Source organism: Lonchura striata, chromosome 2 (genome assembly GCF_046129695.1).
Source record: "Lonchura striata isolate bLonStr1 chromosome 2, bLonStr1.mat, whole genome shotgun sequence".
Classification (NCBI taxonomy): domain Eukaryota; kingdom Metazoa; phylum Chordata; class Aves; order Passeriformes; family Estrildidae; genus Lonchura; species Lonchura striata.
The window spans coordinates 59912267-60056445 of record NC_134604.1 but is presented as its reverse complement, the minus strand read 5'-3'; the positions used below and the strand labels follow the sequence as shown (position 1 = coordinate 60056445).

The following is a 144179-nucleotide window of genomic DNA, read 5'->3' as shown; positions in this document are numbered from 1 at the left end:
CCTGAATGAAAATGATGGTCCCTGAATGCAGGGAGCCCTGAATGAAAATGCTGGTCCCAGGGGATATTCTGCAGAACCATAGAGATTTCAATCCCATGAGGCAAATTCATGTATTTTCATCATCTGCTGATGGATTAAAGTGTCATTTGCAAGAAAAAGCTCCAAGCTGGCATTGGTGAGAGATCACACAGAATGGTTTCATTCATACTGAGCAGCTCTGGAGCTGTCATCATCAGATTGGTCCTCCTCATTTTCCAATACCTGAAATGATTCTTGAATAATAAATAGGACCAGGTCCCTAATGATCTCCAGGTGTGATTTAACCTGGATTAAGCCTTTCACACACTATGTTTATTTCTTGCAGGGTCATTTCATTTCCAATAAGTACCAGTTTGCACATGCTCTGCTGTGTTCTTGTCCTTTAATGCAGTAACTGACAGATGGTAGCAAAATATTCCCTTTATAATGAAACATGCTGAAGGAGACTGCTTAGGGCCTCAGAAAATATAATTTGCCAAATAGAATGGTCTCCAAGAAAGAAAGGAAATACTGTAATGCAGTATATATTAAAAAATTTTCCTCAGGCATCTGGTGATCAGTAGCTTTTTCTCACGTCAGAGAGGTGACCTAACTGGTTTTTTCTAATTATTTATTGCCTTGTTCACCTTTGTACTCTTAAAAGTCTTGTTTCTGTGGGTGACATAAGTAGTGCCTCTAAAAAAGTGTAAATTAACTGCATGAGGATTTGCTGTAAAGGTTTCATAGGTACCAGATTTATATCTGCAGTATGCTGTCAGATTCTTAAGGTTTTCACTTACGTTATAATTAGCCCAGTTTCTGGGTAAATTTCACACACATTTTTTAAACCAAATTATGCCATTTCTCTTAAACCACTATTAATTCCTAGCAGCATTGCTACTGAATTCTGATCTACTTTGTGTGACTATGCACACCCTGTATTTCTCATGGCCTGTGCAAACTTCTTTTGGCAGCTGAATACATCAGAGTGATCTAATTTATTATCTTCTGTGAGGCAGGTAGCATTGGATGGCAGAAATGTCTCCTTTTAAAGCCTCCAAGAACCTGCAACTTTCTTCTAAAGCCAGTGGTTTGCTGAGTATCTATCTTTGCCACTCATTTCCTCAGGCTTTCCCATAAAAAATTTCTACTCTTTTATCCCCTGTTCCAACATACAGCTAAGGAAAACTTGATGTGACTTCCTTTAGCATCCATTTACACTGTCCTATAAATCATACAAAACGTTCTGCACAGGCTCAAATCTAGGCATTAAATGAGAATCCATCTGTTCCTTGCTCCCAATGGGATTATAGTTTCTTTCTCTGCATCACTGCTTGATAAAACTTCTAATCCCACCTGAAACTGCAAGTGTGCTGTGTTTGGGGCCTGTTATATCAAATACACATCTCTCTGCTCCCACCTTCACCCCTCAGGAATTGCTATTTTTAGACTGCTTTTCTATCTCTGATGAAGTCAAAGTTGCATCTTAACCTATACAAGCTCTGGTGGCATATGCTGTTCTGCTTTTCTGCTGCATGAAATCTCTCATCCAGCTCTGTTCTATCTGTAGCCCCCTTGTCATTACTGCCCTCTTGGAGAAAGCAATGTAAATACCTTTTATTTCAGTTTCTTGCTGGGGTTTCCTTTCACTTCTTTTGGATGTCATGGCCAGCAGTAGATCAGAATTTGCATTAGCCTTTGGTTCTGTCAGGAGGGGAATCAACAGTGCTGGACAATTTAGAGCATGCTGCTGCTGCTATAATGTGCATGACAACACTACAGGAGTGTTAATGTCAAGGTGATGTAGCTGCCAGAGCACCAGGAGCACTCTTGTTTTAAGAGGGGATCCCTGCCAACTCTTGAACTGCAGACTCCCTAAACTAAAATACACAGCTAAAAAGTTATTTGATCTCTACTAACTAAAAAGCCAGCAAAGGCTGACATGTGCACAGCTACACATAGATCTGTGGCCAGGAGAAGCACCTCAGCTGGCCACTACAACTGCAACAAACCCCAGATGACCGATGGACCTCACGCCTCGTTCAGTGTGGGCCAGGGCCTGTTAGAGCCCCTGGTTGCTGGGGGCTGAGGATGCACATGTGCATGCATGTCACTTATGTGCACACAGAGTTCCTTGGCTGACACATGGCAGCCTGTTCTTCTTCGTGACACAGAGGAGCACTTAGAGCCACAATGCATCTGAGCCATCAGGCAGCTGCCCCTTAGAGCATGAAGAGCATAGACTATGTCACTGTGGGGTTTTGGCTTATGTTGTTTGTTGTTTCTTTTTATTTTTCAATTAAATATGAGGAAGTGTGTGACTCTTTTTACCAGTCTCACAGACTGTGAAGCCTTTAGTCATCCATAAAGAGGCACATTTGACATACTTTGGAGTTTATGCCTTTTTTTAGCATGAATTATTCACACCTTCAGAAATGCCTCAGAGCAACCCAAGCCTAGTGTCCCTCTTCTCTTGCCAAAAATCCTTGCCAAAAGTTTTGGAGCAAGGCATCACACCATGGGTATGTCCTAAATGAGTCACATCATTATACCAAATAGCACATATCTACTTGCATTTAAGGCTGCCCAGTCCCACACAACCTCCAGCAGCTTACCTTGACTCCCTGAAACAGAACAAGAGCACCATTCCTTCACAGTCCTACCTCACACCACCGTGTCTCCAGTGCCATCCTCTCTGCCTCCGAGGTTTTGCATGGAACTGCTGAGCATTTCCCAGAGCAGATGCAGCAGCGTGAGTCACTCCCTCACCAAGGAACGTGTCATTGCACATTGGCTGCTCCACAGAAACAGCCCATGGATATGCTTGAATATCGTGCAATATACTCTGAGGTCACTTGCATGCCTTGGAAGTAATTTATTTACTTTACATACACCCAGTTACACAACTGCCTGGGTACTTCTGATGGAGCACCTGCTATGTGATCTCTCAGATGAAATTTAGGTGTTTCAGGCCACCTGATTCCAGAAAAAAAGAGCCCTGAACTGGAGCCTTGACTTGTTTGCCCTTCATACTGGTTCTCTTTCAGTCCTCAAAACAAGACAGCTTTATGCAAACCACCTGTTAGGAATGGTCTTCCTGAAATGTGCCGACCCCCAAAACATGCCTGAGAGTTGTTCAGGATGGGCCAATGCCCTGCTAGGCACTGGCTGAAGAGTGTAACAGGGCAGAGGATTGTGCTCTAGTAGCTAGAAATGTTGTTCATGACTGCTGAATTTACTCTTATGGCTGTAGCTGAATGTCTCCATCCATGTTCCCTGGAGGCAGTCTTGGTTTACAGCTTTAATAGCTACAAAATGTGAGTTTTTTGACCATCCCCGCATTTTACTGCACAAGCTCTCCAGCTGTTATAATGAAGAAGCACTAGCAACAAAGTTATTCCTTATTCCTCAAGCAAAATTTCTCTCCTTGGCAGCACTTGGCGTAAAGGTAGTTCAAAATGTGTCTTAATATTCTACAAACAAATCAATTATTTATAATTGTCTTGTCTTTAGATGTGAATTAAAGTAATGATTTTTTATATATAGTTGAAAGGAAGCAGACAAGTTTAATCATGATAAATGAAACCTACATGACCACCTGTTTGTTTTTTTAAACTTTATAGGAAATCAATGTATTGACAGTAGCATTGGTCAACCAGGACAGAGAAAAAAACTCAGAGAAACGAAGCCCAGGTCTAAAATCAGAGAAAGAGGCACTATTAATAGGTAAGATAACCCCAAAGAAGATTTTTGAGAACAAAATGCCTTCTAACAGGTTTCTGTTTTGCATATATGTTTACACACACCGTTGTTCTAATACAAGTAAAAAAGAAAACAAATATATTTTTTTTAATCTGTGTTCAGAATGGCTTTTAGTAAGAAAAATCCTAAAATACAACTGAACTTTGCCTTTCTGAAAAATTCTGTAGTTTAATGAAAGGATTTCAGGTGTGAAGAAAATTACAGAATCTGCATTTAGACTTGCAGCATGAATGTATGATGACTTTATTTACATTTAGCACGCCAGAGTTGTATAGCTTGTTATATGATTATTAGACAAAGTGATAAAGGAGAAGGTGATGGAAATAATATTAGTAAACTACCAAGCAAAAAATACTGATACTACATGAATTAAGCAAGCCAGATTTATGCCTTTGACATTAGGTGAGGGAATTACCAATATGAATATTTATAAAGAATACCACAAGGACTGTCATACCCTTTACCTAGAATAAAAATTTTTAAATAAACTCTTAAATAGTGCCGAAAGCTAAAGCTTATATGCAGTGGGCCAGCTAACTGGCATTTAGCCACACAGAACTGGCTGTACCCATGCCACCCTTGGAAAGAACATGCCCTATTTAGACCCACACATATTTTGCATTTGGTTTCAGTGGGGTAGGTTTTCAGGGAGCATGAAGGCCCACAATTCCAAAGTGTACCCTGTAGCACGGCAACAGAAATGTTGACCTGAAAGAACAGGTTTAATTTCTTTGGTTTGGTATTTTCACAAATAAGTGGTACCCTGATAAATGATAGTTCCAAAACTACCTTATTTTGATTAACCGTAACTCATTTTCATCACCTAGGCACCAGGAGGATTGCTGGGTTATTGCTGAGGCACAGACTCAGCAATTCACAAGTTCATTTCAGACCAAAGAGGTCATTTAAAAGCGAAGAATGCATTTAAACGTTTAAAGTGCTTAGTACACAAACTCCCTATGACTAGTGAGATGCAAAACAGTGGAATGCACAGAAATGTATGACTTGATTGAATTCTGCTTGTTATAATTAAATCTAAAATTTTTGATTGCAGGGGCAGTACTTGATCTTTTCCAAGTTCATTATGTGAGAAAGCAAGCATGGGAATTTAAGAACAGAATAACAAACTTTTTTTCTAGGTCACTCACTATTTGACTGTAACAAACAGTGGCAGTGTCCTAGAGTGGGTCCCATACATTTGCTGTTCAGTGGCACACTCAGATAAACAGAATAACCTCAGTTAAGATATTACTGGTCATAATACCCCCACAACTCACTGTTACAGTCCAAAGATTAAAGATCCCTCAAGATGGATTTCATGTTATCTCTTCCTCTGAGGCATGATCAGACGTGGCAAGGGAAAAATGGGCCTTGCCTCCATCTATTCACTAAGTTTTCCTGTATTTTAAAAAATGCAGTGTTGTCTTAGAGGAAAAGAGCATAAAACAAAAAAAGTTTATAATGGAACTCCAGTCAATAACTACAAAATATTGACAAATTACTTATTATTTACATTATACGAAAGAGCTGGCTTTGAATGTCCTGAATTGACAAGACTCAGGAACCACATAACAGATGCAATGACACTGGTAAAATGTGATTTGAGTACAAATTAGATTTCCAGTCATCTCATCCAAGCGTGATGGTCTTGACTTCTGTTTCTATAGCTCTTGTGTGGCTACCTGTAGTCACCCACAGCACAAAGAAGGTCACTGCTGCTAGGACTTGACATAGTAAAAAATTTATTACATGCCACTCCTTATGCAGGATCAGAAGTTTGTAAATGATGTTTGAAAAGTGGAAGAGGAAAAAAGGTGTTCTTTGCAAAGCCAGTCTAAAATGTGTTTATCAGTTTCAACCATGGCCAGTACTTAGGGAAAAATGAAATCCAAGATTATCCTAATTCATTCAGCATCAAGAAAGCAGTATGGCCTGCAGTACATAAGATACAGTGACCCATTTTTGTCATTTGTAAGCATTTTTAATCCTGGTGTTTATGATTTAAGTATTAGAAATTTCCCCTAGGGTGGTTCAGCTAAGAAGCCCATCCAAAGAGAGTTGAAAATATTTGTTCTGATTCTTACAGTTCAGCTCTCCCCAAACAGCAAGTAACACACATGCCATTTTGTATTTTCAATGTTTGCTTAGAAGAAGAGAAATTGAATAGTGCTTTTACTAGCAATACTGATGCCCCAAATCTTGTTTTCTCTGGTCATCCTTATTAATGCTGTCACTTGATTTTCTCTGCAGAAAAAAATCTCTAGACTTAGATCCTGACTCCTTCTAAGCCACTTTTAATTCCCATACCTTTTATAATCATCTTGAAACAACAATGAAGATAGACAGAACATGCTCTCTCTTAAGAAAAAGTAAATAAGCAAATATGTCATAAAGCATTTGTGTTTTCTGCAGCATTTAGGGGTAATATGGATTAAATACTTTTCATAACTAGCATCTGCATAATTACTATAAAAATTTGAGGGAGTGAGAGTTCTGACACAATTGTATGAAACGTTTTCACAACAGAGAATCTAGTGAAGGGGAAATAAACAATAATTTTACCATTACAATATCCACAATTTTATATTGGTAAATCAAGCATAAAATTAGTAGTTGAAATGCTCCCAGCAAGGCTTTGTCTAGAAATTCCTTTATTCATCAGTATATTATCTTGGTCACTTACTTGCTAACTGCTGTCATTCCTGAAGATGAGCTATTGTATTTGGCACGATACCATGACTGTATTAAAAATGTGCTGTTTTGTTGTGCTTATTGGGTTATGCAAGGAAAACAAGAATCATAATTCATACTGAAAAACCTGCAAGAACAGACTTCAGAATTGTTTTGCCTGTTTTAATGATACAGTGTATGAGACAATTCTAACACTTTGTGTCTGTTTGGTTTTAATACAGGTATCATATCCACATTTCTTCACGTCCACCCTTTTGGAGCCAATATAGAGTATCTTTGGTCTTATATGCAGCAGTTGGACTCTAGGGTAAAAAAAAAACCTAATCAAAATCTATTTTCTCTTTAGAAATATTGTATTATTCTTTACTGCAGGTTAAACTCTTCATGCATTTCCATTAGAAAGATAATGGGATATGGGGCTTGGGGGTTTGTAGTCTTTATTCATTTGCAAATTACAGTGCAGTGCTTGTGTTGAGGTCTTTGCCTTAAACTGCTTAGCTATCCTTTGTGGCACAGAAGAGCAGAGCTCTAAATGGCAAAGACTAGCAGCTGATTTTATGACACATGATTCTGAAATATAGCTGCAGAGAAAAAAAGCAGAACAAGAGGCAGGTGTGGCCATGGCCATCAAACTGTGCAGTTTTTGGAGATGACCCTTTATTCTTTGACAAGTTTAAGTCATGTATCACACTGAACTGAACCTTCATGAACACAGGAACGGACCATGTTGCATGTCCTTTTTCTCCATGTGGGAGCAGACATGACCACATAAAGGAATTGGGTGTACTAATTTCAGTGAAGCTTGGCCAATACAAAAGTGAAGCCAACACAAACAGTGTGCAAAGTGTTTAATGCATAAGTTCATACAGTCCACAGTCAATAAATACTGGTAGGATAAGATTCTTTGACTTACTTTTTAATATCTGCTGTAGAATGAGATGAAATCAAGCCCCTAAAGGGGCCTATTCCTCTGCACTGAATATTAAGCAAGTCATAAGTGAGAAGCTCAAGTGTGAAATGATCAGGTGAATGGTACTCCAAGTGCTAAGCAGCAGCTCTGCAGGATGCAGGGGTCACCCTGTGGCCAGCCAAAGCTCTGTCCCATGTCTGCCAATACTTGGATGATGGTGCTTTCCCAGGTCTTGCAACACAACTCCTTTGATCCTAGTAATGTTTTGTTCCTGAACAGCTCCCTCAGCTCATAGCTAAGATCAGCTTCTCACTGCTTTGATGAGCTGCTTCATGCTTCTGGATGATGCTGAATCCTTCCCCTGTTTCTGTGAAAAAGTGTAGAGCTAAAAGCAGAGGAGGTCCTGAACTAGAAGCTCACTGGAATTACAGCAGGCTGCACTGATGAGTGAGAAAGGATGATGATTTCGTTAGGCACTGCCTTCAGGCCATAGCAGCTCAGGTTTGCTAGTGCTTTACAGCCCACTGCCACCCACAATGAAAAGGGAGTAGGGGATGAGAGAAAGAGGTGAGAAACTGGTGAATTTGAACTCTTTTTTTAATGTCTGGTTTTATCAAGACCTAATAAATCCAGAACTTCACACCTCCAGCCATTCTTCTGCTTCTCTGTGCCCCTGCACTTTGCTTAGTCTTGTCCTGCATCACCTAGTCTGTCCAATCTCCTCAGTTATCTTTCAAGTCCTTCCTTAACACGGCATTTGTCTAAGTTTCAACTGCTTTTTTCCATGGATGACCTCTCCAGCTCTGTATCTCTTGAGTGATGATAGCAATCATCCAAAGTATGGACTCTCTGGGCTCCAGCCCTGCTGCTGCTCATTGCTTCTCCCTAGTGAGTTCTTCAATATTCTCACCCTGCACTGCTGTGGTCCCTTCTTATGCATGGCTGTGGACTCTGCCCTTGAGTTTTTGCTCACATGAGTAACATGTGGGGCTGCCAGGGTCAAGTTCTTGACTTGCGAACAGAGCCCTCGAGGAAGGAGCATTGTCTCCTATCTCTGCAGCTACCTCTGGACCTACCTACTGCATAATAAACACAAGCTGCAAAATTTGACCTCGTTGGTGTCTTTTGGAAGCAACTGCTTGTAGAAACAAATTACTTTTTAATAGCACAATCCAGAGATGCAATCTCAGAGATGAATTTCAATTACTTTCCATGGTTAGCCTGTCATTCCTCGCCTGAAGAGGAATGATAAGGTCAGCATACCCATGTGGGCTGAGGGCTCGGTACAGAGCTCAGATACATTACACAAAAGTAACCAGACACCCACTGCTGCCATATGAGTACTTAAAAGATGGATTGGATCACACTGAGGCTTTAGACTGCCTCCAACACTGAGTTTTGGTGCCACCTTTAACAAATAATTTAATTTTTCTGCTGCACTAACCTCTACAGAGGCAATAGATCTTTTCTCGCCACCCTTTGGTGTACTGAAGTATAATTAGCACATTTTATGTTTATATACTGTTTTAAAAAGGAAAGGTTTCTCCATGGAAGGTTTCTACTAGTATGAATAAGCAGAAATATTTCCAGATAAGCCTTTCAAACCATGGAGATACCTGTGGAAAACAGGCAGCACCCATAGATTTCTTTGCTGTTCCTTTCATGACCACCACTTTAGAAGCAGTAGGATAAAATGGCTCATATTCCAAAACTGTTCATTTCTTTATTTTCCCACTGATTATACCAGGAAGGTTGCCTTTGCAAAAGTGTTTTCTATAATGACAGCATCTTGCCTATTAGTAAAGTGAGCAGTCATTAAGGTTTCAAAAGGTTAAAAACATCCTGAATAATGTGGAACTGGGAGCTTTACTGCTGTATTATCTGGGGCTGCTGAAATGGGTAAGACCGAGGGAAGATGGCTGCATGGATAGTCAGCCTTCAGTAACAACAGGGAGCTGATTAAAGTATTGTTGAAACAGAAAAACCAATGGAGCTGGGAGAAGCATTCAAAACCACATAGGCTGAGAAGAAGAATAAGATCCCATCTGCTTCCTCCTCCTCATAAGAACACCCATGACTGTAGCTTTTAGCTTCATACCACACTGTGGCCACAGCCCCGGCATGGCCGTTGTCATTGCTTTACAGTGGGATACTATGTACAGGAGCAAAATTATTCCTTCAAAGAATCTACACTTGCTCTGGAAAGTCATGTCAGGCTAAGGTTAAAAAAAAATAATAATGGTTGGTTGTTTTCATATGGCCTGGATTTGTCTCCCCTGCACCCCTATGACATCTGTTCTTAATGTTTATTCTTTACAAGCTACAGGGCAGCTTTCTCACTTTAATTTTACCTTTGTTTCTTTCTCAGATCTCTGCAAATGAGATAGAAATGCTTTTGATGAGACTGCCACGCATGTTTAAACAAGAATTCACCGGTGTAGGAGCAACACTGGAAAAGAGGTGGAAGTTTTGTGCCTTTGAAGGAATTAAAACTATCTGACTGTGACTAGTAATGAAGCTATGCAGAAGAAGAATTCCTAGAGCATGGCAGGGTTATAAAGTATTAAAGTAAGAAATTTGGATTTGGGCACATAGTAGTATGTTTTCAAAGTTATCCAAGCCTAATTTTAGTTACATTTGTGACGTTCTCTTGTGAGTGGAAATGTAGTTGTGCACCAGTTTCTAAAATAAAATAAAATTTTTAAAAAGTTTCAAAATGTGACAGATTGTTTCCTATGAAAACTGAAGAAAGCTACCACAGTCATAATGATTTCAAAATACTACATGTCCTACATCTAAGAAAAGCTCATTGAGCAAACAGTTAAGGAAAAAGATTGCCCAGTTATGGTCGCTAAGCTACAGCGATTTATATGTAATATGTAATAGAACTCATTATGTTTTGTTATAGAAAGTTCTTTCTGTTTAGTAAGAGAATTGAGTAATTTTACAGTGAGGAAGAGCATACCAAAAGAAAACTTGAAGATGTGTCTGAAGTTATTGTATTTTGTAAATTAAGTTATATGCTGTACCAGGGATTTTTGCCTTATTGAAAGAGGCCTGAAAAATGTGATTGGAGTCCTCAAGAATGCTTTATCAAGAATATTATTTTTCTAATGTAACTATTCTCCATTACAAGTTCTTTTAACATGGATTGCATATCAATTTTCATAAACATGTAAATAAGGAGGAAACCAGTGTTACTGTATTGTATTTGGTATGTAACATTCAGGTTTATGCATCAAAATAAATATTCAGTTGCATTACTGTTAAAAATTTTATAGCAGATATATTAATTTTTATCAATAAATATGACTTCTACCATATTGTTTGCATAAGTATTTCTTCTGATGTTATTGAATTTTAATCAATCCAGCAAGAGTCTCCTGGACATCTTTCCCCTACCTGAACTATTAATTGCAGATAACTTTGTTAAATGTATTATAAATCAAAAAAGAACTTGCAATATTCGCTAAGATTAAAATAATTTAAAATATTTGTAGAGGAAGTACCAGCATGGACCTTTGATTTTTTTTTTCAACAAACAGATGGGTAAAAAATTAACACGTACTAATTTCCCATTTTCATTGCTGTGTTGGGTAAGAACTGCTGTGGGTCAGAAGAAGCAGCTCCCTCTTTGCCACACCCTTGTGCAGGCAGAGGAGCCAGTCACAAGAGAGCTGGTCCCATGAAGTGGAGCACCAGCAGTGGGAAATATGGAAAACTGAAACATGCAGGGAGTATCCAGATACATGTCAAAGAGAGGTTTCACTCGGGTCCTTCAATAAACAGCAATTAGTGTTAAATGCATTTAGTAGTGAAGGAACTCTCCAACATGGCTTTTGGTGATTGGTACTTTAGGGCCTATTTCTCTTCTGGCATCTACCTGAAACACAGAAATATTAAATGAAATGCTAATTGTGTACAAAAGGGGAAAAGAAAGAGGCTTAGCACATCTATTATGGGAAAAAAATTATGCTTTCAGGCAGTACACACAAAATTTAAAAAATCAAGTACATCTCAATTATGGTTGCTATAGAGCCTGTGATAAGCTACTCAGGTGAAACTAGTAATTATATGCCAGTTATGTTAATGAAAATTAACTAGTTTAATCCAAGTAATAACTCTTTCCTCTCTTGAGATCATAAAGTTTCATGAATAATTCTGGCAAAAATGTGTTAGGTCTGACAGCTTGCATTTAGGTATGGTAACATAAATGCGTGTGGATGCCAGTTAGGATGGGGAAAAGAGATGTGAGAAAACTCACCTCAGCATATACCATGCCATATTTATTCATTATATTCTGTCCTTCCTTTTCTTGTGTCTGCCTTTTCTTTCCCTTTGGATCATTGTCTCTCTCACAAAACATCTTCAAATCCAGTCAGAAAACATTTTTTTGACAGAACCTTGTAACCTAATCACTATATTTGTTTTGCATATATTTTTCTTCTTCCTTTTCTTCATTGGGGTTTTCATGACTGTCTAGGCTGTCACAGCTTTAGAAGGGTACCTTTTTAGTCCTTGTATAGTATCAGTTAAAAGGGAACCTCCTTCACTGGCTTTAAGATACTGCCAAAGATCTAAACTTTGAGTATGAGTAGCATGTAGGCATCCTGTAATATTGTAATGTCTCAGCTGGGAACTTGAAATCCAGGGAGATGCTCAATGAGTATCAGGTTGGGCCCAAGAACTAGCTTTAACTTTGTGTGCTTTGAGGCAAACTAGATTAAAATGTTGGGCTCCATCATTTAGATGCTGAAATGTCCCTATGACTCTTGGGGTATCCAGCTGGGAGTTCTGCAGTTAATACAATGAGATTAATAATGAGAAAGCTGCTTTTGATACAGGATTTGAGACAGGATTTTTTTGATACAGGAAAGCCTCCTAGACTGGACATTAGGGAGCATTTCTTTACTGAGATAGTGTCCAAACACTGGAATAGGCTTCCAGAGAGGTGATCAACTCCCCAAGGCTGTCAGTGTTTATGAACATTTGCACAATGCCTTTAATGACACAATTTAACTTTTTGTCAGCTTTGATGTGGTCAGTAATTGAATTAGATGATCCTCATAGGTCCCCACAAGACCTAAAGCAAGTTTCTGCAGCTGAGTCAGGTTGAAGGAAGATGGCCATTTGGCAAAGACTCAAAGCCAGTTACACTTAGCAGGATCTTCACAGCAGTAGTGGGAAGAAAACAAGAAAAAGGGCCAAAGAGAGGTATCACATCAGGCTAACCATGAGCTCAAGAGATGGGATTGAGCAACAGCCTGGTATGCAATTGCAAGTTATGGAAGAAAGTTATAGCAGCGCCCCCTCTTCTCAAATAGGGACTAGTGGAGCAGAAGATTTGGTTTCAACTGCCCAAACATGCTGAGGGCATTTGAGTTGTAAGTTAGGTTGGCCTGAACTCCTGTTGTCCCAGGGGAGCTTTTCAGACCATCCTCAGCTTTGAACTGTCTTGGACTGATGTCAGGGGTGACTTTCATCAGCTTAGAGGCCCCAGCCTCTTACTGCAATATATCTGATTCCCACTAGAAGGATTAAGAGATGCACTGTGCAAAACCTCTTGGAAAAATGTGCATTTAACCATGCACATTCAAGGGAGATAAGTGTAACCTCTCTGTTAAAGTACATTTTATGTCCACAGGAAATGTTTTATGTTTGATCATGTTTGATGAAGACTACATTATTCCCATCACTGAAAAGGAAATTCTTAATATCTCCTTGTACATAGTGGAGTCAATTGTTTATTGAAGTGTGTGTGTTTAGGGCAAAACTTGCATGTTCAGGACTGTCAGAGCATCAAATTCACTTAAGGAACAGCTATACTGAGATTTAGAGAAAATCCTGTATCAAGCCATGCTACATTTAGCTGCACATGATGTGCAGCAAATGCTATGGAATCTAAAGCTAGAAAATTTGTTGTAAGAGCATTCTGGGTGGTTTGTTTAAGTAAAAATTCTGGTCTTGCAAGCATTGTTTTATTTAAAATCAGAATGGATTTGACAGTCAGTGTTAGTATGACAAAAATGTTCTGGGATAATATGAGTTGATTTGGAGAAGGAGATTTGGAGAGAGAAGAAGGGAAAGAGTTGGATTTGGATATTCTTTTGGTCCCCATACCAGTAATTAGCCAGGTCTGATAAAGAACTGACATCCATTTTTTCCACTTAACAAATGCATCTCAGTGTTCAGCATTAAAAGTGTGAGGCTTTTATAATCTTTTTTTCCTTTTTGTGAAAGGGTACAAGTTGTCCCTGGACTTGTCACTCTGGTTATCCTGCTAGGTTCTGCAGCTTTTTCACCCTAACTTTTCCCTCAAAAAGAAAGTAGAAACAGCATAAAATTCTTTCTGGTTCTGTATGTGACTGCTTGGACAGCAAAAACTGACTGAGTTATGTATTTACTGAGTTAAAACTGAATGTTTCAAGAACAAGTAAGTCAACTGAAAAAGCAGCCAGATCAGGAAATTATGCCTACAAGGTACAGATACTCTGACTTTATAAACCCATTACATTGAATTTGTAAGCAAAATCAAATAGATACGCTCAGGAGTACCTTTGATTAAGTGTTCTGCCTCACACTGGGTAGCACTGTGCCTGTTCAGATTTAATAGGCTGACTCCAATGTCAAATGCCCTTTCAACAGGGATATTTGTGGGGGAGCAAGAGGAAAAAATTATATATTCCTTTAAACCTAGCAGACAGCATTCCTGCAATCATACCACAGACATATTACAACCATTTGCTCAGACTTCTGGCTGGTAAGTACTTCTTGCCAATTTATGTACTTTTATACACATAACATTGAAGCCTAAAAAACCCATTCACTTGGACTGCTCATGTCTTAGTCATGTCGCTGTTAATTCTATAGTGATCCCAATAGCATATGGTGGATTAAAATACACCTGCCATAAAAGCATCCATCCATAATCAAGGTTATCAACTGATTAAAAAGATATTTTTTTGCTTGATAGTTTCTCAGAGATTAGTGCTGTCAAAATTAGGTCCTAACTTCCTAACTTCATTTTTTCTGGCTTCTTCTAGGCAGGTTTGCTTTTCTCTGCAAGATTAAATAATCCTTTAGTACTGCATATTTTCTCCCTGTGAAGATATTTATATATTGTAGTCTATTTACTTCTCAGTATTCTTTCTCCTAAGTTAAACAGATTGAGTTTTTAAGTGTTTTGCAATAAAGCATTTATCTTCTCTTCCTCGAATCATTGCATCCTTTTTTTTAATATCCTTTCCAGTATTTCAAAACTTGCTTTAAAATGTGTGGAGAAAAACTGTTACTTGAATTAAACTGATCAGTTTACAGCATACAGACACACAGCCACATCTCTGCTCCAATCAAACTCTTTTGCCTCACGTTCCTGTCAGACTATGAGCTGATCACCAATGTCAAAGCAGTAACACAAGTGAATTGCTGTTGGGTTGTTTTCTTCACCCTGGTGTAACAGATTCCTCTGCATAGATACGTTTCTGTCTGCTAAAGCCTGGTTTTTTATCCCCACAGATAGGCTTGCTTGTGCAAGGCCAGAGGTCTCACCCCATGAGGATATTTTGAGGCTTAGATCCCATGCACAGCCCTGTTCTTCACTATGGGGTAGGTTTGGATACCTCTCATATAGCCTTTATAGCCTTTCATGATTAAAATGGGGTAATCAGATTTGCTGTCAGGGTGTTCAGATTGCATCAAGCATTCAGAGGGCAGTCGCACAGGCTTTCTCTAGACTAGGGTTTAAATGTGTGTCATTAGCACATATTAGCTAATACATTTTTAAACTCTGATGCAGACAAGGCATTATGCTTTCAATGTGAAAAGCTGGCTGAGTTAGGCCCCTGGGCATTGGCGTTGACACTGGTTTGTCTATTTTAGAATTTTAGAATTAGAATTTTAGAATAAGTTAGCTGAGGGCTTGTCTGCAAATACCAGTTAATTTAGAAGAATATAGGCTATGAATTTAAAGGGTTGCTCCAGGACTTCAGGCCAGAAAAAGATTCATCCTCAAGTAGTTGCACTGAAATAGCTCAATATGATAGTAATATGCACTTAACTAGGTAAGTTTTCCCTCGCTTTTTTTTAAAATAAAACTTTCCATAGAAAAAAAAACCCAGTTCCCATATTAGAAATTAACCCTCTGGTGCATTTCTGTTTTTATCTCTGCTCCTTACTGAATCCAACCGATTAGCCTGGTTGTGTCTGGGGAGGAGGCTGGAAATCTTGTACACTCTGCAGATCTGATTGCTGACGTTAAAAGCTGACTTGCATTTCACAGGGGGAAGACATGGTATGCTTGTGAGAGGAAATGTGAGTGAAGCAACAGAAGACCATAAAATAGGATTAAAAATAGAGACTGGAGGGATTTTGTTAGAACCTGGCGTTCCATCAAAAAAACCCACACAAATCCCAGGACATCCCAGAAGCCTGTTATAAACTAAGAGGGGGAACAAGGAAGAAGAAGAGATAAAATTTCATAATAAAAATCATTGTAAACTATGGTGGTATTGAATTTATGAGAGTTTAGGCATTTCCTCAGCTGGTTCTGCCCATGGAATCAGCTGCTTCAGGTATTGTGGCTGAGATTCTGTAAAGAGGAACCATCCAAAATTACTCTGCAGCTGGCTTTATACCAAAACTAAGCTCAGATAATACTAACTTCCAATTGCAGAGGAGCCCCTCCCTGCAAGAAAAATCTGCATCTCTAGCTATACCAGTTGACTGGTTGATGGTGATGTTAGCAAAAACATTTTCCTTGTCCTTGAAGGTTAGTGGGAATATATGTTACTCATGGAAAGCAAGTATTTGCCAGGTAATCAGAACTCATTTGGGGCTGTCATTTCCACCCCTTCACTCTGACTGGCTGTCACCCTGGTTGAACTTGTTACCTTGGTTGAACTTGTCACCTTGGTTAGACGGAGACAAAAAACACTAAAGTCTCATCAGGGTGGAAAATAGACTTTTTTCTTGAGAAGAACAGCCATGGATAAACATCATGCCACCTGTCCAAGGCTGCTTTGTCTAATAAAGAATTGCAAGGCAGGAGCTGCTTTGCAGGGTGGTACTGGGAGCCGGTTTTGCGCAATAAAGCATACTGACAGAGAAAGATGCCAGATGGTGTCTCAACAGCCCAAGTTTTCTAAAACACATTTCCTACCCTAGAAGTTCTTGATTGACAGCTCTGGAAACAGGTGTTTTATTTGTCCACAGGGCAGCACAGGGAAAACATCTAATATTGTCCCAACAGAAGTCTACAGAAATCACCTGCCATTTCATTTCCAACCCTATTAAGTCCTTGTTTCATCTGTCCAACTGCAGAGGAAGGGGATATCTGCAGAATGCACATTTGACCCTGATTTGAGTGCACAGAACTGCTAGTTAAAACTTTAATTTCAGGGCTGGATTTGAATCTCTGATTTATAAAATGGATAAACTACTGTTTTAAGGAAATTAGCCCAAGACAGAGGAAGGGAAGGCAGGCTTTCTTGAAGCCCAAATGTACCTCAGTGACCCCATTCTTCTCCCTCAATCTTCACAGCGAGCAAGAAGATTTGGAAGTACATAGCTGGCAAAGAGGTTCATCCTATTAGAAAAGACAGAGAAAAGCTCATGCTATATTTACACAGAATGTTTTGAGATAGGTTTTTTAAATCTAAAGAAAACCCTTCCCAGTTTATAGCCATGAGATGCTCTTAAAAAAAGGTTAGTACAGGGAAATGGAGAAGCAATGAAAAAAAGAGTATTTTATTTTATGAGTACTTTATTAGTCTTCCCCTTTGAAGAGATTTCAGTGTGGAGGCTGAAATCCCTACTGTTTCAAAAGTTTACAGTCAAGAGCAGGAGCAATGCAGGATTTGAAGCCTTTGATTTTTGTGGCCTGTGCAGTTCAAATGTGCAAAGAAAAGTATGAAAGTGTGTGCCCACCCAGGTGAAATGGAACAGGGCAGTCACACAGAACTGTTGCTTTTTCTGCAGTGCAGAGCTTTTTATTTACAGGAATAAATCCTGGGCAGATGGTCAGAAGTTTAGTGACGTACATTTGTCATGCAATCAGGAAATCTGTATATGTTTAGGATTGAGACCTTAATTTTTTTCTTTCTTTCAAGAATGCTGAGATTTCTGTCATAAGCAGCATTGAGAAAGACAACAGAGGGTGAGCTGGATGGATCTGGGGAAAGAGGCCTAATCAATGGGCAGCTAGAGATGTGACTGTCACACAGTACATCTCCCTACCAGCAGTGAGCAGGCTGATTTGGCCACAGGAGACATCACAGCTGTGAATGTATAGCCTCTGCCCAGTTCAATCCATCTACTTGCTGTTTCCAGGTTAAGCAATACGATAGCATCTGGTCTGTCGTCTTCTGGCTTTTTTCTACTGGGTTTCTTCTTCTGGAAAGTTAATTTAGAGGCAGGTCAAGCCTTTTTTCAGGCAGTTAACAAGGTGTACCATCAACAGGAAACTATGGATGATCTGCAGCATTAGTGGGTAGATCCAAAGTGGAGAAAGAACTGGACAACTTCTTCCTAAATTTTCTACAGGCCTTGAAGTTACTTTATTTACAATTTCTGAAGGAGAAGGAGCAGCAAAAACCTTTCCAGAAATAACCAGAATAAGGTTTCATCTCCCAGGCCCGTTTTGTTCACACCTGTTTCATGTTCCCCAAACCACACATGTAACCATGTTCAGAAGAAAGCAAAAGGTGTTCCAGAGATTAAGTCATGTGAGGAATTCAAGGCTTTGGGAAGGTTATAGGAAGGGCCTTGCAGGCAAGTCCACGATCAATGCTACTGTTCTTCTGTGTAACTAATCTAAAGTAAGGTTTTCGTTAACTCTCTTTATTTGACGCATTGTGAAAAGAACTGAATGAGAATGTTTAGGCTGGCAAAAAAAGCAACACAAAATCCCACAAGAACCCAGTATGACAGTTTACATCAAGAGCTAAGTAACAAAAACAACAAAAAAAAAATAGCTATAGATACACAAAGTCTCTGTTTTGCAGCTAGGCAGGAGGTACACAATTTTAAAGCTATGCAGGAGTACCAAGGCTCTTCTCCCTGCAGAGATGTTGAGAAATTACCACTTTGTGACACAACATAGAGCATAACTCACTGCTAAAAAGTTCTCTCAAATCACAGTTATATTACATGGCAACATACTGACTTGGGCTATGACCTTCACTTTTTTTGAACTACTGGGTGTCTAAGAGGTGTCACCAAGCGAACAGAGAGAAAGGAAAACTGTGACCAAACCCAATACTAAAGCTACTCAGCAACACTCCAAAACTCAGCCACACAATGCATGTTTTCTACCAAAAATTTGCTTTTAAAAGCCATCCACACCAGCATTTTCACTGGCATGTGGACATAGAGCCAAAGATGTAAGGAATGTCAGCCATTCAACTAACTTTGCGGAATATCCTGTCCCAGTTTCCATCACTTCATGCAAGGTTGCATCCATCCAACATATTCCAAGGACACCTACCCAACTGATCCCCTTTCAGCAGTTGTAGGTGCACACTTGGCTTCTTAGTACTCTTTACTCTGGGGTTTCAGACAGTCCTTTGTGTGGAATTGATTGAGAGCCACAATCCTCTGAATTCAAAGTCTGAGTCACATTCTGTGTAACATAAGGAAACAGAAGAAACACAGGCCTTGAACTGTAGCACATGGCAGAGGGTAGGAAAATGTCCTTGAGATTCTAAGGAGACATGTCTTAAGGTCTTCTTAATCCAATCTTTATCCCTTCTCTGTCTGCAGATTGACATGGGTTTGTGTACGTGTCTGAGGTCTCCAGACATTTGAGTGGATGATGGCTTCTTGTTTCCTCAGTGCATCAAGTCTTTTGATTTATGTTTAAAACATAAATCACATCAGGTCATGTGATTTATGTTTATTTTAGGGTAAGAGGTAGGGGTGAATATGTCTACCAAGCCACAAAATAAAATACATCTAGCAATAATCTCATATGCAGGGGAAAATGTACATGTAAATGACAATCTGAACATTTTAGAAAGAAGAAATGAATGAGCAATTGCAACTGAGAACCCATAGTAATTTATATAAATGGATAATACTAACTAGATGAAAGGCTGTCTACTCAGAGTAATTTTATCCTGATGGACCAAAAGCTACCACTTGCTTAAATTTTTATTCAAATATGAGAAACGAGAAATCCAAACCATAGTGTTTAATTGAGACCAGTACCTAGCTTTAGGAACTGACACTACTCCTACAGTATCTAAATTCAGGAAAGCAACTGTGACTCAAGGCTTTTGCCATACGACTGGAAAAGCAGCTACAAAGCCTGCATCTGACATCTGGCAGGTAGGAGCAGAATACAACCTTCAGCCAGCAAGTCCCATGGAAACAGGACTGGACCTTGCCTTCTCAGCCCAGTTATGCTGGCAAACAAGAACCAGCTTCCACCTATCACTAGAGACTGTTTTTCAGGCATCATGACAAGAGATGTGAGACTGCAGTCAGCTGAGGAGGAAGAAGCATGGGGAAAGTGCACTTGGTCTTCGCTGCAGGTAGCTGCTGGGAAACCAAGGGTTACAACACCCAGCCAGTGATGACTTTACTCACAGCACAGAGAGCTGGAGAATATTTGTTGGCAGTGACTTTATCTCATCTCAGTTTAGCTCTCAAGCAGACAGATCTAGTGCTCAGTCACATCCACAAGCCTGCACTGCCACCTCGTTAAGGGGGTGCTGAGTTTATGAACCCATCTTCAGCTGTGGCTCACTGGAAACGCTAGACCACAGCCTCTCACCAGCCTTCCAATTGCAATACAACAAGGAAACACCTGGTAAATGTTGCTGCTTGAGGGGGGTTTTCAGTGGAAGGGACTGTGATTGCTGTTTCCTGGGGTGCCCCTAAATCTGCAGAGCCTCTCCTTGGTGCTGCTGCCCTCAAAAAGCAACACCACTCCTTGAAGATACCAGTCAGGAGAATGCTGCCCCTGCTGACACACACAGGCAGTGACTTATTCGCATCAACTACAAAGGAGGCACGTCACACAAAGGCTATGGTGCTGCAGACAAAGTAAATCGTTTACTATAATGTGTATGGTGAATAATAATGCCAAGCATTAGAACATCATCATAGAACAGAGTAGAGGATGGGGAAATGTGTGTTTGCCCTTTCTTAAGGTTTCTTGAATGATCAGGATCAGGGGAAAATGAAGTTGAGAGGATGTGGGTAGGAGAGGAGCTCCCTGAATTAACTTTCTTCTCCTTCCATATCCCAGCCTTATATACAAAATGCAACATGTGTATGCACATGTTCTGCATATGTTCATATGATCTGTGTATAAATGAACAAAACTTGTAGTGCATACCAAATCTGCAATTCAGTAATTTGTATTTGAATGTTTTAGCAAAAATTGACTGTGACTACAAACACTTCACAGACTAATTTCCAGATTTATGTGTTTTTTGCTTGGTTTGCCTACATGTTCTCTGAGCTCTCTGCCAAAGAAATATTTCCTTTCTTGCACTGAAACATAGCAATGACATGTGTCAAACTACTTTTTTTAATGGGCTTTAGCACACGTCTTCCTCTTTCAGCTTTTTGTAGATTTATACATATTAGACACACATCTTTGGGTTTTAATTACAAAATTAATGTAGACAGCAACCAGAAATAAAGCTGACAAATCCAATTTCCCAAGTAAATCAATATCATCTCAGGATCTCTGAGAAAAACAAAAAAAAAAAAATTATGTCCAAGGGGTTACAAGAATGTTTCTAAAAGGGACAAACTTTAAAAAAAAAAATGCTGTTCAGATTAATAGAGGAAAATATCCCTAACATCAAAAACCATATTTATCACCAGCTAGGAGAATGTGATGGTATTTTTAACATTACATAACTTCTCATACTGCTAATCCCAGATATTTAGGGGGGAAAAGTATCTATCTATCTATCTAATCTATCTATCTATCTATCTATCTATCTATCTATCTATCTATCTATCTATCTATCTATCCATGTTGTAAATGCATTTTAAATAAATTAATTTCTAAAATAGTTGCAATATGTTTGGAATATCTCCTTTTTAAAGTACCAACATAGATGCAGCTGTAAAACAAACAGCTCTGTAAGGATTCAGTACATCCACATATGAGCCTCAGAACTTAGACTCCAGAGAAGCTGGTATTCTTCTCCAATACCAATAGAGAAGCCAGTTTCACAGTTAAGCAATGGAAATGGAAAGAGTATGCTGAGAGACCTATGGAAGAAATTAATTAAGCTCTTCCCTGGGCCAAGAGAAGCTCAGAACTGTGTTCATGACATGTTCTCCAAAGCCCTTAGCTCTCTTCTGAAGGACTGAATTGGAGCCACTCCTTTAAATGCCCATGAAATTGGTCCAGCTCAGCAACATTCACCAAGCACTATGCACCAAGCTTGTCTTGCCTAAACCAAACTACAACAGAAACACAGAGAGCCTTGAGACGAAGGCTGGAGGCTTGCAGGTCTGCAGGTCTGATTCCCTCCTCCTTGGAAAGGAATCTGGGGGCCTGAACCTCAATGTTCTGTGCTCCCTAGTGCAGAAGCAGCCATCTGGGAGGCTCTGGCACAGCATCCAGTTTTTCACACACTGCAATGCCTCTCAGGTGATGTCCAAACACACCTATGTCTACAAGGAGGGAGTCATAGAGACACAACAGAAGCCTTTGCCTATCTAGCTCAGAGACACATGGGTTCTGCAAAAGATGAGGCCCTAGTTTATGCTCCCATAGATTGATGTGTGAGCAGAATGCTTATGTTCCCTTTACAGGCAGTGGAAAAGCAAACCACTAAGTTAGGCTGAAAAAGTTTGCAGTGCTACACAATTTCCCAGATGTAGGTGCCTGTTTTAGAGGGAGGTACTTTTATATCCAGCCAGCTGGGAGGCTCCCCAAATTCCACTGACTACATGTATGATAACAGGCACACAAACAAGTTCATCTGTGTGGGATATAGCTTAGGCTAACATGGACCATATCTGCCTGCCAGAGCCAAGGTGAACAATGAGACCTACAATTCCCACTTAACTTTCCAGTCTACTAAAGAAATTATATCCATCCACAGCCAAAAACTTGCTCTGAGGGACATGGAGCTTTTGCCCTATGGGTCTTGTTCACTTTTCCATCACTATTTTATTTTATTTTATTTCATACAGTCTCACTCTGAGCTGTGCATGAATGTATTTGGACTCTAGCATGCAAAACTTTTCAGAATCTCTTGAAAGGTTTTATTTGGAAATGGAATTTATGCAAGTGTTTATTAATTATTTGACATCTTAAAGGGGTTATTTTGAGTGCTATCTTTAATTTCATTACTATTAAATTATTCCTTAAATTATTCCAAAGAGATTGTGGCCTAATGTTTTGAACCAATTTAAAAATTCATATGGAGAGTTTGTCATAGTCCATAGTCAAGAGTACATTTAAACAGTGGAAAATAGTTAAGCAGATTTTGGGACACAAAGAGATGTTTACCTCAGTTACACAATGTTGACACTTATCTATATTTTTTCTCCATAGAGTGATTTTGCAATCAAAGCTTAAACAGGTGGAAATCAATCACAAATACCTAAATCATTTGGTAAAACACAAACCACACAGCCCTTATTATGCAAGTAATTATTGCCACATGCATGCAGTAAAGCTGAAAAGCTTCTAGAAATCAAGTTCAATTTGAACAGTTAATCCCAGGTGGTTTCCACTCCTAAAGAAGAACATAATAGAAAACAGCATATTGAGAGAAACATTCATCTCCAATAATTTGGCTGTGCCCTGTAAGGTCAGCATGCAGACAGCCAAATCTGAGGATTGTAATCCATTTCCCCCATAGATGTAACACTAAAGGACAAAATCAAGGAATAATGGGCTTTCTTAATCCTTTATGTGATACTAGGACTGGCTGTAGGAACTACTGCTGCTAGGAGTTTTTAAATGTGGAAAGAGTGAAGAATGTAGCTTTTCCATCTAAACTGTTCTAATGAAAGTTGTGTATCCTTAGCCAACACTGCACTGAATCACTGCAAGGGAAAAGGAGATACAGACAACTGAATATACACTTAGATTCATCCTTAAGTTAATGTGGTCAGAGTAAAACCTTTTATCTTTTGACCAAGAGATCAATTAGTTATTATGATCAATGACTACTGAGAATATCTTTGAAATATTTTTTCAAGGTGAAATCCTTGCCTTGTGAGGTGTTTTCTTAATTAGAAGAAACTTCAGCTGTGTGAACATGACTTTTGGGGTTTAAGGGATATGTAAGGGACAATCTGTTACTTACATGAATGCTTTATTTTCCTGTCATGCATTTCTTCACCTCCTGAGGTTTTGATAAGTACTTTAAAGTTACTGTGGGATAGGGGACAATTGGTATTACCACTATAAAATCTTCCCCTCAGTCCGCCACAGCATGAATCAGAAGTATAAATTGCTGTGCCTAAGTGGGTGAAGTAAGAAATAGACTGTTCCCACTGGAAAGATAAGTGACTGGAAATGAGCCCAAAAATTTGTGCTTAGGAGTCTCAAAGCTGGAATACTGCTAGAGTGGATTACCAGGGAAACCAGCATTGAGGAGGAACCAGAGCCTAAACATCTGACTGTGTTTTCCTGGCATACATTTTGGAAAGATGCAGTGTGCATAGAGAACTTGGATATACTTCGCTGCCCATCTCAATAAAGAGACATATTTTACTAAGTTGCTGCTGAAAAGAATTTCTCACTGGTTTAACCTTTGATTTCTAAGTGTTCTCCTCTCTACATCAAATGATCCTGGGTTACAGCAAACAGCATTTTCTTTTTGCCTTCATGAAGACACTGGTATGGTGAAAGAGGATGAATCTGTGCAATTAAACTCCTACTCCTGATTGACAGTGGCACAGAACCCTCTGCATGTTCTCCTTTGCCCAGAGATGGAGGTGGAATGCCCACCCACCCTAGATTTTCTCTTTTGATATAAACTGCCAGCATCTCTCCAGGAGGCAATTATAACAATAGTCTTCCCTTGCTATTTTCCCATATCCATCTTTCCATTTTCTGAGCAAGAGTCTTGCTGCTTTTATATATTTTCCAAATCACTGTACATCATCTCAGTTTTGCATTTTCAGTTGACTTTCAATTCCACCTTCAAGGTTTGGTTTTTTTATTTTATTTCACATACACTTGCAAGAACTGGAAATATATTCTAGAAAAATGTATTAAAAACATTAATGACCCTGAGACGGCCAAGCTCAAACCTGTATATATGTATACATATGCACAGAGGCAGCTTCTCTGCAAGGCCTAGTGTGAATGCAGAATTTGCCCTAATTCTGAGAAACTCACTCCTCCACACTCACACACACTCTAATGCACTCCTTCTTGTACCAATCCACCCTCTCCCACGCTGACATATATATTCTCTCTCTCCTTCACCACTCTCTTTGCCTCTGAGCTAAATTACTCTACTTTGGAAATTGCCATCAGCAATTTTCACCCTTTGCTGCTCTTTCAAGGAGTTTATGCAGTGGTGCAGTCATGATGCTCAATTAATTACTTGATATCTTTTGAGCTATTTCCCAACTATTTGCACTTATGTGTTACAGATGAGCAATGTCTCTCTTACCATCTCCCTGTGCTTAGGGCATGGGCTGAGCTGGATGAGGTTGAATGTTTGTGTTGATTTCTTAACCAGAATCAAATGGAGGTTTTTGGCATGATGTTTCTCATGTTACAAGGTCTGCCCAGCTACAAAGCACCTTCATATTAACTGTATTTTACATGAAGAAGGTTAGTTCAGAGGCTGAAGCAGTGTCCTAGGAACTGGAGTTAGCTCTCAGACCCTGGTGCTATCCCTAAAGGATTGACATTCCAGTCTTTTGCTCAAATGTGTATCACCACACAGCTGCTTGTTCCTATCCTCACAGCTCATGGTGAAGACTGTGATGAACAGGCTGAACATTCTGAGGCTGTTCCAGAGTACTTAGATCCAGATGTACCCCATAAGGACACTCCATTATTCCCAGGTCAGAGATGTGAGAGTGGCTGTGAACCATTTTTCTTACATGCAGGCTTGAAAGGGAGTGAAAGGGTCCCAGCTGAATTATTAGCTTGAGCTCATGACCCCTTTTGACTTTCCCAGGTGGCCAGGAGAAGTCTTCTAACTTTTCTGCACTTCAGTTTCTCAGTTATTACAAAACAGCACTTTCTACCTCATGAAGAAATTTTGAGGACAAAACCATAAAAGACTATGGGCACTATCACTCTAGAGCAACAAAGTATACAAGTGCCCAAGAAAATTTTTGCTTTTCATATGTTAGACTAAAAAAACCAAATAAACCAGGTTAAAATGCCTCCATTTGGGATGGATGGGGGAGTGTTATAAAGCTTGCTTATTACTTGTCTACTGAGCCCTATGATGCTGTAGAACCAGTTGGTGTTAGAATTGTACAATAATCTACACAGTTTGATGGGCTGAACAAGCCGTGGCAGATGATTTTTTTTTAACTAGTCCTTTAGATTTATCCTTTGAAAATCACAAAATATAATAAAATGCACGTTTATGAGTGGGCTTAAAGGAGTCTAAGTGGAGTGATAAAGTAGATTAATCTTTATCTCACATTAAAAAGGTGGGTCCTTAATATTGATTATTCTCAGGCAATAATCTTGGTGGTTAAATCTAAAAAGCTGGGCTGAAAGTACTCAGTTGCTGAAGGGTGAATAGTAGGAACTCATTTCTCACCCAAGGGCATGTCAAAGGGGTGAGAATTTAAGAAAATTATAGCTTCTTTAAAATCTAGATTAATATCTAGTGATCTCCTTGGAAGAAGTTTTCACTGACAGTACCTGCCCCCGTGAAAATCTCAGGCTGCCAAGAGCAGCTTTTTGTTCAAGAGAAATGCTGATTTTGTGGGAAGTGAAGGGAACCTTCACTCAGCTATTCTGATATTTTAAGCAAATATTTATTTATTTTCTGCATGAAGTTATAAAGTTTCTTGGGAATACAGATAATGTAGCAGGAGGAAAAGTAATTACTGTAATTTTGTTTGTGCTTTCAGAAAATAATCCATCTGATAAGCACCCCATTTACATTTTGTGAATTGCACAGTTAAACATAGAGGCATCTCAGCTAGATGTATGCAGTCCATATTTATCAAATACTATGATTCTCCTGTTAACAGAAGTATTTGTCTTGGCCTTTTTGCTTTTCAAAGACCAGATGATTAAGATGTCATTGACATTAAGCATGCTTTGCATCCATTTCTCGAGGAATGAAGTGGTCAGAGGTGGTCCCTGAGGGTTAGGAATCCTTTGAAACAAGAAAGGAGAACCACAGCTCATGAGGAGAGTCAGACACCAAACAGCTGCTTCTTCTTTTCACAGACCCAAAGTAGGTCCAAGCCCCCTCTGCATATCTGGGACAGGGATGCTACAAGCATCCAGCTACCTCTTTTCTGTCATCTTCTTAGAGGTTTACTTTCAAGCAGAGAAAACATCTGTCCCTCTGATTTTCTGGGGATAAATGAGAAGCCTCTGAAAGAAAACCTCATTAATTCCCTGTGCTGCAGATGACATCAAATAAGACATTCTTTAGGAAGTGAAGTGACAGGCGCGGGGGAGAGGGGAATGAGAACTGACCTAGCAGCCATGCCTGCCAGGTAGCATGAGCACAGTCAGCTCCTACCAACGTCAATGAGGACTGAAGGCACTCAGCACCTTGCATGATTAAGCCCAAACCAAAAGCAGCCTTTCTCATCAAAATTGCTCTGCCTTCCTCCTTCCCAAAAGGCATACTAACTTGTAAGAATTTGCTATCCTTGGCAGTTGTTTCCAACTGAGCTCTTTTGACCTCCCCTCCCATCATTCTATTGGAGAGCAAGATGCGTGCACACCAGCTGAGAGATTCAGGGGACTTCAGGGGCAGCCCAGGTCTACTTCCACTGGCCACACCACATTTTCTTTTCTATCATCCCACCTCATTTCAACCTCAGCTGCATCTCCTTTTTCCAAGCAAAGCCTGGGAAAGGGACAGGCAGGTGCAAATCCATCACCACTTGATGCATCATTCAAGTGTGGGCTCAGGGTTTGCAGAGATACCATGTCACACACTGTCCAAGTGCAAGAAGGAGAAAGGAAGGATGCCAGCTGCTTAAAAGAGTCTGAGGGCTCCTCTCTTTCTCCCCTTCTCCAGAGCTTTTCCTACCAAGCCTCAGCCCAAGTGGAAGCTGAGCTATGTCTTCTTATGTAGGTTTCCAGGAGAGGTCTTAATTTCATTTTATTATTTTTTGTGAAGGAATTTTTAGCTCTCAATCAGGGTTCATGTGACATACAGTAATACATATTTTCCACAGAATACCTTCCCCTGTGTTTTTACACTTTCTATCCTCTGCAAAGGAACACAAAAAATATTTCTAAGGCATCAGGCTTGTTACACAGATTTTTCTTCACTGCCTATGTGCCAAAGCATTTCTCAGTAAGACTTACGAGGCTGCGTACAGTGAAATGCAAGGAAAGCTGTTGCAGAGTGACGCCACACAGTGTGAGTGGGAGAGGGAAGGAGGAGACAGCCAGGAGACCAACAACTGAAGGAGAAATAAATTAAGAGTCATAAAACAAACCATTCAAAACAGCCTTTCCACAGCAAGGCCATTACTGAGGTCTCTGTTGGCTTCAAAAAATGAGAATAATTGGGGAATGGTCCTGAGTATACATTTTAATTCCAGTTCTGTGTGTCACAGTCACCCTCTTTCATTGTCCAGCTGCAAATATAGAAGAAAATATACTTGGTTCAGCAGCTCCACCTTTTAACATCTACCTTCTTCAGAGTGTATGGAGAAATAGGGGTCAGAAAAATGGTATCATGTTAACACCTGTACAGGGCTTCCCTCCCAGAGAGCCCTACCTTCCTACTGCCCAAAATGCAGGGCAATATAAGTCTGTAGAAAACACTTTTTTGTGATTTTGGGTTTTTGTCTTGATTGCACTGGTAATTGAGAAACACACAACCCAAGTTATTATTGCTTTGAATTAATAAAGTATCAGTGCAAAATCGACAAAAAAATAGTCACTGGATTATATAAATATACATTTTCCATTAAGTCATATCCAAACAAATGGAGCCTGAATTTGTTTAATGGCCTTTAATCTTAGTCTTAGAACAGCTCTTGAGAGATGCTGAGCAAACTCAAAGCTCACTTATTTTGCTAGATTTCACAAGGAATCTCTGCTCTGCCATGCTCAGCAAGAAGAAAAACACCAGAAGGAAAACACTGTAATAATCTCCTTGTGTAAAGCGTAAAGCTGTCTCAAAGTGTACTCACAACTTCACTGTTTTTGCAAGATAGTGTATCTAGGAGTCATGCTACACAAGGTAATTAGAAGTTTACAACAGGAAAATTTCAGCTTGCTTCTAATTCAAGACTCTCTACAGTACTTCAGTCTCTAAAAAGTAAACAGTCTTACTTTTGTCTTTAGCTTGTCAAGTAGAGCAAGCATTTGAATTCAGAAAGCCACTGCCTTTCCTCCTCTTGCACTGCTTCTCTGGAACCTAAACCTTGTAAATAAAAAGCTACAGTTTTCTTCTTCATCTGAACAGTTCTGTAGGAAAGGATAAGGATGTTAAAATTCACAAGATAACCATTTTATATCTGAGGCCTTGAAAAAATTCAACATGGGATCTGGAGAGCAGGGAAAAGAAGGCCCTGGAGAATGATATTTCCTAAAGATTCATCTTAGCAGTTGCAATTAACTTCCTCAATACCTTTTGGATAAAAGTTATCAGATAAGCGATCAAGGGAGAGAACATGATTTAGCCCTAGCCAAGTCTCGATTTACAATCTGTCTTCCCTGATCTGAGCTCATTTTGTGCAACTCCTGTGTCATGTTCCTCTCTTGCAGAAATGGAAGAAAGAGTTTAAGTCAAAATAGATAAGTGTAGAGCCCCCAGAAGGCAAAATGAAATGTCTCTTAATGGCATTTTTATGACACTCCCAGGATATCACTGTATCCTACATGGCTATTATGAGGGGAATTTCATCTCCTTTACTCGAAAAAGCTTTGGTGACATTCCGAAAAAATGCATAATGCAGCAATTTAAAATAGCTAAAATATTTGGTAGAAGTTTCCTGGACTTCAACCCTGCCTGAGAAAAAATAGTATGCTGGAAGGGAAGTGCAGAAGAAAAAAGGAGAGAAATAGAATTAACTTTCCCTCCCCTCCTCCTTTTGCTCTCTTCTCCCACCTCTCCCTGACTGATTCAAAATCAACATGTGGATGGAGGGGGAGGATGCTGCTGCTGAAGAGCACTCTCTGCCAGGCTTCTCTCTTGTGGAGAGGTCTTATTTTCATGAGCATAAACAAGAGACCTCTCCCTGATCATGCTTCCAGGACTGGATTATTAATGGCTGTATTTCCATCCCTTTAATTACTTTCTCCTCTGATGATGTCTTTTTTAGTTTTACAGCAGCTAAGGCATACCCAGTACATACTAAGTAATGAAAATGCACAATCAAGGCACACATGCCTTGCAACTGCTGTTTACACCCAAGGATTTAAAACTGGTAACAGGGGAGGTTAATGTTATTCTCAGGAGATAACACTCGTTGCTATGGTGAAGATCTGTCACTCACTCTTGGGAAGATGGCACCTGAGCTAGGAATGTTTGATGGCATTTTTGCTTTTGAAATGAGCAGTAGTAATTACTCCAAAGCAGATACTAACCCCTCTGATTCTGAGCAGACATCTCATGCAGGCACTTTGTATTTGAACAGGCTCCTGTCTGCCTTCTTGGTGTGTTGGCATTGATTGGGTTTTTCAACACCTAAAGAAACAATGGAAAACAGAAAGAGCTGGTATCAGAAGGTGAAAATAGTCTCAGACAAAAATACCAAAACTACCAAGAGCCTTATTTTTTTTTCTTGTTTAATGGGTGTTACAGTTTGCATCATATTCTGAGGATCCTTCAGCTTTTAAAAATATATAAAATTTCATTAGGCCTGATCTGCTGATCACAACTTCATGATCTGCACTTCTTACTAAAATTTATTGAGGCAATGATCCACAAGAAATTGGTTGTTTTCAGCAGTTTATGACTTGTTATTTAACATTTAACAGAATGGCAATTTATTTTGGTAACAACCAATACTGAGAGGTTTATTGCCATTGTAAACTATAATCAACTGTTTGTATCATTACCAGTTTTTCAAGATATAAAAATGGCCAGCTGCCTTGGAAAATTGCTTAGCAGCTATAAAAATTTGCACCAAAGATTATGGATGAGGTTACTTCACCTTAAAGGTCAAAAGTCTTTAGAGAAACCACTTACTTCAGTGGACGTTTTAAGCAGACTGGTAAAACCCAACCCCAGAAGGACAATACTGAAGCAATTCCCAGTATTTTTTTCAATAATGAATATGAAAAAGGAATCTGTAGGAGATAGACAGTACAGAAGATTGCACCTTCTTTATCAGAGCATCAGGCCAGGAACTAAATCTTGTTGTCTTTATAGACATTGCAACTGTTTTGCTGAATTGTACTGTACTCATCAAATAGCTTAATCATCAAGGCTTCCCACTGAACTCTTACTATCAGGCAACTGGACAGAGATTTCATAACTTACATGTTTAGAAAGATTCAAAATACTTCCATTTTGATTGAAATAAGTTACAAATAACAGTGTAAATTTAACAACTTACACTATTCGTTCTTAATCTTAAACCATTTTAGTGGGCCAAATCTCAGTGAGTAGTTAACAGTGAATAATCCAAGTTTACAAATTACTTTCTATTAGTGGTCTCAAAGATATACTTACAAACAGTCTGCAATTTTATTTTTTTCCTACTTTTTTGCTGAAATTTTAAGTGTTATTTTGCCAATATTTCTTTTTATGTAGCAGTAACTGCAGAATACTTGAGCTGACCTCTTCTATTTCCACTGTGTCAGAGATTATGCACATTTGCACAGTTAATGCAAATGTTCACATGGGAATACAACCAATTCTTTCCTCTTAACATTTGTGCCTAGCTCAAAAGTTCATTCTTCTAATCTATTTGTGCTACTAAAACTTTCACTAAGCAAAGTCACTCACAGAGAAGAAGAATGGATTAAAAACATCCATTTAAGCCTTTGAGCAGGTAAGAGCAGGTTTGGGCCGGGTTTTTTTAATTTATGTTCAGTAGTATTCAACTTTTTAATGTTGATTGGAATTTCTGGTAGAAATCTTTAATTCATTTTTCCTCCAGTTTTCAAACATCATGAAGCAAATTAATCCCTACTATAACTCCAGGGAATTTGAGGGTATTATGGCAGAGATTACTTTGGCACTGCATTTCTTGTTTAAAATGCTTACCTGCTCACATACACTTTTTAAACATGAAGAATGATGGCTGCTGAATTTCATTATTCAAATGATGTGAAATGTAGGAAATGCCATGGCTTCAATTCTCCGATAACATTTTCAGTTCCATTTCCTGTAACTTGGAGCAGGTTATTAGGATTGCCAGATAAATGCAGTGGTTGCTACTCCACTTTGCTAGAAACAGAAGTGTTCTGAACCTCCACAAAGGTGTCCAACAGGCTGCTAAAGAAAAGGAAACTGAAGAGAACCCTCCTTGGAAGCAGAGACCACCATGTCAATCAGCTTAGGAGCAGGAAGATAATTTCTCTTTAAAAGAAAAATCAAAATTACAACAAACACTTTTTTTCACTCATTGAAAGGCCTAGAAATAATAAATTACATGAAAGAAACTGAAACAAAGTCCTCAGGAAAAATTCCACAAACTCATATCCACTGCCTCGTCATATTCAGCCTGTCTTTCATGCAGTTAAAAATTCTCTTCAGCCCTGGGCATTGGTAGCAAAACTGCAGCAATGAGGATCAGGCAATCTTGCCTGCCAGTCAGTGGAATTAGCAATTTGCTGGTTGCAGAAAAACTAAAAATAAAAGGGGAGTACTTCATAAAGCAACAAAAGTGAGGCAGCCTCATTTCTACCAGGCTGCCCCAGTATAGCTATAGGCTACCAGGTATCAGATATGAAGAGCATTTATACCTGTTCAATACTTTTCCACAAGGGCAAGCAGGGATACAAAAGCTGGCACAAAGGTCAGTGGGAAAAGCCCTGTATTCTTCAGTTTACCTTTACTGACTGAAACAACTTGCTATCAGGATAATTAGCAGCCTCTGCTGGATGGACACAGCAGAGGAAAATGCAAATCAGAAGGTGGCTTTTCCAGGCATGGATGAATTATTTAATTGAAACAGTGCCTTTGTCTTTTATGAAATCATTTTCCCCTCCACCTTTTTCCGAAACACTGAGTCATTAAAAAATTTGAAAGCATTTATTTTCATTCTTTTTGCTACATTTTGGGAAATGGTATCATGTTCCCCAACCCCTCAACTCCAGCTCTTTGGTAAGGTGTAAGCCATCACTTACTAAGGCTTTTCTTTGGTCTGGAATCACATAGCATAGCCATCGGTATAATTAATAGTTTTAGAGTTGTCATGTTTTCAATTTTTCAAACTGAGCAGTAAAAGACTACACTTTCATAATTATTAAAGGCTATTGGTAACACAGGCTTGTCAGAGTAGACTGGCTCTCCAGGCTGTAATGTCATTTGCTGATAATTCAGCATCCTGATCCAGGGACATCCCAAACTAGGAGCTTACTAGGTACCAAGGACATCTCAGCACTCTGCTTTTTGTTGTCATCCATGGACAGGCTTTGAAAGAGGACTTTTCACAATATAGAACCAATTTATGATTGCTTCCCACCTGCACTCTCAATCCAACAAAACCTAGGTCTTTTTTCAACTAAGCTTCAAGCCAACCTGAGTAAAGAGATCAACTTTCCCATGGGCTGACTTCTCAGCAGCTAATGCTGAAGCAGCACAAGCTGATTTATATTCTGTAGGGTCACCTCAAGTGTTAAGCTAAAGTGTCAGACAGGTACCCATGGGGTAAATCTCTACAGCTCTTGGAGCACTGTTTCTTAGGAGGAGAGTTCCCTCCCTCATTAGAATTCATTTTGTATTATAGAGTTATTCCTTCCTCACAGAATTGGAAGGACTAATTAGAAATAGTCATCACTGCTAAAATTCAAAGCATTATTAGAATGGCAGTCTCCTGGGAAAAAAAATAAAAGTTATATTGTAGGAGATCTTGATAATTCAGGTGTTGTTAGATTCCAATGGGGTTGCTTTTAAACCTTTTCTCAGCTTCAGGCCCGGCCACCTGGCTTTCATGGCAAACCAGTGAGACTGGAGTACAACTGATGCCTTCTGCAGGGGGGAGGGGGAGGAGGAGGGAGAAGATGTTTAAATTAGCAGAAAAGGCTCAGGCAAGCTTCTGTGTTTCAGAACCTAAGCCCTCACCTGCTGCTGCAAAACATCTGCAGAAGTTTTTAATTTCCTTTGGTTATATGCATTCTGTAAGGTGCTATCTCTAGTTTTGTCACAGAATTTTATCTTATTTATAGGCATAAATAAATCCATTCCTCTGGTGAGGAGAGGAGAAAAGGGGAGAAGACATGGACTCATTGATCCTTGTGGGGCCCTCCCAAGTCAGGATAGTTTATAGTTCCCTTCTATGATTCTACAGAGCAGCCAAACCTGAAGCACATGGAGGATGCTTGTGTGTGCCTGGACTATTGCAGGCCTAAAAATGCCACTGCCAAAGGCAGACTCTCTCCAGCACCTCTGTGCTCACCTATGCATTCACATCAGGGCAAGCTAGAGCCTGTGCAATACAGCTGATGCCATTTCAATTCATTGAAATTACAGCTCCATCACAAGCACTACTGCAAGAAGGAATCACGTGCAAGCCACAGGGGCCTTCCATGATGACATGCTTTTAAGTTGGTATAAGCAGGTCACACTGCTGCTACTTATACCCACAAACAATCCACTAGAGATTCTCAGTCATTTTAGGAAGACGTGTGTCATTTTCATTCTGTCTTCAGACTTTGATAGAGCCAAAATGTCTAGCTTCACACCTTTTAAACCATATCCTTTTGGGGTGGGAGGATATGTGCTGCTGAGGGGAAGAAGAAAACTCTTCCATATACATGCATTTAATTCTCAGCAGCTGATAGTCTATTCAGCTTGCTAACCAGATTCACATATGTAACTTCAGTGCTTAGCACTGAAGACATACAAGTTTTAGGAAGGGGACAAGAAACCTCAACCCTAAATCACATTTAGAGATTCCAGGCAGATTCCAGGATCAAAATGGAAACAGTAGGAAAGTTTCCAGAAGTTTAGGAGAGAAAAAAAATTCCTCTGTGTGTTGCTGAAAAAGGTTTGTAATGTCTTCACTGCAGTGTAATCCTTCCTTCCATCCCCCCAAAGTTTTCAGCTATCTTCTCTGTTCATGATTGCCTTTATATTGTCATTGACATTGTGTTGTATTAAGTCAGTCTCTAATATTAGATGCAATTATGATACATGACACTGAAATAGCACTTAAAGTAAGATTCCTCTTGAAGGAGTCACCTTAGATCTATGTCTTTGTAAGGCTGTTTATTGCTTTTGTGATTGTGCTATCAAGTATTCTTTGTATGCAAGTACCAAGGTGCTAACAACAAGATCCCAAACAGATAAAAGGAGCCAAACATTTGAGTAACTTGAATTATGATGTCTGCAGTCAGACTTGTATTCTAGAAACACCTCCCCAGCTGTTTCTTCACCTCAGTTTTGGGAAGTACTGCAGTTATACTTTTTCTTGATTTAACCTCTGGTTCCCTCAGGAATATGTTGTTCCTCTGCACAGTGCTAGAATTAAGTCTATTAGTGCTAATAGTTCCTATGCCCAGATATCAAGAAACTAGGAAATGAGATTACCCATGGATGCTGTTGGAGCCAAAGTGACTCTTGATCCCCCACTGGATATACTGGCACATTGCCAGATCTAGTGAAAACTAAGAGGTTAAAATACTTTGTGGATTTACCTCAGTGTTCTCAAATGTTTTACCCTAGACTTAGAAATCTGGATCACAACCTGATCTTTTTATGTCAAACCCCATATTCCAAAAGCTTCTATGTCACATTGTACCACGGGTCACACTGACTTGTGCTTCCTGTCTTGTAAGAATGCCTGTAACAGCAGCTCATCAGTGGCAACATGTATGTGTAACCCACTGGCAATTAATTCCACTAGGAGGAAGATCCAGATACTACACAGTTAAATCATGACAACAATAGAGTTAGCAGCAAAAAACAAATTTAGAAGGAGAAGAAAAGTCAACAAAAATAAGATGTGACAAGTGCTTATTTACGTAGTCATTTTTCAGGAGCTGAGCTGCACTTCAATACATAAATGCATTGTACCTTTAGTAAAACCTTCCTCCTGAATAGCTAATAAGTTATATTTAAGTGCTTTCACCAATGAACTAACTTTAGTTACTGTGAAATCATTTTTATTATCCTTCTGCCCAAAAAAGTTGGAGGTAGCTAAAATCATTTTGGTGCACCTCCTGCAAGATCATGAATTATTGAAGACAGGAGCTAGAGTGGTTGCATGAAGAAAAAGACAAATAGTGAAGGCACTTTCACAGTTATTGAGAAGATGGCTTGAAGGGAAGGAAGGAGCCCTGGAAATATCTGCAGGATTGTATCTTAATGATGGCAATGGTGGAAAAGACTGAAGCCAACTCACCCAAATATTTAATTGTATAATAACAATGTAGGGAGATGCCAACTGAGAACATAAGGAAGTTGCAGATGTTGTTTTGTGCACAGCTCCTGGGTCCCAGCTTGCTCTGCCAGGTATTTAAGGCCTCTGCTGAAAATGTACCTGTGTGCTGTTGAGTGATGGGGACTGATCATTAAATAACACATCAAGATCAGAAAAAACATAACAAATCAGAGCTTGCAAAGGACTTTTTTATCTCAAATGGGAATCACACTGCTTCTCCCCCAGCTGCAAGTAAAACAAACATAACTGGGAATCTGGCAGTCCTCTACTTAATTCAAGAAACCTGACCTGCAGTCAGTAACTTAGCACTCAGATCTTTAAGCCTCTCTTAGGTGATCAATTCGTCCCCTGCAGTGGTTCTTTCCACAGAATTCCCATTGACACTAGTGCAAGAAACACGAAACACAGGCTGGCCACTGTTGAACATGGCAACCAGGTGCAGATAATTTTGGGTGTTTCTGGCTGTTCACGCCACTGGCAGTTTTACGAGGCAGAACATCTCTGTTCTTGGCCCAGTGGAATCTAGAAGGCTTCCCGCCACCCAGTACTAAGAACAAAGGATTGACTGGACCAGCAGCACCAAGACTGGATTCAGAGTCTCTTGAAGTATTGGCTCCAGGACACCAACACAGAGTGGTATTAAAATACTTATATTTTGTATTGTGCAGCTCTCAATACTATTTTAAATATGACTCTAAGTCCAGCTGTACTTCAGACTTTATAAAAAGCAAGCAAACAAAAGCCATGCATAGAACTACTGCAGGATAATTCCCTGAATGTGGTTCTTTGGTTATTACAGCCGTGCCATCTGTCATCCCCCCTGGATCTTGTTGCATAGGATAATTCAGGCTGGGTGGGAACTTCAGGAGGTCCTTGGTCTTACCTGCTGCTCAGAGCAAGGCCGCATGCAGGGTCAGAACAGTGGATCTTGAAAAACTCCCAAGGAAGGAGAATACACAGCCTCTCTGGGCAACCTGTGGCACTGCTGGATTGTGGAGTTAAACAGTATTATTTATGTCCCCTTTCAACTTGTGCCCCTTTTTTCTCAACCTCCGACCATGCATGACTGCTGAGAGCCTGGATCCATGCTCTTTATGACCTTATGATGCTGAAGGGCTGCTTGAGGACCCCCAGTAGCAATTCCTTTCTTCAGGGTGAATAAGACCTATGCCCTCAGCCCTTCCTCACTCCAGCAAGTGCTCCAGCCCTCAAACACTGGGCTGACCTTTGCTGAACCTGCTGTGGTTGGCCAATGTCCATCCTGTTCAGAGGACTCCAGACTGAATGCCACAGCACAGTGTGGTTGGCTGAGAAGAGCTATTTCTGCTGATCTGGTGACCAAGCTCCCGTTCACACAGCTGGGAGGCTGCTATCCCTCTCTGCTGCCAGGACATGCCACCAGCTCTTGTTCTTGCTGTATCCCAGGCCCTTTTCAGTAGAATTGTTCCCCGGCCTGGCATTCGCCAGTCCCTAGAAGTTCAAGGGGCACTTCCTTCCCAGGCACCTGGCTCTGCACCCACTCTTGTGGAATTTCATGAAGGGTTCTCACCACCCCATTCCTGCAGCCTCTCCAGGTCCCCCTGAAAGCCAGCTCTTCCCTCCAGTGTAGAGTGGTTCACAACATTTGGCATCATTGGTAAACTTCATGAGAGAGAGCTTAGTCTCCTTCTTCAGGTCACTGACAAGTCTGTTGAACAGGAAATGACCCAGGACAAAACAGCCTTTCCACAGAGTAAGCCCCTTAACCACTTCCATCTGCTCCCAGTCATGCCAACAACTTCTAATCTATTGAGTTTTATAGATTTTTATATATATATAGAATTTTGTTTATGCTTCTTTCATTGTATTACAGAATCACAGAATGGTTTAGGTTGAAAGGGACATTAAAGATGCTCTAGTCCAACCACCCTGCCAAGGTGTAGGTCTGGTTCCTCTAGACCAGGTTGCTCAGGCCCCAATCTAGCCTGGCCTTGAACCATTCCAGGGATGGGGGATCCACAACTACTCTCAACAACCTCAGTGCCTCACTACCCTCACAGTGAAGAAGTTCTTCCTAATGTTGTATTACTCAAATTGTATTCACTGGAACGTTTAGGACCTCTGCTATTCTTTGCAACACAAACTGTTCACTCATCTGCCAGATGTAAGGAACACCCAAGTTGCCCAGAAAAAATACAACAGTCAGGAGAAATCACTGTATTCAGAACCATGCTTTATGTAATATTTACATCATACAGTAATTTTGGAGAACTTTGCCACTATTTAAAACTGCAGCTTATTAGATGCAATATTTGCTGTATTAAAAAAAAAAAAAATCCAGCTAATGAACCTCAACTTGTATAAGCTAGCATATAAATAAGGAAATTGCAATAGCACAGTAGAGTTGTCTTAATGTCACAAGAAGCTGTAGAGCAATTACTCTGGTACATAACTACCTCTTGAAAAATCTTAAGAATGGTAATCTGATTATGTTACCATTGTAAAAATTATATTTCTCAGATTCTAAGTATAGTTTTGCAATTTCCTAATAATAAAGGAAGTAGGCGTATTGCTAACTAGGCTGACAATTCAAGTAGTCACGAGTATCCATGCTTCATTGACCACTGACAATCACTAAGACATCAAATGATGATCTAGAATTCCCTCCTTCCTACTCAATGCCCCCAGAGTAAAATACAAAAGCATATTTTATATGTAGCTTAAATTTTCATAATTTGCAAACAGAAAATTTTACTTGAGCAACATCCCGAAAAGTTGTCATATTTTATTTTTGCCTCATTTTAAAAAGTTGGGTACAAGGATCTTAGGCAAATACATTATGATGACAGAAGAACGCTATTTCTTTGGAAGACTCATAACTACATTGTATGTATACCAATGCAACAATGAGAATAAACTCAATAAAATGCAAAAACTGGAGACATTTGGGTGGTGTGTATTGGTTGTTTTTTTTTTAAAAATTGATTCCTATTTATGCACTTAATTAAATTAAGACCTCTAATTTACTTTGGCATTATTTCTGATATCTTAATCTGATTTGGAAAATTTAGTAAACAAAAAAAAAAAAATCAAGAAAAGTATTCTTTTCTAAAAGCATGCCCCAGTACAGATGCAAAATTCCACACAGGATCCAGAAAAGCTCTGTGTGTGTGTATAAACACGTGTGTGTTTATACATACCTGTACATACAACCTATTAATTGAGAGCAATTGCTGGAATGGCAAAGTTCAGAAGTGCCAAGATTGTGCTGGTGATGATCTAAATTCATTAATATGGCTTTGCAATCTACACACAAAAACCTGTTGCTTATGACCCACGGAAAACATTCGTTTTGTCATAATTCAATTAAAAATTTAGAAAAGTTTAGCTGACCACTTAGTGCCAGTCTACTGTGCTGCTTGCCAAAGTCAGACTAGCATACAGATGCTCATAGAAGAGTCAGAATTAAAGGAAAAAACCTAAGGACCAACCAGTAGGAAGTGAGTCTCCCAAGAAGTCACTACCTCAGCTGGTGAATTTCTTCAAGTTGTTTTGGCATCGTTTCAGTTTGAAGCTGACCTGAGCTCAGTACTCAGACCCAGGAATCTCGCAGGCTTTATGAGCCTTATATTTTGCAGCAAGGCACAGCTGCAGCAAGAAACAGAGGAAGTGCAGTCACCTCCTCAGCCCAGCTTCCGTCACCAGTCTCACCTGAATAGCAGGTCAGATATTGTGATTTTCACACCCAGGCTGATGAGGTACCCTACAACCACAGATTGCAGATCAGGCTTTTTAGGGAACTGAAGACACCAGACACCCAATCTGTTGGTTTAAGGAGGAGAAAGGTGTTGAACTGAGCAAAGACCTTGCAGTAAGAAAGTTATTTTACACCGATACAGAAGCAAAAATCCAAGCACACAGGACAATAAACTGCCTTTAAAATTACCTAGAAGATCAGGCAAAGGTTTTGTGAACTGTGTCTAAATTTAATCCCAGTCCCATCCTAAATCAGGAAAAATTGCAAGTGGCACTCATGCAAAGGCAGATAAGCAGATTCCACTGGGTGTTTCTGTAGACCTATCTCTAACTCTGCTATATGAAAGGTAAAGAATGAAATATTGGGTAAAACTTCCACAGACTAAGAGCAAAAACCAGGCAGAGAAGCAAGTCCCGCTTCATTAAATAAACTGGGAATCACCCACAGCAATGCCATATAAATGCACTCAGTCCTGCTTGACTTCTGAAGCTGTGGAGGATATCTGGGACTGGTTATCATCCAAGTAGAAAAACACCTGGGAATTCCCTAGCTAAGAAGTTACAGATTAACATTTTCTGAACATTAAAGCAACACATGAAAAATGAGTCTGCTTGTACTACAGATGGACAGAAATTGCACCAGAATAAATCAACCTCTGAGCACTTTTCTTACACAAAAACACCCATTTGACAAGTAAAGAAAATAGTCTCAAGAGGCTGAATATTTTTAAGATTAAATTACCAGGCTATGTTTTAAAGAATAGTAGCATCCTGCTCTTCCTAGCTCAGTTGAGCATCAATCCAGGTGCTGTTTTGCAAGGCAGTATCCAAAGACATTCCTCAGCCTGCCATGTTGACTATCAGCAACAACAAATCGAGCAGCACTTCCATGATTTGCCTTTTCCTGTCCTGTATTCATCCTTCTAAACATCACTTAGTAGGTAAAGCAAGCTATGCAGGTGAACAGACAAGAAAAAATATGCTATCGTATGTGTGATGCTCTCACAACTTCTCCTCATTAGCTTCCTTCATTTTACAACATTTTCCAGAGACAGGATGAGCCAGTTAATCTGCTGAATTTTTTAATTTGTTAATTTATCATATTTGTTAAGCAGTCAACAGTCTGCTCTGAAGAAAAAAAAAAGGGAGAAAGAAGAATCAGAATTTGTTTTTATTTTATTTTGTTAAGGACAATCTCATAACTGAAAGGCAGAAAAAAGTGTTTTGTCCAAAATAATCAGATATAAATAATTATATCAGGAAGGAAATTATCAAAAATAGAATCTCACAGAAAAAACAAACCCTCTACTTCATACAAAGACATGGGAAGATCATTTTTAAGAACAGAACAAGAAGTCATCTTTAATGTATTTGTTTTAACTGATACTTCAGAACAGCTCTCTGCAACACATTTTACTCAGGAAAAACAAGGTAGCTACATGAAAGCAACAGCTAGCCAGTTCAAAATCATTAAGCAGAATGTTTTCACCACCTACCATTCACATCAATTTTGATTTTGCACAATGATTCGTATCACTTACAGATTCCACTTCAGAAAATTAGGATCACCACCATATCACTTATCTCCTCCTAACATGAAAACTGTAATGGTGCTATTTTTTGCCAATACAGACTGATACACCAGTGAAAAGAATGACTAACCCTAAATATGCATTAATTGATGGCTACTCCTTTAACAATAACCAGTTAAAGCTACTGCATAGGAATACACTATTTTAATTCAAGATTCAAGCATTAGAGCACTAGTTATATGATGCAACTGTAGTACTTGTATAGCGTATGCCATTCCTAGACAGGTTTCTCCCAGCAGTCTTTTTGCTTTACCCAGTGAAATTCTGCCGTAAGTCTTGCCAATCTAATTTCAACAAAGTCCCTAAATTACTTAGAATTTTTATTCTCTTTTAGGGTCAACTTAAAATTTTTCATGTCCCTTTAATGGAAGTAAAGGAATTGTAACAAAGCGTAAGGAACCTGATTAAAAAAATTGTACTTTTTCTTCCTTTCAAGGAAAAATCTACATAATCTGAACATCCACCACTGGATGAACTACAAATGCATGTTCTGGTAAATCAATAATTAAAGCATCCAACCTCATAGCAACTGCTCTTAGCCACTTACCTCTGGCTAAATAACCTAGAAAAAGGAGTATCTAAATTTTATATTTGTAGCATTTCAGTAAGCTGTTTGTTGTACCTCTAATGATAGAGTTTGAATGGACACCAGGGGTTTTTCAGTCTTGCACTGAATGCACTAGACTGTCTGTGCTTTGGTGATTTAATTCAACTTAGTGGTAGCAATCTGCAGCAGCTAAGTGCCTCAGGTAGCACCTACCCTGAGCTGTCAATCAAAACTTGTTCCCTCTAAAGTCTGGGATCCATTACTTCAGGACTCCCCAAAGTCAGTACTAGATTTCTAGGAAGCTTTCTAAAGAGGGAGGTATGTATGCTCTGGGATATGAAGCCTAATGCAGAAATGTGAGCATTACTGAAGAACTAACCCAGGAAGTGTTCCTGGAGCCATGTGCAAAGCAGGTACTCCTGTTTGTTCCCTGCTGTATCAGTGCTACACCAGACTCACATGACTCAGCTAACCTAGAGAGGCAGCAGCCTGGAATATCCATCTAAACCATGCCACATGGACCTACCTTCTTCAATCCCACTGCCATGAAAACCCTTGCAAAAAACCCTATGTTTACCCCAACTGCTAGAGATTAAACATACTCTGTGACTTGAAGTAAAAGCATATTTAAATAATAACCTGACAAAAGAAGTAACCAAATCCAAGAATCCTCCTTCATAGCTCCAAGCCCCAAAAACACACCTAGTGGAAGCTGCTCTCTGTAGTCCCATCAGTAATTTTGTCCTGTGCTGTAGCTCTCAAATTGCGCCCATGAACAAACCCCACTATTTCACAAATGAACAGACTGAAGTGTAAGGTGGTGCTGAAAACTTGCCAAATGGGGTCTGTCATATTTCCTGTGACTCAATGCACTGTCAGAGATTTTATGGTGGCCCTAAAGATAGGGTTGTTTCTTCATTAGTAAAGAAACAACCCTTTATTAAAGACTGTTTTTAAATTTTTATTTCAAAAGATCCAAAATACAACAGAAGAAAAATAAGGTACTTCTCAAAAAACCAGTGAAAAAAACTTTCTCACGCTTGTAAGGGATTATAATTCAGTAAGAATACACTAAAATTGGGACAGAATCATAGAACATCTTGATTTGGAAGGAACCCCTAAGGATCATCACTCCAACTCCCTGCTCCTTGCAGGGGCATAACTGCATGTAACTTTACATAACTGTAAAAGATTTCAGTTTGCTTTTAAATAATCTTAACATTTTAATTATGACAATAAATATGAACAATCAGTGTTAAGAAACTGTGCAGAACAAGCAGACATGAAAGTTATTGCACAATGTATCTGCTGAATCTTCTATGAGGCCAAGGCTTCAGGTTTCAGTTTTTGGCACTGGATTCCAACACGTCTTTTGCTTCATTTATTTTTGTTGCTAAGTAAGGTGATCCACCTGAGAAGAGAAAGGCAAAAAGAATACTGTTTACTCATTAGTATTAAGTACCAAACTACCTCACTTGCAGCATCTCTTTATTACTCACTTTTATTAGCTCTTTCCTACACAGATCCTTTTGATACAAATGACATTGATAAGAAGTAAACTAATGGATAAGGAAACATGAGAAATGTAATTAAAACTGAAATCACTGTGGAATAACACAGAACAACTTGTCTCAGAGAGAAGACTGAAATCTGAAATCAGTTTATATCCTGTGATTTAGATCTGCATTGGGATGCTACTGCTAACCTATGCAAGGTCAGCTGTCCTGAACATTCACTCAAACCTAACAGCAATTACTTCCACCCATACTAAAACCTGAGAGATAAAAATTTAAAATAACTTTGACAAAGAATTACTGTGCAAGCATCTCCTGTGTGAGATGCCCAGAGTTACCAGCCAGAAACCATCACATTAAAGCTATCTAAACATGGTGCGCCTTCTAATTCCTAGTGCTGAACACTGCCATTGCTCTACACTCCATCTAACGACCTGGTTACAGTTCAGCAGCCTTTTTTTGTCTGGGTTTTTTGCACTCTCCCCTCGAGTGCCAACCATCTGCTCACAGTCACCAAATACAGCACTGCAAGGTCTCTATCAGTAACTTACCACTCACTATAATACACCCATATTTTTATGTGAAAATGTGATTCCAACAGTACTGTGCACTGCATAGTCTTTTCCAAAGCATTTGTTCAACCTTATTTTTTTCATTCACCATTTGCTTCATTCTATTAAACAGAAAAAACAATGGTAGAAGAAACATGCAGACCTAGTTGTAGACACATACAAATAAAAAGGTGAGGCTTGCTTAAAGACTTCTTTAGGTCATTGCTGCAGGAATCCAAATCAGTATAAAGTAATTTCACAGTGTAGTAGAACAACCAGGGAAAAAAAAACAAAATTAAGTTCTTTTTCATGGTTTGTTCTTGTTTGAGTGTTTTAGTTCTAATAAGTAAGCCACACTGGAGGAAAGTGAGGCAGGGCAAGGGATGCGTAATGAATTGGCTATTGAAAAAAGAATTTATATTTTCTTTTTTAAAATCAAGTAGCTTTGTAGCAAGGAATAGGATTACTACATTGCTTCTTTCACAGAGTAGATAAGAGGATCAAACAAACAGTAAAGACCAAAACCTGTATTTAACAATGTATCCCAAGTAATTTTTAAATGTGCATTGATTTTCTACATGTCTAGAATACAGCATCTTAAAGTAAATTCAAATCTGTTGGAAGTGTTTTCACTACATTTACATCCTTAAGTGCCATATTAATTTTGTAGCCCTCCAATGAGAGGAAATTCAATCTCATGATTCCCTAAGTGTTTGTTTATAATTAAGGTAAGTCCAAAAGGTTTTTCTCTGCCTTTTTTTTCTGTGAGGAAATGCTCTTTCATAAATTTGCAACTGATAGCTTAACAATGTATCAATATAAAAACACTTTAAAACTGAACTGTAAAGATTAATAAGCAACTATTTCAGTAGTACTTTGTGGGGATGTTTCTATGCAGATTTCTATGTCTTTCTTATTTATTTCTAATATTTCTCTCTCCAACAGTTTGGATCTCAGATCATATGTAACTTAAAATCTGCAATCACTGCTCTTTCTTCTATCAACTCCAGGTGGTAAAATATTATTTTAAAATTACATTATACCATTGAATATTATTTTTAAATGAACATCTGTGCTACCCACAGCCAGAAGTGATCTATACACAAGCAAACAAGACTCTCTGTGATGCCACATGTTCAAGATTACTCCAGGCCCTCAGTCTGCAGCTGAAAATATTAAGGTTTTTTTCTACAGCCATGCCAGAAGAGCTTCAGGGGCATTGAGAAGCACAAATCCCTACAACTGGTGCTACCACTGAGAAAACACTCTCTGTCTCACTATCACACAGGAGGGCTCACTACATCCATCCGAACCTACACTGTGCCCAGCTGCAGGGACATTAAAACTCTAAGAGTGTAGCATTAAAGTCTTTGTTAGGGTCGTTAGGATCTTCCTAACAGGTAGCATTTCTTCACATACACTCAATATCCACATGGAGAGTCACAATTCTCTCTGGCTCACGTGTCCACATACTGCTACAACAAACTTAGAACTTCATTATTAATAAAACTACCTAATAGGGACTCTGAGACTTTTGACCACTGTAATATATTAGAAATGAAGAAGACAATTTCCTTTCTAGGTCTGTGCAACTTATACATTAAAAAAGAGTAAAAAATGAAAGTTTGAAATCAAACGAGCAGGACAGCTTTTAAACTAAATTGAGGGATGAAGAGAGAAAAGCATCAACTAAACACTTCCCATGGCCAGTGGACACACTTTTTCCTTTTCTTAAAATGGGGTGCTGGTAGGGAGCCTGTAATTCTGTCAAAAAGATATAAAAACCCTCAGATTTCCCCTTTTGACTTCTGAAATACAGTGCAACTCTTCACCATCTGTTATTTTAAAGCAGAGACAGCAACGAACATATGGGCTTTCTTTCTCAACCAGCTGTAGTGTAGTTAAAGTTATAATAATAGTCTTTCTCTAAGATAAATTTACATTAAAAACCCGGCCAGTAAAGCAACAGTGCCCAGCTTTACATTATTTCCAAGTAAATTCCATAAAGTTTGAAATTCATCTATGATGTACTTAGTAACTGCAAAACATTTCCCCACTGAAAATTACTTTCATGCATGCAACTGGTCCATCACAGTTCAAAACAGGAATTTTAGTTTAATGTAAAATTTTTATAGCTTATTTTTCCTTACTTTTCAAGAAGCTTTTGCGAAGTGTGGAAAACTGGTCCCTGAGCTCATAGTCTTAACTGAAGCAGCACAAGTACAGAAAGAAACTTTAAATAAAAATGAGTAAAACCAGTTCATAAAGCTCAGTTTATCTGAGAGGACACACAGAAGCTCAAGTCAATAAACAACAAATGTTTGCACTTGATGTGGTTATTTACACAGTCAGAAAACTTAAAGGATCTCATTTAAGCCTCTTCCTTTCCAGTCCTAGTTAAGAAAAGTAAAATTACTTACCTTTATCAGGATGATTCAAAATCATGATTTTCCTATGCGCTGTTCTGATTTTGTCCTTGCCAGCAGACGGACTGCAAAAAGAAATTGAAGCGCTTACAAGAAATGCCACAGAGCACTCAGGCTAAAAATTAACAGTTTATGCTGGCTTCAAAAATAATTGAAACTTGAGATTTTCACCATCTTGTGGACAAACATAAAACTGCATCTTTGAGGAAGCAACAACAACAAAGGCATGTAAGGCAAAGAGAATGACATTTTTCAAAAGCTTGTATATATGACACATACAAGTATCTTTCAGATTTTTGTAGAATGTAATATATCCACTCATTTCAAATAAAAAATTTGAGGAGGGAAAGAATAGGATAGCCCCAGCAGTTCTAGGGTATATCTGGTTAGTTATTCTAGCATTAAATGCAGAAAACACAATTTTTTCTCCAAGAAAATAAATATCTTTATGACCAGTGACAAAACAACAAATATTTAATATTATCACATTTTGTTCTACTGTAAATATTTTTATAGCAGCCATAAATATTTTTTCTTTCTGCTGAGGCCTGAAAATAATGCGTGTATGTGTTAGTTTTGAAAAGCTGCTCAACATGTTATATTCAGGAACACATTGATTTACAGGTGCTACCTACATAATATTGTTTACTTGAATGACATACATAAAATATGTATTTGGCCTAAATTAAATACAAAATATGTACCTTACCATACTTATGGATGCAGTATGTCAACACAGTAAAACTCTTGTACGCAAAAGGACATTTTGAATGGTTCAGTTTTTTATAATTTGTTAGTATGCAGAAACGAATCAGTGTTTTCCACTTCAGGTGACTTCTTAATCAGTGATGATTCAATTAATTAATCTTTCTGTAGATACAGCTTGAATGCAAGGTATCAGCCCAACTAAATTACTGAGGTAAACAACCTCTCTAATTATTATTCTGTCACAGTGAAATTAGGGTATGTTGCAAAAATAGTTCACAGAACTGCATAAGAAAAGAATACTTCAATTGAACAGAAAGTAACCTAGAAAGTAAGAAACAGAGGGTGAAAGGTCTTGGATTATATAGATACAAAACCAAAATGATTTATCACACAACTACAAATATATATATATATAACAATCATCTATATTTTGATTTTTAAAGCTGTTTTTAATACTAAAAAGGAAAACTGTTATACCAAATTTAGAATGTCAGATGGCCAAACCTTAGCTGAGGAAAAGTGGCAATTGTGTATTACAGAAGATCATGCAGGTCTGCTCATGGAAGCAACTGTGAAAACAGGGGTTTACTTCAAATTTACTATGAGATATTGTTTATCCCACAATGGGCTCTAAAGATTCTTTATCACTAGGAAAAAAATTATGTATTGCTAAAACCACATTTTCCTTGACTTGTAATCTGACTCACACCAACATCATGCTGCCTTCTAACATCGCCCACTGGCCAAGGAGTCTATCACTGTGGTGGGAACAGCTGACACATGCTGGAGGGCAGGGCTGACATTCAGAGGCAACGCAATAGACTGCAGGAAGGGGCTGACGGGAACCCTTCACAAAATTCCACAAGGATGGGTGCAGAGCCTGGTACTTGGGATGAAGTCTCCCTTGCAATGCTAGAGGCTGGGAGATGCCTGGGTGGCTCTGCTGAAGGGACCCAGAGCACAGCAAGAACAAGTCTCCACTGCAGTATGTTACCATGCCTTCAATCCAAACAAAAGTCACATTTTTTCTGAGCACGTTATTGTTTGCTTTTTAGTTTAAGCAGAGTACTAGAATAATTTCTAAGCCATTAGAAGTCTTTTACAAAAAAAGTTATGGTTTTGGCAAGAGTATTCCACATTCTTGCAACATGCATCTGCTTAATTCAATACTTGTTGAAATAAAAACATATTGATGCAACACACCTACCTTACACCTAAAATAAGACTTGCTTCTCGCCTACTCATTTTCTGTTCAAATCCTCCTTTATAGTATGATGAAAGACTCTAAAAAGAAGAAAGGAAAAAAAAAGCAATAATTAGTTCATGTACAAGGTGCCAGGAACTAAACTGCAGTTATATGACCTCATTCACAGCATTAGATTAATCTATAATTTATTTCGAGAGCATGGAATGACTGGAAATCAGATAATATGAAAGGACTTCTCCTGAGTGATAACACATACAAAAAACAACTTAAAAAAACCTACCTATATTTTCACAATCTTCTACTGTTAATAAGAGATATTAATAGCTACAACCATTAAAATCCTGCCTTCAGGAAAAAAGTCCAGAATCAAAGTACATACAAGCACAGGATAGTACAGTGCATGCGCTGGGGAGGGCATGGGAGGGAAAGGAGGATAATTGTTGAAACCATCATTGGTATCACCACAATGATAAATGCCGGAAGTGACAATACTTTGGCATCCATGGATGTTAGGGACAATCACTCCAGATATTTCTACCCAACAAGTTGATAAAAAACCCCAGCAGAAATAATATCAGTTTTGATGTAAAGGAATGTTACTTCAAAAAAGTGGATAATGAGTTCTTTGAAGGAATCCTGAGAAAGAAACAAGAAAAAAAAAAAAAAAGAAAAATAATAAACAAGAAAAACAAACAGAAGGAAAGAAGAAAAAAATGAAGGCTTAGAATCAAGCCACAACCTCTATTTCAGTAAACCACGGAGTAGAAGAACACTGGAAAATACTGAAGCATATAGGGAAATCCTAAGCCTTTACATCCTTCCTTCAAAACCAATGGCTGACAACTACTAGACACAGGATTTGGGGTGAATTTTTTTAAACTCATTGTCATATGAAACTTCATCCACTCTTTAAAGAAGGGAAGAAAAAACAGTGGGAAAAGAACATTAAAAAGGAGATGGAGATGAGAGCAGATCATTACAGTTATTGTCGTAGAGAATGGGTTGAAAGTATATTTGTCAACCATAAATCTATTTGAAATTACAAAAAAAAAAACAAACCTATGAAACCAACACTGATGGTTAGTGGTATTCACAATGTGAATGTTTCTTTAAGTCCCAGAGGTAGCAGATGTAGCTCCAAGCCTTGGGAAATTGGCACACAGAAATAACTCAACATGACCAAAGTCTTTTCCTCAATGCAAAACCTATCAACTGGGGGAAAATAAGCTTCTTTTGTTGCTATCAAAGAGAAGTCTGGCCTGAGAGCTGAGACTATTTTTAAGTATTCCCTTTACCCCCAAGTAAAATGTGCCTGGCCCTTGAAAAAACACTCTTCTCACTAAATAAAGCCATTCATATTCAGTGAGAATTTTGCCTTATGTCTACACAAGCTCTCTTATATAATTTCAAAACCATTATATAGCATTTAAAGGGCTCTGTCTATGATATTTAAGCAAAGCCTTTAAGCTTAGAGAGATACTCACCCAAAAGCATGGTTCAGAAATACTTCACCTATTGCTACCATAAAGTCACATGCAACCACAGAAGAGATTTTTTTAATGTGATGTTATGGTCCAAAATGAATTTTATCTTACATCTTCCCATCCCAAATGTCCATGAACAAAGTAACCACTACTGTAACACTACTGGTATCAAAGCTGAAAGAACTGTGGACATGCCATGCCAGCAATGAGAATCTGTGGAGGAGCCACTTCTGTAACTACAGGGTAACACAAACCAGGTCTGGAATAGTGCACATGGACATGACAGGTTAGAGGGTGCAACACTAAGGGAACACACAGGGCTTCTCTGGTTCTCTGAAGGGAAATGTCAATAATTTAATGGCCAACAGGTAACACCCTTGAAGAGCAGAGAAATTTGCAACAATGCCAACAATTACTACAAGCAAAAGAGAAAAGCAGACTTTAATGTTCTCTGAAAGTTTTTCCAGAAACATTTGCTCCCAAAGCAGTCTAGGTGCAGATGGCTTCCTGAATTCTTCTCTGCTCTTCAACTTTGACATACAACTCTAATGCAGAACACTAGCTTGCTATTTGAATTTAACACAGCTTGTCTCTGTTCTTGGTAGATTTCATCTAAAACACTGTTTAAAATGAGAGACCGGGGAGGGATAGCTCCAAGTTTACATTCAGAAATATTTTTTCATGTTTTTAAAGCCTACTTCCTTGACACTGTTCTAACCTTAGGAAGCCTCAGTTCACCTCCAAGAGGAATGAAAAAAGAAATTCGGTAGCCTGTGTCCTTTCACACACAAACAGTTTGTTGAATTGGTCTCCACAAAAAAATATTTTCTTCTCATGAGTCAAGGATGTAGAAACAATAATCTATTTTCAAATTAAGATCTCCATCCTAAGCAGAATTTAAAGCAAAAGGAAATGACACATAAAAGCATTTTTCCTGTTGGTTAGAAAAAAAGAGCAAAAAGCACTGAGACTTCATTTTAGGCAACATGTAGGGAAATTTCTAGTCCCCTAATGAAAGCACTTTTGCATGCTACTCATACTAAAATATTTTTTCCTAGTTGTAAATTCTAAGTAATGGCTGGAAAGATATTTTTCTGTTATAAGAACTCCTTGATGAGCAGGCAGTTCTACACATTTGATTATTTATTAGCTCCAGAGATGGCAAAGTAAATTTTGTACTGGAAAAATAATTGAAATGAGCTTTTCATTCCTTTGTACTAACTGGGGGAAGGGGAAGAGGTATAATTTAATTTACTTTAATTCCTTGCACACTATTACTGTTTAGCAATTTATGTAAGTCCTCCTTTTTGGAGGACTAAATGTTATTAATAGGTTTGGGGCATAGGGAAAGACAGAAAATGGCTGCACTTGCTTTGCAAACTATTGCAAATCTATTCAATCTTGCAAATCTTCACAAAAGGAACCAGGTAAGAAAATCCAATGCATAAGGACCATGACATCTTCAAGACACTTTTTCTTTCATAGTACAGAGAAAGCATAATCACTGTTTCCATACCAGTTTAAAGAGTGAAAACACCAAAACTGAGACTATAAACTACATTACACGGAGTAGTGAATTTTTCTGAAAACTGTATGTTGCTGTTCCAGGACCAATACAGTCCTCCACCAAAAAGGGAACAAACATCAGAAGAAAAAAAAAAAAAAAAAAACAAACAAAAACCCAAACTATAACCATAAACTATTAGAAGCTGTGATATAATACACAATTTTGCTAATACCACTTTAACTTCCTTAACTTTAGTTAGAAAAGAAATCTTATAAAATGGACTGCATTATTCTCTGGAAACTTTGTTTTCAATTAAGGACAAGAGAGATGGTTGTTACCCTCACCTCTCAATTCAGAATTCCACGAGTCTGAGCAGAATCAGGGAATAAGGGAAATACAGTGAGAAAACCTAATGATGTGCTACAGAAGATATAATTTTCTTATGGAACACAGAGTTTCATGACTGTGACATTTGAGTATTTTGGTAGTTCATTTGGCCTATAACTTCTGTTTCTGTCCTCAGTATCTTCTATCTGTCTGTCTTTCAATCCTCAATGTCATTGATGCCACAAAGAAAGCTAATGAATGCTACTGAAATACTTGCTTCTTTATTTCAAACATTAAGGAAATATTCATAGTATAACTAATGACATTAATTCTGAGGAAGAAAAGCCAAATGACTACTTAGAGCCATACACCTTCTAGTGGCAACACTCTTCTCACTACACACAGAAACAGAAGTGTCACTGACACCAGTGACAGAACTCCTGAAAACTACTAAACTACTAGAAAACCATTTCTGTGGGAGCAAGCATAGAGTCTATCACAGCCAACCACAGTGCCACAGGTGACAGAGAATCAGCCCCTGCTGAAGGAACCTTCTCCTGACTCAGTTTCCTGATAAATCGTACTCAGAAAACCCTGCATCCGTCCTGCCAGCTCTAAGACATTCCAGAAAATCTTTTTGGCCATTAGGGACTCAGAATTGTTTGCATTTTGAAAACTAATGGGCGCTTTTGATTGTTTTTGTCATTTTGTATTGATTCAGTCTATCCTCCAGAGAAGCTTTCTTTGTAATATCCAAACGGGGAGTTGCGGGGATCCTGGGAGGCATTCCCTGGGTTGGGGAGACATGCCATAGAGAAGAAATGACAATGCTTCCTCAGGTGTCTTTCTCAACTGTAAGAAAGATGGTAGAAAACTTCAAAACTGAATTACAGAAGCATTTACAAATACATATTCTTAAATATGAAGTAACTGTCTTAAATGAGACGTAAAAATTCAGAATAAAACTTTTACTTGCCTCTGCTTACTATTACTGGCTAAAAGATGAGTGCAGTTGTTGACTGTACACGTTATCTATTTACATAAGTAAACAGGAAGTGTAAAATCCTCAAGATACAGCAAGCAGCATTTTGAATGATCACTTCATAATTGCTCAGCTTGACCTTCCCCAAGTCATTTATTAGTGAGCAGACAGAAAGAATAAACAGCATCTGTAGTACCTTGTGTGATTGGGAGGGACCAACATCAGCTGTGATTTCTACTGCAAACAGAGCAGGACTCATTGTAAATGGAGGAGGAAGAGTGGGGGATTACAGCAGGAGGTAGCTAGCTTTTTAACAGTCAGCTGTTCACAGACTCTCAAGAAAAAGAAGACCACGAGGGACTAAGTTTCATTCTAGAAAGCTAGAATAAGCACTGAAAATTATAGTGACCAAGTTAGGTGCCTTCACCATAGAAACCCAGCAAATTAACACTGAGCCCAGACATTGAAGGTCACGAGATGTTTTTTTTCAGTAAGCAGGTAGGTACTGCTAGGTAACCTTTGTCACAGTGTGAAGGACAATAAGCTGCCAAGAAACCTGATTAAAGTGCTAATTCACAAATTATACTCAGCAGCTTCATATTCCACAAAGTCATGTAAAACTACTAAACTAAGCAGTCTGGAGAACAAGCACTTATATAGGGCCTTTGCATTTAATCTTTTCTCTATTGTTTCAAAGAAAATAATCCATTGCTAAGGAGAGAAGAAAAAAAAAATAAAACCACAACCTGGGAAAGCAGTAGCTGTAGAGTAGTTAAAATTAAATAATCTTGGCTAAGAATTATACAAGGATATTCAATTTGGACCATGGTTGTAGAAGAAAAGTATTATCACTATCCTCACACAAATATAAAGCCAGCAAATATACATAGTAAATGGCAAACAGGAAGAGTTTTTACTGTCTCCAGCAGATCTCATCTTACACTGAAAACTTGTACTTTCAAGCTCAGAAATAGAATAGCAGAAGAGATACCCTACTGGAAATCAAGACACAATTCTGGGCAGAAAGGCAGGATGTGAAAGCAGACAGAGGATACTGCTCCAGGGACTAGGAACACTTAGAATGCAGAAGCTCCTGGTTTGCTCTTTATGGTTGTTCTTGAATTCTGCAGGACTCAAAGTCACTGTGGTAAAAATGAGATAGGTCTGTAATGAGCTTGGCTCAGTCAGTATTGAGGGGTGCAGTTTCCTAGGAACAGACACCTCTCCATGCAGTAGCATGCCACATTTGAATGTGTTAAAGAGTCACTGCATGCTTTCTTATGTGAATGTATCTGAATTTAGATTCTCCAGCCTATATCTACAAATGGATAGAAAAAGAATGGCTGGAGTAAAACTGCTAGGGAGGGAGAGAGGAAGGGTGAAGACTGAAGCACTCCATACTCTGAAGCCACATGTACTGCTAGCTACATCTACCAAGTCTGCAAGTCAGCCTGTATCTGTATCATGTGAAAGCAATTTAATTCACAGTACCTAAAGTCCCCTCTGTTGTTTTGGCAGGCAATATGGGAATATCTCAAAAGGTTTTTTTTGAAATAGGAAAAAAAAATGGAGAGTGGTCTCACAACAGCAATGCAATAAGAGCGACAGAGAGCAAAGAAAAGTTTTCCAGGAGCACTGTTTCTGGCTGAAACACATAGCAAGCAAACACAAATGTGGACCAGCCCCAAGAGGACAGTTGACTCTCCTACCCAGGAAGCTTGCCTTGATCAAGCTTGCACCTTCAGCACAGGAACACCAAGCACAGACGGCAGATGAATTTGGACCACAGTGTCTGTCTAGACAGGCTCTGTGCTCCAATTGGCCTAACATTAATAGGAACAATACCGCGTTTTTTAAAAATCTACCTTTAGTATATTTTTCAGGAAATAATAATCTGCAACTACTCCCTGAACATGCTCACCCATCAGCATCATGAAGGGAATAGCATTCTTTTGCTGTGGGTAACTGTACACAGACTCTGAAGGAACACACTGCTACAAGCAGACGTCTATCTCACTGGGAATCACTTTAAACAAACAGGAATAGAACACATGTATTTATTTACCAGAGGAAAACATAGCTACTGAAGCAGTAAGTAAACGCTCTCAAATATTCCCTGCATATGTATCCCACACAATACTCTAGTTCTTGATTTTTTTTACCTTATTATTGTATTTTTTAACCAGTAGAGCAAAACCAAAGAAAAAAATCTGGTTAAAAGTTCAATTAGCTGGGGAAAAAGAAAACGACAACTTGTATGTTAACCAGCACACAAGCTCTCCCATCTCCGTGGCAACCCATCCTAGAAGTTCATCAATTTCTCTTCTTGATTTTTAACATTGTATCTAAAAGACTAAATTCTTTCACTTTTAACTGCTGGAAATGAAACTGCATGTCATCGCTTTGCAATATTTCAGAATTAGTGACTTTCTCACAGTGTACTCGAACAATTTATCTTTACACTTACTAGTAAAGGGTTCCAAAACAAAGAACATCAGTAGAAAAAACTGCAACTGTTTATCAAACTCATAAACATCTTCTGATACAGCTTTATCCATAGGGATTTAAAATATAGAAGACAACATGCCAGAACTTACACAGCAGGGAGCAGCCCTACCCCAGGAAAAAAATTATCCCTGGCACTTTACTGTATTTAACAAAAAATGTCTCCTTTCTGAGCACTTGAAATACAAAATCATAAATTTAGCATAAAGTAGTATTTAAACTTACAGAAGTTGACATCCTCTTTGCTGCTTCTGTAATTGCCTGCTCCAATGGTTTCCAAGCACGGAAAGCGTAACGACCTAAAAAAGATGGAGATTTAATCAAATATTCACTAAAATCCACAAAAACACCCCACAAACAAGCTCCAAGTTATGTTCATCAGTTTACAGTGGAAAGAATTTTGTTTTAAAAAAAACACAAACTATTGGGAAAGGGAGAAGTATTTTAGTATCTAAAAACCTAGTCATGGACTGCAAAGACCCATTGTGTGTACTCACTATTTAACTCACTAAATAAACAGATTTAAATACATCTCAATATGATAAATTAAGATACCTGCCTTGTGAACTTTAAGAAAAAGGGTGGTTTGAAACATTAGCTTTGGGTATACATTATTTATTAAATACTCTTCAAAGGTTATGTCTTCAAAAAAAGAAATCCATGTACTACACATTTCTTGCTGTGATGGTGTATGCTTAATTACACACCTTGTAAATACTGCATTTTTAATTTCATTAGAAAAAGACAATCTTCTGGGATTCAGAGCCATTCAACTCCCCACTAGCACTGAGTGTCTACAGCCAGGAAAGACTAGAGGGATTCTTGTAAGGCTGTGTTCCCAGAAGAACAAAGCAGGTCTATCAACACCAGAATCAAGATTTATGCCATGTTACTGGAGGATTTTCCATGTACATCCTATCTCCCCAGATATTGTTTTAACTATTCTTTAGCAATGTAACTTAATATTACACACAATGGAAAAACTATTTATAAAATGTGGCTCTGCTTCATTCAAATAGCATCTCGCATTCATTCTTACAACACATATCATGTCTAAGTTCTAGCGATCTAAGCCTGTGCCTATGGTAACACAGAAGTCAATACCACATTAGAGGATCTCTGTTGAAATGTGATGTACCATTACCTAACCCTCTTCCTAATGCTTTCTGTTAACCATTATTTAATGTTAAACTCATGCCTTGTCTTCAAACTAGAACATATTTCTCAGAATAACAAACAGTCTAGATGCAAAGAGTTCAGGTAATAAAAAACGTAGTATGAAAATAGTTAGTATGATAAATCACTAGTCACTAAAACCTTTTATTTTACTCTTTTCAATTTGCTGAGCATCACCTTCACATCAGAGCATCTTGTTGCACTCTTCTATACTAAAGGGCCTCTACATTGCAATATGTTATTAAGTAAATAAACTTTCACCTTTCATTTTGCAGACAAAAAGCAGATGGAGCATTTTAGCTGCTGTCCATGAGATTACATTCTCCTGCCTTCTCCAAATATTTTAAAAAGAATTTTGGGAATTTATGACTTTGAAGAAACATGAACTATAGGTGAACACAATTTTCCATAGTACTCTCAAGCAACCTTTCCACTTTCCACTATTTATATTAATAAAAGCTTCATTAACCCTTTTGGAAGCTGCAGCTCACAAAGTGAGACTTCCTTTACCTTACCTGCAAATGCAACAGTTGCAACACCAAGTCCGAGTGCTATCATAGTCCTGGCCTAAAGCAGAGAAACAGGAATCAGAATAATATGTGAATTCTAATTTGATATATACTCACCGTTTCCTTTAACAAGGAGTATTTCTGATGTCTGATGTGGACATTTCATTTATAACTTAAGAAAGCGATGAAAGTAAGTTCTGTATTCCATAGGCTACATTAGATTTTATAATTCAGTCCCATTAACCCACACCAATGCATCAGGTTTAACTTGAACTACCCACTAGCAAATCAGTGAACACACACTGACATCAGCTCAAGGTATGCACTGATAAAAACACAAGGCACATAACTATACAGGATTACTCGAAATTACTTGTGCAGACTAGTTCAACACAGTACATAACAAAGTATCAGTTTACTACAAAAACATGAAGAACTAACTCAAAACTCCCATATCAGGTGTACGTATTTTCCTACACAGCACTTGAAAAAGTCAGGCTCCTCAAGAAGAATAAGAAGTATTCCTGTGTTGATCAAGAAGCTGATAAAAAGTATGAAGTAAACCTTGATGAAAGGACTGCCTTCTCACAACTAACGTGAGAATTCAGCAAGGGTAACAAGCTCTCCACTTCTGAAAAGCCTCCATGCAATCTTTGAAACAAAGGAAATAGTAATCTGTGGTATTACCTGTCTTATCATATGACAGTTCAATAATACCTTGAATTTCCCCTCGGGAAACCTGAGAAATCAGATTAGGTCTATCTTGAATTCAAAACATAATGACAGTGAAAATGCTTTTATCACCAGACTGTCTCCTCTATATATGACTTACTTCCACAATTATCCCATAACTGGTTTATACATTTTATACAAGCAATTCTGACAAAAGGACTTAAAGCTCCAACTTCAATGTGAATGCCACAGTAACAGGATCTGGAACCCAGATGCCTTTACCATTACGATTTCCGGGGCTAAAATACTTTGTTTTCGATTGTACCCAACCTCATTTCTAGACTGTGGGAGCAGGGGAAGAGTTCAGAAATACTGTTTTCAAAGCCTTCCTAGAGCTGGCTTAGTAGGACCTAGATGATGGGTTGGCAACTTGCCCAGAAACAGGCAGCTGTACAAGATGCAGGCGCGGCCCTCATGCCCAGTGGCTCCTACAGCTTTGGCTCTGAAGGTGAGAGGCTGCGACTGCAGCACTGAGCTCAGGACAGAAGTCCCAGCCTCCTCTGAGGTCACCAGTAGAAGCAGCTGTATTCCTCTGGATCTAGCATCCGAATGCTGCAGATTTTAACTAAGCACCTACCTCCCCCCTACCTGAGGAGGAATTATTGCCTTAGATATTTGCCGGTATATTACATCTTAGTAATCTAACTCTTCCATTTCAGTGTAGTCTTCACTCTCAATATTAGCATTCATTTCTGAATGTAAAAATAATGTAGTAGCTTTATGTTCGTTGTTCCTTTCAGTTCCACAAAATTTCCTCTCATCTTTTTCTCGAGAAAAAGTTTAAGCATGTTATTTTAGATGGTAGATAACGTAAAATTGTGAAGCATACAGTTAATCTCCTCACTAAAATAATTTTCCTTTCTTCTCACAAATCAGTTTTCCCAGACTCTCAATATTCAAACATTCAAAAAAATTCCTTCACTTAGACACGAACCACAAACAGCCACCTTACTGGAAATATCCTAACCCTATAGGAATTCTATATTATTCTGTCTTGTGGTTTGCGACCATGGATTAATATTCAGGAGTTTCCTTGACTTATTCAGACTGACAGCAAGAATCTTTTACTAAGTGGTTACAGTCAATTAAGAGCTCAAGAATGTGTGAAATAGATCACACCAGCAAAAAAAAAATATTAACCTTTGATTGTCCAAATTAAGTTATATGTGCTTTGCCACCAAAAAGGTGGTTTAAGTCAGCAGTTTACAAGACATGCAGGCTTCAACAAGGCATTAGCAGCAGACACCTCATCACAGGCAAGACCAAGTACAGAGACCAGACTAATAAATAATACCAGGATTCTGTCAGTTCAGTGCAGAAGTAGCCTAAGTGTTTTTGCACAGTTATCTGGGAGAACAACGCAGAGACACCTGAAGGCCTTTGACAGAGTTGGCCATGTCCGCTGGAATGCGTTAGTCCAATCCTCAGTGGTGAGCACCAGCTGTCCAATCTCAGTGGAAAGCTACTGCTGCCAGGAGTACAGCAGGTAAAAACAAACCATGGCAGAAGCCCTTGAACAGGAGCAGGATGCAGGATCAAGGGGAAAATAAAGACAAGACAGAAAACTTGGTAGAAGTGGAACAAAACTCAAGCCAGAGAGGCATGAAAGACTGTCCACACATTTAAGTGAGGTACAGGCACCAGAAAATCTGAGAAATACTGGCTTATGGTAACTCGCCTTATTTGCATTATGAGCACGTTAGAGAAAAGTCACTTGCCACATATTAACAAAGAAGTGATAACTTGACACACCAAAGCATCTTGAATGTTTGTTAAGGTGTGAATGTGAATCCACATGTGATAAAAACAGAATTTGGATCAGTGTGAGATTGCAAGTTTGTCTTTTTCTTGACATGGACTGTCATAAAAGCAGTGGCTACTTCAAGTACTAACCAGTTCTTCAAGTCCAACCTGACTTCCTTTTCCATGCTCTCTCAACTCAGTTGAATATTTAAAAGAATCAGTCAAGGTTAGCCTGGTGCTTTGAAATGGAAAGTCCAAAGCTTTAATTAAATGCACTCCTTTCACGTCAATATTAAATGAAAGAAACTCGCTCTCTATGGAAGGCAGCAGTTCATTTACAGCATGCTAATACAACTATATTTTTGTCTCCTACTGCTTGAAATTGCATTTCATAAGGGATAAATAAATAAATACATACACACTGACTTTCAATTATGACAGAATTGACCTTCCCCCTCTCCAAAAATGCAGCTAAGAAACTTCCAAGATGTGGATTTTTAAATGAAATCATTATGTTAAGATCCAAGAGGGAAACTTAAAGAAATAAAATATTAAAAACTAACATCTGTCCCTTTCTTTATTCAATGAATCAGCTCCCAAAGGTTAGTCATCAACCCCATGCTATTCTGCTGATTTCAGTATTTTCATTTAACTATGTAATTCAGTCTTCAGTAACAAACCCTGCCAAAGGAAACTAATGAAAGTTATGCTAAATCTGTAAAACCTGAATTTTCTTAATCCTTTTCAGAAATTAGTATAAGAAAACATAAGCATTAGAAAGGCAACTGCAAGACCTGATTTACCTAAGCATTTGGCATACAAAAGAGCATAAAGCATATTAATTAACACACAATATGTTAGAAAGCAGAGAATTTCTGCCTATTCCTTTATTTAATTCTCCAGTAGCCTTAATTTTTTTAGCAGAAGAAGCAGGGTAAGATTATATTTTTGTAAATCTCCAATCCATGGTGCCCTTCTAACTTAAACATATTCAAAAATAAAATTACATATGGAGTTCTTAGCATTAGAGCTTCTTCTATGAAGTAGAAAAAAGTTAAATTTATAAACAAAAGGCAAATTTCAAATGCATAATTTTAAAACTTCAGCACAACACTCTTATATCTGACAATGGGCTGCAGATGCTAATGGTTTCCAAATGTTAAAACCTATCTGCCTGCATATGATTTGGATTTTATACCGGTTCTTCTACTACAACAAGTGGAACAACCCTGCTCAGTCCAACGAAAAATATTTTGCTCTCCTCACTACTGAATTTCACACACACAGCAGGAGTCCTACAGTCTTTCACCTCAGAAAACTACTGTGAGCAGAACAGAATAAAAAGCAGAGAGAAAACAATAATTCGTTTTCATGTGCTGAATGTCATTTTGCAATTAATCCATGCTTAATCATGGACCAGCAAAATAGGAAGTAGGTACCTACATTCAACTAAAAACACAAGTATAAGTTGCTTAGCTAAAAATTTTAAGATTTGGTTTGTTTGTTGTGGGTTTTTTTTTAGTTCTGTACACTGCTAAGTTGGATACAAAAGTATATTAACTAAGTGTAGAAAAATATTTCTGAAAATAGATATTCCCTTAAATAAAAATTCTTGACTGGAAATACAAATGATGGTTTGGTATGGAAGATAGAATAAAGCTTCTATTCCTCTGAAGAGCAGCTACAGCTTGTTGGAATACCACTCTAGAGCAAACCACCTTACTAACACTATATGGAGGCAAAACCATTGTGAAGTGGGATTATATTATAAACTCTACGCAACTGATTTGATTTTATAACCTAGTATTCTCCCTCTAGTCTTAACATTCCTATGAAATTTATTTTGTTTTCCAACAGTGAAGTAATTTCAGCTAGATGCTGTTCTCCATACTGACACGATTCTCAAGTCATTTTGTGTCCTTTACAGCAACCTTTCGGTTTGTAAATAAAGCTATGACTACAGTTCTGGATGGTTCTTCATAGGAAATTAAACCAAAGCAAGATTCACTCATAGAAGAATTACCATAAGGTATCCAAATCAATCTTCCTGAGCATGTACTAATTCACGAGGGCTCCTCTGGGTGATCTTTGACAACAGATTCCTCGTGCTTCCACCGCTGCTCTTCCACTGCTCCAAATGCTTTTGTAAAACAACTACAAGAGTAAATGTGACCATGACTTTCAGCTAATACCCTGGACTAAGGAATTAATTCCAATAGAAAACTGCAGACATCCAGATTTCCATCCTCTAAAGACCAACCTTGGCCTTCCGGACCTCAGTAAGAACGTGACAATACTCACAACAACAAAGCAAGCCATGCTAACTCCAAATGCAACTTTTATCCCACATGGGTAAGAAGGCCCAAACACTCAACAAAATTCTAGGAATTCCCTGCCAGCATTCCACAGGGAGAATGGCCATGACAATAAGGAGTTTCAGAGCCAGCTTCTTAAGATTACGCACTTGTTGTTAAATACACAGAAGACTCTTCTGTGGGAAAAAAAAGTCCTAGACTGTAGTAACAATGAATAAATAACTTGTAGAACTGTGATTTTTAAAACTGGGTTTAAAAAAAATAAATGCAGGCTCCTACAACAGTTTTTTTACAACTTGTTTTAAAAAAAGTAGAAATATTGTAGAGACAATTTCACACACACAATTAAGTTAGGCAAGACTTTTAAGCCATTTAAAAAATGTGAAAACTTCACCATCTGGGGCTTTAAGCCATGTGTTTTTTCCAATTCTCTTTCCAATGGGAGCTCACTGCTCCCTGAACTAGTCGAAGTGACAGGAATGAAGAAGTGGGATAAAGTTCCAGCATCCTTTCCTCTACAGCACAATACAGCACAGGAAACTCTGCCTCCACCCAGCCTTTCCCACATCACAAACTTCCAGATGAGAATTACTTTTCTGAAACAGAACTCTACAAAACCTTCAACACTCAAACCTGCCTGTGGTAGTAACATTTGCACACAGTGGGTGAAAATGTGTCAGGTATCACTTTTTCACAGCAGGAACAAAAATTTTGGTCTTGTTTGTGCGTGCTGGGGCTGAAGCATTCCCATGTACCCTGCTGTGAAATCCCAGCAGATAAGGGACTAATGTGTATGTTCCAAACACCCATTGGCTGTGGAGCCAGGCAAGGATTCTCAGTAGTGACAGAAAGAACTGCTGGGAATAACCAAGGATCATGGATATTAGCACATGGTGGGAAAGACAAGATGTGGCTGGAGAAGGGGTTCATGCGGAGGCAGGGCAGCGCTTTTCCTTGTTCCAGTTCCTGGGGGTAAACACAGCACAGGACAGTGCAAGGATGAGGCCAAGAAGTGGGCACAGACTGTGGGGGGGGGGGGGTTCAAGACTACCAAAGACCGCCCCCACCCCCAAGCCCTCCAGCCCGTTTCCAGAATTGCGCAGAAAGCGAGAATCCTGTCTTCTCGGCAGGGAAAACCTATCCATAAATAAGTATCCCCAGGCACCACCAGGATGCTGGACCGAGGCTGGAACCAGGACTGATGATCGCCTTTATTTTCTCTCTTTTTCTCTCCCTTTTCCTCTCTTTCTTTTTCTCTTTCTATTCTGCTTTACTCTCTTCCCTTTCACCCTGTACCCAAAACCCGCTGCCGTGTCCTTACACAGCAGGTCAGCGCCAACACTTCCACGCCAACCGCGTAACGCGCTACGAAACTTTCCGATCGTCGACCTTCCTCCAGGGGAGGAGCCTCTGTCTCCCCCCGGGCCCACGAGCACTTTCGGAGCCGGCTGCACCCTCCCCTCACGGGCGGGAGCCGCACCCGCGGCACCGGCCAAGGTCCCTCTGCCCCCCGCCCGGAGGGGAGCGCAGAACGCCCGGCCCCCGCCCGGCCCCCGCCCCGCTCACACACGTCGCCCCTCACGCGTGTGAAGGCTCGGGGTGCGAACGGGGCACGGCTGCCTCAGGGCCCCGCGGTGGGGGTCCCGCCATGCGCTCACCAGCCCCCGGTCCAGCTCGGCTTGGCCCTTGCCGGCGCCCGTAGGGGCCCGGGCGTACTCGGCGTAGCGCAGGCCCTCGGAGGAGGCCGCGGCGCCCTCCATGATGGCGCGGGCAGAGCGAACACTACGGGTCGGCCGGAGGGACAAACAGCGCGGCAGGACGAAGCGCCTCCCCGCGCGGCCAAGGCAGGCGCGCCGCAAGCCGGGAGAAGCGGGAAACGGAGCGATGGGGATATCAGCGCGGACAGCAGGGATAATCATCAGCCCATTAGCAAATAGGGTCAGCAGGGGGAAAAACAGTCGGGCCGCACGGAAATTATTTGTGCCCATCTTCAAAATACAGGATTCTTGAAAGGAGAGGACGGGGGTGATATATGTAAAGTGTGAAAAATGCATATTTTATGATTGGCTTTTCGCAAATGTTACAGTGAATATTTTATGTGTAGTGTTAGGAAGTTATGCTGTATTAATTCTCTTAGGTAGCTTGTTAAATGTAGTTTTAGGTTACAGCATCGCGTTAAAGTAGAAACTCTGCGATACAGGATTTGTTACAAGCTCAAGCAGGAAGATGAGATAATCAAGAAACTCTTCATACAGAGATGTCAGCAAAAGGGGCCCATAAAAAGTTCCTGCCTCCTTATCAGAAAAGACAGTCTTCCACCTTCTCTCAGTCTCCGTGGAACCACCAGGATTAAGGAGAAGTTGACAAAAACCAGAAAAGTTCTTAATGTGCAAGGAATTTATGCATCATGTATGAGATATATGAAGATGCAACAGGCTATTGCTTTTAAGGTTATTCCTTTGTTCACAAGGCATGCTTTTCATGACTTAGTGTCTGAGAACATCCAGACGTCTGTAATTCCTTGCTTTTTATTGTCTTGTAATTGTCCTAACTCTAAATTTTATTACTCTAATTGTATTACTATTTTTGTAATAATTTTATTATTATTAAACTTTTAAAAATTTTAAAAACCAAGTGATTGGCATTTTTCTCAAAAGGAAAGGAAAAGCATAATTAATCTGGGAAGAAACCCGCTAAAAGCACACTTTAAAATGTATATGCTTGCTTGCACCTCAGTTAATTCTGTATGTGTTTCACTGTGTTTCTAATTTGATTCCCTGCAAGTGCTGCCAGTCTGGATTGTAGTTCACCCTTCTGGAAGGGCTTCTCTGTCGCCCTTCGTTCCACACCACGATCAGTAAAGCGCTCAGCTCTGTATCCATACAGCAGGGAAGCAGCTCTTCCCTTGTGCTGCTTTTCCTTCCCTCCTGCTTGGTAGGGCTGGCCATGGAATTGGATCATTTGCAGTTGCTAAGCGGTGTGACTGGACAAAAAGAATTACTCTCCTTACTTCCTATTTCAAACTACGATTGCTCTTCTGAGCATCTCTTAAGTATCTTTTTTCAAGTACGGTAGAGGTGAGCTGGCCACATACAGCATTTCATTAACCTTAGAAAGACATATAAATTCAATTTTCTACTCAACAGAAGTCATTGGAAGTTGCATGATGATCCATTTGTCAAGAAATGCATTCATTTTTACTTCTTCATTGGGCATACAACATACAATCATGTATGATTAATTTTTTAAACCTTCACTGGAATTAGATTTCTTAGAAATTTAAAACTTACCTTAGAATTAATAAAAATGTCCCCAACTAATATTTTTATACATTTATTTGCATAGAACTGATGCAGAATAGTATGTCACTTACTACTTTCTTGATTAGCAAACCCAGCTTAAAAAACAATAAATTGAAAGGTTTGGAATTTAGGGTGTCTTCCTTAGTTTTCCAAGCTGATCCGTGAGACCCTTTAATAGGACAGATTCTGTTCTCATTAATCCAAATCTATTTTGCCCAAATACTACTGTCTCCTGGTCACAGCAGCTGAGTTCTTCCTCCTTTATAAGTATAAAATACAGAAAAGCATCTGCCCTTGTCAAGTGCTTGATCACCTTTGTAAGGAAATTATAATCTATGAACTCAGTAAATATTGTATGTCATTGTAAGGGTAGCAAAACTGGACTCTTAAAAACACTGGGTCATATGGTCCATACAAATGGACCATCCAAATGGACAAACATATGGTCCAGACAAATACATCCAGGCACACTCTGAGATGGAGAACAGTGCTCAAAACATCTTTTTCATATCAACAGCCACGCTGCTGCTGCTGCTTTCTGGATAGAGAGCCACAGGGAGTGTATCGATTACACCGAGCAAACCAGATAATCAACGCGAGGAAAATGTATCTTCTGCCAGGAGTGAAGCAGTGTAGTTTGTTTTCCTCAGAAGCCAGGAGGGGTGGGATGAAAGCAGCTGAGTCTTTAGTTATGGTTCTCTCCTGAAGCTCCTCTCAGCGTGGCACAGCTGTGTGCTGTGTTATGCACAGGATGGTGCTGGTAGAGACAATCTGTCCATTACTATTTAATTCAATCCTAAACACTGGTATGTTCCAGCATATTGTCCCTATTAATGTGTAGCAATGTTGTCCAGATTTGTTATGCCATTGAAGTTAATTGTCTGCATACTTTTCCTATAAATTATTTCCCTAATTGGTCTGTGCTACAGTATTTGACGTTGCAGTCAGGATCCATGCTGGCAAGAGTCTCTGTCAGGAATGAAAGAGAATCTAGAAATGGCTACCAGGTTAAATATTGTGAAATTGATAACAAGGATCCTGTGTGTGTTTGGGATTTTTACCACTGAGAATTTCCAAAGAACCTGTAAATGTAACACACGATCAGTGAAATTAGAATGGCAGTGACCAAAGTTTCGTCCTAAAGATTAAAGTTTCTGAGGTCAGGCAGAGAAGAGAGTATAATTGAAAGTTATCAAGGAAATCATGAGGCATATCATATAAAACTGGAGAAGTCAGTACTTCAGCCTTGCTGAATTGTCATGTGCATACAAATGAATGAAGAATAAATCCTCTCAGCCAGGATTAGAAGTTGTAAGAGTTAATTCTCCTACAAGCATTTGTATACTTAATTACCACAATATACTATAAAAATTAAAAAAACATGAGCTGTGGATTTCTAGTAATTTATTTAGGTAATGTATTTGGAAACATAACACAATAAAGAATGTAATGTTCTCTCTAGACACTATAATTGTCGGTATGACACTTTTGGTTGACTAGGTACCACAAGGTAGTATATTATATAAAATCCTAAGCTGGAACTAATCATGGCCTTTAGGAATTCAAAGAGTATAATTATTCCTTGTAGAAGATGGTATGTATGCCAAAAAGCTCATGTATCTTTTGTGAATAAGTAAATCTATACTTTAAAAGCTGTTAAGAAAAAAGATCTATTCAAGAATGTAGTAAATATTATTATTATTATTACTTCTCAAGGACTTTTTCTTTCTGGACATACAGCTGGAGCAATAGCTCTTAGAGATCTTTGTTTCTGATACCATTTGTGCAGTTTACCAGTTAATTTTGCCTTTTCCGATAGATTTTTTGCAGGCATTTTTAATGATATAAATCATTCATTTGTAGTCCTGATTGTTTTTATAACATAAGACCTTTAAAACAGCCCTGATTTATTATTTAGCGTTATTTATATAGCAATATAGATATACATAGCACCCTCCAGGCTAAAGAGCTGCTCTTAAAATGTAGCAATAATCTTCAGGCACTGAACCTCAAAACACAAATTCTGGACACCAGGTTAATTATATTTTCAATCCCCACTTCTGTTTGCTAAAGCAGTATTAGCTAAAGGAGAGGTGGACCTACTGTAATGCTGTAATACTGTAGAGAAAGCAAGAGTCAATTTTCTTTTAGAGGGTGGAAGATTATAGTTTTTGTCAGGTACCGTCAATTTCAGCTTTTTGCAATAAAATGGGAAGTGTGTGCAGCATTTTACATCTCCTAAATAGATTACCAAACACATCCACACACACGGACTTGTCAAAGGTAATGGCATTCTTTCTGCTGAACCTGACAAATTCCAGTCCTCAATCTAAGCAAAAATAAATCTTAACCAAATGTTGACATTTTACCCTCCTCCTGGGGCTCCTTGCCAGGGAGCAGAGAAATTTCTCTTCTCCAGCATCCTCAGCTGTAACAATTAGTTTTATCAACCCTGCAGAAAGCGATCATCCTAATTGTACAGAAAAGTAGAGTACTCAGCCAGAAAAAAACATTGGTAAAGTAAAATGCACCTCTAAAAATTAAATTCTTATTTTGCCGTCATGGTATAACAACTCAATAAGCATTGCTAATTATAGATATTCCTCTAGGGATATTCGCCATAATTTGCCATTGCTCTAAAATATAGAGCTATGTTCCCAATGATCAATTGCTCAATATGCTCTGTAGTATATTCAGCTGTGTTTCTTACCTACTTAGCCAAAATATCCAGAGAAAAAAGCTTTGCATGTGAACCCTTGAGCATCATATTCAGCTGTTAGACTAAGTGGTTTAGTGCTGATGACGAAGGAAAAAGCATTTCTCCAGCAATCAAGGCCTTCTGATACAATTTCCTGGCTTCTGAGAAAAATAGAGTGGGCGGTATAAATGCTTGCCTGTCCTAGCTCTCCTTTCAAAGGTCTCCTTCAATTTGATGCTTTTCTTCAGGCTTTAGGCTTCTAGTATCCTTAGATTAAATAAAAATCTTAGCCTTTAATGAAACGTGTCTGTGGTTGTGGAAAAAAGACCCTTAAAAATGCAAAACCTTAAAATGCCATCAACCAACAGTGAAATAACAAAGAATGAACAGTTGTCTTCAGAGAAGGAAAGATAGGACTCATTACACTGGTTTAATTTTATGGAGGTTTTAATACTATTTCTTTTATAGAGGAGGGTTTTATCCTATCTAACATTCCCAAAGAAATGATGACTTGGCTGACCCAGATCGTTTATAGTGAGAAAAGGTCTCCAATACCTCTCATTTTTGGTATAGTTCCTGATGCTGCAGAATTGGAAATAAAGGTTCAGTACAAAATGTTCCTCCACAGAAGTTATTTTGGTTTATTATTGCAATTTCATGAGAAACACAGGTGAGGGAGGAAATATGACGATTCTTAATATTTCACATGTCCACTGAGAAATTTTCTCAGAGCGAAAGAAAAATCATTTTCTGTCTTTCTGTCTCCCACAAAATAAAATTTAAAAAATGGTTTTTAATAGCTGGAGGCAACAGAGCTTTACAGACAAAAAAGCTTTATTTTGACAGATGAATTTTCTCACTCCTTTTCCTGTTTTCTCCCCTATCCCACTTGTGGGGAGGGAGGGAGCCACCAACTGTGTGTGTACTCACTTGATAGCAAGGGCCAGTGCATCACAGCATCAGATCCAGTTAGGGATGTGCAGCAACTATAAATATAGCCCCTTAGATAGAATCGGCAACCAGTATTTGGTGGGTCTAGAAAAATATAAGTACTGAGTTAAAATCCTTATGGAATTGGGAAACCTTATAGATTTGGGAAGCTTGTGATTGGGTTGTGTTTTGTGAGACTGAATACACTGGCATTCTGATGTTTTAGCATCTGTTTAACATCTATGACACTAAATAAAACAGGGCTGGAGGTTGATCCTTTTTTCTAAACACAGCTACTACAGACTTGTATATATGCTGCTTAAAACTAACCTCCACTAGGCTAGAAGTAGCTAAGTGGCTGGATGGATCCTAGTGGAAGCAATAAGCATGTCCTTACCAAACTCCAAGCATCCTGAGAGCCTTAAGTGGTACTGCCATGATGCTGGAACTTGATTACTATTTTGGGGCTATTTCAGCTCAATGTGTCTGAAGCAATGAAAGAGCTGGGTTGCAGCCTGTGAAATGTTGTGTTTTAGTAGCATGAAACTGAAGGGCTGATGAATGATCCACTGGAGTATCACACAGAGGCTGCGGGGTGAGTTTGAGATTGCTGGGATAGTGATGAAGAGATGTTTAGGGTGGACAAGGTAAATCTGGTACACTAGTTAATACTGACTTTCTGGGGGTCATGTCTGGCATGAGCTGTCCTTAGAGCCAGACTTGGGTATTGTCTTGGGTAGAGTTAGTTTGGGTTGTCCACAAGAGCTATGAAATAAATTAGCATGGAAGCAACAAAAGTGATCAAGCTTCTAGTGCTTGGGCTCATTTCACATCCATCTTTTTTGAGTAATATAGCTATAAATATTTTGATTCTACAGTTACTGTTTTCAGCCAAAAGTTTCTAAATTTCAGCAGGAAAATGACACTAGATCTGAATTTTATGAAGACACAGCAGCAGTGGCCACATTAATTATAATCAATTTTTGTAATTAGATATGGGTTATTAAGACATCAATCTGCGTGGGTAAGAACACTCCAGATGTCAAAACTGGATTTTTACCAGATAGGGTGTCTGTAGGCACAGCTGTTATCCCACAAATCTTTGCAGTCGTCAGACATGATTTTGCTATAATTTCTGTGCTACTTCTAGTGCTTCTGCTGTCTCCTGTATTGACCCTCCAGTTCTATGGAATGGAATAAGCTTGACGCTTGCTTTCATTTGCCAGCACCTTGTACATTAAATGCATATATATATATTTGTGAAAGGAAGTGATGCAAGGGACTATGCACCAGTTCACCCCTTTACAACACACTGCCCTTGCACTCCAAAGACTGCAGAATGATTTGTGTACAAATGAAGATCATCTCTGCTGCTGAGCATGTTAGGAGGGATGAGGGAGAAAGAGATCATTGGTGCTGCCTTCTTGGGGCAGCCCTAGGAAATGTGTCCTTGCGGATATGGAAGCTCTGGGAGGCGAGCTGCTGGTGGCAGGTCCCAAGGAGCATCACAACAACCAGGCAGCCTGTGGCTTTCCATATGGCGTTTTACTTTACTCCTTCCCCTGCATGTGTGGAGAGTGCTGTAAGACCAAGGTGATCCAGGCAGTCAGGAAACCTGGCCAGCAGTGTGTTTTTAGTGTAGCTTGATCAGCTGAGAACAAAGAGTTAGGAGATCTGCACGAGTGGAGCTGGATCTCCTTCTGCTGCATTAACCTGGAGTAGCATTGCTAGTTCTTTTTTACTTGGGTTAGAAGTTGCCAAACATCTTTTATTTACTGATGATATTAAAAAGGTTGCTGGTTATCTCCAGCCCTGCAGATCCCATAGATACACTACCACTGGTTAGATGTGATCACTCAAAGGATCTCAATTTTCAGTAAGTGGATCATGTATTTGTCCTCTCTTCAGGTAGAATTAGGAAAGTCAAAGAAGTTTTCTGATTGAGCAGAAGGCTGAATTTGATTTTTTCAGGACCACTGCCTTAAGATTTACCTGAAGGTTAGTTTTTAGTTTCTCTTTCATCTTTCCTTGTACACTCATGCAAAATAGAAACCAAAAAACCCCTTGTGAGAGACTGGACCATGACTCAAAGCAATTGCCCATTTGTGAAGGCACCAGGGTGCTTTGCTGAGACCAGGTTTGCAGCTCACCAAGAATGAGATGAGTTTTTGGGTATGTAATGACATACCTCTGGTCTGCAAAAGGCAGAAGGGATGAACTTATAACTGGCAGAGTCTACCAGCTGCTCTTTGAGGCCGATAAGAGGCAGATCTTGTGGAAAAAGGATGGTGCTTTTCACCATGCCAAATTGCCTGCTCTTAAACACATCTTCTGCCGATAGATCAAGACCTTCGATCATCACTTCGACCAAGAGCAACACTTAAGTCTTATTGTAATTCCAGGGGCTGTAGTTATGTATCTTCCTACTCTTACCCTTTCTTTCCCTTTCTTCCATGTTTTTCCCCTTGCACATTTTAAGTGATATCTTTATGCTTTCATATTGGTGTATTAATAGAGATAATAATAACCAAAATGGCTATATAGCTGCTTTCATTGCAACCAGATTGTTCATATATATATGTATACATACATACATACATACATACATATATATATATACACACACACATATTTGCAAACACTGATCATTCAGTGTTTTTTCACTCTAATCTGCCTCAAGAGATTTATTAACAAGAACCTGCATTACTTTCACCTTCGGGGGTGGGTAATAACACTCCCAAGAATTACTCCCTCTGTCACAGGGAAATGCTGAGTTAAAAAAATGTCAGAAATATATCAGAAATATATGTCAGAAATATATCAGAAAAATGTCAGACCTCCCCCTACTTCTGCACAAACTGTTGTCACCTGGTTTATTAGTGCAGATCAGCTTTGCTGTCACCCTGTGACCCCTGTCAGCCTGGGTGCTGTGATTGAGATTATGAAACTTGAGCTTCAGCTGGTGGATGCCTCAGAAATCAGTACATGTATTGGCATGCCTGCCAGCCCAAAATTCAGGAAGGGGAGGAGTTTACCAGGAATTGAAACTGATTTCTGGCAACTCGGAAGCTTTGAGTGTTCCCCTAGCTGTAGCAGCAATACTGGTTTCTGTCAAGGCAAGGTACTTGCAAAACCATGTCTGGAGTGGGAGGATGGAGGGAAGGCAACAGGTACAGGGCTTCCATCAATACTCCATCTTCCTCTCCGGGTAACCCCTGGCATGGCAACAATGAAAGAGAGAAGGGTGAAAGCACCCAGAAGCTGACAGCATCTGAAGAGAAACAAGGAGGCCAAGAATCAGTGCACCAGCAACAGCAAAAGCAGTAGTAAGTAGCAAGGAGCCTGACTAAGCTGATTTACCTGCATTGGGTTCCTGTTCTCCAGCTTACTCGAGGTGTACACTTTTAAAGGTGAAAATATTTTATAGACACCCTGCATGTGGCTGAGCACACAAGCAGCATGTTGTCATCTCTTTGGAGCTTCCTACATGGGACCCTAGTTGTTCTGGAAGGCTTCTTTATAGCATGGCTTATACCCTGTGTCATAGCAGTGGCCAGTTCTGTACCTTGGATACTGGCATACGCGGTGTGTGGCATCTTTTTTCAAAGTTTCTTGCCATCTTTTTTTCAAAGTGAAATTTCAAATCTGGTTCTAGCTCCCTGTTTTCTGTGTCTCCTAATATTTCATCCTGGAAAGTCTAAAAATACTTACTTTGGCTTAAGAGATGGATATAGGCTTCATTCCAACACTGCTCTGAATGCAGTCAAGGACACAGAACAGCTTCCAGGAACTTCATGCTCACAAAAATAAAACCAAAGCTTCAGCATTTGGTGTTTTATTGGAATCTATGCTTAGTCTCTCTTGCTCTCCAGTGACAATCCTGAGATAGCTTGTATAAGCTGTGCCTTGCATATGTAACACAGAATAGAAATGGAAAGCTCTGTGTGTGTTTTATGCATGTGTATTTCATATAAACAGATGACCATAGCTATGTGTTTATTCCTTTTCACCATTTTGCTTTTTCTGAGTTCTTAGTAACAATGCATGTAATGCTAAGATTATTATTATTATGTGCTGATTTTGCTTAGCTTGCTTCTTTTTCTTCCTTCTTTCAAAGGGCAGCTGGCAAAACTGCAAACTGTTTCAGTTTCCTTTTTCTTCTTTCTGGGTAAAGAAGTTGGAGCCACCTGTGGAGGACGTGGCAGGCAGCTGATGGCAAGAAGAGATCAGCAGCTTTCCACTGAAACCCATGAATGCTTGCCTATTGGGTAGTAATGATACAGGGACTATTAAGAGCTGTGCCCTTTTAAAATCCATCAGCGCTTTAATGACTGACTTTCAGGAGAGCAAACAACAATTCCTTAGTTACAGTCTGACGCTGTATTTGCTGACGCTTCAAAATATGAAAAATTCTCTATCTTGCCTGCTCTCACAGTGCCAGATATTCACAGTAGAGCAAGGACAGCCCCAGTTTGTTTACGTAGCTGTGATATGTGCATTTTGTTGCTGTTTGGGTTTTTTTTCAGGGGGAGGAGGGGGCAGGAGGGCTAGTGGGAGTTTTGCCATTGGCACAACTGTGTTTACCCAGTTTGTCTGGCATACAAACCCCCTGGTACAGGTTAGGTGAATAATTAATCAATTGGTTTGCCAGAACTCCCTGCAGAATTTAAGGCCAGAGCACATATAATCACACAAATCCCTGTTCCCTCTTTCATCTTACATGATTCTTGCAGACATAAAGCTGTTGTGCATCCACTGCAAAGACTGATTATTATTTTCTGCTATGTGAAAATAGTGTCTCTGTGTCTTCATAAAGTTCTAAAAAAGAATTAGTTCCTAAATCTCGGATGTACAAATTAAAGTCTGCATTAGTATTCAGTTATTGAGAAGGGGGGTGAAGGAAAGACAGGTTGAAATAGAAACCATATAATATGTGTGGAGAAACTAATACTCTAATAAAAAATGAACTGAATGAGAGTGGGTTTTGCATCCTTCCCTTTAGAAGGGGAATGCTACCTGGCAGTTTGAATGGGATGAAGCTACTTTACCTGTAATTTCCTTAACTAACACAGATTAAAGGAGAAAATAGCATCTGAAATACTGAAACAGAACAGTGGAATTTTTAAGAACATTATTCTTAATAAAAAATGGTTTCATTAATTTTTACTTTGTTCATTTTCTCAAGCTATATTTCAAGAAAGATTTCAGATTAAAATATCATTTTAGCAATGATAAAGCTGACTCAGCTTTTTAGCCAGCAACCCATTTTAATATGAACTTTAAATTACTGGAGCACCCTCAGGTTCTGGTTTTCAGGTTCTGGGATAACAAGAGCAGTTGGAGAGCTGAAGTTATAGGGTGGCAGTAGGAGAAAAAAGGCACAGACTAGCATTACTAAAGAATTTCTGGAATATGCATAGCAGAGGGAACATGAGGGGCCCAAACAGGATAGCTCTGTGCCAAGTAGTGTCTCTATTCCAGATTCTGCTTGCTATTTTTTGGAAACAGAGAGAGGTATGGTTTTGCTGCCAGCAAAGCAGGAGTTGGAGTCTCTTTTGAAGGCTCTGTGTGAATTATTTCAATGCAAACTCTCTGTCTCAGGCTGTGAGAGAAACTGGGAGTGGGAAAACATCTTAGGAGCATCTTAGGGTCACATTAGGGGACCTTTTGTTTAGACTGGATGCATGAAATATGTGTGGGATGTAGCATGTTGCAGTCCTGTTCAGTACACGATATTCATACCGGACTATTAAAAATACAAGGTGGGCAGCTGGTATTAGAGTTTAGGTAGTTTTGCTTTGGAAAAGCCCTCATATGATGTGTCAAGGGTGAGAAGTGACAATAAAATGGTCCTAATTAAGAAAAATACTTGTTCAAATACAAAACTGAAGTCACACTTTGCATATCCCCATCCAGTTATACATAAAATGTGGTTTCAGGCCATGGAGAAAAAAGTCACCAGAATTACTTTTTTCACAAGAGCTTGAAACCGCTTATAATAATAAGCTTGCATTTAAGTGCATTCACTTTGTCTACTAAGTGCCATGAAATTAACTCGTAGAAAGCAAATTCCCAAATTGCCCCCGTTCATACCTATTCAGAAACAAAAGTCTGTACAGAAGAAAGGTGGAGGAAAGTGGGGAAATTAGAGGGTGAACTATAGCTAGTGCCTGAAAAAGAAACTGCTGCCCCCATTCAGCAGTCTGCCTTTAGCGCCTTTAAAGCTGCCAAGAATAATATTGGTTCTGGTAAAATACATTAAAAACTGAAATGCAAAATAATAAAGCCTGAAGAGATATTGCTGCACAGCTGGTAACAGTCCCTCATCATTTTGTCTGAAAGGAGAGCAAACTTGCTAGAATGCTTGACTCAAGAAATTGTACTCTTTGACCACTGGAGCCAAATCTATCAGAGCTTTCTTTCCTTCCTTTTCCAGTGTTCATCCTGAATTAAAATAAAAAACCCAAAAACCAAACCAAAATATCATCCTACTGCTGACAGACTATACTTAGCAGCTCTGATTTTCTTTTTTTTTTTCTTTTATGAACTAAAGTTTCTTTAAAATAAAAGAAAAAAGTTAGTCTACAGAACTGTAGGCAGATTTTTAGCAAAATACTTGTTTTGCCCATTGCTCAGCCACTGCTGGGAGTGCAAGACATGTAGTTTGAATTATGGAAAATCTGTTCAGAGTTTAGCTCTCCACTTGCTGCACAGGAGACGTCTCCCAACTCTGTCTTTCAGGCTGATGTACTAATATTTACAGCCCAGTGGAGCGCTTGAGTGATGCCCAGCTTCACTGTGTCAGTAGCCAGCCTTTTCTCCAGGCGCAGGATTGGTGGCAGGGTCTATGTAAGACAACAACTATACTGTCAGTCTGGATGGTGGGGGCTACTGTTCCATATAATGTTTGGGGGAAGGAATGAAGTCCTTCCATAATTCTGTATTAGAAGGCTTTTTTGAAGGAACTTGTCTGACATGTTCTCTTGATGCATAGCTTGATGAGGAGCTGTGAGCCAAGTTTGGGCTGAGGGCTACCCCTTGGCTCCCTGACTTGATCCCTCAGGGTGGCAATTTCCTTGAATCTTCAGAAGTTGGTTGAGATTGTCCAAAACAGAGTACTGGCTGAAGCACCTGCCCTTTTTTCTGATGTGCTAAGACCACAAGATGCTGAGTCTGATCCTCATCTAAACTGTTGGAAATTCAGTTCCATGTTTCAGTTTTAGTCTTTTGACCAAATTTTAACTTCAGGAATTTCTCTACAAGAATGTTGGTAACAGCAGAACTTCAGGTCTGTTTCTTTCCTGCAGATTTCTGACTCTTTCTCCTGGGCTGCTCTCTGCTGCTGTCTCCCTTCTCACTCTTCCCTCTTGCAAGTTCACTTCTTCAGGTTTAAACTTTTTGCTTTAATCCTCACAAATGCCATAAAGGTTACCTGTTCTTAATGAAAGGGATCAGATACAGAAGTGAGTTACCCTGGTTTAATAATCTTCCAGACACCTTTTGAACTGTACTAATTAAATGCATTCCTGGCCTCTGGCAAACACAGGACAAAATCCATGGAGGTAGACTTTTGGTGATAAACATTTCCTGCTAATGTAATTCATTTTCTGCCTCTTGTGTTAAGAGCACACGTGCAGTGAGGATGAATCAGACAGTGTGTAATGCTAAGCCCCAGTAAATCACTTTTGTCTTTGAGCCGCAAACTGGTAAGATGATGCCACTAATAAAGATGGAAAGCCAGAACCCCAGGCCTGCATGTAAGGTTTGTACACTTCCTTAGAGCTCTGCTTATGGCAATGCTGGGACACAGAGCATATTGCTCAGCTGAGGTCTAGAATTGTATCTGTCAATTATCATTGGCATCTGGTTGTGTGTGCATTACAGAATAGGGGTACCTACAGGACAGTTTTCTGCTTGCTGGGATTTGGCATCTTGTAGCCCTTTAATTTGGCAGCTTCTGTGCTACTCAGCAGCATGTGGCTGCTCCATCAGGCATGGGAGCTTTGCTGAAAATAATACTTTGTGGTGGTGTGGACTAGACCGCTCTTAAAACAATTCCTGATACATTAATGCAAAGTTCAGCTTGGTGTATTTTTGAAGAAAATTCAAGAGTTGGCTTTGGCAGTTTGACCTCTTAAATTCAGTCTTAACATACTACCTAATGCAATATCTCACCCTAGGTCCCTCTTCTGACTGAATCTGCCGTGCCTCTTTCCCAAGCTTTAGTCATTTTTTTGCTCTCCAACTTCTTTTTCCCTATTTTTCTGTCTGCTATGCAGAGCAGTCTGCCCAGCAGAGCAAAATATTTGGCTTTCAGCTCTGTGGCATTCATGTACCAATGCACCCATGGTATGAAACACAGTGGAACTGGAAATAGTTTATAACACCCATTCCGTTTGTAACTCTTTAAACAATTTCACACTTCATTTGAATACCTCTCCTGTGATAGGTGGCTGGAGTGGACTTGAGGTAAAACTGAAGAGCACAGCTCTGCAAAAACTATTATCGGAGAACTGCAGCCCTCATGTATTTTTTTCAATTTTAGAAATAAACTGTTTTATACAAACCTGAAAAAAAGTAGAACAAAAGTTGCTATTGCCTATGTCTTTAAAGCACTGAAGACGTGTCCTTGAGAACTAGGTGTCCTAATTAGAAGAGTAGATTTACACATTATTCAAAATTTAAGTTTTCAGACAGGGTGTTCCTAAAGTTAATGATCACTCAAAGTGTAAACTATCATTACCTATGACTGTATTGTATGTTTCTCCTGATGGAAATGTTTTATCTCTCTCTCTCTCTGTATGTGCTGGTTTTGGCTGCAGTAGAGCTTATTTTCTTCATAGTAGCTGCAGTGGGGCTACGGTTTGGATTTGTGGCCGAAAGTGTGTTGATAACACAGAGATGTTTTGTTATTGCTGAGCAGGGCTGACACTGAGTCAGGGTCTTTTCTGCCTCCCACACCGCCCCATCAGAGGGAGGGCTGGGGTGCACAGGAAGTTGTGAGGGCTGTGGGATAGCTGACCCCAACTGGCAGAGTGTATCCCATAACATATGGCATCATGCTCAGCATACATAACTGGGGGAAGGAGAAGGAGGGGTGAGATGTACACAGTGATGGAGTTTATCTTCCCAAGTCACCATTACGTGTGGTGGAGCCCTGGATGGCTGAACACCTGCCTGACCATGGGAAGTAGTGAATCCATTCCTGCTTTGCTTGTGTGTGCAGCTTTTGCTTTACCTGTTAAACTTGTCTTTATCTCAACCCATGAGTTTTCTCACTTTAACCCTTCTAATCCTCCATCCCGTCCCATGGGGGCCAGAGTGAGTGAGCAGCCATGTGGTGCCTAGTTACTGACTGGGGTTAAAACCACAATGATATATTGTTACATAGGCATTTATAATCCCACAACTGCGGTATGTTATCTGTATCTGCTTGAAAAATCATAGGAAGTTTGGGGTTTTTTTAAATTTCAAAATGGATGCATTTTCTTATTGGGTTATAACTTTCTTACTCTCATTAATATCTGTTCAGTCTGTGTAATGAGTCAATACATTCCCATTTTCTGTGGAGAAAATAAAACAAAAAACACCCATCAAGATTAATATGATTCATAAAGGAGAAGATGATTTTTCTTTTTTGAAGAGCTGTAACGGGGGTGAGATGTTCTTTCTACCCTTCCAGTGACTTCTGTATTTATATTTATAAAACAACCCTACCTCAAAGATAGGCTTAAGTGTTATAACAATTAGAATCATTATTAGGGAAACTGTAAAGTAAAATTCTTTATAATCTTTTCTGTCTGTGAATTTTGAAGCACTTCATATATCGGTATAAAGCACAAAATTCTGCACACCACTGATAGCTTCAAATCTTCACATTTTCTTAATTGCTTCCCAGGTAAGTAGGATAATTTGCTCCAGACTTATGGCTACTGTGGCAACCCAGAAACTGACTGGAATATTAAATTGACAGGCTGTAGCAGGTTTTATAAGCTTAACTGGATCAGAGATTTTGCCTGAACAAAGAAATGACATAAAATATCCTGCAAACTGGATAAAAACACAAGGAGAAAGCTGGTTTTTGCATTAACTTTCTTTCCTTCAAAAAGAGAATCTCAAGAAAATAAGGAGTTTTATGTGCAGATTTTAGTGGAGTTTCTCAGGCAACAGCTCATTTGGCTCCTCTCCTGTAGGGTTAAAAGGCAAGGAACCAGTTTGGACCCTAACTTTCACCCCTCACACAAGAAATTTACCATGTACTTACTCCTCCTTCCCTCTCTCAGAGAATTGTGGAATGATTCTTTAAGAGACCTTAAAGGTCATCTAATTCCAGTCCCCCTGCCATGGACAGGAATCCTTCCGCTAGACCAGGTGGAATTCAGAAGGATTCAGAGCCCCATCCAGCTTGGTCTTAAACACCTCAAGGATGGGGATCCCACAACATCTCTGGACAACTTGTTCCAGTGTCTCACCACCCTGCCAGTAAAGAATTTCTTCCTAGTATGTAACCTAATCCTGCCCTCCTTCAGCTTCAGGCCATTCCTGATCCCAGTACCCAAACCCACACTCTGGCAAACTATAAAGTTACATAAACTCAAAATTGCCCCCCTTGCCTTTTTTTCTTTTTCTTTCTAATAATAAATAAAACAAAGCATTAGATAAAAGACAAAGAAACCTTGGTGTCCTGTTCTCCCCTTCTCTCCCCCACTGAAGACTTGGCACCCTCACTTTCTTTGCCTTTATTTCAATAAAAATGGAAATTAATTTTGCTTTTCAATAAACACTGTTTTAAACAAGACAACTCTTAATATGCTCTCTGGAAAACAGATGGTAAATGTACTGTCACCTCTACCTCTTTGGTAAGCTGATTATCTTTGCTGTATTTCATGTGCAGTCCTTCTGAGGTGCTGATGTTGAGGCCACAGTCTGGTACCAGAAGAGTGGGCCCCATCTGGCTGGTTGAGGTCTGAGCCTTCCAGACAAAAAGCAGAAGTAGATGAAGGAAATTATTCATGGCAAAAGGGCTAGATCTGATAACATGACTTCTCATACATGTTCAGGCAAGCTGAGGTCTTTTTTTAAAAGATTGATTATAACTTAAAATAAATCAACCAGACAAATGCTGTTTGAAATCATCAAAGTACATGGCATAAAAACTCTTCTGCCCTCTATTGCTGTGAAGCAGCGTGATATTTTAGATGCACTGATTGATTTTTGGGAGGAGGAGATATGTAGCATTGCAACCTACAAACTTTTATCACTGCCAAAGGGAAGGGAGGGGAGTTTAAAAGGTACTTAATAATTTTTGTGTATGAACTTGAGAGAAATATGATCTTAATATCTGAAACCAAAACAAAAGGTATAAAAAAGTCTTGAAACAGATACATTCTGCAGCAGCTTGTTAAAGGCACTTTGGCATAAATTGGAAATGCTACCACTCAATCAAATAGAGAAAAATCTGAAGCATCACTGATGGGGAGTGTTATGCCATAAGCTAGATGTGTTGTCAAAGCTTCTTTTAAGTAATGTTTGCAGTTGTGTGGTGAATGCCACTGGGGCATTGTTGCACTCTTCACTCCAGCCTTTGAGGGTCTGGGATTCGGTGGAGACTTGCAGAACAGTCTCACCGTCTCAGGGGCACCAGAGTATGCTGGCAGAAAGGGAAAAGATCATATTAAATGGCACCATTAAAGCTCACAGCTCTATCTTTACTAGTTTAATCTCATAAATTAATCCACATCCTCCTGGAATAAGTCTTCAAAGAGAAAGAGGTAATTGGATATAAATACTCTCTTACCAAACGCTGAATTACATTGATACGGCAGCAGGCAGCTTTGGGTGCTTTGATCTCTTTGCATGATTTTCATTCCCCTTTTAAACCTTAGTCTTGGGCCTTATTGTTTCATTACTTTTCCACTGCCAACTTCTCTCTCTGCTTACTAGTTTGCCCTCTATCTACTCCCTGTGGCCTTTCCTGAAGAGGCTCAGCCTTCTTCCCTAATTATTCTTTGCTAGCTGTTCTCCTTGTACTTTCCCTGCAATGAAGCCAGATGAAATATTTGTGCCCACACTTGCATATAAAACCCTGCCAAGACTCTGATGTGTGGGGCCAAGTGCTGCTTAGTGCATTTCTGGTAAATCTGCACCCCCATGGCGCAGCTTCTGATAAGTGGAAGTTGTGTAAACTCCTGCTCACACAATACACCATGGAGATAAAACCCTTTGTCTTCTCCAAGTGGAACTGACATGTTTTCATCACTCTTTTGATCACCTCGAGTCTCTTAATACACTCTGAACCCTGGCTTGCCTCTTTGCTGTCACATTAGATTGATAACTTGTTGAAACAGCAACTGCATTTTGAATTAAGTCTGGCAAAACAGGGCCCTTGTCCTGATTCAGTGAGTCGCACCTTAGGTGTGACAGCAAGATGGATATGCCCAAGGAATTCCTGGTGCCTGAAAATGAAAGGCCAAAAAGGAAACTGAGGCTCAGGCTGAGAGTAAGTCATCTGGGTCCATCACAGACAGTGTGACTTTGCACACTCCTTGGACAACTTTTGGGCAGGCTGCTTAAGTCCACAAGGCGCTTGGTGTCCACAAGGTAAGGGGTAGGACTGCCAGCACCAGTGCTCTTCCCAGCAGACAGTGGTCTTCCACATGATACATTTTGACTCAAGGAAGTGATTTGATTTGAAATGCATGAGATTTGAGGTCAGCAGTCTAGAGTAAGCCTTGAATAAGAACAGCAAAGGCTATGCTAAAAGTTCCTGAAAATAATATCCTTCGTATCTGCTGCCAATTACAAATATAACATGCATTCCTAGAGTACTTACCAAAAATTCCTAAAGAGCTGAATCAGAATAAATACTCATTTTTTTTTGTCAAGTTGTTTGCTACAACAGCAGAAAACTGACTTTTGTGTTGAAGGAACACTTTCTAGTTCTGATTTTGTGTGAACAGGAAAAATAAGAGTGTATTCTTTCATTTTAGTGTTGGCCCATATGTCTTGGTAACTCCAAATGAAACCAGAAGAATACAGTTGCAGCAAAGTAAGTTGAGTTGTCTAATATCATAATACACTATTTCTACTTGAATAACTTTAGGATTTTAGCATTTTATTGCTCTTGCAATTTTTATCCTCATTTTTACAACGTTTTTTTATGTACAGATATGATAGTAATGCAAATGCTATGAGCATTCTCCATGATCATGTATCTTTTCTTAAGTGTGACTCATCATCTGGCTTCACTTCATGCAGAATAAATCTTATTTGGAAGGGTTTTGGTAATTTGCAGTGCAGTTTAAGATGGCTTCTACAAGACTATACTGGAATTAGCTCTATCCAAATTTTACAGGATGGAATTCATATTGGGAAACTTTGCACAGTCTCAGGGTTAGAAGGAGGAAGAACAAAAATACAAATAAGAAATATTTTTGAAAATACTCCCATGTGGAAACAAAAGCAACTGTAGATGCTGTTGGTTCTTGAACATGCATTTGAGTGTAGGTGATTCTTCTACCGAAGCTGGTAAAAGTAATTTTAGGTGGAAAGTATTTATGGATATATATTCACTTTTGCTTAGCTTTGAGTCTTGCTGGTGAAAGTAGTTAAGTGGGAACACCCTGAACCTCTACGAGAAAGATTAGGCATATGTTGAAATCTTTTAGTGGCAAAGTTACAGCCAGAGTCAGATGTGAAATTCTGTATACAGGGGTGACTGATTGACCACAGCAGTCCTACACATCTGGGCATTGATTCATGCAAGACATAAAAGCTGAGGGAATGTGAGTCAGCACTTCTCATGTCTTGAGTCCTCAAGTGCAATTAAATCCTTTCTTCTCAAACATTGTGAGTTTGGCTTAAATGCTTTACCAGCAGGCTGGTATGATTTGGGTTTCCTTTGGCTGCAAGAAAGAAAATGGACTTATCATGAACCAAACTATAATCCTTTTGAAGGAAGAACAGCAGCAGATAATCTTAGACCTGACTGTGATGTTAACAGCAAAGGTGCTGCTGCTCTAATAAAGATCTTTTTTCACTTTGTGGCGCCAATGTGATTTAGACCACAATGGTCTGAAGCATGCCAGATATTTCTGTCTTGGACACTGGCAGAAACAGGACCTCACTGAATGCAGTCTCTACTTAAATGGTTGTTTTAAAGGAGAAATAAAAAGCTGTTCTCTGTCTTTTGGGTCTCTTTAGAGGCTTACCCAAATACTGGCTTTATCATCTTAGAGGAGGGCTGGTGTTAGTCTCCAATAGCCATAGCTAGTCATTAGGATACACAGAGTGAAGTAAGCTCCTAGGGCAACTGAAGTGCTAGTATAAAACACAGCTCCTCTTTCCATAGGCTTTGTTGGCCTTGCTATTGAAAGGAATTGTTGTATTTTTCCCTCTGTCAGTCGACAAAGAGAGAAGTTAAATCAGCCATCCTGGAGCATATGGCTGCACCCCGGCTATATTGACTTGCACTGACTACACTGGAAGCTTGCTGCCCATCTCACATGTGGGTGCCTATGTTGAAGTGTCTTAACGTGAAGTTGATTCTTGCATTCCTCCTGTTTTTATTTAGGGAGCATGTGGTTGGGAGGGGAAATTACTTTTCATTTCCCTGCTGGGGAGCATTACACGGCAAGGATTTCCCTCTATGCAGCAATAACATCTTCATTGTAGCAATTTCTACTTTATCTGCAGGAGCAAATACTGTGGGACTTACCTATAGGTTCCCAGGGGTTAAAAAGCAGTCTATTAGTAGTCTCCTAGCTGGTTTTGGCTTCACTTTTGATTTTGAGTCCTAGGGTTGCTCACCATTACAGTCTCAAGTTAGGGAAAAAGTTTGCCCTATTAGCTAATTATTGCAGTGACTGCATAACCTCTTGTAGCCATGTCTGCATCTCTTGAGAACCAAGTTGGTTCCTAGATGGTCTTCAGGATTACATGCAATTAGCAGTAATTGCTGCTTGTTAGTATTCCTCTAACTTCCATATATGTATTTCTTTTTATACCTGCTCAGTTGCTAAGAAAGAGCTCGATGACCTGGAGCAATGGAAGAAAGAACACAGGCCAGGGCCAATTATGTTGGTGCCACAGAGACTGGGTAAGACATGTAAATCAGGAACTGAGAATTGCAAAATTAAATTTTCCAAGACATGAGACATTTTTAACTTTTTCTCACTGCTAATTAAAGAGATTCAGTGTCAATAAGGGCTAACATGAATATATTGTATGTGCTCTGTGCTTCTTGATGATCATGGCAAGGAAGATGTTTCTGAAACAAAACAGCACAGATTGTCACTCAAGAAATCTGTCAATGGCAGAGTAGAAAATCTGTACTAACATTTGGGGAAAACAGGTGGATTAATCCTCCTGCTGTTTACACTGTCTGTAGTTGATGTCTCTGAGGGGCATGCACTTGTCATTAGTGTGAAGATGGACAGCATGTGAGAGACCCTCCAGTTACCCGTAAGGAAACTCTTCTGTGTCTTTGTGTGCTTTCCTGGCTGCTGGCTCTTGAAGAGGCAAAAATGATCCCTGCAGCTTCAGCATTTGCAGGCTAAAAGTGCGTGAAGCCCTGTATTACCAGTTTTTTAAAGGTAACAGACAAGTAAATGAAAAACAGGGTAAAAAGCTGCAAGAACTTAAAACACCCTGAATGTAATTGATGTGTTTTCTAAGATAAGCTGTGGTAGTACATGTGCTGCCACAATAAGCAAGATATTTTCTAGATGGGTGAGGGAAAGTGTAGAAGATGTCTTCAATTGCAACCACTATAAAGTAATGAATTTAGGTATATTTCTGACTTAGTTTTAAAAAGTTTTAGAAAAGAAGAGCGACTCTTCCTTACCTTGGCTATTGGAGGAGAATTTGGAGTACACAGTGCAGGATGTGGTCTGCTCTGACCTGCAAATTAAGTTCTTTCTCTGCCAGGCTGCACAAGATAGTTTGCAGTGATGTACAGTGTATAAAAATAGACAGCAGGTGGGAGACAGAGGAGTTTGAACTGAGTCCAACTCAGAGCTGATTTTTGGCTCAAGGTGATCCTGGTCCCACGTGTTCTGCCATGCAGCTGAGTCACAGTTGTTTGCAGTGGTGGCAATGCCCTGTGTGCCCACCATCATGTTCAGTTGTATGGCCAGAGTCTTTGTGAGTTTGTGTGCAATATCTGCTTCTTGCTTGTGGGTACTTTCTAGAAGACCTACTTCTGTCACAAGGAGACCATAGAGCTTTTTGTTGAAGAAAGTGAAATCTGGAAAAAAAATTTGGCTGTGTGTGCGGGCTGGCTGCGTGACTGAAGGTGTCCCTTAAAGCTGCAGGGACTGAGTGTCAGGAGTCTTAACTTCTGGCCCAACTGCATTTAAAATCCTTCTGGGCAAAGAAGAAACTTAAGAGGAAAAAAAATTATTAAGTAAGAAAATATGATGTCATTAGTCACTCTCTAGCTGCCACTTAGACTCCTGGAGGCTGAGACACAAGTACTGTGTTCAGTGCCACTGAAGAAATTGAGGTGCAAGGATTATTAGAACATATCATTCCCACAGGAACAAATTTGGAGCTGAAATGGCATCTCTAATTTTACACCTGTAGGTACTCATTAGGAGAAAAAAGTATCATGTGTTATCTTCTCGGAGTGATTTTAAGGGACTACACCTCTAGTCCAAGTCACTAAATAAAATCTGTAAATAAAGTTGAAGTTTCTTAAATTTTTTAAACACTTGTGGTTTCCACAGGGAAATAAGTATTCTGGATTTCAACTCTGTAATATTTGACTGCCAAATTTTCAGGCATCATGGAGAGATGAGAGCAATGAAGGATGCAAGTTCTACTCTCCTCTGTAAGCAACAAGTGGAGCAACAAATCACACCTGATAAATGCAACAGTCTCTTTTCTGGTATTATTATATATGATCACAACATCCTCTGACTTCAGTGAAGCATTTGACACGTTACAACCAAGGCAGTTGAATGAATTAAACATGGCTGAAAGGCTATAGGCAATTTTTAATAATGATCAGAAAAATGTTTGTTCCAAGACTATGTCCACCAGTACCGGCAAAAATACTACAGTGCAGAAAATAAATTTTGCTATTAAAAGGCTAAAAAAAGAGAAAGATTAGGCATCTAAGAGGTTTCAAAACCTGTTTAGCAGCAGTTTTATTTTCTAGACCTGGGGAAGAGACACTCTACAATGCCAGCTGTATGCTTATTGCTATTCTAAGCTTATTGCTTGTATGCTGTATGGCCATTCTCTCTGGAGAACTTATCTTAGGGATTTATTTGTGTCCATAGAAATGTTGCCATGCTTAGGGTATTGATCTCCCATTCGCAAAATGAGAATGTCACAAAGCTCCTAAAGATTAGTTACCTTCCATTAGTAAATGGAGAGAGCTACCTTTAGACAAGAGTGATCCCTCCTGCAAGGCCTAGTATTTCTTACATTTATGAAAGGTCTTACAAGTCAGAGAATGGTTTGGGTCTGAAGTAAACTTAAATATTGTTTCGTTTTACCCAGTCTTCTGTGCGCAGGGATACCTTCCACTAGATTGCTCAAAGTGCAATCCAACCTGGCCTTGAACACTTCCAGAGATGGGACATCCACAGCTTCTTTGGGCAATCTGTGTCAGTGCCTCAGCACCTCACAGTGAAATATGTCTTTATTATATTCAATCTAAATCTCTCCTCTTTCAGTTTAAAGCCATTCCTCCTTGTCCTACTAGTATATGCTCTTGCAAAAATTCCCTCTCCAGCTGTCTTGTAGGCCCTTTCAGGTACTGAAAGGCTGCTAGGAGGTCTCCCTGGAGCCTTCTCCTCTCCCGGGGAAACAATCCTAGCTCTCTCAGCCTTTCTTCACAGGAGAGGTGCTCTAGCCCTCCTGATCATCTTTGAGGCCCTCCTATGGACTCGACCCAGCAGGTCCATGTCCTTCTTGCATTGGGGACCCCAGAGCTGGATGCAGCACTGCAGGTGGGGGTCTCATCAGAGCAGAGCAGAGGGGCAGAATCATATTCCCTTGACTGGCTGCCCATGCTGCTTTGGCTACAACCCAGGATGCCTAAGATAGCACAGATTCGTCCAGCTGCTTCTGTAGAATTAGGAGTCACATAGACGTGAATTTCTCATGAAAACAATAAATTGGGGAAGTACAGCTCCCATCCTCAGAATGGAATGAGGGCTGTTGTGAATGGAGTGAGAGCTGTTATGTTGCAACAACTGAAGGGAATTAATTATTTCCTTTCCTACAGCAAGAAAATACCTTAGAAAATAGAGCACAGTAATAGAATCAAAGTCACTTCCTCAATCCCTTAAGACCTGGTATCACTTTCTTTGTGTGATTAGTTTTTTGTTGGTTGGTTGGTTGTGGGGATTTTGTTTGTTTTTATTAAAGGCTGAGCATTATGGCCAGAACTTTAGATGTTCACAAAAGAGAGTCCATGTCTTTGGAAAGGGACACTTTCTACTACCTGGATATGAATGTGAGATCTGTGGGAAAAGGCTTTTACTTCCATTTCAGAAAGAGGATTCTTCCTTGAGCCCCAAAACATTACTTAGAAAATATTAAAATGATAGCATCCCACTGGAGCTGGCAGAATCCAAGATCCTAAATTTGATAAAAGAGAAACTTTTTAGCAATAGAATTTCTGACTGTATGTGTGTGACAAACTGAGTAAAGGTGGGGATAGCTGGATGTGAAAATGAAAACTCACCTGCAAAGCATGACTGATTTTCTGAAAATGGAATAGTTCCTCAGCAAACTGATCATACATTGTAGGGACATATTTGTTGGTAGAGTGGATGATACAGTGGATGCTCTGTAAATAGTAGGCAAGTGCTTTTGATGGATGAAAAAAATTATCAAAAAGGTCTCCTATCTGTTCTCTTTAATATCAGACAGCTACTGTAATTATGAAAAATTTCCTGTATATGCATATATCCAGTCTGTTACATTACTGTGTTCTGAAATGACTGGCATTTGCAGTTAAAATGCTCACACAAAGTGCCATTTATATTTTTGGATTTTTTTAAGGTGGAAACGAATCAGAGGCTCAAGTACGACAAAACCAGCAAATGATTCTTATGCAATCTAAATACCAGAAAAAGGTCAGTAAGAATAAATGTCTTTGTTTATTTTTAGAACTCAAAAGAAAACTTTTCCTGTAGTGTATTTTATGACTATAAAACGAATTCACAGCTGCTTGACAGGAGAAACTCATGAAACCTGAAGGAAGCAGCAGAAAATCAGAAACTAATGTTCTGCACCAAAGAAAATGAGAAATCTTTCCATAAATATGAAGCAATCTGTATCACAGATGATATCTCAAATAACAACCAAAACAGTTGTAAAGCCACTTAAATGCCATGCTGTATCTTCCGGCATGCTGCTTATGCTTGGACTAATTGATCAATGTACCACCCTGTCCTGTGCTTATGTGGAAATGTTGTTCCTGTTACAAGAGGTATAAAAGCTTGCAAGTTATCAATCAGCTGTGTGAGTACTTGCATCAATGCCCATTTATCAGTCCTAGATTTCTCAGCCTTCTTAAAGCCAATATTGCAGTAGCTGTTGCACAGCCTGCATTATTCACTGTCTTATTTTAAGGGAAAAAAATCCAGAAATTTTCCCCTAACACATTTTAGATTTGAAAGATGTACACTATAGGAGTCAAGTTACTATATGTGTTCCTTGTATACATAAATATGCAAAATAACTTCCTATGTTTATGCCACACAGCACAAGAGAGAAGAGTATGTAAAAGCAAAAAAGGCAGCTGAAGAAGCTGAAATCCTGAAAAAGAAAGCAATTCAGAGAGAAAAGGTATATCTGGTTACTGCAGACTTGAAGTCATACAGCAGTTCATGTCTTGATGCTTGATTTTGCTGAACTACACGAATCTGGCTAATTAAATTAAGTGGTAACCCTGGATGGTATTGAGAAATTAGGAAATGTAGTCCTCCTCCTCTTTGTAGCTACTGAAGGATGCCTGCCTGGGGTTTTGGGGGGCTTGAGTGTTCCTTTGGCTCATCAGAAATTCCAGCCTTTCAGCTGCATCTATCTCGCAGAGTTACCAGAAAGGGAGAACATGAAGGTCAGGAGTAAATTGTATGAAGGTTATATGGTTCCTTTTGGCATGAGCTCCCTCTCTAAGACTGGATTGTAGCAGTTGGCACAAAGACCTTATAGGAATCCATAACTGCCTGTGCATGTGAGAAGAATACTAGAAAATCCAGTCTGTCAGGATTTAAAAGATATCCAAATTATGGAAAGGTCAGTGTAGTCTACCTGCATTGTGCTGAGAGCACCCTGAAATTCCACTGCCCCTCCAGCCCTTCTACAGCCTGCACACACAAGTGTCTTGCTAATACGTCATATCATCCTTCCTTCTCTAGTCTCCATATATTGACACCAATGATAGCTCACTTGAAAATTTTATTTTATTATTTTTAATTTGTTTGCTTTCTCTAGTTATTCTCACAAATTTTTCATTGTGCTGTACAACCCTTTTTAAAAGTTCATTTGTGTCTCCTTGGTGGCAACCAAGTAGTACTTGCTTGAGAATGCAGTGTGGAATTTAAATGACAAATGAAAGGAGAGGGAGCATGATACTGATATGCTCATTAACAAGGAGAGAATGGGAGATTTAATATTTGCAAGGTTTGTCTCTACAACAGTAAAAATTATTTTCTGTGCAGAAATTGAATTTTGAGAGTTAATTAAAAAGTCATCGATACTGGTTGGCATACAAGGGCTTGCATAAACAGAAATAACTGTAATTGCCTCTAGGTAAGGGTTAGTCTGTCCCTGGTCTCTCAGTGGTTAGTGTTCTACTTTGGGCATAAGCCCATACACAATAGTTTACAGGGATAATAAATACTAGCACCTGAAAATGCCGCTAGCTGTCACCATCTCATGTATAGCTCCAGACACAGTGATAATAGCAGTGGAAGAGAGTGGATTAATTATTTAATATATGATGTTTGCCCATGGCCATTGGACAAGAAAAATGTTACAAGACTGCTATAATTTCTAGTTACACCTGGAAAATATATTGATGTATCAGGTTTGTTTTCATGCTCTTTAATTTCCTTACCTTCACTCCCACAGATTATAAAATCTTTATAGATGTTGTAGATAGTAAAACTGTAAGTATCCATTTTTGCTGAAGGAGGATGCAACATCGTAGCAAACATCTTTGCCAAGCAGATTGTCTAATTTGACTAAATAAACATATACCCACAAAGCAATCACACAAAACAGAGATGTGTGAAAGGGAACTCTTAGTTTGAATTTGTTTATTCAGATTGTCTTTCACAATAGTGACTGAGCCGATGGAGATTTCTTCTTGAAATATGATTAAGTATTAAATATTCAACGTTGTGTTTAAGAAGAGAATGCTGAAAAGCCACTGGAAGGTGCCAGTTTGGCTATCTCACTCTGTCTACAGATTAAAGGCTACCAAGACCTGAGAATGACACGGATCCTACTGATGCTGTACAACCAGTATTGGGCTTTGTTTACCAAAGGAAAGGAGCTTTTTATTTGAAGTGATAGATTTGTACTCAACTGCACCTGTAGGGCATTGGCTGAGAGCATGTCTTTCTGCAAGTTCACAGGCCGTCTTTTCTTGCTTGCCAGCCCTTTTGCTCAAGGTTATTATTCATTCAATAAAACCCAAATTGTGTGACAGTCTGAGAGGAGATAATAGCTAGCCAGCTTTATCAGCAGGAGCCCTGGAACTTTCACAGCTGGAAAGCTTCTTTGCCAACAGACGTGAATGGTGAAGCCCTACAGACTAATGTGCAATGACTAGAACGGGTGCTGATACTCAGCTCAGTTCTTCCTTGATTGTAAGGATGATATACTGTAAGCCAGTGCTGCCTGTGAACTTAGGATCTGTTTATGTAAGTGTTTTAATGCTGGTTTTGCAGAGAAAAGCAGCATCCCCTTTCCCACTATCTTTGTAAAGAAGCAAAAACTGTGAGTCTGCCAAAGCAGTACCCAAATACAGAAGGTCTGCCTTACTAACAGTACGAGTCCACCTGCCTCCCTCTGTCGTTCTTTAATTAACCATGGGGTTATTAGCTGCTGGAAGACGAGCTTGGCATCTACCTTGTCTCTCTCCAGCTTCCAGAGAGAGGAAAGATTCTTCATTCTGGGCTCCACTGGGCCATCTTGTGTAAACAAATACTCAGGTCTCCTGTGCGCTTCAAGACAGGCAGCTTGTCCTGGGACTGCTGGGGTTTGTTCATGGGGTAACCGTGGGCTGCCTGAGTTTGGGTATTCTAAGCTAATGGTGAGTGCTCAGTGAAATAATTTGGAAAAGACTTGATAACATGAGCAGGGAATTTCCTTTTTCTGTGTTTTCCCCTGATGCTGAGGTGTGTGTCTAATCCACAGAAAGTGTTCAAGTACATGAGAGGTAGTTTTTCTGTTATTTGCTCATTAGTAGTAGATGTCTAGAGTTGTTATCTTTGGTGCAGCCCTTCACATCATGGTGTTTGACCAGACTGGATCATAATTTGGGTGAAAGGAATAGCAAAGTTACCCAAAAAATAAGCAAGCAGCTGATACTTGGCTTCTTGTTAATGAAACTTTTCTCATTTGTGTTGCATGTAAAATTGGATTACTTCAGCGCAATGGATAGTTCTGCTTCCTGTCCCTGAATTTCTATTGCTGTTACTCTGCCTTTAGCATTTCCTTTTATAGTTTAGATCTTGACTTATTATTAGAAGATTCAAACAATTTGAAATTAAAAGGCTCAGTGTAATTATACTGAAGGCAACATTTTTTTCTCTTACAGTCCTGCCATCTTCAAAAACTGTCTTATTTAGGATAAGCTGTAATTTCATTTTATTTTTTATCAAATCATGTGCTCTTTAATTTGGCTGTATTAATCAGCATTAGTGGACTTTTTTCAGGAATTTGTTAAAACTGGACACTTTACAGACACTCTGCTAACATTGTTCAATGTGTTTACCTTCAATATCACAGATGTTCCAGTCTTAGCTTTTTGAACATGGTGCCAAATGTGGAGTGTTTCGACAATGTCTATTGATAGATTGTCATCACTTACAGAATGTGCCCATCCTGTCACCTGTCACTTATATGCATCCTTAAGCTGGTGTCCTAGGGTAAACTTCCAGAGTAAAACGTAGTCACACCAGCCACAAATGAGCAATTTCAAGATGCTGGATTTTTTTTTCAGATACTCTTCTGGTGGTAGAATAGCTGTAGGATATTCCTTTATTTTTTCATCCAGTGGGAGACAGGGTTGATACTGAAGGTTTGTATTTATCAAAGTTAATATCACTGTTCTCTAGATGTCACTAGCTAGCAGCTAGACCACAACAAGCCCTGTGAGCTTTAGAATTTCTTGGAACTTTTTGAATTTCTTATTTTGAACATTCAGAAGCCTTGCAATATGATGGTGGATCCCACATGAAGTGCTTTTTGAGAGGTGAAGGCATCAGCTTGTTGTATTGGGCAGTGTTGGGGAAAAGCCTGGGAGCTATGGCTGGTGTCTCAAGGGTATCAGCATCACCTTTGACAATAACACAAGCCATAAGTTTTCTTTTCTGCCTCTTTCCTTTCCTGTAACTGTGAAGCTGCACAAATGAGTGGGAGTTTTTTTGCCTAACACATCATCTGTGTCTAGGTTAGGAGCAAACAATATATCCCCTGAACACTCTAAAATTACCCATACTGTGTAGTGATGCTCCTTACTATAGTTTGGTTAAATTTTTCAATTGCATCAGTATGTCATACCTTCTATCACTGTTTCTGCATGTCAAATGAGTGAACAGGATATCTTATTCAAAGATTCCCCTTCTTCTTTTTGTTTATTTTGCACTGCCTTTTCCTAAATAACAGCTTCTAAGTTTTTTGCCTTCCAGCAGTTTTTATCATCACACAACATAGTGGCTCTTTTCCTATCTGCAGACATCTGAAAGGATTTTTTTTTCTTAATCTAGTGCATGCAAAGGAGGAATTTGCACTTGTTTTGCAAATCTCTTTCAGATAGTCATTCTTTATCCAATTAAAAAGTATGCATTCTGAAATTGCTAAAGGCAAAATAATTGAGTAACTGCCAGCAGAATTGTAATTTTTCTGAAATGTTTTTCAGAATTGCAGGACAGAAAGAAGATTATGGAACTGGGGGTTTCAGCTCTGTTCTTAACACCCCTTACCCCCTTACATGTTTCCCCTTCCTTGATCTCCCTGTTCTTGTGCAGTACCTATGCTCAGGCAGTGTTCTGTCCCTGATTTGGGGCTCTGGCCACAGGGGCCATTTTTACCTACACCTCCCTTCCCATCTCTGCAAGGTATTGTCTGAAATTTCCAGGGCACTTTGTTCAGATCAATGTCTGGTTGCTGGGTTACTGAGCAATTACCTTTTCTCATTTTGAGGGTGGGCAATGAGCAGAGTGACAGCCCGAGACTGTATTTTGCTCCACACGAGAGTTGTTGTGATCATTTCTTGAGAGCTCTTATTAGAGCATCCCCCCACCAACTGCAGTGTGGGAGCTCAAAATACAACGGGCTGAAATCTTAGGCTGGCACTTCTAATTTGTGCTTTTCATACAGTGAACTGCCTTTTAACTGCTCTTCCCACTGGACCTAACTGCATCATGTGAGCTAAAACAAAAATTTGGCTGGCCTCCTTTTCATTAGAATTTAGCTTGAATTGCATGTTGCTGCTGTTGCAGCAAGTTCTGCAGTTTTTGCTTTATTTTAATATTTTATTCTACTTGAATTGGGCAGCTTAGATGATACTTCCATTGGAAATTATGTGCAATTTTATATTAAAGGACTTAATAATTTGTGGGATATCCAGATTTACAGAGGAATTTTATGTGTCAAGGATTTGATTGGCTCTTGCACCAGATATGGTATCTGAGACAGAAGAATGCTGGTTAAGTACAAATGTCTCCCACTTTTGTTTGTCTTAGCATGTATTCAGCTGGCCAATACCTAACGCTCCTGCAAGTCAGCTCTGCGAGCTACATGTGTTCACATCACTGCACTGTCAGTGCCACATCTGGACTATCATCTGCTTTGGTGCAGTGGTTTAGGTCTTCTACACCCCGAGATGTCCCCAGCAGGGTTGTGACATGATGACTGTGAAGGCTCACAAGGCCTTTTGGGTAGGTGGGTACTAGGAGCACCACGTCATTTTCTAATTTAAACAGGTCTCTTGACTAGGAGATACTTATTCATGAGTGAATACCTTTAAATTTAACATTGGGCCACTTCGATACTCAACTGCTATAGATCTTAAAAAAAAAAATAGAAATATTGGAATTGAAAGAATTAATTTTTTTTTTTTTAAATCTCAACTATTTTTTCCTGGTTTTAATGCTTTAGGCAGAGAGACTTGAAGTTAAAAAAAGACAAGAAGAAATGCGAAGAAGAGAGATGCTTCTTGAAGATCAAAAGTAGTATGTAAAATTTGAAACCTATTACCTAAACTTCTTTATCTACTTGTCTTTCTGTTTTGTTTGTTTGGGTTTTTAATTATTATTTAATATTATCTTATTTGTTTGAATTTTTTTCCTGGCTTGGGACTCAAGAAGGATTTGGCTTCTGTTGCTATTCTTTTTAAATTTTTGACTTGAAACTTTTGACTTCAAGGAAATGGGCACAAGCTGAACCACAGGAGGTTCCTACTGAACACTTTTTTACTCTGAGAGTGGCTGAATATGAGCACAGGTTACCCAGGCAGGTTGTGGATTCTCCATCCTTGAACATATGCAAAAGTTCTGTGTAACTGTCTCAATGAGGTCCCACTTGGGCAGAGGGTAGGACAAGATGACATCCAGCAACCTCAATGATTTTATGATTATGTAAAATATTCAAGCCTCCTCCACACCTTATTCTATGAGAAATTTTGTCCCGTAGAGCTCTCTTAGCTTCCTAAAGCATACACTTTGAGATGAAAGTTGTGAATTATAAAATCACTTTGTGCTTTTGTTCTTTAACTGAATCAATATGTAATCATCCAATCCAAGACTAATTATCAAAACAGAATCTAAATTATATCTCCACCCATTTATTTTGTTGATTAGTGAAGAAGTCTAACCCATGTGTAAATAATGAGGACTTCCTCTATTTCGCATAGTCCTACTTAATTGTGGAGATATGTTGTAAAGACCTATTTTGCAAGAATACCTCCTTAATGTCAGATTTAGATATGGCCTAAGTCCTGATATAATTAATTCCATTGGCAGTGAAGTTCCTGCCTTGCCCGTTCATTCCACCCCATTTATTTGTTTTTAACTGATTCTATCACATAATTAACACACAATGCTGTTTAGTCACCTTTACCTTTTTTATCTTTGGCTTCTGAAATTACTGACCTCTATTCTAAGCCTGATTGATTGCTTTTTCCTCCTCTATGTCCTTTAAAGAAGTCACTTCTGTCCCATGCTAGTAGCTCCAGTTCCTTCGTCATTTGCCCAGATTCTGTTCTCTAAGGTACAGACATTTTAGTGCTTTGTCACTGACTCCAGCTTTTCTTGTATTTTTCCTTTTGTTTCTTCCCATTTGGCTTTAGACATAGCTCTTTCCCTTAATATGTTGCCAGTATTTGTCTCTAGATACTGGTTTTTGGCTTGCTGTTTAATCTGGTGTGGATGCCTACACACACACACACACACACCTTGATTCTTCAGGAATTCTGAAGACTGCACAACTTTAGATCTCTGCCTGTTCCTGACTTTGATTCTCTTTGAGCCTAAATCAACAGCAGACACACCAGATCTTTGCAGTGCAAGGTTCTCACTTATGGGTTTTGCTTTTCCTCAGGGAATTGTCAGGGTTCTTGTCTTCCCATTTAATCTGATTTTTTATCTTAAGGCATATGCAGTTATGAATGACACGTTTCTTTCCTGTCTTCTCCTTCCCTGCCTGTACATTTTTTTCTTAGGGTGGAATGAATTCTGCTGTTGAGTGCTCTTGTTCATTAAAAGTAAATTTGGTTTTGCAAAAGCAGGCCCAAACCCTCTGAAACATAGGAAAACAGGAAACAGTCACAACTGAAAAATTCCTTCACCAAAAGGGTGGCCAAGCATCAGAACAGGCAGGGAAGTGGTTGAGGCCCCATCCCTGGTGGTATTTAAAAACACGTACTTAGGGAATGGTTGTTTAGGGAAATGGTGGAGTGCTGGACTTGGCAGTGCTGCATTAACGGCTGGACTTGATGATCGTAGAGGTCTTTTCTTTTTCTTTTACCTCGGCAGCCAGGTAGTCCTCAGGTGGTGCAGGAGCTCTGGCTGCCTGGGCACTTCTTGGCAGCCATTCTGTCCACTGATTAAGGAAAGCCTTGTGAGCATTCAGCTGGTGTCATCTCTGATGCAGCTGAAGGTGAAGATGGACTCACCACTATAGTGTCTCAGGCTCCATTGTGTGAGTTTAACTATCAGAACATTATTTATGTGTACTATGTATTGAACATCCACCAGGCAGGCCCTGTAGATCCTTCACCTGGAGGAAATAAGCTGAAAACCTACCTCCAGTGAGCGCAATTTTGGTAAAGCAAAGCCCTTGCATGCTGCAGTGTTAAGGAAACTTGCCTGTCCGACCATCCAGGAGCCGCTCCGTCAGTCACTCCACCTCAGCTGGGACTGAGGCCCCTTTGCAGCCACACCCCCCACGCTCACACAGTCACATCAGGTTCCATCCAGGTTTCCCTACCAGTTCAACCCCATGTTTCCCACTGCAGACTCTCACACATCCAGATCCTTAATTTAATCATGGTGCAATAACTAAATAATACAGTAGCAGCTTTATCTGGTGCTTCCAAGGAGGCACCCTAAACAAAGGAACCCCTGAGCTTTTATCCCCTTGCAGTCTAAACACAGGGAAGTCTGTGGGTTGTCGGTTCCTGTCGTTTTTCCCACTGTCCATTCCCCTGGCCAAGGGACAGGTCTCCAGGCCCTTTGTTATGCAAAGGCTTGGGAGTTCATGACCCTTTGCCTGGGGCTCAGGCTCCAGCCCCCCAGGGCTCAACCTGCAGCTGGACACTGAGCTAGCTGTGCAGAATGTATTCCTCAGCAGACACCATGACACTAATGCCTTCCCTGGTCTGAAGGAATTCTCTGGTGGGCACAGGAAAAGGAGGGAGGTTATTAGTAGGAGATGTTGGCATTAAGGAGCACAGCATCCAAGAGTAATGAAAAGCTGTGTGACATTTCAGATTTTGTGAAGTAACTCCATTGAAGTACTGCTGGTTATTAGTGATATGTTCACATAGAAGTTCTAGGTGTTTAGAGATGTGCTTTTGCCTGCCATGCAAAAATGAGTGACTCATTACTTCCCTTCTCTAAGACCTTTCATCTAGAGGCAAAGAGAACAAATATGAGGTTGTGCCACTTTCCTCAGTGTCTCAACTAGGATATTTTGATCTCTTCTGCTTACTGGGAATGGAAAGGAAAGAAAGGTCATATACTGCATATAAAGCAGTGACCTCTGCAAAATTGTGGCCTATAGAGCCATTTCAAAAGATAAGCTCCCTTGTTAGTCTGTCCTCTGTAAGATCTGTAGCTGCAACATCACAATTTTCCTGAGATCAATGCCTACCAGCAGTCTCATTAACTGGGAAACCTTGAATTGATCACCACCTCCAGCTGTATCAGCCTCCAAGGGGTACAGCCCAATCAGTACCTCTCCTGGATGAAGTGTCACTTCCATATTTGATAAGGAAAGGCACTTAATAGTCTCAATGCTCTGACTATAAAGTATGATTCTGCCCAGAATTGCATTTTTCTGATTAAATTCCTGTCACTGTTAAAAACAAGACCTTCCCCCTGAAATCGCCTTTCAAAGGGTCTAACATGAAATGAGTGCTAAAAAAGAAAGATTGTCTGTAACCTTGTGTGCTGTCTACAGAATATAGTTATTTCCCATCTCTTGAAAGCCTTAATAGCTTCTTTGTGTGCAACAAGTCCTTGAAAGTCAGCTGTATCTGTTACCACAGTTGCTTGAGTATGTGTTTGTGTCTTGTGAAAATGTAGTCTAGACAGGCATGCAGACTCCCATGAAAAAGTCTGCAAGCCTCACAGTTTTGGGATCAGCCCCTCCTCTGACCCTGGTGGACCTAGGCTTTGTTCAGTGACTAAAACAGAAAAAACTCACAAGGTGTCTCCTGAAACAGCTGTGTATTAAAAGTGTTAAGAGCACCCAGGAGCAGACTTTGGGGTGGAGAAGTTGCTGTATAGCATGATTACTGTAGGTTGTGCGAACAGAAGAGAAGCACATGAAAGATTTGTTGGTGACAGTGTTGCTGTGGTTCTGTCCTTGTGGATACCAGATTTAGAAAATGGGGAACTATGTCTTGTCTTTTTGCCAGAAACTACTTACACATGAAATGGACTCCTTCCTTCTGAGTCATAATATCCTGGATGCATTTTGCATTATTGGCCTGATTGTGTTTCTGTCAGAGTGCATTACGAGGTAACGGAGGCTCATGTAGTCCATACTTTGCAATTGCTAATCCATGCGAGGGAAGAACTGAGTGCACATCTTTCCAAAAGGACACAATGAACAGATCTTTTCAGGACATTCTCTCTTAAGTTAGTACACCACATTTGTCATTTAAACAGTAATGAGGATGGATATGTAATGACCGGCTGTTTCAGATGCTTGCTGTGCAGGCTATGTGGATCTGTGTCTGAACTGTAGGGTGTCTTACCATGCTATTTTAGCCCAGATCTCTAGTTAGATGTTAGAAATTGTAGTGTTGGATGGGTTCCACTATTTTTCTAATAGCCATCTACACTGTTTTTCTAATAGCCATCTACCTATTTATTTAAGGGAAAAAGCTGTCTGAAAATTAGGGTTACTTTCTAATGCTATTTTGCTAAATATTCATGCCTCTGTTTTTGTGAAGGTTGTATTCCTGTAAAAATTCCTGGCACAGCTGCACTCGGATACATGTGCGCACTCAATATATTCTGCTCAGAATTTGGAGCTGGAAACAGCATTTGCCAGAGTGTCTCTGAGTCCATATACCAAACACAATGCAGGAGGTTCACCAAACCAAGCTGATATACACTTGCCTGCCAAAGCAGCTTTCTCAAAAGTCATAAAATGCAGGAGAATAAAACCTGAATCAAAACAGAATTTTTATTTATTTATCAATTTTTACAGGATAAATGCTAGTGTCCTTGCCAGTTTTCAGTCCCCTATGATGTATGGTTCAAACAGCAGGCTGGCAACAAATTTTCCCCACAGAAGTGCAAGTGTAAACCTGACCAGACTTTTAATACAGGTTGCTAAAGAGAATGAAAGAGGACTCACACAAAAAGCATTTGCAGCCTTGAGAATCCTTTGTTTGCTTCTTTCTGCCACAATTGTCTTCGTTTTGTTCATTTGCTCCTGATTATTTTAAGCGTTGTCAATTATTTAGCTAACAGGCAGAAAACTAGGCTTTTATAGACATCCAAAGGGGCTCTCTTGAGTGTAATAATGAAAGCAGTTTATTGAACGCCTGTGAGGTTGCTTTCTAATTGTGCGCATTAATCTGCCCATGCAAGCTGGCTGAAAATATAGAAGCAGATTGCACATGCAGATGGAGCACACAGAATGGAATGCAATAGACTTATACGAAACTGCATTTTCCTTAAAACTGGATTTATGCTCATTACTTCAGGTAATAAATGAAGCTTACATCTAAAATAACATCCAGGAATACTGAATGACCTGGTGGGAGGAACGAATAGCCGAGCTGTGTTATTTCATCCAGTCAGGGAAACAGAAAAAGCAGGTGGGTTGAGAGGATAGATTAGTTTTAAGTGTGGGTAGAAAATTATGAAAATAATTCTGCTGAGAAAGTTGCTTTATGTTTTTCTTTAAACAACCTATCTTTATACTTTCTTGAAGCCTTATACCTAAGATGAGCTAGTGGCACATTATTTGTTCTTTTCCTCAAAGTCAGGAACAGATGCTCAAAAACTTGCAGACAAGAAACCCTCCTAGCCAAAGATTAGCGGTGTTTGATAACTATCATTAGGTTTGTCCAAATCATCTGTACTATGATCTTGCATTACTGCCAGTGAAGTCTGTGAATACTGTATTAAGCTTGGTATGTGGCTACTGGGAGGATTTCTGTCGGAAAACAGGTGGACTAAATATCCAGAGAATGGCCTTTCTTCATAGTAAAGTGTGTTGTAGTTGAAATGGAGACAATACAAAGCAACACACTCCATTTTCAGAAGGCTTTAAACTTTTTTTATTATAGCATGCATGCTTTTTATATATTCTTACAAAACTCGTAAGTTTACACTTTACTCATTGGTCATGAAAGACAAAATGCTTATTGGAATAGACAGTTGCAGGTTTCTTTTACTTATCCTTCTTTCTTTCTTGGTTTCTTTGTCAACGACCTTGGTAGAAAATTCAGGGGGAAAGATGGATCCTCGTATCAAACTTCTCTCTGGCTCACAGAAGTCTCTGTAAAACCTCTTCCACAAAAGGACATTGCAGAAAAGCCATCAACATCATACATGAATTTGATGTGTTAACAATTTAATGTAATTTTTTACCATATAGCCTCCAACAAAAGATGATTCCCCCACCTACACACACTCCAGAAATGAACATTAGTTCATGCTGGCAGTTTTGGACATGGCTGATGTCTGATGAAGATCCACATGGCAATGCACAAGGCAGGGCTCTCAGTGAGGAAGGAACAAGGGCATCAGTGAAAACACACCCACCATGGACCTTACTGAAATGAAGGGCAGCATTTCTTCTGGGTAGGCCTTTGTAGGGTTATGTAACTAGTCTTAATTTCTGCAAAAGTTGAGGAAGTTGTTATACTAAGCCAATTAAGTATGTTGGAGTGAGAAGTTGTTGATATACTTGCTGGTGCTGCAAAAAGATGCCTTGAATTAAATTCGGGGTTGAGTTTTTTTTGTTGTTATTTTTCTTTTCTGAGAGGGCGAGTCCAGCTATTTTTAAAAATTATCATGAAGCTTCTGGGTATATGTGTGAAACTAACATTATGTATGCAGTATGCATGCTTCTTAGTTTTCCAGCTGAATTGGGAGAAAATGGTGAAAAGTCACTTCAGCATTGCTTAAAGGCAATTATTTTGGAAGCTGATGTGTCCAAGTCATTCAGCACTAAATGCTTCTTCTGTGGGCTTAGTGGCTACTCAAGTTGTCTACTCTTTGCAATAGCTACAATGGTTTACCTGCTTTGGGGTTCTTTATTTTGACTATTTTTTATTACTATTTTTGAGTGACTTTTAGCATACTTGTGGATGTTCATTAGAGCAGAATTGTAATGGTGGAGATCCTGCAGCTTGAGAAAGCAAGAAGTTGATGAGCTGTCTTGTTTTCAATAGTAGTAAGAATTGGCCATTATATTTTACAAATAGAAATATATATTTGTCAAGAGAAATAAATAGATTTATGATATATGCAAAAGTACTGTGCTGCCTTTTTTTTTTTTCCAAATGTACTGGCATAAAGGCCAGCATATTTTTTGGTATACTGGCATTTCAATATCCATCAATTAAAGCAAAAGAATTAACTGCCACTGGTTCCATTGGGGAGAACTAATGAAGACTACAAGAAGCCTTTTAATTAATGCATTTTTAATGTTAGTCTGTAAGACAGACTTAAAGCTGAGAACTTTATGTGTAGGCAGAAAAATTATTTTCTCTCTGTCCTTGTGTCGGAGAAGAATACAGTCTCAAATGAAAAGCTTAGCAAGTGGTGCTGTGTGACTCTTGGATGGAGAAAAATGCTGGTAATGCTGGAAAATCCTGAGTCCATATCCTCATTCATGTCCCTAAGGATGAATCCTTTTCAAGACTTTTGCTATCCTTGTAGATGTGACAGTAGATAAAAGCAATTGACACACAAAATTGAAGACCTTATTCTGCAGATGAATTTAGACCTTGGATCTTGCAATGAGATCGTTGTGGGTCTTCAGATCTTTTGCAGTTGCATTCTGTAGTCAACTGGGGAGCTGTCTGCTTCTCGGCTATCAGGGCTGGTGATCCTGTTGGATCATGTGAACTCCTACACAGGCCTGAGGCTTTGGCTTTTATAACCATCCCCTCATCTCACCCCAATAGAAATGTGGGCAGCATTTAGTCCCAAACACTTGCTGAGCTTCAAAAAATGCTTTTGCATAGCAGCTTTTGTTTTTAAAAAGGCATCTGCCTGAAGAGTAGCTGTGGAATGTAAATCCGTATATCTGAAGACCCACAGAGAGTGTCTGCAACATTTCTGATTTCCACTGTCATGCACCAGCCCCTTCTAGCACATTACTCAATGATCCTGGCAGCAGAGTTAATGTTTTCTCATGACAGCTCTTAAGAGTTATTCAAGCCCCAAATCCTGTATTGTGCTTCACTCCCCCACCTCTGCATCTGTACTGATAAATATAACACTGTCAATCACTGACATTTCTGAGGCCTGAGAGTGCCCGCTTCCATTGCTAGAAAATTTTTTACCTCCCAAAATGGTGTGGTAGCATCTAAAAAACTTGTTGGGAGCTGTGGTTGATATTCATTCCTAGGCAGAAGCCATGAATTGTTTTTGAAAGTGCTGTTTGAGACAGGCCAAAACTATTCCAGCAATAGTTACTGCACTGTAGATGCTGAGTTGCCATGCTAAGAGCAGTGCTTGGTGCTATTAAACACACCAGTATGGGAGGAAGCTGTTTTAATTAGGAGAGCAAAAGGTTTTTTCCCAATGGTGTAATGGGAGACAGGGCTACCAGGACAAAATACCCTCATAAGATCACTCCAGCTTAACTAAAGTACCAGTGGTTCTCTTCAGACTGATGCTTAGGGGTAGTCAGAACTCAGGCTAGCAGCCAATTAAGAGAGTGCCTTCATGGTTAGTCCAAATCTTTCCTCTCCTTTTTCCTAGCTGTGTTTGAAGGTTATCAGGATTCTACTGTATTCAAATAAATTTCTTCATCTCATGCTCTTCTTTCCTTAATGTTACTAAGTTTAGAGGAACACATTTTAGCATTTTTGATTAGCTCTTGAAGTTTTAGCAAGTGAATGGGAAGTTGCTCCAGCTGTCTGACTGTGTACTGATAATATGCTGGTTTCCTTCTGGTGATACGACTTTCCTTTCCAGAACATTAATTGAATAGCCAACTCTCTGAATTCTCTCTTTCCATGCAGCCTGATTTAAGCTATTTTCTGTATTGCTATGACTGCAGGTTTAGTATTATGAAAAATGCCATTCAGACATTGTCTGGTAACCCTAGGTGCATTGCTAGGTTTCCACAGAGATGACATACAACAGAATAACATATATAAGACCTGACTTGTCTTCCATTAGAAAACTCAGAAATCTGAGTCCCTTTCTTGTGATAGGAACACTTCATTAATGTATTACTTAATTTGGTGAAGTCAGGTATTTCTCTATTCAAAGGCAGTGCATAGTCTTGCTGAGGAACTTTATTTGCTTCCACTGTTGTAGTCATCTCTTCTGATACTTAAACTAAGTAAGCTTTTCACTTATCAGTGTGCTGATCTGGGAAATTCAATGGTCTCCACCACATTTTTATGCAAATAATGAGAAATTCTGCACACTCCATGTCATTCTCTTGCCATCGATAAGGAATTAGAGAATCTAGCACCAACTTGCCACATATTTTTTCACAGAGCTTCAACCTTCTCAAATATACTCCAGATTTTTTGTAGGAGTTCTTAGTCTTCCTGGTGTAGAAATAAATTGTTATTTGATCAGTTTTAGCATAGGTAGAGAAACACAAAATCTGCAATTTAAATCTTCTCATTCCCAAAATTATTCTGTGCAATCTTACCACTTAATAACTCATCTTTTGTGAAAAAAAAATTCAGTGCTTAACACTTGTATAAGAAGACTATTTGTTCAACCTTTATGTATAAGTACTTTGTAGATTAGGGAAAACAGTGTTTTATCTGGTTCTTTCCTTATTGTACATTTCCTGAGGTCTGTTACCTACCCAGGTAATGGAGGAAGGGGAGTGAACTGGGAATAGTGAGACTCTAAAAGCCTGACTCACTAGAATTTAAGCAAGTACGTCGTACCTGAAGTGGTAACATGGTTTTGTATTGTGTAGAATAGCAGAGAAGAACTTGTAGTTTCTTGTTCTTTTTCTGAACTTCTCAATATATCACTCCTCACTGACCAGCAGGACATTTTACCAATAAAGTATTAACTCACAGTTTTAGATCATGGAGTGAAATATAAAACACACTTGGTAGTCAGTTAATCAGAAGCAGTTTTCAGCAGCCAGTGCTTTTTCTCTAAGTCTTTAGTAGTGGCATCTTCCCCTGATCAGAGCTAGCTGGTTGCCCTGTGAGAAGAGTAAATCTTTCCATTCAATATCTCTTGCAGCACTTTTTCTGCTCTCACTTCAGTGCTTTCATGTTTTCTAAAACTGTACACAGAAATAAAATTGACTCTTTAACTCTGTTCCTTTGAGTGGGAAAAGAATTCAATATATGTGCCTGGGAGTGCAGGTTAAGAAACTCATTCCTCACCACAGAACACAAACTCCCATCTTTTGTTTTTGTTTGTGACCTAGTTTAATTGTACTTGGTCAAAACTGAGCAAAGTAATGCTAGTTTGAAATTCTGGGTTTGTTAGGCATGCAGCTGGAAAAAGAAAATTGCCCTTGCCAGAATAAGAAATGAAAATGTTGTGCATTAACTAAAGACAAGAATTTTTTTCTTGTTACAAAATGCTTGAAAGCTTTTCTGCTTGGTAATCTGTAGTAAGACTGCATTGTATTAACTGTGAAGAAAAATTTCTGAAAATAATCTTTTAAAGTACTTAGCTGAGATTTATAGATCTCGTAGAAGGATTTGCAACAATTCTGTGAAGCAGTTGACATCCTCATGAAGTCCAGTGATATGTGAGTCTGTTGTATAGGAGCTTTAAAATGAGGAATGCATAGCCACTGTACACCCCAAATATGCAAATGACCATAATTGTTTGCTTAAGAAATCATCCCAGCAAATGTTTTATCCACAGTGTGGGTTCTGTATCCTCTGTCCCATTTGTCTGTTTCCATAACCTTTTTCTTTCCTACCTGTGATGTTTTTCAGCAGACACGTGATAAAATGTCTAGGCTAGATTCCAAGGGTGGAATAAAAAGCTGTGTTTATTTTTATGGAAGCACTAACAATTCTATTTGGATTGAATTTCTTCATAGCAAAACCAATGAATTACTGAACAGATTGGACGTGGGTTTGCCAAAGAGTGATTCCTGTCAGATTGCTAATCCTGGCCCAAAATCTACAGCATGGGTAAGCAAAACTGCAGCGTATACTGTATTTTCTATATCAGCTTCCCAGGTGCTGTCAATAGTGTAATGTTAGAATATCCTAATTGAGCTTAATTGCTGAGACGTAACTCAGGGAGTACCAAGGATCCTTTCTGGGTGGATGAGACTGCCTACCTTGTCTCTTCCACACTGGCAGGGTATTCTACATAGTAGAGAACTGCACACAGACCTCTTTCTGATAAATGAGAACTCGATATATGTTCTAAGGTTAGATGAGGATCTTAAGCATGCTCTGTACCCATCCACTGGTGGTAAGCTTTTATGAAATTTCAATAAATTCATGTCAGCAGATGCTTTACTGCATTAAAAATAAAGAGAAGCTTGTTTCACACTGCATCCTAAAAGTGATTCCGCACACTGCTTGGGGTCTTTGTCCTAATTTGAAGTAGTCTGGTAAGTATCAGTGTAAGTAGGAAATAGATAAAGTATTGCCTCAATTTCATCATTCCTATTGACTCTTAAGAGGCTTTTTCACATACAATTAGTCTCTTCATGTCTAAACCAAGCTTTCCTACTAATGTAGAAAGTTTCAGTGACGACTATTAACCCTGAAAGAGAAGTATTTCTCCTGTAGGGAGGTTGATAATTGGGGAAGGACAGAGAACAGGGAGCCAAGCAGACAGAAATTATCATTGGAAGCAACTGAGTAGAAGTTTGGAAGTATCTGATTTGGGCAGCCCTCTGTTGTATGCACCCTTGAGCACCAACAGTTGGGTAACAGGAAGGGAAGATTTGCCTCCATATTTCCTCAGAGGCTTTAGAAATGGGAAAAAAATCCTCCCTTTACAGAAATTGTTGCCAACAGGATATATAACACATCTGTCTTGCCTCTAGTATCTCTTCCTGGTTTTCCTTGCATGAAAAAGAAAGTTAATATTGAAATTAGGTTCCATTCCCCTTTAATTCTTCAGGATATCTTGTATCTCTGAAAATCCTAAAGACATTTTAGCAAATGTGGGCAGAGATATATAGCTAGAAAGTGCCAATTTCTGCCCAGCGCTGCTGGACAGAAGGTCAATTGTAGGAGAGTGGCTTTCAGACTTTATTTTGTACTCCTGGGTGAACAACCAAAATGAAGTGGTATGGAAAGGGAGAAAAGATGTCTTGAAACCACTTTGGCATCCCTCTTGAAGCATCCAACACTTCAAACAGTGGGGAATTTGCTCTTTGGTAAGGGAGGCCTAGCTCTGCAGCTTTCCTACAATGTGAGCATTGAACTGTGAAAACGAGTGAACTCATGTCCCCACAACTGACTTGGATTTCAGCATTTTGTTCTGCTGTCTTCATATCCATACAGAAGTGGGTGGATGGCTGAAGGAACACTGAACTATTTCATTTGTACAAGTCCTACTTTTAGCCTTGTCCTTCTGCTCTGCCTACCTATGTTTGGCTTTCTTATTCCATGTTTTGTCAAGTTGTTCAAAAAGTTGTGCCAAATTGCATCCCATAGTTTATCATTCACACCACCAGTGTCCAAGCAGATAAAATACATCATTTATCTCTACTGTTCTTTAGTATAGCTGACATTATACTTGTCTTTTTTGTAGCTGCATTTCTGTAGCTTTTTATACTTGTCTTTTGTGTGGCTGCATTTCTGTAGCTTTGTAAATCGAATAATCACTTGTTTATAATGCGGCAATGCAGTTAGCAAAGTCTTTCCAAACAGTTTGGATGAGGTCCAGTCTATAGGCATAGACACAGCCTTTGAGCCAGAAATCCAAAGGATGTAACCAGTGAGTTCTTATCTAAATAAACTTGGCATGGCACCAAAATGCTAAACCAGTAGGAATTCTAGGACTCTGATTTGGATGTTACCTTGAATGTGTCCTTTGTCTGGAGTAATTAAAAGATTTAGGAGCAATGTATTTGAAATAGTGGTGTGATAAGCTTAGGACATGCCTAACATGCATGCTAAAAAGGGGAAATATATATATATATGTATGTGATATTTTTTTAAATTTTAAAAATTTGTTCTGAAAACAGTCTGGAACAATGTGATGCAGTTCAAAGTTTTTTTTCCCCTCACATCATTTCTTGGCTAGTGATACTAATTTAGCACACCTAGCTTAACTATCCTTGCCAAATGTTACTTCTCGTCCATGAACAAATATGACTACTTTTGAGTGACTCTGTCATTGATGACTTTTTAGGCCTGCTTATTTAATCAAACTCATAATTAATTTTAATCCTGTCTTTCAAAGTGTGACCAATCCTGTGTAGATTTTTATTGTCTTCCAACTTGATTAACATATTCTCCACACAATTCTCCAAGCCATTATGGAGAGTAATGAATAATATTGGACCCAGAATGTGTCTCCCTGGACACATGTAGCAACATCTCCCAGCTCAAAATTGAGCTATTAATAATTGCTTTCTCTATTCAATCTTTTTAGCAAATTATGTGCCTGTTGTTTTAATGGTGTCATTCTGCATGCATATATCAAATTTTGGAAATAGTCTGTAGACCTGTAACAAATTCCTCACTTAAGTCAAATCTGCACAATTTTTGTATTAAATTATACTGGCTTATTTTTTAGTGTGCTGTCCTATGTCCCTATGCTCAAAGACCTTACAGTAGAAGTTCCAGTGTATAATATCCTAAGGATTGTCTAAGACCCTAATTGTCAGTTGGCTTTTTGCAAACAATTACAACGTGTGAAAGACCAGGGCTAGTTATTGTAATGAAAACCTATTGCACTGTTATTGCATTATTTATGATGTGTAGTTCACATTTTCAATTTTCTTGATGCCTCACAAATAATATTAGGTTTGATCTCTCCTGTTGCCCTACCTCCACAAAAAATATCCTGTGCTTCCCTCTGCTATAAGGCCTCCATTCTGCTTTTTCATCTTGGTAATGTTTTCATTACTTTTATTTCTTCCCTGAATACTCCATCTCATTATCATATATCCTGATTGTGTTTTCTGACTGCTCAGGATATCTTTATGGTCGTCACTAGGATGGAGAATAGCACTTGCTGTGACTACCTGGCTGTGATGCACAGATGGACATTCAACAAACAGAATGACTGAGAGGCTCTAGGCCACTTCTTGTTTAAATTCTAATCAAGACTAATCTGTTTCTTAAGTAACTGGAATCATTCGACCATTTGTGTTTGTTAATTACCCATATAACAATTTGAGAATAAGGTTTGGGAGTTTGGCCTCACTCTCACCACACTAATATATTTTTATTTTCTGCTGAACAATAGAAAAGAAGCCATGCTTATAAGCAAGCTCTTCGAGACGATGAAAACAAAAGATTAGAGGAAATGAGGCAAGAACAACAGAGGAAGGTAATTATACATTAACAGTTTACATATTGTATCATTTTTGCATGCTGTGAAAGTAATTAAATACACTGATTACCTGTAGCCTATGCACAGAGCTTCTCTTTAGCAGAAGTGATTCAGTCACCGTTTTCAAATATTGTGAGAGAGATGAGTCAAGCTGTAAAATTTGAACAGGGACAGGACAATTATCTTCTGAGTTCAAGGCTGTTTTCATCTGGAAAACGTGCTCCTTTTCACCTCTCCACTTGAATAATTGTGTGGAGGGTTTTTTGACCATGGCAACCGATTTCATAGGCTAAGGAAATCAGTTTACTCTCTTGCAGGCAGAAGTCATCTTATTGAGGAATTAAGGATGATTTTTCTGAATTGTCTCTTTCTAGAGAATTGAGGGCCATGGGCCTGGCTTTTTCAAATGGGGATGTGGAAATGCTCAGATTTCCTGTTAATTATAGCATGGCTCTCTGTGTAACTAACTACCTAACTAATGAGTTTTGAATTGTCTAAAAAGCAGGCATGCCATAACTGCAACTTTGAACTCCATATTCTGCATATGCATCATGCATTGCCTGAAGTGTGTAGCCCCTCTGGTATAGATTTGGGTACCATATCCACATAAAGTTCATCTGCCAAAGGTGATGGCACTGTGCAAAGTTTTGGCTCCAGGTTTGACTGTAAAAGTACAGGGAGGGCAGCACATGAAAATCTAGCAAATAATTTGAAAATATGTGAGCAAGTGCCTCTGCTGTTACTAACATCCAAATTAATGTTAAGCTACTTCCCCAGTGGGAGAATTTTAGCACAACAAATTCCATACACCGAGTTTCTTCTAGAACTGCAGAAGTTATTCCCTGTCACTGATATATTTCTTTACATGTTGGGGATGTGTCCTCATTTCATAGTATTCTAACAACTATAATACTGGGAAAAAAAGATGGGGCAAAAGGCAGTCTCTTCATTGCTATCCCATCAGGTATATGCTTATTCCAAGAACCTCTACAGAGGAAAAAATTTTGAAAGCCAGCCTGGATGGGTGTAAGACTGGTTCCTTTTGTAGTCTGTACATGGACCCTTCCAAAGAGAAAATAACTACAGATGTAAATTATCATGCCCCTAATTCATGGGTTTGGTTTACGGGACTTGTGCAGACCTGTAGACTCTTTAGCAATTTCCATGGGCTGCTAAGGAGCTGTTGGCTGCTTCTAAGGCTCCTTTTGTTTGCTATGTGGTTCCAAGGTCTCCTTGCCTTCACAGTTGCTGCTACCTATTGTGCAGAGTAATGCACTACTTACAAACCTACTGTAAATAATACGGATTTTAAGGGCACCAATAATTGTCCCTCAGATATATGTTGGCTCATTTCTACTTCAAACTAATATTTAGTAATGATAAAGTAATTGTGAATTCTGTCTTGTGTGTACCTCCTAACACAGTGTAGCTATAAAATGTGTAGGTATTGTCAGTTCCCTTTTTTTCTTCAGAACAGGTTTTAGTATGTATTGCTTGATTTAGAAATATTCAGTACACTTTGAACACTGCATTATATACACACAATATATTTCAGAACATTACTCCAAGAGAGGAGACGACATATTGGAAAGTCAGATACCGAGTTTTAATTTTCAGGTTGAATAGTTATTTAAAATAGTGAAAATGGAGGTTGGCTTTTTTATTTCTTAATCCTGTTTCTTCTTTTAGGGCTAGACAAATATTGATACACAACACATTCTCAGTTATTGATTTTCTTCATACATTTATTGCATAGTTTTTACTTAATGTTTCACTTAAATCGATTTAAAAAAAAAAAAGTCATGTGGTTCCATTCAGTTATTGAAGCTTTTATCTAAGCACATAATTTTATTTTAGTTTCTATTCTTACTGCTGTGCAGTTGCAATGGAAAATATGAAAGATGGGTCTGTTCCTATGCCTTCCCCCTTGCCCTGCAAGCCAAATCCTTTGCAGAAAGATCCGCAATTTCTTGGGTGTGTTGCAGGCAGAAGGAGCTGGACAAACAAGCACACATACAAACCAGAGTGATACGAACTGTGTTTTCTTCACAGTTCTGGCTAAAATTGCATGAGCAAACTCTCCTCTGAAAAGAATTCCCTTTGACACTATTTGTATACCTAAATACTACGTAAGGCTGGTAGTCTGCTCGGTGCTGGGCGCTTGTATATGCTTCTACCATGCCATTTTCAACAAGTACCACTTTCCCTCCTCACCCTGAAGGGAGCCCCAGGGTGCTGGAGGTGACACAACCCATCACATAGCCCAGATCTCATCTTCTGCTTGCACTCTGTAGAGGCAGGAGGCAAAGGACATGTCTCCTTCTTACTCTGTGGGAATGACAGCTGTGTCTGCTTCTGACTTTTGGCTTTTGTCCCCCTTTGACCCACTGGGAAATTCAAATATGTGTTTTGGGGCAACGGGAAGCAGACTGGTGTCTAGCATACCCCCTTATGCCTAGGACTGTAAATGTCTGAATACTGTAACTTCCCACTTTTTTTTAAGGCACAAACAAAAAATTATCCACATGCTGAACAGAAAAACCACTCAGTTTTTAAGATAGTGCTGTCACATAAGAAAAATGTTGCTGAGAGAAGTTCTGACTTTAACTGGGGTTAACATCATGTGGAATTAATAGGGTTTGCAGCATAAGTATGTTAATTAAAAGTAAGTTAGTTTATTTGTTTATTTCTTTGTTTTTCACTTTTATCATTGCCAGGCTGAATTATTGGAATTTAAACAAAAGCAGGAAGAGGAAATCAGGACAAGATCACTTAAAAATGAACAGAGAAGGTAAGATGCAAAACTTGCAGAATACACTCAAATTGAATTTCCACCTGAAAAGGGTCTCAAAATTGCAGTCACTCATGCTTTAGAAGACTATTGCAATGGGGATCCCTGACCTCATCTCTGGTTTATCTCTGTTTTTAAATGAGCCACTAATATCCATGATTACAACTGCTCACTGCATGCAGTATGACCCAGAGTGCCTTTCTCACTTTATTTATCCTATCAGCATAGGATACAGCATACGGCAGAAACTATTAATAGTTTTATTGATGACTACTAGTACAGTAGCTTCAGCTGGGACGCACTTGATCTATGGATCTGTATACAAACCTAGATATCTATCTATATTTATTTTTATAGCTATATTTTTATTTATTTTAGAATGGACTACTTTGTCCAGGCCACATCTTGTGGTTGACTGTCTCTGAGGTTAACAGACAGATCTAAACCTGGGATTTGGTATTGATTCAGATGGAACCTGCAGTGCAGCAAGGCCTTCTGCAGCTGCATGTCTTTGCACCTCAGGCTGTGCCCCACTGCTGTGACCTCTCTATGCTCAATAATTCTCATCTTCCACTTCTTTCACTTAACTGACTTTTCATTATTCTGAATCACAGTGAAATTCTCAGCTTTGTTTTCTGCTGGCAAAAAGAAACAATGCTCAGGCTTGAAAGTAAAAACTTTTTTTTTTAAAATCAATATGTAAACATAAAAAAACTTTTGTAGTCAACCACTCTTCAGACTGCTTTCATTTTTTTCTCTAGCAAAAACACTGAAATAATTACCCATAGAAGTTAATGAAGGATTTTCAATTCCATCCGTTTCATTTGCCTAGACAGAAATAACCCAGTATTTTGGTTTTTATTTAATTCTTACCAATACCATTGTAAAACATTAAAACAACAGTCATATCTCAGCATGTGTGTCAGTCCTAAGCAGCAATCAAGGGGAAAAAGAAACAGTTTTCCAAAGAATCATAGAATGATTTGGGTTGGAAGGGACCTTAAATGTCATCTAGCTCCAACCTTCCTGACATGGACAGGGGCACCTTCCACTAGACCAGATTGGCTCAAAGCCCCACCCAGCCTGGCCTGGAACACTTCCAGGGATGGGGCATCCACAGCTTCTCTGGGAAGCTTGCACCAGTGCCTCAGCACCCTCATAGTGAAGAATTTCTTCCTAGTATCCAATCTAAATCTACCCTCTTTCAGTCTAAAGCCATTCTCCTTTGTCCTTTATCACATGCCCTTGTAAAAAGTCCCTCTCCCTATCTCTTGTAGAGAACACTAACCCTAAACCCTAACCCACTTCAAATACTGATAGACTGCTGTAAGGTCACCCCACAGCCTTCTCTTCTCCATGCTGAACATTCCCACTGTGAAAATATTTAAAACAGATTGAAGTAAACTGTGTATTTGTCCATGCTTTCCAGATTGATAGAGCAGTGCAAGAAAATGCTAGAATTTCACAGCTGGATGGTAGAGAAAGTTGTCAGATGCATAAATTGTCTCTACTAGTAACAAGCTTAAGTGGGTTCTTCTATTTTATATTAGTAAATCAGTACTCCTAGAAACTTTCATTGTGCATTGAAGGCTGAAAGATTACCTAAGGTGACTTGTCAAAATATGTGACCTCCCTAAAAAGTGGCTGATACGGATGGTACGCAGGTCATCTTTCCATGAAGAATTTCAGTGCATTATAAACAGCAGCCTAGATGTGCCTCTTAATCCCAACAGACTGATCCCAGGATAAGGATGCATTTGGTGAATAGAAAATTAAGTCCACCTGATCTCATGCCCATCCATGGTTATGCAGCACAAGCTTGAAAAATACAGGGAAATGGGCACTGAAAACATGGGAAGGGAAAGCCACTCACAGTATGTTAAATTTCAATAGTTTGTGAACTTCTCAGCCGCCTTCCATCATTATTCATTTTTTTTTATTGTACTTTAAGGGTAAATAATGCTTTCCTGGACCGACTCCAAAACAAAACACAGCCTAATAACATGTACTACCCTGGATATACTGGATTACCTCAATAATGGCACCTTGGTAAGTTTTTTGGTACAGAATGGAAAAGAAAAGAGATTGTTTAAATGTTGAATTTTTTTTTCCAGACACTATTGTGTGTCCACGTGTGTTTAGCCTGCCTGACAGAACTTACAGCCCTGGCAGGCTGTCCTTAATACCTTTCAAGAAGAAATTCTACCTAAAATATAAGCTGTTCAAATGGGAGGAGGGAGGAACAGCTGCTCTTGAGGCAGAACTCAGTGGCCTTGTGTGTGAGGTACTCACTGCAAGGAGCCACATCCAAGGTACTTCCTTAAATTCAGAACAAGGATGGTGAAATCATTAGGGATTTTTAAAAGTCTTTAAATGAAAGATGCTTGGATATGCTGTAAATATTTTAATATGGTATTGTAATTAGAGGGGGAAAATCCCATATCTATCTATCTGTCTATCTAATCTGTCTAATCTATCTATATCTTTCCATGCATAGATGCTCATTTTTTACCTATATAAAATTATGACAAACAAGGCTCAACTACATTTCATTTAAAAATAGTATTCATCAGGATTCTTTGAAGAAAAGATATCTTGACTGTAATCTATTAAACATCCATTCATTTTTTCAACTGTTCTAATGAGACATTAATATGACTGTTGTTTAGAATTTCACTTTTCAGTGTAAAAAAAAAAAAAAATTATATGTTTTCTTCATCATGGAATTGTCCAAAGGTTGAAATTCTATTGATTAAAGGACTCTAGTACAAAAATGGAAGAGTTAGGAAGACTAAGAAGCAAAATTATGAGAGTCTAAGAGAATTTAGTGTGTGTGACTGTGTAGAGAAAGGTGTTTAGTTGATAAAATATAAAAGCTTGAATTGGATTAATTGGTGAGGATGTTTATGTTATCCAGTGAACACCAGGAAGAGTTCGGTTCCAGCATCTCCAAAGTCAAGGCATAGTTAAAAAGCAGATATTATTGCTACTGGAATTTTCCATGTACTGGAAGTGGGAAAAGGTTGTCTTCATCACTATAAGCTTTGGGCAAGCCCTGGGTTCAGGAACCTTGTGCTGATTTTTGGTCTTGGTGAGAGGAGACAGGACATGCAAGCTCAACCTCCCATCAGGTCTGTGAGGTTTACTGATCTGAAACATGAAGCACGTCAGGCAGTCCAGAGGCTGATGGAAGCCAAGTTGCAGATGTCCAGGCTAGTTAAAGAGTGTGAGTAAGAGAGCACAGTGTATGGCAGGCCTGAGCCATCTCCTGAAAGCCAGCATGTCTGCAGATAGCAGAATTAGAGACTGCAGGCGGGACACAGCCACCTGATAGTAGTGAAAATGTGAAAGGTAAAGTCTGCTGGAGGGTGCCTGGTTAACAAAGGCAACAAGGACACTTTGTGTCTTTTATCCCCATCCATGTACTGTTTCCTGATAAACCCCAAGGAAAATGTGTGACACAGCCAAGAACCCCAACATCTTACTCGAGCATCTCTCTCAGACCTGCCTTCACCCCTGAGAACCTTGCCACTGTCTGCAGAGGTGGCAGGGGTTTGCCTTTAGCCAGATGCACACGCCCTCTTTCACAGGGCATGTGTTGGTACCAGCCCAGGTAAAGTTTTAACGACAGATGACTCTGTGATGTATGCAGCCAATCCATGTGAGGTTTTTTAAAATATATATATTCAAAGAATGCGTCTACACAAATGCAATAAAACCCCATGTATGGAAGCGATAAACATCTTATGATGTTATTTACTTAATGCTTCCCAAGGAGCCTGCCTTCTGTTGGGTAATGCTAGATCTTTTTTTCCTTTCTGTTATAACTTAAGATTTGAAGACTAAACAGAGCAGGAAAATACTAAAATATGAAAGAATATGTCATAATGGATAGGAATTAAAAAATGAGTGTTGGTAACAAGTACAAGAAAGAAAAATAATCTCTCAAAAGATAGGCTGGAGGCAGCAATTTTCGTGTCTTTGATTATACCAAGATTCTTCTCCTTTCCATTGGGATTTAAAAAAAAGAAGGCTGAACTCCAGGGCTTACAAGTCATGTAGTCTGCAGCCTGGCATTTTACATTACAAGGGAGCTAACTGAAACAGGCCAGACTATGTATTAAGATTAAAAGAAGGTAAAAAGGTTCCCAAAGTAAAGACCTGAAGGTAATTTTTGAGCCTATTCCATCTGTGCAGTGGCAGCAAAGAGGAAATATTTGTTCTCTTTCCCTCTTGTATTTTTTTTTTCCTCTTTGAACTCTTTACAGTCACAACAGCTTCACACTTTAGCAAAAACTGAATGTTGTGCATTATTGTTGATGTACCTTTTCTATTTTTCACTGTCAGTTCTATTAGCCTGGTTTACTAAAGAAATGAAGTTTTCTATGATCATGCTGTCTGTCTGCATGTAATAAGGTTTTCCAGCTGCTGGCCAATCCTAGCCAAATTTGAAAGGGATTATAAATCTTAGAGATAATTAAATTTCTGCGTGTTTTGTGAAAACAGTGACTAGCATAGGAGACAGCCTAAAACAGTGCCCACTCTGAGGGGTGGTGCATCCTCTGTGTTGTTTGACTGCAGCCCTCTGGCAGATCAGCGTGGGCACAGCTCCAGAGCAGCTGCAGCTCCGCCCTGATTTCCTGGAGCCTAGGGGATTCAGAAAGGGACATGGATAGCACAAAAGACATGGAGAAAAGGGGAGGAGGCTGAATATGTTCTGTATGTCTGGGAAGAAGGCAGAAGAGCAGTTACATTGTCCAATTGTCCCCTAAGCAATAGGAAATCAGTTTTCATTAATTCAAATGCCCTCCAGACATTTTGTGTTTTATTAAGAATATTTATAAGCTGTTATATCAAGAAGGATCTTCATGACTGTAATTTTTCTGCCTTTTTGATTATAAATGCCAGGACACTCTCTCGATGGCTATGTAGTTTCCTTTTTAATGGGAAAACAATATAATGAAGTTCCACTTCTATCTGTGAGCTACTGCACCCTTGAGAAAGCCCGGAGTCTTGCTGTATGCTACCAAGAAAATTTTAATGCCTTTTGCACTGCCTTTGACATAAGGATAAACCTTTCAGGATAGGAGGATAAGAAAATTGCCATTGACCTTTTAATATTCAAGTTTAATAAGCAAGATCATATCATGGAATCACAGAATGATCTGTGTTGGAAGGGACCTTAAAGATCATCTAGTTCCAACCCACCTGCTATGGGCAGGGACACCTTCCACGAACCCAGGTTGCCCAAAGCTCCAGCCAACTTAGCCTTCAGCACTTCCAGGGATGGGGCATCCACAGCCTCTCTGGGCAGCCTGCTCCAGTTCTTCACCACCTTCACAGTAAAGAATTTCTGCCTAATTTAATCATGACTCATCTGGGACTTAGAAGTGAAACAGTATTTTTTCATTGTTTTGGCACAAATGATCAGTAAAACACTTCTGTTGTTACAAAAAGAGTTTAAAATACTTGCACATTTTGTTATTCAATTCCTCATGAGATTTGCCCATATCCAAGTATGTAAGGATTTGCAGAGACCAAAAGCTAATGAATGGCAATCCTGTAACAGAGACCTTGTTAATTTTTTGCATGAAAATGGGCCACTGTCAAGTACCCTTTCGTTTATTCTGTGAATGGGGAGAGGTCACATTGTAAACATATGAAATTTATCAGTCTACTCTTCTTTAATTAAATATTAGTTGTCTTGCTGAAACTCTCTGAGCCATAGCAAACCCAGAATCTAGAAGGCAAGGTGACATTACGTCTTCCTGTCTCATGTCTCCGTTATATCCAGTGTGATGCATAAGAATGAGAAGTGCTCCCTCGAGTGCTGACTCTGCTCTTTCAGTGGATGCATAATTCTAGCTATTTGCTGTGGAAAGCAGCTATGCCCTGAATACATAGGTGCAGTGGGACAGGAAACCCCATTCTCTTCCTTTCCCATGTGCAGAACAGGAACTCAATGAGATGCTGCATAAATTTGTTTTGAGGAAATACGAATTATGGATAAAACTATTTTGAATAAACATGGTCTGTGGGTTTGCACTTTTAGTTCTTGCAGCGTGACCCATGGGAAAGTTTCTTTGGAGTCTCAACCACCACTTGATTTATACTATTTGTGACCAGTTGAAGAGGGAACAAGTCATAAAGTTTACTGTTGCAAAAAGAGCCACAGCTCAAAGGCCCCTGAAGTCACAAGGCCAGCATACGTGCCACAGGTTTTTGTAAACAATCCATCTTTAATATACTTTAAGAAGGATCAAGTTGCATTATAAATGCTGATTTCCTAGAACAAAGAAAAGGCTTTTACGTAACATGGAAATATTTAGAAAATAATATTTGTATTAAAGAATCCAGAATGCAATCTACAATGGTTACATTTGTTTACCTGAATAATGTGATTTGCTAACTTAGCTAACTTGGTTAGTCTATGTACAATCTGACTTAAAAAGGTTATTCATTTGCTTCCTAAAACTGGTTGTTTTCTTTTTTTGTTGGGTTTTTTCTTTTTACTGAGAGTAACATGCTTGTCCTTTATGGCAGAAAATATAGAAACTACTTAGCAGAAGTATCAGCATCAACAAAGGGATCTCAGATGAGAGGATCCAGGCAGGCTATAGCTCAGTTTAGTGATTTCGCTCTGGCAGGGCTGTCAAACGTCATATGCAGATGTGTTTCCCCTGCCTTGGTCTTGAGCTCCATCATTCTTTGCTTTGAGAATCTCATCCTAAATGAGGATAGCGTCAGTCTGGGCAGGAACAGAAGAAACTTCTCATTCTTTCAAATTGCGTGAGGTTAAGGATTGAAGAATCTGAAGATATTTGAAATACTTCTAGATGTTTTTTTTCTCAGCAGAAGCAAGATATGTTTATCTCTTGAGTCAATACATCCTGCTGTTTATTTAGAGTTCAAATTAAAGATGTTTCTTGTGAGGACTGGAATCTTGGAGAAGGGTTTGTTTGTTATTTTAACTGGAGTTTCAAAAGGGCTTCAAATAAACAAGAAAGCTCCACACAGATGGATAACCATCATTCCTTGCATAAATATGTGATTATATTGCACATTGTACTGTACTAATGCTTTTTTTTATTTTTATCCAGTAGTCAAACTACTTGGAATAAAGGAGGAGCAAGGTAAGTATAATGAATTTGTTTGTTCTTTTTAGGACCTATGTCAGTATCAAGTTAGCTTTGAATTTGACATTTAATGATGACAGCTTATATAGTTTAATTTTGAAACAATATGAGGAGGGATCTTAAAATAAATGCATTCGAACTGTACGTTTGGGGGCCATGCAATGGCACAAGCCTAATCTGAAATATGATTTTTGTAAAGAATCGCAGAAAATGTATTGCAGGTAAGAAGAGTTGATGATGGTATTGAAGGCATCTTCAGGGAGTGCCTTGATATTTAGGCTAAAACTTCACTACAGCCATGTTCTCTACTTCATAGACTGTGCCTGGATAAAGCTGAACAGTTGAGGAATGTGGCTTGCAGTGCAGAAGGCGACTTAGTAAACTTTCAGTGTTCCTAAGGGATACTGTTGTGGGCTGTGTTCTTCAACTATTTTTCATGAACAAAAAGGGAGACTATGCATATCAGTGGAGGCTGTCAGTAAAAACACCACTACTGAATCAGAGAAATCAGTCCTTCTGTTTTAAAATGTCCTTTTCTTAAGGCTTACTGCATCTGTGTTCCTTTCTGAAAGGGGTTCCCTACTCTAAATCACAATTCTGATACAAGTATTTCTGCAGAGCCTTTATTTCTAGACTTAGACACTTTTGAAGCAAGTTTGGGAACTGGCAAAGATTTTTTGTTCCTTAGGAGATGCTTTTGACATAACTTTTTTTTTTTTTTTTTTTTTTTTTGAGACCTGGCATTTTATGAAAAGGAATTTAAAAGAATCAAACTTTATCAAACTTTTAAAAGGCCTTTGCTTCCAACCCTTCTCCCACAAATCTAGATATGTGACTTTCTTCATAATTTGCTACTCCAACAGTTACGTTAATATTTTTGCAGCAGGGCTTTATTCCGAAGACAGTATCTAAATATTATTGCTTGTTTCCCATGAGTTGTCTTTTCAGTTTTATGAGAAGTAAAATTGTTATTAAAAATTTTCTCAGATTCACTAAATAAATGACAATGTATAGATAAAGGCAATTCCCTGGAGGAGAAGAAATGGCTATTTTTTGCAGTCCACAGTTCTACCAGGTTTTATAACCTGTGGACAGCTGAAGGAGTTCAATGCATCGGATTCTTTGTTGTTTTCACCATATTTACAATACCAATAATGTATTTACATATGAAATGTACAAGAAATATGGATGGGTGTATTTTTAAGCCTTGTTTTACTGTTGTTCTGAAAACACATTTCAGCCTGCTATGTTAATACACTGTTCAAAGCGTTATTAACATGTCTGCAGATAATTAGGACATTTTGTGAACTAAATTTACAAAATGATAGAAATCCCTTCGTGAAGGCTTTACATAATTAAAAGCTAAAACCTGTTGGAAGAAAAGAAAGACTTTATTTTCCAATGGACTTAATCCCTGAGAAGTTGACTTTGAATTTTGTTTTTGCTGTAAAAGATAAATTTTAATTGTTTTCTCCCTCTTGTTACAGGGTATTGCAGAAATATTCACTTTTATCTGGCCTAGACCAAACGACCGCATAAAAGCTGCAAGAAACTGCTTTTTATTGTGGTTCTTTTCTTTACCCTGGCTTCAGCTGCACACCCTCTTCATGAGCAATCTGCAGAGACTGGTTTCTAGCTGTCATTATTCATGCATACATATTTGAAACAGCTGATTATGAAAGTCCTATTTAATTTTTAATAAGAATATGTGTAATTCTTTTTCATAAATTGTTTTGCCTCTTGGAGAATGTAATTATCCCAGTCTTCATGATCTCTGGAAAAGAAGACATAAGTGACTGCAGAAACTGCAGTAATATCTGTATTTACTTGCTGCAATTTACCAAGAAAAAAACAATTCAGAGACCATCTAAAAAAGCAGGTTGAGAGTTTTCTTTTGGGAAGAGAAGGAGAAGTGTTGCTGGGATTTTGTTTGTTTGTTTGTTTGTTTTCTGTTTGTTTTTGTGGAAGTTTTGTGAAATTATTTTACTCTTGTACTCAATTGCAGACACTCAAGAAGAAAAATGTGCATTGTAGACAGTATCTCTGAAATAAGTTCTTAGAAAAATACATAACATGAAATAAAGAAATAAAGCTTGAAATAACACTGAAATGTATTTGACCTCTCCATATCTTTTGTGATATGTCCTTTCTCTTTGTTTTACCATGGTAACTTCTGTTACAGGAATGGGGAACACTACTCCAACATTGGCTTTAGTTTCCTGCTTTTCGTTGTCCCTCGAGTCCTTGTGACTTGTCTCCCTGTCTCTGAGACAGGTGACATCATTTTAATGCTGTCTAAAAGTCACCATATAGGACAAAGATACTTCTAATGTAAAAGGGTTCACAGTGCATGTTACATAAACCACACAGAGATGGAAAAGTATCTGTGGCATTTGCAAATATGTCTTCAGCTGAGTTAAAGGTCTCCGGAGCAATTTTGTTCAGCATGCAGGCATACCATGATATTTTTCCATCACCCTTGCAATATGGAAACTTCATGACGAGTTATCAGAAGGTGTTTTTGAACCATGGATGTTGCGATGCTTGCTTCCCCTTGTGGGACACTCTAGTTGTCTTTGGTTCAAACAATCACTGAAATCTCTCCTACTGCTAGCTAGCTGATGTTCATAGGGAATGCTGGAGATTTGGCAATATTTTCTGGTTTAACCTTCCTTTAGGTAAAAATTCCTGGAAAAAATTTTTGGGAAGACTTTTCCATACCTACATAGTGGTACTGTATTGCAAGTGGTATTTGGCTGTGTCATTGGACTTCTCCTTTGAAAATTAAATTTACCTCTCCCTCCAAGAAATCCCTCACCTGGTCTCCTTGGGTAGATACTAGGGCAAAACATCTGCAGAGTAGGCAGTATATACATATATTGTACATGCATATACATATATTTTAGAGGAAATATCTTTGCTGTAGTTGGACCCTGGTATTGTACTCTAATGGGACTCACACTTGTAGGTGGTCTTTTTGGAGCAGTGAACCCAAAGACTGAGTGGGAGAGGGAATCATCATGTCCCCAACAAGTTAAAATTCAGTCTATGTTGCTATGTTTCTGTATCCAATGAAAAAGAACTTTTTATTAACCTGCTACCTTCGCATTCAGGAACAGTGATGTCAGGTCACCTTGAATAACCTCTTCTATTAGGCTTTTTTGCTTTCTTTTGGCTGTCTTCAAAGTGCTTCCCCTTATCCTGCATTTCAATCTCTTTTTTTGAAATGCTGTCTACAAACTATTTCAGACATTAACTATTCCAGTCCTTTTAATGGAGAAATAGCAGAATTTTTCTTCCCCCATCTTTCTGAACAGTACAAACAAATCTATATGAACAGTGGCCCAGGAAGTGTCTTTGACAGCCATGCCCTGCAATGGAGATGATAAGAAGTTACATCCATCCATAAATTGATGTTAGCAGGATGTCTGGAAAAAGCAGTTCTTATCCTGTTGGAAAGCTTCCAGTATGTCAGCATTACCACCTCCATACACACATACCCTGCCCAAACTGTAAATTTGAGAGCAAAAGGATGTTACAACATGTCTTTAAGGGCATTATAATGAAATAAACTGGTGGTAGACTAGGAAAACAGCTTCAGATTTGTTGAGAGTTAGGAACTGATAGTTGGGCATCTTTTCTATCTACTTGTTAAGAGCAAACATTTTATAAGGGTTTTCAAACTCAAATAGTTTCTCTATCTATAACAAACCAAACTGATTATCTTTGTGCTGTTGCATAAAACCAGATTTTATTACTGCATAACAGTAAATGGAGGATTTGGGGTTTTTGTTTTGTTTTGTTTTTAAATTGTTATTACAATATAATTTGCACTGATGATCTCCTTGCTTATTTTAGAAAAAAATCTTCCAGCAGGGAGTTGTGTGCATCTGGAAGTTGCAAGAGGAAACCCCCTTGCTTTTTCATTGCTGAGTCAAATTATTTTAACAAACTGACTGAACCATTATGATCAGCTATTCTGAATTCCAATATAACTTGACAGCAAGAGTCCTATGTTTAGATTTTATGGTCTGCCTAAATCAGAAACTACCTTTCTATGAAGAAATGTAGTAATTATTTAAGGACTTAAAAGACTGACTCTCTGTTATGTACCCAAAAGTTGTTCCAATGGTTTCTCTATTCCTACTTTTAAAACTGTGTTCCTGAGTCTTAGTATAAACTGACCAAATTCTGGTGTGGGGCTGCATTAGGAAGAGCACTGCCAGTGGGTCAAGGGATGTGATAATTCCCTTCTAGCCAGCAAGTGAGACACATCAGGAGTGCTGGGAACAGGCTTGGCTCCACAGTACAAGAAGGACGTGGACATACTGGAGTGAGTCCAGCAAAGGGCCATGAAGGTGGTGAGGGGACAGGAGCATCTTTGATCTGGGAGCAGACTGAGAGAGCTGTGACTGTTCAGCATGCAGAGTATAAGGCTCAGAGGGATCTTAACATGTGAGTAAATATTGGCAAGGGAGAAGTGAAGGATGTTAATGCAGGTGCCCAATAACAGGACAGTGGGCACAAGTTAAAATACAGAAACAGTTAAACACACAATTTTTTTTTAAATTAATTTATTTATTTTTTATTTTTTTAATAGCTTATCAGGCAGTGTCACTGCTTGCCCAAAGAGGCTGCTGAGTTCACATCCCTGGATTGTCCTGAGCAACCTGCCATCAGTAACCCTGCTCTGAGCAGGACTAGATGCTGTAGCAACCATGGGCAGGCACTCAGCTGATGCTGACACTATTAGAGGTGGGAGCTTTCACTGTGACTGCCACTGGGTAGAAATGCAAGCTTGAAATGAGAAAATACATCTGAGGTACTTCAGTTTCTCATTAAAGACTCTCCAAATTTCAAACCATTCTAGGGATTTCATCTGAACTCTCTCTGATCTGCTCTCATTAAAAAGAGTGGGGTTATTTCTTGCCAACATTAATTCATTTTTTTTTATTTCACTTTGAGCCCCCATTCCCTGTTCCTAGCTGTTTGATCTTTGCACTTAGCTCTTTAATTAAAAGAAGTCAAGCCAGCTTTTACTGCTGCCTGGACCTCTCTCTATGAGCTATCTTTATCTCTTATTCAGTTAGTGGCAACCACAGTCTTTACCACCAATTTCTCTTTCCTTCCCTCCCAATCCATGAATTCCCTTGAACTACATTGGGGTAAAAAAACCCTAACAGAAATGTTATTTTTGGAAGATTATTCCCATTTAGTATTTTCTTTTAAAGTCTCTCTAGCAAATTCTTAATTTTCTTATTTAGACTTTGAAGTTTGAGCAGTTCTTTATTTTTATGTGAGAAATTCATATGGCCTTGTAGAACTCTGCTCTTTTAACAAATACACATTTTGTCAGACTGGAAATCCTACCTATTCAAACTTTTATCTTTCATTAAGCTGTGTTGTCTGGTATTAATTATGCTGTTCACCCTTAATTCTTTATTGAGCACATCCTCTTTTGCTTTTCTAAGATTTTTCCCTGGGTGAGCATTAAATTGACAAACCTAAAGTTAGTTTTTCAGCACATTATCCTTTGGAAACATTAAAAAAATTATTTATTGTCTTCTGTGTTCAATCTTTTGGACAGTCACCATATCTCAGATGATTTATGCAGTATCCTGCTTTGAAAACAGCATTTTTACAATATCATCAGTTGATATACCTACAGCCAGTGGTCCAAGTTTTCTGCTTTATTGGTATTTAGTAACTTACTGCTTTATTTAAGGAATCAAAAATATATATTTCCCTATTTCCATCTGAAATAGTCATCTGTTTCTCAAAAATAAATATGTATGTCTATTGCTATTAGAAGTGAGGATTTTGCATTTTTGCCTCTTTCCTGGCACAGTGATGGTTATAAAGCTAATCTGTGGGGGTGGTAGAGCTTCTGTGCTGGTGTTCCTTTGATCTCTGCTGGAGTGGGATGTTTTCACAAGCCATCATACATGACTGGTGGCCACTGGAGGAGTAGGGTATTTCATTATTGTAAATTTCATCCTCACAGAAGATAATCTTTTAGTAGCCACCTTCCATATTAACTCCCCTAAGGAAAAAGTTAAGTTTTAGATTACAAAGGCAAAAATAAACTTATAAAAAGTAACAAATGCAGTCTTGGCATAGCTCTGATAACAAAGGTCTTCTCCAACTCAAAGGTGTGAGAAATACCATGGCTCAGCAGCCAAGAGCAGAACAGCCAGGCTGAATCTTTACAACCAATTTCTTAGCTGGTTGGTTCAATTGAATATGAACAATAAAAACCTAGGAAAAAAAAGCATTTCTCACCTTAAGAATCTACAATTTCTTCCTTAATGTAAACTGTCCTATACTATTTCTTGCTCTCCTTTTGTGGAGAGATTCCACTGCTATTGACACTCTCTCTCTTCCCATTTTTTTTAAGGTGCAGAAAACGTGTTGGCATGCTGGCATGCTTGATTTGTATTTGGTTTGTTGATCTACATGACTGAAATGCTTCCTCCATCTTCATGGAGAACCTGGTAAACAGATGTTGTGCTGTTTTAGCAGATCTTGAAGGTCAGCAATTGCTAGCACAGCAGAGACCAGAGTCTTCAATCCTAGAAATTGACCTGCTTGTCATTATTCACGTACCTGATCCAACCACATTTAAATAAAACAAAGACACTTGTTACAATGAACTAATCTGGACCTTTTACTGGAGGTTAATGTAAGTGCAAACTTTGCAAAGGTAAAACCTGTAATACACAAGGAAGTTTCTCAGGTAGATTTCATCCAGTGTGCCAAATTTATTTTTAACCTGAATAAAATGGAAAACAAATAAACAGGAAAAAAAATCAGAAAAAAACCTCCAAAAAGCCCAGACTACAATACCAAATAAATTTAAAAACCCTCAACCAAACTATTTTTTTTTTCCCATTTCTTCCAGAGGCAGGAAATGGTTTCATTTGGCAGGCTAAAATTGTTTTGGATTAACCTTTATTTTATATTACTTTTCAGAAGTTCTGCTGTACCTTTTCACTCTGGATCAATTCTGATAAGTTTTCTGTTCTTTTGAACTTTTTTTCCTGTATGTGAGATCAAAACTCAAAGTGCCAATTACTTAACTCTTTAAATCAATGTCTCTCTTGGTTCTCCTTAAAAAAAAAAAAAAAAAAAAAAAAATGTTTGAAGCAGTGATTCATTGATTCATTCTGCTTTCTCTGTTTAATCTGAGAAAATGCATTGCTTGCTCTTTGCACAGTGATAATTGTCTCCAGAAGGCAATAAAAATTATTTTAACCAGAATAGGGTAAATTGATAACAAAAAACCACAGCCATAAAGATAAAATAATTTAACATACAGATTCAATGTGATTTCACTCTTACAAGTTTCAGCTCCTTTTGACTTCAAGCAGGATGGCCAGCACTTGGGTATCCTGCACATCACCACAAAATGGACCTGCAGAAAGGACAAGTTTTAAGACTTGAGAGTGGGTCTGTGAGCTAATGAACTCTAGTGAAAACAAATTCTACTGTGTTAGCATTTTTCAAAATCTATGATTTGTAGAGGATGCCTCTCTTACTGATTTTATTTCAATTCTAACACAGGTAGCAGTAATCTTTACAGCAGTCTTCTAATGGTGTGAGAATAAAGTGCAAAGGAATGTGGAATACAGATATGGAGGTGATACAAGTAGACTTTGTATAGGTTTGTAGTTTGCATGAGGAGAAGACAACACAAGTTATTCCTGAAAGAGTAGATTATTTTCTTTTCCAAGGAGTGTTTTTACTGAGGAAAGGATTCAGTTTTCTGAACTGACTGGAGAGCAGGTCTGTAAAACCATCTTTTATGGGATCTTTGACTCCTAAGATGAATCAGCCTCTGAGGTCTGTCTTTGCTTTCTATGGAGAGAATGCAAATGGTCACCACAGACTGTGTTTCCAATTTTTTGATTATATAATCCCAACTAGAACAGCTAAGAAAAGTTATTTACTTGCAGCATATCCCCATAGTTGCAACTATGTGTGAAGTTCTGGAGCCTTTCTAAAAAATTGCTTTCACAAATAAACACAAGGGTTTTCCAGGAGGTTACAGCACTCCACACTTCAATCTGTCTGTTGTCATAAATTGGTCTTTCAGGCAAGTAAAGGGCTCAGAGTCAAAAACTGAGGCATTAGCACTAATTGATATCTATTAGCTGAAATCATATATTGGTATTTGTGGCAGTTTAAGCTTAAGGGCCATCTGAGATTAGAAATCTATTGTGTGAGCACACAGCATGGTGCATGGCTGTTTGCTGAGAGCCCTGGGCCCAACAAGGCTGTGTTTAAACAGAAAAGGCTGTGGGCAGGGGAATGGAAAATGGAATACAGTGACTCCTGCTCATGTATATATATATATATATATATATATATATATTTAAAAATATATATACACACTTTACATGAATTCTGTGATCCTACATTTGTGCTAGAGTTGGCGTCACTGTGCAGCCCTGGAGTGGGAAGTTCTGACTATGGCTAACTGACATCTTATCCTTTCTTGCCTTCCTACAGCCTCCAGAGGCACCTCTGCCATTGATAGGCTTTCATTCACATCCCAGCTTGAAGACACCTAGACAGGGTCAGGCCTTGAAAAGATGATGTGTTACGATTTTATGGTTGCTAAAAAACTTTTCCATCCCTGAGCTACCTTGCTTCACTTGCCAGACATCTATTTGAAGATGACAACTACTCACATAAATACCATGTACCAGTACTGAGGTTTATGTCACTTGATACACTATTTCATCCTAAAGGAAATATAGGCCACACAGGCATATAAGATACCTCGAATCTGACATTTAAATAAACATGTATGGCCAGATCATGAAGAGGGATAAATTGGTATAACCTTACTGAAATTTGGTCCCTTAAGCTGCAGTAGTTACATATCTCAGTGAGAGTAACTCTGGAAAACTGAGTTTCATGCGTGCAAGGAGTTACACAACTGCCTCCAGGCACGCTGGGGAGATTTGCAGACACTCCCTATGCCAGATTGGTCTGGCAACCGACTTAATCATGGGAATCCTTTCAGCAACCTATTTCAGCAGCCTATTGCTACCACACCTGCCCACACCTCCTAAACACATCAACTGTGCACACCCTGTGGGTGCCAAAGCAGTGGGATCATGCAAAGCAGCAAAGAAGATACTGGTGATGCCCACGAGGTCGGTGATATGCCAAGCCACAGCCTGATCTCAGTTACAGTTAAAGCCCACAAACAATGGTAGAATCAGTCCACATGTTTAATTGCAAAAAACATTGACTGCAGAGCTGTGAGGCCAAGGATTTGGCTATTATCTTCAACCCTTCCATATGTCAGAGGAAAAGCCCAGTAGTGTATTCTGATAGCTCCCAGGAGTGAGGAGTTAGTATTTTCTGTGAACACTTCCTTGCTAATGGACCTATGAAGTGTTTTCCTACTTCAATAAGGTACAGTCAGCTTGCCAGAGATGGTCCTCTGTGCCAAAGCCTTCTTATGCAGGTTCTACAAAGAATTTGTTCCATTTCCCCAAGCTCCCAGCAAATGGTTAATCATTCACTGAATAAAGGTTTCATTCCTCAAGTGTAAAGGGGCCACTAAAAGTCTGCCATAAACTTTTGCAATGAGCTTTTGCGCTCAGCATCCAGCAGTGTCACTATTATCTGGCCTTGTGTATGTATTGATCATATACAGCTGGTTCTGGAGAAACCATGTCTGTTGTTAGGAATAGATCATGCTGGAATTTATTAACCTACTTTGCTGAGCTCTGCCACCCCAGTCAGCGCTGCAGCATAACTTGTGTTCGCTCAGGACTTCCACTCCTTATTGAATGAGGATTACATCTGAGCAGCAGGGACTGGTGAGTCATCAAAGGGTATAAATTCCCAGCTCTGTTTAAATGTTAAAAAGGTGGTAAATTGATGATATATGAACAGTTAAAGTCTTCTACAGCTGGGAAAGCAGTGTGCTATAAACACGATTTATTTTCAATATATTAAAAATTTCTTGAGAATTCTGCTGATAAATATCACAAGGGGCTTCATTGTTATTGTGCTGTAATTAAAATGAATGTTTCAAAAATGCCTGCCTCAAGGCTGACAGTGATGACATTGGAAACAGGTGAAGAAAATAAAAGTTAATTAAACTGGACCAGAGTTAAGAGATGTCACAAAACTGACTTTGTTCCATATGTGCATGTTCCATTTAGAAATATTTTATAGTAAGCATATAACTATTATTACACTTATAAATTAATCTTTGGTGACAGCAAATAGTTCATTATTGGTTACTCAGAGTCAGAGTTTAAAACTGAGCACATAGCTTGCCAAAACCTTGCAGCTCAGGTGCAAAAATCTACAAAAAATGACAGTGACAAATATGCCACACATTTAATCTTTTGGACACTGCGATCTGCGATCTTCTGGGGGCACCTCAAGACAGCTTTTGGCTGGAAGTGCTGACCTAGGTACCCCACCGGGCTCCCTCTATAACAGAGAGGAGTCTGTACATTCAAGTGTACCTATGGCATTGGCTCTAAGCCTATTCCCAGTCCACTTTGCCACTGGGGTGGCTGGAAGGCATCCATATGTCTGGGGACTAAACAAGTCAGGGAGCACGCATATCTTTCTCCCTGCTTTTTAAAAAAAAGAAACAACCACAATCACCCTTGAAAAAATGTTCACTCACTCTTTGGGCATGGATTAGCCTTTAGTATTAATTCCTAGTGTGATCATCAGGAAAAGACAAGGGAAGAGTTGTTCTTTGATGTAGGACTCTGCAAAAAATGCAAAAAATGCAGCAGAACGTAGAATACAGAATGCTTCACGTGGCAGAAGCTGGCAGAAGGAGCAATTCTGTCTTAAAACTGTGAATGGGAGTCACTGGACACATGGCCAAAGAAACCTGTATCAAAACCATAGTTTTCTTGAAATAAAATGCTAACTTGGAATAATACCAGACAGGATATGAAAAATCATTTTTAAAAGTTCTAAACCTAACATAAAAACTTATTTGGTTAATTACAGTAATCAGAATGTAAAAGCACCTGAAACAATAAAATAAGAAGATTTTTATGTTCTATGGTCTAAATAAAATGCTTATAATAAAGAAATGCACTTCTAACCTGATAATATCATGAGAAGTAGATCAGGAAGAAATATATTGGATTTAGGAAGGAAGTCCTGAAAGGAAACAAAGGACTGAAAGTCATAAGAAATAAAGGAAAGAGAAAGGAGCCAAGGGGAACAGCTAGATAGAGATGGAAATTAAGTGTCAGTCAAGCCTTTAATAGCAAGATGTATGAGCAGGATTTAGGTGTGATGCACGGCTCAGAGCTATTACAAGCCTTTCTTCCACATGCCCGGGAGATAAAACTTCATTCTGAGGCCTGTCTTAGGAAGAAGTCTTGTAAAAACAATTGCATTAAAAAGAGGTTGGTCAAAAAGCCTATATACTTTCTTTCACAAGGCCTTTATCCATCTTGTTTTAGTGATCCATAGCACCAACCAGCAAAAGTGCAGTTGTTTGCTAAGTGCAGTGATATGGCTTTAAAGTGCCATAGGCAGCCTTACAAACTCTACTGATTTCTATATGACTTACAGGAGGACAGAAGTCAAAGAATCAAGGAAGAAGGAAATATGTGGAATACAGAGACCTAGAATTTAAAGAATAAAGCAGAGGGATGTTTTTCTGTGAAGAAAACTTAAATGTTCTCATCTAATTTCAGTTGTGTGTCAATTCATATACCAACTGTATTGCAGAATAATAAGGGAGCAAGTGAAAGGACTTAGCAATTTAAATGAGTTGTGATGACATCCACAAATCCCAGTCCACTCACATGAATTATCCTAATTTCTTTACTTCATAATGGAAATAAATGAATAAAAGAAATGGGAAGTACTTTTCTATTGCCAAGTAAGGCATCAGTGCAGGCAAAAGTAAGAACTATAGGGTGTGAAACAGATGATATAACAACATGGAAACTAATGACAAATGCATTATCCTCACCATGAAAGGGAAAAAGATAAAACAATCTACTGATATTACATTACTTCAGCAAGGTGAAATTTAGCTTAAGACAATGATGCTGAGCAGCAGAGCTAGATAAAATTTTCTACAAAAAACTTGGAGAGTGGAGCTCTTAACTGATAATTGCTTATTGTATGCATATTATTGACTATGGACAATACTTCTATCTCAGTTAAAGTCTTCCATATAACAGTAAATTTTGTCTCTGTCCTGTCCCTTGAGGAAATTTTCGTAATTGTGAGCATTTTTATTTTGTTACGCTGAGACTTATAATGGCTTCAGTAGAAAATGTACAGTTCAATTTTGTATTTCTTAAAAATCTTCATTTTCTGTTTCATTCTAAGCAGTTCACTGATAGGATTCATCTTCATCCAAAACCAAAACACATAAATCCAACATAGCTACCTTTGGGTCCTTTTTGTGTGGTAAAAAAGGCATCTCTGTTGGGGGACAAAACTTATCCTAAGGTAAGTTTTTAATGTATGTCACTTTATTTTTGGAGGCCCATCTCTCTTCATTGGCTACAAAAGGAGCCTCCTGGGAATAGTTCAACTTTAGACGTCCACTGCTGGATAATGAAAGCAGGTTGATTTGGATCCCTTGAAAATAATGAAACCTTCATATTACTCTGTGAGCTGTGGATCAATGGAGCATGATGAAACTGCATCAGAAATCAGTGAGCAACATTTAGGAGATAAGATTCTTCAAGTTCTATCAGGTCCTCTGCTTTGTTCTTAGAGAGCCCAAGCTGATGACTCTAAATTGGTATCTGTAAAGGTCAGATCAGGGAACCTGCATCTGTGAAAATTAAGAATCCTGCCTGGGATACGTAACAGAATTGATGGAAAAAAGTTTATATAGTAAGTAATTATAATGAAGGCAAACAAGGATGTTTCTTGGGAATTGGTGTGCATTTAAACATGTGCTTTTGTTAGGTTGGCTGGAGTGCACCTAATATGTCATATTGTAAAGCCTTTGTTCAATAGGATCAGATTTGTAGAGCAAAACTGTTGTTGCTGATGTACCCAGGCCCATACTATCCTTATTTTCAGTGGTTTGACTACAGACTAACTGCAAATTTAAGGCCCATTAGTGGCTGGAGCACCACAGGAGTCTTTCCAATATTTTAGATTTGTCTATGAAGAACATGATCCAAGACTATTTTGAAATAAAATTCCAAGTGGGGTGACTGGCATATCAAGGAAATGTGCTTCAAATGTGTGCTGTTGATCTGAGTTGAAATACTGATGTATTTCATTTCAGAAAATTTCAATTTCACTGAATATCTTAAGACTTTAAGGGAAACATTCATGCAGAGTCCAAATGAACCAAATGAGCCAAAGCATTTCCTTCCTTTTTGCCTTTCTAAGATATTTTCTTTCAGAAACACTGGGAACAATTTTTGTTATAATGATATATGAGTTTCTTGTATCTATGAGATTATAAAAGCAAGGCTTGTCTGCCTGCAATGCACAGATGACTCCTTAGGAGAGTATGAGAACACTTAAGGCAGCTTGCCTGGGAATACAGTCAAGATGTTAGATAAGTCTTAGGTGTAAATTTCATTGTGTGCAATATGTGTGTCCCCATCATGTCCCTCTGAGTTTATTGAATCATCATTTTTTCTGTGTGTACTGAAAGTTCTCAAATTGTTTATTGAGGCCAAATGTAAAGTCATCCCTCTAGAAATAAAGAACATGGGCCAAATGGACTCAACAATTGTCCTGCAAAGCAATGACTTGGAGAAGCCCTTGGATCTCTTATTAAATAAACAACCAATCTTTATCTCTCAGCAGTTACTCCCGGCTCCTATGGGGCTGTCTGCTTGTGGGATCACTGATAAATTTCTTGCATGTATGTGTAGAAAGCTTCCCCTTTCTCTACCACTGGGAAAAAATGTCATGGCTCTCTGGTCTAATCTCATTGTCACTGTTTTGAAAAAAGAGATGTAAAAAAAAACAAGAAAAAAGTCAGAGTTCAGAGAACAACATGATCGATATGAAGCCCAGAAAATGCATTTCAGCATGACAGGCTGAAGGTGTGACATCGTTGGTGTTTGTTAAGAAGCTTGTAGATTTACTCAAATTCAATGAGCTATATTGCAAGGTGAAAGTATAGAAGAACCATGTAGTTAAGTGTGGAAAGGAGCAAAGAACTGAAAGTATATGGCATAAAAGCACACTGGAGGCTAACTTCAAGGCCAAGAAAGGGATATCCATCTGAAAAAATGAGAAAGAGGCACCAAATTTTGCAAGTGAAGAAGTTTTATTCTATTTCGAAGATAAGACCTCCAAGGGGACATGTGTTCTCAGGGAAGTGATTTCTCTGTGTACTCTTCCTCCAAGGAACCTCTAAATCACTTAGTGTGATACCTATTGCAATAATGCTGAAGAAGCAAATGACCAGACAAAAGTTACTTTTCTTGATAATTCTAAGTCTTCAAGCAAATCTAGATGACTTTCTAAAAATATGCATTTCTATTCCCACAATTAAGACAAGTTTGAATTAACAGTAAAAAAAAAAAAAAAAAAAAAAGATTACAGGACTAATGTCACCAATTTCCTGTTCTTATTGTGACCATCTACTTGAAATTATAACACCACAAGTTTAAAATTTAGCCCCTATTGCACAAATGTGCAATACTGATGCAAGAGCGTGTTATTCAATGTAATTCTATGGTCTTTCTTGGTATATAGGAACTCACATAATCAATCCTGGGTCCCTTAAAATTAGCAATTATTCCAGTAAACTGTATGGAGAACTGAGCCATGCTTGCCATGTTTCTGGTTGAATGCTAATGTGAAAAAATTTGCTTATGAATTGGAAAAGGGCAAGTGAACTAAAGCATAGCTATTGTTTGATCTATGCTGCTCAGCTTCCAAATCTCTGCCTTCCTTTAACATAATCATGAAATGGAGATGCTGAAGTGATCCCAAATTCAGGCTATTTTAATGTATTCCTATTTTAATGTATTCCAGCTTGAGGACTGGGGATACCTCTCCTTTTCTGCTGAAGTTAGCACAGGCATATGTACCATGAACAGTGCAATAGGAATAATAAACAACATTAATACACTCTGAAGACAGTCAGATATTATACTGCTTTCAGTCTTGTTGAAAGATATGGCATTCCTGCACTGGTACAGTACAACTAAGTAACATTAATGTGTGTAATCTGTGTCTAAAAATTAATTTGGTCTCAGGTTTGAATTCTCACATTTTCAAATCCCAATACAAGACTAAAAGGTTTGGCAATGTAATTTTCTTTCTAAGCTTTCTTCTTTTAAATTGAATTAATTTCTCTTCCTTGCTTTGTGTGTGTACAGATCAATCCCACCTGCTCTCCTCATGTCAGTAAATCTATTGACACAATGAGACCACTTTTGAGAGAGAGTATTGCCTGCCCTGGGATTCCTGGTGCACAGCAATGCAGATTTGACACAGTTTCTTGAATTTTATGGCATTACAGCTTCTTTCCTCCATGCTGCTTTTGTGTGCCCACAAGCTCATGTCTCCCTTTCTCAATTATCCTTGCTGGAGAGATGACTGCCATCTAGTGATCCCTGAACCTCCTTGTTCCCTATTGTTGCTTTACAACATGCTTGTCTTACAGCTCCAATCTCCGAGTTTATAGCCTGCCCTCCTTCTCTTTTCCCCTAGTGTTGTGAGCAATATCAATTATAAAGCTTTGAAACACAGCCTACCAATCCGAGCAAAGGACAGACTAAATGTGATATGAAGTCATAATTTTAGTCCACATAATTTTTTTCTTCATCTGTATTTTATAGAAGGGATATTGGATTTCTGTGTTTTGCTATAACCATGCTGTCAAATAAAATCCTTCAGCAAGGAGGTGGGTTGTTTAACCCACCAGCAGTGAACCATTGATTATGGCTGAATGTATTTACCACGTTAATATGCCCTGGTAGATGCTGTCTGTGCTTTTTGGCTGTTCCTCTGAGTGACTTGGTGCAGGTGCCTGTGTGTTGAAGGACAGACAGCAATCAACTGTTTCCAGCATCATGGCAAGAAAACCCACTCGGAGCAAACCCATGATGCAAAAGTGAGCATCCTCACTGCACAAGTCCTTAAACCTCAGCCATCCCCCAGCAGGTACTTCCCCCAGAAGTGACAAAGTGAGACACTATATACAGAAATGCTTTTTATTGAGTTGTTTAGTCACCTAATCCAAATTAGATACAAACTGTCCTTAATTCATTAACATCTGAGCAAGGCTCCGAGGAGGTAAAGCTGTCTCTAACTGCTGATAATTAATTTCCACTTCTAATCCAATTAAAATGAACTTCAAAGGGATTTTAAGCAGGAAACCCAAAATGTAAGGCATTTGAAATACGAAATATTATATTATTTTCCCATACAGTCCTATTATTTCCACTTTAGCAAGTGAAGGTCTTCCCGTCTATTTGTCGCTGTGTCCGTTTGGAAATGGAGAAAGGAGAAGGAGGATAGCAAATTAAATATTTCACAGTGGCAGGCAAACAGCATGCTCTCCAGATTGACATGTAGCCAATCTGATTCAAAAGGAAAAAAACAACAACCATGAGGCTAATTTTGAGCTGGCAGATTTTTCCATGCATCAGAATAGCAATCACATTAAAAAGACAGGTGCTCTAAAACACTGGAGAAATCAGTGTGATTTATTCAGTGCGTTCAGGGAATCCCAAACACACGTTGATCCTGGGAGAAGGACTAAAGGCTTCATTTTTCAGCAAGCAGAGAAGGAAGGGGCAATTTGTTTGACGACTGTGAGGACCCCAGAAAATGTGATATATAAAAGCATTACAAATACAGTTACTACAGGCAGGAGAACCACTTACATCCTAAGACAAACCAGCCAAAAGCTGAAGTGCAATATACCTGGGGTAGCCACACTGATCACTGAGCTTCATAGGTCTAGAGGTAGTGTAAACAACATAACTGGCTTTGAAAATTATTCAGGTGAGATTTGTAATTTCTTTTCTCTTAGATCAAAGACTTTCCAGAAGAATTGAAAGAGAAAGCATGTGCAGATACTAGGGGAAAGTGCATGCAGAGGGATTTTGCAAATTACCTGGGTCTGTGTTCAGCCTCTACTACTGCCTTCTTGATGAACAAAAGTAGTTGCTACTGTGTTTCTGCCTCAGTCATCCCATCTGGAAAAGATGATAATTGTGGCAGTCTTTGTCAAGCATCTCACAACATATAAAGATTATTCAAAAATAGTTTTCTGCAACACAGCATACTGCAGGTATGTCTATGTAACAAGGTGAGTCCTGGCACTGCAGGTCAAAGTCATGTCTCCAGCTGAGTTTCAAACAGCCTTCAAAACTCCTGCCTAAAAGCCAGGCAAATGGGGTGACCTGTACACCTCCTACCCTGCTAGAAGCACCTGGGCTGATAGTTTGAAGCCACTTTATCTACAAAAGCTCAAGTCATGGGATATGCTATGGAGAAGGCACCCTTTTGTGCTGGGCATTTGCATTGCTGGCAGAAAGCCTTCACACCTAGCAATCGGCTGCTAAAGTTAGCAGTGAACAGTGGGGATGTTCCAATCTGGCTGGGCTGGCAGGTGGCTTAGCAATAATTAGTCAAATTCTTCTATCCTTACAGGCATCAATTAATTTCCACATTATGTCTCTGTGTCTGTCTTCTTGATTAGTGGTACATGGCACAACCCAGGGAAGCCATTCCTGGTCAAACAAAACTCCCAACTAGCATGCCAGAAAATATGCCATGAAAAGTGTCTACTCAAGAAAAGTACTCAATAAAACCAGAAAACAAAGTCCCCAGGAGACAACCTGTGTTGTCTGTGACCCTGTCCACTCATAACATGCTATAGCCAAACTGCAAACCTAAGTGCTGCAGGCATCTTCCCAAGGAAAGCATTCATAGGGATGTACAAGCTCCAGAAACCCAAAGGATTATGTCCCCATGAGCTGGGATCTCTGTCTTACTAGGCTCAGGCTTCACTGAAAGAGAGATCTTGTCCCAGGGCTGCCTGAAAGGTTGCTGTGTTTCTACAACAACAACAACAACAACAACAACAACAACAACAACAACAACAACAAAAAAAAAAAAAAAAAAAGCTGTCCTTGAGAGATGAAATCTGGCTCAGCAGATGCCATTAGTAGCATTCACTTCAGCACGAGCAATGCTTCCCATGGCAGCAAACAGAGTCACAGAGCACCATCCGCCTTGCAGGTTGGACTAATTAAAGGGCAACTCCTCTGCCAGCTGGACAATCTGTCTTTTGCACTGTGATTATGGAAAGTATTCATTTGCTGGATACCTTTATGAAGTGCAATAGCTCTCAAGGCCCCTTGATTAAAAAGAGGACAAATATCACCACCTTTGATGGATGCAGAGAATGTTTTCTGCTTTCCTGGGTTCAAACAGCATCAGAATTTGAGAAGTCTTGAAAATGCTGGTTTCCACACTCTCAAAGGAAGGAATCCCTTCCTTCCAAACAATACCCAATACTCCACTGGACTGCTGAGAAAGCACCAGGAATTGAATCGTAACATTGGTTATTTCATGTTGCTTCCAGTGATAATAGAGCACTTTTCCCTATTATAAAAGAACATTTTGTAACTCATTCTGTTATTTAGGCTGTAAAATATTTGCTTTGAGATGTTTATTATTTACTCAATACTTAATTGCCATGCTAGAATGCATTCACAGAACAGCACATACTGATTTTTATTATCAATTGGGTGGTTCTGTTTTTTCCTTAGGAAGCAAACAAAATATTTCCTGCTGTCTTTCAGTTATCCATTGATCCTTAGGCAAAACCAGCAAAAATTCAGAAAAATATGGCTGTGATATAATACACATACAGTTTTATTGTGGAATTGGTTTTGTCCATTTATGTTTCCAATTGGCTGCTTGGGAAGAAGGAAATTAGGCCATAAAGAATAAGTTGTTGTACATGATATTTCAATTTTGGAGAAGTGGCAGTAGAAATGAGAATGCTAGGGGCCCACATACATTCATCTCTTTTGGTATCCAGAAGTAAAATGAGATGTCACATAGAGCTGCCCTAGCTCTTCACAGCTTTTTTCACTATAACATTTCCATAAAAAACAGCATTAAAAGGAAGACCAAATCCTCAACCAATATATCTGTAAGCACCTTAAATGTGACTCTCTTTTTACTACACAGCTCTTTACTTCTCCAGCCATTTCTTTTAAGTCCATCTGACTATCATAACATTTCACCCAGGACCAATTGCCAGCAGTGTGGATGTATTTGTTTTGCTTATAAACAGTTCTGAAAGGTTCCCCTTGGCCAGTGTATGCTTGAATAGTTTTTGCATGCCTTTGGGTAGGTGGATAACTAACCACAGCATGACCGTGCTGTGAGAAATCAAATCTATTCTCCGATCAGCACTTCTCCTTTCTTTTCCTTAATTTTCCTTTTTTTCTTTTACCTGGTACCTGAACAACCAATTAGCAAGAGAGAATAAAAGGAAAATAAGTTACTTAAAATACCCCATCACATTAAAAGTACAGATTTAAAATGCAGTTTGATGAGTAGATCATTTATTCTTTTGCAGACACCTTTACTTTTTTCTGCAGTGAAAGAGAACACTTTCTTTTCATGGCCACTGGCATGGCAGCAGGGGGTTGACTTCGATGAAAGGTACACCCAGCCATAAATTTGGATATGGTGTCAAGCTGACATGATTAAGGGATTACGTTACGTTAGATTGTGAAAAGTGAACAGAAATATTATAAAGGAAAAATGGCATTGCACTACATAGCAAGACAAAATGTCCTCATATGTATTTAAGCATCTACTTCAATCAGTTTTTCTTAAGTATAAATTTTTCGCACATAATGGATTCATTTTATGTCTGGTCCATTGCTGGTCTCCTGCATAGGGCCAGCCCAAAGGATCCTGTAGTCCCCAGGACTCCACTGCTTCTCATGAAGAGGTTCTGGAGCTTTCTCATGGCTCCCAAACAAAGACATCAGCAGAAATGGTGACTGCTGAAGAGTAAAACCTGATAATAGAAACAGGGAAAGACATTTTCCCCCCGCTGTTCATAGAAACAATTTTAAAACACCTTCCTTTTTTTCTCCCAGGAGAACACATGTACATATACAGAAAAAGACATTTAATAAAAGATTTTATTAAAAAAAAAAAAACAAACAATAATCCTCCATCAAATTTCAGAAGTCTCTCAACTTTTTGTTAATACAGGCTAGAAGTCCAAAATAATCTGAATTTTAATGTAGAAAGCTATTGTCTGTCAGACATCAGACTGGATGGCTGAGCAGCAGTATATTAACCCATAAAGTATATGGCTTAATCTTTTGATTGTTATGATTTGTTATATTGTATCTAGTATATATGTATAGTACATATGGATTAGATTATTTTTATGTGCATTGTTTCAAATTTGTATATAAAACTTATGTATAAAAATGTTAATATATAATAAACCATGCTAATGTATAATAGAAATTATTATGTACACATAAAAATAGTTCCAAAGACAACCATTTTTTCAAGTATACATATATAAATGTACCTATGTATATTTGAAATTAGATAAACACACACACACACACACACACATATATATATATATATATATATATATATATATATATATATATATATATATATATATATAGGTTTAATTGAAATTTAAGGAAAGTGGGAAGGGTTTATCCTACTGTGTGTCCTTCACTCTGTCTTGATTATTCTGAATCCAGAATCTGTTTCAGTGTTGTCATTATCCTTGCTATTATCATCTCTGTTTTACTTTGGATATCACTGATGACCCTGGAGTGAGATGTAGTAAGGGCATTTACCATGGTCAGAAAAGCCTTGCTTTGGGGGGTATGCTTTAGGTAATTTCTTGCCAACCAACAAAAATCCACTAAATTCTCTGGGTATTAATGAAAACAAGATAAATACTAGTTTTTTAAACTGCACAGAAACATCTTTCTCCCCTCTTCCCCACCACATTTTCAACTACAGGCACAGACCCTCTAGATGTTCTTGTCCCAGCATGGGTTGCTCATGGCTGCAGTCCCTCAAGGGTGTCCCTGCCTCAGCATTGATCATCCATGGCCACATGGATGTCACTACCCTTTTTGGCATTGTCTTCTCACAGAATCATTAAGATTGGAAATTACCTCCCTGATCATCAAGTCCAATCCTTAAATCCACAAGATGGCCACTGCCAGCTTCTTTCTTAAATTTTTCTGAGCAGGGCACTGTGTTTTTCACTGACTGGATAATGGTGGAGATTCATCATGCTGTTGTTTCTCCATCATTGTTTTCACATGTCCTAGAGGCAGTGTGTTGCTGATTTCAGCAGGCAGACAGTGGCCTATGATCCTCTCCAGCACAGTTCCCTTGATAGGAGAGCCTGCAGCATGGCCCAGTCAGTCAGGAATGACGCTGAAAAACTCCACCCATTGTCCCTTAAAAAAAGATATTTGGAGATCATTTTCTGAATGTTTCAAGTTAACCTGAACAGTCAAACTGAACAACAGTCATTGCTCCAGTGCCCTCAGCCCGGGCTGTGTGCTGCTCATGGAGGCTGAGGGACCCTGACCTGTACATTGTTGTGAAGACACCTATGCACAGACTGGTTTTGTGAAGCACATGAAGTGAGGCAGTGGCTGAAGTTAGGGAATATGGGATCAAAGTATTTACCTTAAATCTTCAAATACTCAGTAAACTATCAAATAATAACCTTTATGAGGCTGGCAGTGAACTTATTGAATTAGAAGGAGAGCAGGAGCTTGTGTAACCAGTGCTGGTCCGGTACCTGTGAGAAGGGAGAAGGGTGCCGGCTGTGTCCATGTAGAATAAATGTAGGAAATGCTGACTCTGGATCATGGCGTACAACTAACCATGAATACTTAGAAGACAGAAGACTTTAGTAGGGCCTATGGCAAGCCAGTGCAGCTCCTCACCTAACTATAAAACTGAAGGAAATCTGACAGAGCAGAGCACTGGGAACAGGATGGAGATGACCTTTTCATCCACACTGCACACCACATGGAGACATCTTGAGTGAAAGATGATTCAGTGCTTTGAATAGTATACATTGTGCTCCAGGAGATTTTTGTTTCCATGGGTGCTAACCCAGAAATTCATGTAGGCTAAGCTCCTATATTGTGTACCTTGCTGTGACTGCCACAGATTCTTATTAAAGGTTTCAATGACTTTGCTCCCCTGCCATAACAACATTCTGCTTGTGAAATTAATCGAGTGTCTTTTCCTGCAAATGCCAGACTCCTGAACTACTCATTCAGGGTGAAGCAGATATCATATAATCATAAAATGGTTCAGGTTAGAAGAGACCTTAAAGGTCATCTAGACCCAAACCCCTGCCATGTGCAGGGACATCTTTCAATAGACCAGTCTGCTTAATGCCCCATCCAACCTGGCCTTTAACACTTAGTGTGTTGGGGCATCCACAACAAGAGATAGGAAATTCACAACTATGCACAGCTCCTTAAGAAAGTAAAATGGAAAAATAATGTGCTGAGCTGGTATTTTCTGAGGTTTCTAGGTTTTCTGATGATATAGGGTAGGAATCTACACTGTGTTCAAGACAGGGTCTCGCTGCAAGTGCCCACCAGGGTACAAGGCAATGAACTGGACTCTTCAGGGCTTTAGCCATCAGGTTGTTTGTAAAGTTTTCCAACTGAAAATGCTTTCTTATCATAGGTCCTGTCTAAATATGATCCCAATAGTCTGTGAAAGTAAAGAAGGTTTTCTCATTTGTTGTGTGAGTGGAGACAATATGTTGAGACTGCACTGTGCTTCTGATGCTCCCTTCTGTTGTCTGTATACTCCTTTCACTATTTCCTGCCCTCTCACAACCAGTAATTTGTGCCATATACTTCTGTCTTGTTTCAGCACCAGTCTAATTCATGACAGCAGGAATAGCTGCACTGCCCAGCATCCTTTCTTGCACATAGCCAACATATCCTTTACCTGGCAATGTCTCCTGTCATTACACCTTTGAAAACTGGCCAGTTCTAGACAAGAATGGTTTCTCTGCCTTCATGCTCCTTCATGCTTCCTTTGACTGCATGGAGCCATTTGCAAGCAACTTACACTTTGAGGAATTTTTCCCACTTATGGCAAAAGTCCTGGGAAGTCTTCAGCCCACTAATGACACAGCTCTTAGAAGCACTTGGCAATGGCTTCTTGCTCATATTTTCTGGTGGCTGGTGATCAGACTGTGTATCCATCTCATGTCTGGAACTGTCATACTGGCATCATTCTTTCCCAGGAGCAAAGCCATCAATCTCTTTTTTTTTTTTTTTTTTTTCCTGAGGAAATAATTTGCATGTGAGCCCTGGACATCTTTTGGCAAATGAGTTTATAGTTGTTTTTGCATCACTGATGTTTTGTAGTGGAGTTCCAGACTTCAGCTGTAGCTGATCCACAGAACTGTAATGCAGAACAGAAATGGTGTTGACTTGGAACTGCCTTTAATCTTACACAAGCTGCTCTTTTGGTCTTCCCCAGTCATTATGTGGTAACTGTATTAATAGCTCTTGGCCTTCCAACACAATGTGCTCATCCATGGATGGCAAATCTTTTAGATATTGGCAGCAAATTTAGCTTAAAAAGCACCCCAACTCTCTCATTACTGATGGTGCCAAGACTAATCTCTGTCAATGTCAAATCTGGCAACAGGGCCAAGGACTTAGCATTGTTTCCCTAATTTGAATTTCAGATCTATTCTCTTCCTTTCAATCCAATCTTGTCTGTTTAGTCCTTTTCCCTTGGTGTTTAACCATATGCTGAGGAATCCAATTCTTCTTATGGCTCTGAATCAAGATGGGGAGACCTATTGTCTCTCTAAATCCTGATGCTAGGTTGGTTAAGTTTCTTCTTTTCAAACTGAACCTAATGATGTGAACTTCCCTGCTCTCGATTCCCTACTGAGACCGTGCATTTGCTTATGTGCTGCCAAGGATGTGTGGTTTCTGCTGCTGTACACTGGTCCTCATGCATGTGCAGGGATCTACACAGAATTCCAGGAAAATGAGTCTATGGGTAATACAAGCTCCTGAGCTCCTTTTATTGTAGATAAGTGATTTTCTTTTCTTTGCTCTGTGCTACAGATTTTTTACTGTTATTTCCTGCCTATCTTGCAATAATTATATGAAAATGAATCAGTAAATGTTTACAAAATGCACTAGACATAAAACTGCTAGATAAGTACTAAGTATTATTTTAATTAGAATTAATAGCAATAATAGAACTAGATTGAGAGCCTTTCCAAGACTGTAATACTCGTTTTCAGAGAGAGACCTTAAACTGACCTGATTATTTAGCAAGTTACAGCTACATAGGCTAGATAATTAAAAATAAATTACTATCAGGGTTCTAAAAGTAATTGAAAATCATGTTAATAAATTTAGATGGGAGAGAAAAAAGATCCCAAGGCAAAAGACAAACCAGCTCATCTAGTCATCCCAGGGGTTTCTGAACAAGTGCAAAGGATTGAAGCCTACAAGATATAGAACAAACCTGTAAATCTCTGGACACCACTGGCAATTATTAGTGCTTGCCTAAAGACCTGACCTCTTAAGAAGTGGAGCAGAATCAACATGGACAAGTGTGTCTAGCAGGGACCTAGATGTAACCATCCCTTGAGGCAAACCAAAGTGCAGAATATGTTGACAATGGTTTGCAGGTAGATCAGGTCATGCTCTGTTTGGATTAAGTGCTGTTGGAAGCTGAAAAGGGCCTTGGCTGTCTTGCTTACCACAGAATCAAAAGCACTCCAGTGGTGGATTGCATCAGCTTCCCCATCCGATATGCACAGCCAGTGGCTCTCCAGCTCCAGATAGGACCTTCCCTCTGGAAACTGCATTTTAAGTCCACTTGGGCTTAAAATAGACATAGCTGACAAAGTATATGCAGACAAATAGATAGTGTGCACAGACCCAGAGGGCTGTGACCAGGAGCATGCCCTCCTGCTGGAGGCCAGACACTAGCAGTGTGTCCAAGGGATTGGTACAGAGCCAAGTGCTGCTCAACATCTTTATTAAAGACCAGATGATGGGAGAGAGTGCAGCCTCAGCAAGTTCATAGATGCCACAAAACTTGGAGAAGTGGCTGATACAGCAGAGGCTCATGCTTCCATCCAAAGGGACTTTGATAGGCTGGAGAAATGGGCTGACAGGAACCTTATGGAGTTCAACAAGGGAAAATGTCAAGGCAATTGAACAATAAGAAATAATCCAGGCACCAGTACACACTGGTGACCAGCTGACTGGAAAGTAGCTCTGCAGACAAGGACTTCAGGGTCTTGGTGGATGGTAAAACAACTATGAGCTGGCATGTGCCCTCATGGCAAAGAAAGCAAACAACCTCCTTGCATGAGCAAAAGTGTTGCCAGAAGGTCAAGGGAGGTGACATCTGCCCATTGCACAGCCCTGGTGAGGCCAAATCTGGAGTACTGTGTCCAGTGCTGGGCTCCTCAGTAGAAGAGAGACATGGGCATGCTGGAGAGATTCCATGGAGAGGCTATGAAGATGGTTAAGCAGCTGGAGCATTTTGAGACAAGGAGAGGCTGAGAGAGATGAGGCAGTTAATCCTCTGGAGAAGGCTGAGGGGAATCCTGTCCAAGTGGATAAATGCTTGATGGGGACAGTAAAGAAAATGGAGCCATGATTTTTGGGGTTTTTTTAAGCAATGGGACAGAAGTTATCACAGTTCAACACCTTTCCCAAGACCTGCTCCATACTCACTGTTAGATAGAGGAGCGTAAGTGCTGTCCCTGAAGAGCTCAGATTCAGTCCACAATTTGCAAGTAAGAGAACAGCAAATTTTCAGGATGAGTGGGATGAATTGCATTTTGCAATTCAAAAGCCTACTGGTGCTACTGACTTCCCTTAGGGAAATCTCTCATAGTCAGCAAGAACCTTATCACTCAGGAAGAAGGAACATGGAACAATAAGAATTCAATCCCATGCTGTGTCTTTGGATATCCAGTGGCTTTGTTGGGTCAAATTTCTGTGTTCACATGGTAGAATTGGAAGTAGGAAAGACTGAACAATAACTCTATTAACAGCTTAGGCACTTTGCCTTATAGAACCAAGCAGTCATTACAC

General features: G+C 39.1%; 3 protein-coding genes across 19 annotated transcripts in view; 2 read left to right on the top strand and 1 right to left on the bottom strand.

The window, feature by feature from the left end:
• ENOX1 (ecto-NOX disulfide-thiol exchanger 1) overlaps positions 1-10704 on the top strand; it is a 364143-nt gene extending 353439 nt beyond the window's left edge. For all 12 annotated transcript variants that reach the window (XM_077781387.1, XM_077781383.1, XM_077781384.1 and 9 more), the window contains 3 exons: positions 3642-3744; positions 6693-6778; positions 9750-10704. In XM_077781387.1, the coding sequence (XP_077637513.1) occupies positions 3642-3744; positions 6693-6778; positions 9750-9881 (321 nt within the window). In that variant the 3' untranslated portion in view covers positions 9882-10704. The remainder of the gene's footprint in view (positions 1-3641; positions 3745-6692; positions 6779-9749) is intronic.
• A 27542-nt stretch (positions 10705-38246) lies between these two features.
• Positions 38247-63407, bottom strand: DNAJC15 (DnaJ heat shock protein family (Hsp40) member C15). Of its 4 annotated transcripts, none has more exons than XR_013339476.1 (7): positions 63271-63407; positions 56829-56880; positions 55363-55436; positions 48333-48409; positions 46412-46482; positions 43992-44113; positions 38247-43337 (listed from the first exon to the last, which is right to left on the bottom strand). XR_013339476.1 is itself a non-coding variant. In XM_021530833.2 (7 exons), the coding sequence occupies exons 2-7, from the start codon at positions 61321-61323 to the stop codon at positions 43267-43269; spliced, it is 348 nt and encodes a 115-aa protein (XP_021386508.1). In that variant the 5' UTR covers positions 61324-61451; positions 63271-63375; the 3' UTR covers positions 38247-43266. The 4 variants fall into 4 exon arrangements, 3 of the variants coding, with proteins under 3 accessions (XP_021386508.1, XP_021386507.1, XP_021386509.1); XM_021530833.2 differs by lacking the exon at positions 43992-44113 and adding an exon at positions 61321-61451 and having other exon boundaries at positions 63271-63375; XM_021530832.2 differs by lacking the exon at positions 43992-44113.
• An 8177-nt stretch (positions 63408-71584) lies between these two features.
• EPSTI1 (epithelial stromal interaction 1) lies at positions 71585-120175 on the top strand. Of its 3 annotated transcripts, XM_021530830.2 has the most exons (12): positions 71585-71868; positions 81532-81590; positions 83556-83639; positions 87563-87636; positions 88268-88351; positions 93899-93972; positions 104708-104801; positions 108052-108135; positions 110856-110929; positions 112881-112978; positions 118030-118062; positions 119553-120175. In XM_021530830.2, the coding sequence occupies exons 1-10, from the start codon at positions 71678-71680 to the stop codon at positions 112966-112968; spliced, it is 906 nt and encodes a 301-aa protein (XP_021386505.1). In that variant the 5' UTR covers positions 71585-71677; the 3' UTR covers positions 112969-112978; positions 118030-118062; positions 119553-120175. The 3 variants fall into 3 exon arrangements, with proteins under 3 accessions (XP_021386505.1, XP_021386506.1, XP_031360632.1); XM_021530831.2 differs by lacking the exon at positions 83556-83639; XM_031504772.2 differs by lacking the exon at positions 108052-108135.
• The last annotated feature ends 24004 nt before the right edge of the window (positions 120176-144179 follow it).

Excerpts from the sequence above, each read along its gene's own strand:
- DNAJC15 (XM_021530832.2), bottom strand. The coding sequence starts at position 63,372 with ATGGAGGGCGCCGCGGCCTCCTCCGAGGGCCTGCGCTACGCCGAGTAC. Across the intron at positions 56,881-63,270 it reads CCGAGCTGGACCGGGGGCTG|GCCAGGACTATGATAGCACT; the intron begins GTGAGCGCATGG and ends TCTCTGCTTTAG. Across the intron at positions 55,437-56,828 it reads TGCAACTGTTGCATTTGCAG|GTCGTTACGCTTTCCGTGCT; the intron begins GTAAGGTAAAGG and ends CATCTTTTTTAG.
- EPSTI1 (XM_021530830.2), top strand. The coding sequence starts at position 71,678 with ATGTCTGGAGTGGGAGGATGGAGGGAAGGCAACAGGTACAGGGCTTCC. Across the intron at positions 88,352-93,898 it reads AAGCAATTCAGAGAGAAAAG|GCAGAGAGACTTGAAGTTAA; the intron begins GTATATCTGGTT and ends TTAATGCTTTAG. Across the intron at positions 93,973-104,707 it reads CTTCTTGAAGATCAAAAGTA|CAAAACCAATGAATTACTGA; the intron begins GTATGTAAAATT and ends ATTTCTTCATAG.